Here is a 144,179-nt window from a genome sequence, read left to right as displayed (position 1 = left end):
CAGTAACATTCTATACATGACGTCAGAGCTCAGGGTCTACGCTTTACAGCTCTGATTGGGTTTTGACTGACAAGAAGTTGCCCCGATCCTTCCCGCTAATTGGGCAGCTTTTGTAAAAGACAAATGTTGTACGAGTGAGGGAAATACTGTAAATTAAGGGAACTCAATGTATTTTGAAAGATGAGAGGATTCTTTTATTATTGTTCACATTTTTTTTACCCTGTTTTCTCGGTATCCAATTGGTCGTAACAGTCTTGTCTCATCGCTGCAACTCCCACACGGACTTGGGAAAGGCGAAGGTTGAGAGCCGTGCATCCTCCGAAACACAACCCAACCAAGCCACACTGCTTCTTGACACAATGCCCACTTAACCCGGAAGCCAGATGCACCAAAGTATCAGAGGAAACACAGTACAACTGGCGACAATGTCAGCATGCACTGCACCCGGCCCGCCACAGGAGTCGCTAGTGCGCGATGGGACAAGGACATCCCTGCCGGCCAAACCCTCCCCTAACCTGGACGACGCTAGGCCAATTGTGCGCCGCCCCATGGGTCTCCCGGTTGCAGCCGGCTGCGACAGAGCCTGGACTCAAACCCAGAATCTCTAGTGGCACAGCTAGCGATGCAGTGCCTTAGACCACTGCACCATTCGGGAGGCCAGGGTGTCATTTTCAATGGTGACCTGAGACCACTAAGTAAAAGATTAAAAAATATAACAAAATACAATAACAAGTACACCACACCAAAACATCACCAACATCACAGCCATAATAAATAAGTGACTAAATAAGTCAAAAAAGAACTGCACACCTCGGTGAACTAATTTATCATCAGGGTTTTAAAATGCCGTAGTGATACCAGGGAATCCAAATTTAATGAATTTCGTAAGTGATTCCAAAAATGTGGAGTGTGAAAACGAAATGCAGATTTACCTAGTTCGGTGGAGATCCAAAGAATCTGAAGAGTTAACCAGCCCTAAGAAGGGGTTTGGTATCTCATTCTTTTATATGTTAGCAATGAAGTTAGGTCAATTAATAAAATGTATTTATAAAGCCCTTTTCACATCAGCAGATGTCACAAAGTGCTATACAGAAACCCAGCCTAAAACCCCAAACAGCAAGCAATGCAGATGTAGAAGCACGGTGGCTAGGAAAAACTCCATAGAAAGGCTGGAACCTAGGCTCTGAGCGGTGGCCAGTCCTCTTCTGGCTGTGCCAGGTGGAGATTATAACAGTACATGGCCGAGATGTTCAAACGTTCATAGATGACCAGCAGGGTCAAATAATAATAATCACAGTGGTTGCAGAGGGTGCAACAGGTCAGCACCTCAGGAGTAAATGTCAGTTGGCTTTTCATAGCCGATCATTCAGAGTTAGAGACAGCGGGTGCGGTAGAGAGAGAGAGTCAAAAACAGCAGGTCCGGGACCAGGTAGCACGTCCGGTGAACAGGTCAGGGTTCCATAGTCGCAGGCAGAACAGTCGAAACTGGAGCAGCAGCACAACCAGGTGGACTGGGGACAGCAAGGAGTCATCAGGCCAGGTAGTCCTGAGGAATGGTCCTAGGGCTCAGGTCCTTTGAGAGAGAGAGAGAGAGAGAATTAGAGGGAGCATACTTAAATTCACACAGGACACCGGATAAGACAGGAGAAAATACTCCAGATATAACAGACTGACCCTAGCCCCCCGACACATAAACTATTGTAGCATAAATACTGGAGGCTGAGACAGGAGGGTTCGTGTGACACTGTGGCCCCGTCCGGCGATACCCCCGAACAGGGCCAACCAGGCAGGATATAACCCCACCCAATTTTTTAAATAACAATAAAAAATTTACCTTTATTTAACCAGGTAGGCTAGTTGAGAACAAGTTCTCATTTGCAAATGCGACCTAGATAAAGCATAGCAATTCGACACATACAACAACACAGAGTTACACATGGAATAAATAAAACATACAGTCAATAATACAGTAGAACAGTGAGTGCAAATGAGGTAAGTTAAGGCAATAAATAGGCCATGGTGGCGAAGTAATTACAATATAGCAATTAAACACTGGAATGGTAGATGTGCAAAAGATGAATGTGCAAGTAGAGATACTGGGGTGCAAAGGAGCAAGATAAATAAATAAATACAGTATGGGGATGAGGTAGGTAGATAGATGGGCTGTTTACAGATGGGCTAGGTGCAGTGATCTGTGAGCTGCTCTGACAGCTGGTGCTTAAAGCTAGTGAGGGAGATATGAGTCTCCAACTTCAGAGATTTTTATAGTTCGTTCCAGTCATTGGCAGCAGAGAACTGGAAGGAAAGACGACCAAAGGAGGAATTGGCTTTGGAGGTGACCAGTGAGATATACCTGCTGGAGTGCGTGCTACGAGTGGGTGCTGCTATGGTGACCAGTGAGCTGAGATAAGGTGGGGCTTTACCTAGCAGAGACTTGTAGATAACCTGTAGCCGGTGGGTTTGGCGACGAGTATGAAGCGAGGGCCAACCAATGAGTGAGTACAGGTCGCAATGGTGGGTAGTGTATGGGGCTTTGGTGAGAAAACAGATGGCACTGTGATAGACTGCATCCAGTTTGTTGAGTAGAGTGTTGGAGGCTATTTTATAGATGACATCACCAAAGTCGAGGATCGGTAGGATGGTCAGTTTTACGAGGGTATGTTTGGCAGCATGAGTGAAGGAAGCTTTGTTGCGATATAGGAAGTCGTTTCTAGATTTCATTTTGGATTGGAGATGCTTAATGTGAGTCTGGAAGAAGAGTTTACAGTCTAACCAGACACCCAGGTATTTGCAGTTGTCCACGTATTCTAAGTCAGAGCCGTCCAGAGTAGTGATGCTGGACGAGTGAGCAGGTGCGGGCAGTGATCGATTGAATAGCATGCATTTAGTTTTACTTGCGTTTAAGAGCAGTTGGAGGCCACGGAAGGAGAGTTGTATGGCATTGAAGCTCGTCTGGAGGTTAGTTAAAACCTCTTACATCTAGATGTTCCGCTAGCGGAACGCCTCGCCAATATCCAATGATAGAGCGTGGCGCGAATTACAAACTCCTCAAAAATCCCAAAACTTCCATTTTTCAAACATATGACTATTTTACACCATTTTAAAGACAAGACCCTCCTTTATCTAACCACATTGTCCGATTTCAAAAATGATTTACAATGAAAGCAAAACATTAGATTATGTCAGGAGAGTACCCAGCCAGAAATAATCACACACCCATTTTTCAAGCTAGCATATAATGTCACAAAAACCAAAACCACAGCGAAATGCAGCACTAACCTTTGATGATCTTCATCAGATGACACTCCTAGGACATTATGTTATACAATACATGCATGTTTTGTTCAATCAAGTTCATATTTATATCAAAAACCAGCTTTTTACATTAGCATGTGACATTCAGAACTAGCATACCCACCGAAAACTTCCGGTGAATTTACTAAATTACTCACGATAAACGTTCACAAAAAACATAACAATTATTTTAAGAATTATAGATACAGAACTCCTTTATGCAATCGCGGTGTCCGATTTTAAAATAGCTTTTCGGTGAAAGCACATTTTGCAATATTCTGAGTAGATAGCCCGGCCATCATGGCTAGCTATTTTGACACCCACCAAGTTTGGCACTCACCAAACTCAGATTTACTATAAGAAAAATGAGATTACCTTTGCTGTTCTTCGTCAGAATGCACTCCCAGGACTTCTACTTCAACACCCAATGTTGTTTTGGTTCCAAATAATCCATAGTTATATCCAAATAGCTGCGTTCTGTTCTTGCGTTCAAGACACTATCCGAAGGGTGACGCGCCGGCGCATATCGTGACAAAAAATTTCAAAATATTCCATTACCGTACTGTAAGCATGTCAAACTCTGTTTAAAATCTATTTTTATGCGATTTTTCTCGTAAAATAGCGATAATATTCCGACCGGGAGACGTTGTATCCGTTCAAAGACTGAAAGAAGTAAAATGGAGTCGTCACATGCACGCGTGCACCTGTGTCATTGTTCTCAGATCGACCACTTTCCAAATCCCCTACTGTTTTTCGCCCAGGGACTGCAGAGTCATCATTCCCCGTTCTGGCGCCTTCTGAGAGCCTATGGGAGCCTTAGAAAATGTCACGTTACAGCAGAGATCCTGTATTTTCCATAAAGATAGAAGGCCAAGAAATGGTCAGAGAGGGCACTTCCTGTATGGAATCTTCTCAGGTTTTGGCCTGCCATATGAGTTCTGTTATACTCACAGACACCATTCAAACAGTTTTAGAAACTTTAGGGTGTTTTCTATCCAAATAAAATTATATGCATATTCTAGTTTCTGGGCAGGAGTAATAACCAGATTAAATCGGGTACGTTTTTCATCCGGCCGTGAAAATACTGCCCCCTATCCTAAACAGGTTAATACAGTGTCCAAAGAGGGGCCAGAAGTATACAGAATGGTGTCGTCTGCGTAGAGGTGGATCAGAGAATCACCAGCAGCAAGAGCAACATCATTAATGTATACAGAGAAGAGAGTCGGCCCGAGAATTGAGCCCTGTGGCACACCCATAGAGACTGCCAGAGGTCCGGACAACAGGCCCTCCGATTTGACACACTGAACTCTATCAGAGAAGTAGTTAGTAAAACAGGCGAGGCAATCATTTGAGAAACCAAGACTGTCGAGTCTGCCAATAAGAATGTGGTGATTGACAGAGTCGAAAGCCTTGGCCAGGTCGATGAATTACGGCTGCACAGTAATGTCTCTTATCGATGGCAGTTATGATGTCGTTTAGGACCTTGTGCGTGACTGAGGTGCACCCATGACCAGCTCTGAAACCAGATTGCATAGCGGAGAAGGTACGGTGGGATTCGAAATGGTCGGTAATCTGTTTGTTAACCTGGCTTTCGAAGACCTTACAAAGACAGGGTAGGATAGATATAGGTCTGTAGCAGTTTGGGTCTAGAGTCTAGAGTGTCACCCCCTTTGAAGATGGGGATGACCGTGGCAGCTTTCCAATCTTTGGGAATCTCAGACGATACGAAAGAGAGGTTGAACAGGCTAGTAATAGGGATTGCAACAATTTCGGCAGATAATTTTAGAAAGAGAGGGTCCAGATTGTCTAGCCCGGTTGATTTGTATGGGTCCAGATTTTGCAGCTCTTTCAGAACATCAGCTATCTGGATTTGGGTTTAGGAGAAATGGTGGGGATATTGGCGGGTTGCTGTGGAGGGTGCCGGGCAGTTGACCGGGGTAGGGGTAGCCAGGTGGAAAGCATGGCCAGCCATAGAGAAATGCTTATTGAAATTCTCAATTATAGAGAATTTATCGGTGGTAACAGTGTTTCCTATCCTCAGAGCAGTGGGCAGCTGGAAGGAGGTGCTCTTATTCACCATGGACTTTAGTGTCCCAGAACTTTTTTGAGTTAGTACTACATGATGCAAAGCCTTAGCTTTTCCAACTGCCTGTGTATATTTGTTCCTAACTTCCCTGAAAAGTTGCATATCACTTTGCAAAGCACAGCCCCTACACCACTAGAAGGATATATTCAACCACCAACTTACTACCCTGAGACAAGGCCAAGTATAGCCCATGAAGATCTCCCCCACGGCACAAACCCGAGGGGGGCGCCAAACCTGGACAGGAAGATCACACCAGTGACTCAACCCACTCAAGTGACGCACCCCTCCTAGGGACAGGATGGAAGAGCGCCAGTAAGCCAGTGACTCAGCCCCCATATTAGGGTTAGAGGCAGAGAATCCCGGTAAATTAGGTAAATTGGAAGCTAATGGCAGGGATGCAGGACTGTGTTCCAAACAAAACAACTACAAGCGTGCTTGCTCTAGTTTGTCAACGGCACAGCTAGGAGAGCTCAAAAAAGCACCTTATAGTTGAAGAGTCTTCTTTGAGTCATAAAAGTGCATTGAAATTACTTAGGAACTGTGCACACTGTGTCACTTGGAGTCACCAGTTTGACCTCTCACTCAAACCCTTGTGAATTTTTTGTCTTATGTTGCACCTACCCCAAATTGTCCAAGAATATTCTTATCATATTACTGAATGTATCCAGAGTATTTTCAGATTTCGTTATCGACAAATGCGGCGAAAAGTACAGTAAATGTAAAATGCACATAAAATCAGCAGTGTAATGTTTGGATTCAGTCTTGTGTCAGGTGAACTGTTGTGTCCTCAGCTTTAGTTTAATAATGTTTCCAGAATCTCCAAACGGTTCCCTTTTAATTGCTATCATGGTTATGCATACACTTTCATTTTTCTTCTATGTGAAACTTTTCAATTTAGCCCTATCCATATAGGCCAATTCCCACTAGTGTAAAGGGTTAACAGAATGTTTCCTGAAAGTTCAAACATGGTTACATTTAATTTAAAATTTGGTAATGTTCTAGGAACGTTCTCCAACTGGTTTGACATTAGGAATGTTCTCAAATAGTTCAGTGAATGTTAAGAAACAACATTCTTCTGTGGGAATTTCAGTACTTCAGCATAATGTTTCCTGCAGGTTTCCTCATGGTTCTATTTAAAGTCATGTTCTCAAATAGTTCTGAGAATGTTAAGAAAACTTTCCATGAAAACCACAAGAAAACTTTAGTTATGTTCAGATAATGTTCTAAGAATGTTATTTAAAAACATACATTCAGTTCTCAGCATCAACAAAACTCTATCTTGTTAATTGTGTTCAGGTGAGTTGGCCCCACCCACTAACAGATCTTAATGATTGCTTGTTTCCTTTGAAATCTGTTTGAATAGACTAAAATGAACAGATTTGTATGTGTAAAAATGCTAGCTCCATCCTTGTGGTGGGGTGGACTTATTCCATTGACAGAGAACGGAAGATTATAGTTCAAATCTCACTGATGCTGTGTCACAATAAAAAAAATTAAAAAAGTGTTTTCATGATTAATGTCTAAGGAAATGAAGTTCCATGTGTCCTATCTGTGCTTGCAGTTCATAAAAGTTAATAAGCTAGCAGTGTTACTAAAAGTAATATTGAAACATTCAGTGAAAGTTTTAAGGAAGTTATGCAAAAACCTCCAAATAACCTATAATTTCCGTTCTCAGAGCGTTAATAAAACCTCCCAGGAAAACGTTCAAGGAACCAGAGTAAAACATTCTCAGAACCGCCCTGTAACCTAAAAATAATATTCCCAGAAAAGTCAGGAACCCTATGGCTTTGTTCCCACAACCAATGTGAAACCAAAAACATATATGTTCCCACAACTTCCAAGGAACCAAATGTGCTAGCTGGGTACATCCAGCCAGGAAGCTGTCTCTTCAGGTTGGTCATATGTTGATACTGTTGGTTTAGTCAGTGCTTTGAATGAACACATTCAGGAGGTCTAGTTTTGTAGTCCTAAATGTTTACTGCTATACATTGGACCACCTTTCAATTAAGTCTTTGTCCATCCTCCCTCTCATATCTTATAGTCATGATATTCATAATTATAACATACTATGCCCTTTACAGGCCCCTATGGAACAGCATATATAATGGCAACATAATGACATGATTATGATTGTTCTGTTTTACCTTTTTACATAGGATTGAAATGTACTAGATGTCTACCGGTATGTGACTTAGCCTTGCATAGCAAACAGACACCCTGGCAAAAAATGCCATTCCAACATGAAAAAAAAACCAGATCATAATACACAGTCAAATTGCCCCTATTTCTCCTGAAATCACTTCCTTTTCATAGATTTATAAGATAAGAGCTGCGTTTTCCTTTGTGTTCTTCTGTCTGTATTCTAACTCTGTCTCTGTTCTGTGGTGAGGACACCTTGCTCCGGTAGGGAGGACATAAGAGGCCCCTGTGCTGCCGTTTCCATGGGGACCCAACAGCCACTCTACTCTTCAAAAGCGGTCGAGCAGAGCAGAGGTAGCGGGCCCTTTGTGTTGGAGAGGGAGAGAGCAGAACAACACTGGCCAGATGAAAGCACTGCCATCCTTAAACCCAATCATAATTTAGTCATCAGAACAGGAGGGTATAATCAAAATATAGGGGGGAGATGGATGGGAGAAACAGACAGAGAGAAAAGAGATATAGATAGATAGAGTGGAGTGGAGTGCGTGGGTCAAGAAACGAGAGAGGGAAAGAGTGCTGTTAGATGGAAAAATGAGGGGGATAAGGACAGAAATGGTCTTGTTCTTGATGTTGATACTCAACCTTATTTGCAATGTCAATCTTGTATCCAGGCAGCGCACTTAGATTGAAAGTTTTGTTGTGTCTTGCTGGATACAGACACTGTGGGAGGAAGATGACATATAATATGTATTATTGTATTACACAAATAAAATCATTATGTGACAAATTTGCATTTATACTTTACTTGGTGAATGAACAATATTTCCTTCAAGTCTCTGAAGGAAGCAACCAATACCATTCAAAGTTAGTAGTGTCTACAATTGTGTTCAATGCCATGATGTCCTTGAGGTTATCACATTATATACTGCTCTATTTATGTGTATATTATTTCAATATAATCCCATTTCAAAGGGTATTTATCCATTATAGTATTGAGCTATAAAACAGAACTACAAGTCCTTCTCTGCCTCCTCCTGCATCTCTCCCAAAAGCAGCTAGGCCTAATCCCTGACTGACATAATTGACTCTCCTCTCAGAACAAAAAAAAGAGAGCAGAGTTTGCTGGGAGAAATAGAATTGAGCAGGAATTCACATGCAGCTCTATGTAGGTCATGCACAATATGGCGTCTGCAAGTTTACACCTGGGGCTCATAGCACCATTATCCCACAACAATGCTTCAGAGAGGAACTTATTTGAGCCCATTAGCCCGGGCCAGTCCCCCTCATTAGAGAAGGCTTTTTAAATGAGCCTAGACAATAAGCACACAGAAAGGGTACAGTGGAGCGCTGAGGGACCGAGTGAGGGGAGGGGAGGTCGGAGGTTTAGCCAGAGAGCCCACGATAATTACTGTGTTTCTCTCTCTGGCCTGAAAGAGACTTGAATAATGTTTCTCTTTCTGTGAGGCAAGCACAATGGACGCTGGGTAGCTTCAAGGACCGTTAGCTCTGCCCTATTAGGAAAAAATATGCTCTGTTCTCTTTCCTCCACCCCTCCACTCAGATTCGTCATTAGAGAAATGTCTTTATGACCTCTGTAGGACTTTCAGTTTGAAATGTTCCCCCCGCTGCTGTCACCTGCCTTAGTCATTAGATTGGTATTATACTGGTCTTGAAGCAACTGTAGGTTAATTTGTGTGAATTAAAAAAATACAATAAATGGTCCAACAAAAAAAAGGAAAAAAAGGGGTGATTGAGACAGAGGGATACTGGATAAGGCAGTAACTGAAAGGTTTAGCAACTCACCAAAAGGTTGTCGATTATTATTACACACTTATGTTCTTTCGATTAATGTTGAGATTATAATAACACCAGCATTATCACCATTATTATAATAACACCATTATTATGTTAATATTACCATACTATTACATTATTACTTATACAATAATTCATTACTATGCATGATATTGAAGAATTTACAACTCTGTACAGTAATTCTTCTGACCTGATCTGGGGGAATGCATGGCAAACTTCTCTAGAATGCATGGCAAACTCACACAAGTTGTAAGACCATGCAATAACTCCCCCGGCAGAATTGAGACGGAACACTTAATGACGGAACTATCAGTTCCATCCGGTGAACGTTTTCGCTGACGGACCAGAAAATTACATATTTGTAAACAGATTCAGGTGAGTCACGACTTATATATTTGTGTTTTTTCTCGGAACCGTGCCTGTGGGTATTTAACTAGCTTTATGTTGTTTTTGAAATACAATATTAACAAATATTGATAAATATTTGCGCGTGTAGATGCTTTAACCCCTGCTATCAAAATGACATTGTTCAAGGATGGAGGCTAGCTAACGTTAGCTAGCTTGCTAAGTTAACGTTAGCTAGTTACAGTAGATGATGGACATTCACACCTGCTAGCTAGCTGAGTCGTTTATCTAGCTTGGTACCGTTAGGCAAGCTCTACAAGCTAGCTAATTATTGTTTAATGACGAATGTTGTACGTGGTCTAATATTCTGTGCTAGTTTGGGGCTAGCTAAATAGCTTGCTAACTAGTTATGTCAGTGAACCACTCAACCAGGATGCAGCTGGTCAGGATGTCTAACCTTGTGTAAAACGGTAATACTTGCGTTGATAACAACTAGTCGACTGAAGTTCTAAGAAAGACACCTGTCTTGACTGCGCTTTCCCCTTGTATTGATCAAGGAATTGCTAACTAAACTAGAGATACTTCCTCTGTTAGCTAGTTAACGTTACCACCATTTCAAATGAATATAGAAAATAAAGTGTATAGTCTATCTAGCTATAGACTATATGTTCATGCTTACAGACAGACACACTGATGCTAGCTACTGCCCTAAATCACATTTTATTGGTCACATACACATGGTTAGCAGATGTTATTGCGAGTGTAGCGAAATGCTTATGCTTGATACCCTAAGGGAGGATGCAATGCCTGCTGTGTGAGAGGGATATAAAAAGTCAGTGAGGAGGCACTGTGTGCTTCTGTGTCACACAGGGTGGTTTGCTGGGAAGGTGAGGACACAGTCGTGACTCAGCTGCTGGTTGCTGCTTGGGGTGCTGCTAGCCTCAGACAGTCATGCACTTAACCCATCATATGCAACCAAGCCTTGTTGAGTCAAGGTCACTCATGTCAAATGTCATGATTTGTGTTTTCCTTTTTACCGTTTGCTCTTGGGGATGGTTGAATATGTTTTCCTAGTGTTGGGCGTACTCTTTAGTGCAGGATGATTGTCTGGATGTTAGTTTGCTATGACCATACAGTACATAGCCATGATGACATAGTGTTTCATTAGATGCAGTGAGGTCATTGCTGAAGAGAGATTGATGAGTCCGATAGCTGCTGAAGCTGGAGTCACAACCTGCCCCAGCCTCTGGCCAGGGTTGTTGTCACGGAGACAACATTCCTAAGCACAGCCTCATCTGGCCTGCCTGCTCTCTGATCCATCCACCTCCCCACCATCACCCCCTTCCTCCACATCACCCTTTCTAAGTGAAGTACTGACTGTATGCCGTCCAGCGATTGGCTAATGGTGATGTAATGCCCTCTAAATAATTCATTACTGGAAGAAAGTGAAAGACCCTGAGCCGGGAGGGGCAAGGGAGGGAGGCAGGGAAAATCGATGGGCCTGTCAGTGAGAGAGAAAGAGAGAGGTAGCGATGGATGAGGAGTCAGAGGTTGCATCGGGGAGGAAGAGAAAAATAACAACAAACCCTGACAGTGAGAGGCTAAACTGGCTGGGCAGATGAAAGGGAACCCCGCTCCAACAAGGTTGGTCCATGCCTGAGGCACAGGTTGGCTGTGTGTTAGACTATTCCATTTACTCCCTCAAACTGGGATGATCCGAACAGTTGAGGGAGCGTCCGATGATGAGTCTGACTTTGAGGAGACGTCCATTTGAGACCCTTTTTAGGTGATGATTGAGGGTAGGTTCAGATTGATTGTAGGTAATTGATTTACAATGAGTTAAGATTGTTGGTAGTGAGTGTTTAACTATTTTTAGGCTATCTGTCAGGATAATGTGCATGTTCGATTAGAATGGGAAATGTGAAGCTTGCTAAGCCTCGTTCAGTGCTAAACCTAACTGATGTTGACCCTGTTCTGTGTTTCTTACTGTCCGATAATCAACCCTGACATGCTTCCTTTTTTTGTTCCCTTTTTTCCATGACACAGTGAATCTTCATATTGACCCCTTTTGTTGACATCATCACCCAATGTGGAGGAGGAGCATTCTTCTTTGTTACACACATCCATATGTGGATTCATGTGAAAGCTCTTCCTCTCTCTCTCACACACACACGGCACCACAGTTCTTCAAGTGTGTGTGTATTGGCCTGTGTAAGAAAAACAGTGCCACCCAAAACTGTGCCATGAGAATTTCTGGCAAAGGCCAGACCTACTCCTCTTACTGTGCCAATCACTAGCATTAACTCAATAGGATCATCCGCCTCTAGCTAGTTGATTAACAGAGCTGTGTTAAAGAGGGATTGTTGTCCTGGAAGGAGCTTCCTGCCCTTGAGGAACACCATCCGCTCAGACTGCCTCCCTCTGGGGCTCAGACGGCAGATGCTCCGGCTGCAAGTTCCAGAGCCACCCAGCCCCATAGAGGACCACCCAGCCCCATAGAGGACCACCCCACCCCATAGAGGACCATCCCGCCCCATAGAGGACCACCCCACCTTCCCTAACAGCCTCTAGGAGGGACCCACCCCGGGAGCACCATGGAAGGGCTGGAGGTGGAGGACATTAGTCCTGCCCTGGAGGCCACTGAGGACTTCCTACACTGCTTGGATGGGGGTGGAGGCCAAAGCCACTGCCAGGGTGGGGATGGGTTCCGGCAGCCCAGGCAACACCACCCCAAGCTGCAGGAGATGTCTGCAGCCCTGGGGAAGCTGAGCTCTAGCGGGGTGTGGGGCCTGCTGGCCAGGGAGCAGGGGACCGAGGTGTCCCCCCGTAACGTGGCCTGGGCTGACCAGCCCTCTGCCTTCAGCGTGCTGGCTCTGAGGCAGGGGAAAAGGAGTCGTGCTCGTTCCACCAATGACCTGGCTGCCCACACCAAGGACACCAACAACACCACGTCTAACTCCTCCAACACCGCCTTTAAGAAAGGCCACAACCGCTCACGTTCTGATGTCAACTACCGGCCGTCCTACACAGACAACGCTAATGGCCTGCCTGCTGTGGACAAGAACATGCTGAAGAACATTGCTCTCAATGACCAGAGAGAAGAAGGTAAGGCAGGAAGGAAGAGTATGTCCTTCTTTGGTTAGCTGATAAGGACGCACAGCTAATGTATTATTGGTTAATAATAGGGCTGTGACGGTAATTGAATAACCATGTGACGGTTATGGAGGAAGATAGTCATGAAAATAAAATAACCGTCAAAACCATTTAAAAATAGGCCTACATACATTTTTGAAAAACATTTTTAATAACTATATTTTCTTATAGATAAACTTGACCTATTAGCAGGATTATTTGCTAACAATTATAAGCAATTGTTTTGCTATCTAAGTCTGTCTATTAAACTGTCTACATCTCCTCTTTCCAACGGTCGTTTGATGCTCCAGCAGCTAAACCGCTAACGTTAGATGCGCGGGGGTGTAGAAGCGCTAGGCCTATAATACGCCAACACCCCCCCCCCTCCCCCCAACGGTGTACATTGCCCTGGCCAATTACCGCAACATCAAATCCCAAGACCTTCACAGCCCTAGTTGATACTCAAATCAATGCTAGTGTCTGAGCTTTAATTTTTGAAAAAAATTGCATAAATAGGCATATGCTATCATGACATGTACTTTTCCTTGTTGTGTCAGAGACTAGATTAAGGTTAGGACTAATTTCCACTTTTGTCTAAATGAAGATAATTTCTGCGTCCTAGAGAAAACAAATAGGCCTAGGCTATGACACAGCAGTACTGCATGCAGCAGCCAGTATTGTATTCTTCTGGAACACAGCCATGGCCACTCGGGATCAAATGTTATTTGTCATATGCTTCGTAAACAACAGGTGTAGACTAACAGTGAAATGCTTATTTACGGGTCCATTTCCAACAATGCAGAGTTAAAGATACATATAACAAAATAGAAAGTGATGAGGAATAAATGCACAGTGAATAACAAGTAAAATTAACATGGCTATATGTAGGGAGTAGAAAATAACATGGCTATATGTAGGGAGTAGAAAATAACATGGCTAAATACAGGGAGTAGAAAATAACATGGCTAAATACAGGGAGTAGAAAATAACATGGCTAAATACAGGGAGTAGAAAATAACATGGCTATATACAGGGAGTAGAAAATAACATGGCTAAATACAGGGAGTAGAAAATAACATGGCTAAATACAGGGAGTAGAACATAACATGGCTATATACAGGGAGTAGAACATAACATGACTATATACAGGGAGTAGAAAATAACATGGCTATATGTAGGGAGTAGAAAATAACATGACTATATACAGGGAGTAGAAAATAACATGGCTATATACAGGGAGTAGAAAATAACATGGCTATATACAGGGAGTAGAACATAACATGGCTATATACAGGGAGTAGAACATAACATGACTATATACAGGGAGTAGAAAATAACATGGCTATATGTAGGGAGTAGAAAATAACATGACTATATACAGGGAGTAGAAAATAACATGGCTATATACAGGGAGTAGAAAATAACATGGCTAAATACAGGGAGTAGAACATAACATGACTATATACAGGGAGTAGAAAATAACATGGCTATATACAGGGAGTAGAACATAACATGGCTATATACAGGGAGTAGAAAATAACATGGCTATATACAGGGAGTAGAAAATAACATGGCTATATACAGGGAGTAGAAAATAACATGGCTATATACAATCATTACTTTAAGACATGAAGGTCAGAACTTTCAAAGTTTCTTCAAGTGCAGTCGCAAAAACCATCAAGCGCTATGATGGAACTGGCTCCCATGAGGACCGCCACAGGAAAGGAAGACCCAGAGTTACCTCTGCTGCAGAGGATACGTTCATTAGAGTTACCAGCCTAAAAATTGCAGCCCAAATAAATACTTCAGAGTTCAAGTAACAGACACATCTCAACATCAACTGTTCAGAAGAGACTGTGTGAATCATGCTTTCGTGGTCAAATTACTGCAAATAAACCACTACTAAAGGACACCAATAAGAAGAGACTTGCTTGGGCCAAGAAACGAGCAATGGACATTAGACTGGTGGAAATCTGTCCTTTGGTCTGATGAGTCCAACCGCCGTGTCTTTGAGATGCAGAGTAGGTGAACAGACTAGGTGATCTCCGCATCTGTGGTTCCCACCGTGAAGCATGTAGGAGGTGTGATGGTGCTTTGCTGGTGACACGGTCTGTGATTTATTTAGAATTCAAGGCACACTTAACCAGCATGGCTACCACAGCATTCTGCAGCGATATGCCATCCCATCTGGTTTGGGCTTAGTGGGACTATCATTTCAATGACTATCATCATTTCAACAGGACAATGATCCAACACACCTCCAGGCTGTGTAAGGGCTATTTGACCAAGAAGGAGAGTGATGGAGTGTTGCATCAGATGACCTGGCCTCCACAATCACCTGACCTCAACCCAATTGAGATGGTTTGGGATGAGTTGGACCGCAGAGTGAAGGATAAGCAGCCAACAAGTGCTTAGCATATGTGGGAACTCCTTCAAGACTGTTAGAAAGCATTCTAGGTGAAGCTGGTTGACAGAATGGCAAGAGTGTGCAAAGCTGTCATCATGGCAAAGGGTGGCTACTTTGAAGAATCTCAAATATAAAATATTTTGATTTGTTTAACACTTTTGTTTACTACATGATTCCATATGTTATTTCATAGTTTTGATGTCTTCACTATTATTATACAATGTAGAAAATAGTAAAAAAAACAACCTGGAATGAGTAGGTGTGACCAAACATTTGACTGGTACTGTATAGGTAGGGGTAAAGTGACTAGGCAACAGGATAGATAATGTGGTGAATAATACGAACCTCCCCGATGCATGTTGTTTGGTCTGCTTGTTTGTATTTGTTTAGAGAGACCATAATATGTCATTCTGTCACCAAATGTACTCAAATGAGGAGAAAGAGAGAGGCCCAATTATCCCTCATATTAAAAGGGATTAGCATACGACTGAAAAGACATTAGTTGGCTCTAGGCAGGGAAGTCGGATGGATAGTTAGGCTTCACAACAGGATAGTAAAATCATGGGCTGCATTCAACAGCACTTAGCATCCGAACAGATACTGCAGTTTACGAGTCATTATAGTTTGCAATGCTTTTATGTAGGCCTAATTGTATTCTCACTTGTCCTGTACAACATATTTCCATGACATTTGATTGTGTGTACTGTGTAGGTAGGCCCCTAGGTGCACTTTTACCCCCTTTTCTCCCCAATTTCGTGGTATCCAATTATAGTCTTGTCCCATCGCTGCAACTCCCGTACGGACTCGGGAGAGGCGAAGGTCGAGAGCCGTGCATCCTCCGAAACACAACCCAGCCAAGCCGCACTGCTTCTTGACACAATGCCCGCTTAACCCAGTAGCCAACCGCACCAATGTGTCGGAGGAAACACTGTACACCTGGTGACATGTCAGCGTACATTACACCCGGCCTGCCACAGGAGTCGCTAGTACGCAATGGGACAAGAATATCCCTGCCGGCCTAACCCGGACGACGATGGGACAATTGTGCGCCGCCCCATGGGTCTCCCAGTCGCGGCTGGCTGTGACAGAGTCTGGACTCAAACCAGGATCTCTAGTGACACAGCTAGTGCTTTAGACCACTGCGCCACTCGAGAGGCCCAGGCTGTCTCTTAGAACAACCCTTAGCAGAACTGTTTAATTGATAAGAGAACCATGAAATCCCCACCATCTTGAATAATGTGAATAAAATGGGGATCGACTGCAGTTGTTGTCACATTAGATGCAACAGGGAAAGGAGGCTTTGGTGCCACTGGCATGCAAGAATGCTTCCTCCCTTTCCCACTGCCAGCGGTAAACGTTCCCTCATAAAGACCCCAGCCCACGTACTCCTGCAGAGTCCCTGTGGGGTGATATTTACTGATTTCCTCAGCAGCAACACTCACACACTAATGCTGATGGATCTGTTGATTTCAGCATGGCCAGGAGCTAGCCAGTGAGAGAGTGGGCTTCACAGCGACCTTCAGCTGTCAGTGTATAGTGCTGTAGGGATTTTACTTAATTTACCAATCTACTCGTTAAGGTTTTATATTGTTGTTTTAAGACAGACCAGACATGTATTTCTGGGATTTTAATGTATAGCCTAGCTTTATTAGCTGTTAATTGGTCTTTCAATTTGTTCACCTCATCTAATGAATCTCTCAGTTCTGTTGGCTTTTCATCAACACTGAAGAAAAAAAAATGTAAATGCAACGTGTCGGTCCCATGTTTCATGAGCTGAAATCAAAAAAAAAAACTGAAAATGTCCATATGCACAAAAAGATTATTTCTCTCAAATGTTGTGCACCAATTTGTTTACTTCTCTGTTAGTGAGCATTTTAACTTTGCAAAGATAATCCATCCACCTGACAGGTGTGGCATATCAAGAAGCTGATTAAACAGTATGATCATTACACAGATACACATTGTGCTGGGGAAAATAAAAGGCCACTCTAAAATGTGCAGTTTTGTCACACAACACAATGCTACAGATGCCTCAAGTTTTGAGGGAGAATGCAATTGGCATGCTGACTGCAGGAATGTCCACCAGAGCTGTTGCCAGAGAATGGAACATTAATTTCTCTACCATAAGCCGACTCCAACATCATTTTAGAGAATTTGTCAGTACGTCCAACTGGCCTCAACCGCAGACGGTCGTAACCAACTTCAGAGGGCAAATGCTCACCTTCGATAGCCACTGGCACCAGTGGAGGCTGGTGACTTGAAAGATTGAGGAGGATGGGAGACCCACGGTACAGGCACAAGACGCACAGAGACGTCAGTGTGTTTCAAAAATCATCAAAGTAATTATTTTAACCTAAAGCATTTAATATTGTACTATAAATGCCGTTATTATGGGGAATGGGAATGAGAGGGCTAATTAGTGTTGGGATGGGATCACAGCAGTGATTGAATGAGGGTATGAGGCAGGAGTTGAGGTGTTCAGAGGCTTGACTTCAGGGTTTGACTGGGAAGACACAATAACAAAACACACCACACAGTTAGACTAAAGAGTTAAGAATGAGTTAGTCCAAGCAAGGAGTAAAATCTATGTGTAATAATGCAATTATGTATGTGTGACTATATACAGTAATTAGAGAAAATTGATGGGGTACTCCCAGTGATGGGAGAGGAAACGTTCAATGTGCCAGTGGATGAGCGGGCACATGAGACGTGGCTTCAGTTCATGTCAGGACAGAGCTGACAATGGTTGTAGTGTGGAGTGGTCATCACCTCCTAATCAGGGAACAGGAGAGGACTTAGTTGGAAATACAAATAGCAGATACAGTTGAAATCAGAAGTTTACATACACCTTAGCCAAATACATTTAAAAACTCAGTTTTTCACAATTCCTGACATTTAATCGTAGTAAAAATTCCCTCTTGGGTCAGTTAGAATCACCACTTTATTTTAAGAATGTGAAATGTCAATAATAGTAGAGAGTGATTTATTTCCGCTTTTATTTCTTTCATCACATTCCCAGTGGGTCATAAGTTTACATACACTCAATTAGTATTTGGTAGCATTGCCTATAAATTGTTTAACTTGGGTCAAACGTTTCAGGTAGCCTTCCACAAGCTTCCCACAATAAGTTGGGTGAATTTTGGCCCATTCCCTTTGACACAGCTGGTGTAACTGAGTCAGGTTTGTAGGCCTCCTTGCTCGCACACGCTTTTTCAGTTCTGCCCACAAATTTTCTATAGGATTGAGGTCAGGGCTTTGTGATAGCCACTCCAATGCCTTGACTTTGTTGTCCTTAAGCCATTTTGCCACAACTTTGGAAATATGCTTGGGGTCATTGTTCATTTGGAAGACCCATTTGCGACCAAGCTTTAACTTCCTGACTGATGTCTTGAGATGTTACTTCAATATATCCACATCATTTTTCTTCCTCATGATGCCATCTATTTTGTGAAGTGCACCAGTCCCTCCTGCAGCAAAGTACCCCCACAACATGATGCTGCCACCCCCGTGCTTCACGGTGGGGATGGTGTTCTTTGGCTTGCAAGCATCCCCCTTTTTCCTCCAAACATAACAATGGTCATTATGGCCAAACAGTTCTATTTTTGTTTCATCAGACCAGAGGACATTTCTCCAAAAAGTACGATCTATGTCCCCATGTGCAGTTGCAAACCGTAGTCTGGCTTTTTTATGGTGGTTTTGGAGCAGTGGCTTCTTCCTTGCTGAGCGGCCTTTCAGGTTATGTCAACATAGGACTCGTTTTACTGTGGATATAGATACTTTTGTACCTGTTTCCTCCAGCATCTTCACAAGGTCCTTTGCTGTTGTTCTGGGATTGATTTGCACTTTTTGCATCAAAGTACGTTCATCTCTAGGAAACAATGCATCTCCTTCCTGAGCGGTATGGCGGCTGCGTGGTCCCATGGTGTTTATACTTGCGTACTATTGTTTGTACAGATGAACATGGTACCTTCAGGCGTTTGGAAATTGCTCCCAAGGATGAACCAGACTTGTGGAGGTCTACAATTTTTTTTTCTGAGGTCTTCGCTGATTTCTTTTGATTTTCCCATGATGTCAAAGAGGCACTGAGTTTAAAGGTAGGCCTTGAAATACATCCACAGGTACACCTCCAATTGACTCAAATTATGTCAATTAGCCTATCAGAAGCTTCGAAAGCCATGACATCATTTTCTGGAATTTTCCAATCTGTTTAAAGGCACAGTCAACTTAGTGTATGTAAACTTCTGAATTGTGATACAGTGAAATATTCTGTCTGCAAACAATTGTTGGAAAAAATGACTTGTGTCATGCACAAAGTAGATGTCCTAACCGACTTGCCAAAACTATAGTTTGTTAACAAGAAATTTGTGGAGTGGTTGAAAAACGAGTTTTAATGATTCCAACCTAAGTGTATGTAAACTTCTGACTTCAACTGTTCATTCCATTACAGCTGCACCATCATAGGTTTGAACAACAAGTTTCTCCATTAAGTTAAACACAGACTGCGCATCTCGCCCACTTGACACAAAGTTGCCCAAGAAACATTCCTGAATAAAGCCCTGGTCATCCACATAACTGACAACTGCAAGCAGACTGGTAGCACCATAGGTCCCAGAGTGGCGGGGCAATTTTTACCCCCTGGGGCCCAGAGTTTTTCCTTATCTGTTAACCTAACCAGGAAAGCTCGAGACCCTATAAGGTATGAAAGTGATTAATCAGTTCTAAAAATGTTGTAAGGGCTATGATGGGACCAGTTTGTCCTAATCAGGTCACATGTTTTTTTTTTTTTTACTTTAAAAACTCCTGGCCCCTGGGGGGTGAAAACCCTGTCCAACTGCAGCAACCTTATACTTGTTCATATGAATTATAGTTAGACTAGATTAGCAAACTCTACCCGGACACAGAGACAACAACTGATAGACAATAGCACTCACAGGGCTGAGCTTGCTTTATGAATGTTTGCATCATGCAGTTCTATGTAACTGTAGGCCTTGTAAAAAATTCACTCACATCTGTCATCACTATTATGTTGATTGATTCATTCCAGTTAACAATGGACAGCGCACGTCGGCTGTATGCAGCTGCTCTTATTAGTAGCCTACAGTTGATCAGACTGAAAAATGGTCTCGTTTTCAATCCATACAACATTTGTGTAATACGTTTTTGCTTGGGTCTGTCCGGATTGATTGTGTTGTCATATTTGCTAAATAAATACCGGAAGTAAGTGGAAAGCCTACTTGAGCGAGTGCGAAAAAATGCGCAGAGTCCACCTTTCTCTTTAATCTAACTTTTAATGGATGATGCGATGGAAGCTATCAAATCATTCTGAATTGATTTGACATCCTAGAAAAGACAGAACGTTCCATATGTTCAGCAAGTAAAGCATTGTAACGTGCAATTACCACTGCAAGCTCATTGTAGTTGCCCTTGTTAGCGGAACTTTCCCTCTCGTTGTGTAATTTTAAAAGCCAATTCTTGCATGCCCAAAAACGCAGTGCTGTTGATAAGCCGCTAGAGAACATCCCTGTTTCTTCTTAATTTATCGTTGTGTTGCGCAGTTTGAATACGCAGACCTTTGTCATTATCGATGCAGCTTTTCCCCAGAAGCTTGAATCTGATGTGCGCATTTATATGCACCTTGCTTTTGTTTTGCCGTTTAGCTGAACGATCAATGTTCTTCAGGTCTTTGCACCCCTCTTTCGCCCAAGGCTCAGACTTTCTAAAAAGCAGGCAAGGCCAGCAATGTCCATAGCAAAGACCCAAACGGCGTTCCATAGTTGGCGGCGAAAACGGCACACTGGAGCTGATAGATAGCTAGCTAGCTACGGCTTCTTGCTACTGAAGTTAGAACAATTTATTTCAATTTGCCTTGCTAACTGGACACAAAAATAAAGTTCTAAAATCAAGAAACTATTTATAATCTCACCCCCGTCTCCTGTAATTTGAAGAAACTAATTTGAATTGAATAATAACCAAAAAGTTCTCAACTATCACTTTTCAATCTATCCAATAATGTCACCAAGCTTCTCTTCATCTTCTTTGATGAGGTTTAACAGCGGTTGGCATCCACCAAGCTTCTCAATACATAGAACCCACCATAATGCTTTGCGGCACAAGCTCAATACAACACACTAGGTTCGTTCTCTGGTCCTAATCCTATGATTGGATGGACAACATGTCAGTTCATACTGCAAAAGTTTTAATTGGTTTGAGGTTGTCCTCCGGAGGTGGTCATAATTACCATGTATGTCTATGGAAGGGGGTGAGGCCTATGAGCCTCCTAGGTTTTGTATTGAAGTCAATGTACCCAGAGGAAGACAGAAGCTAGCTGTCCCCCGGCTACACCATGGTGCTACCCCAGAGAGTGCAGTTGAAGTTACTATAGACCATTAAAAAACTGTGTTTTAATCAATTATTTGGTGACATATATATTTTGTATAGTTGTATCTAAAAAGGAAAACTTTTTTAGTGTTTCACTATTTTTATTTTTATGAAATTTCACTGAGGAGGATGGTCCTCCCCTTCCTCCTCTGAGGAGCCTCCACAGACTGGCACGCTGGAGAAGTGTGCTCTTCATGGATGAATCCCGGGTTTCAACTGTACCGAGCAGATAGCTTCGTGTGGGCGAGCGGTTTGCTGATGTCAATGTTGTGAACAGAGTGCCTCATGGTGGCAGTGGGGTTATGGTATGGTCAAGCATAAGCTACGGACAATGGGAAAAAATTTGCATTTTATCAATGGCAATTTGAATGCTCAGAGATACCGTGACAAGATCCTGAGGCCCATTGTCGTGCCATTCATCCGCCACCATCACCTCATGTTTCAGCATGATAATGCACAGCCCCATGTTGCAAGGATCTGCACACAATTCCTGGAAGCTGAAAATGTCCCAGTTCTTCCATGGCCTGCATACTCACCAGACATGTCACCCATTGAGCATGTTTGGGATGCCCTGGGTTGACGTGTACAACAGCGTGTTCCAGTTCCTGACCATAACCAGCAACTTCGCACAGCCATTGAAGAGAAGTGGGACAACATTCCACAGGCCACAATCAACAGCCTGATCAACTCTATGTGAAGGAGATGTGTCGAGCTGCATGAGGTAAATGATGGTCACACCAGATACTGACTGGTTTGCTGATCCACACCACTACTTTTTTTTTAAGGTATCTGTGATGTGACCTACAGATGCATATCTGTATTCCCAGTCATGTTAAGTCCATAGATTAGGGACTACTGAATTCATTTCAATTGACTGATTTCCTTATATGAACTGTAACTCAGTAAAATCTTAGAAATGTATGCATGTTGCGTTTTATATTTTTGTTCGGTGTAACTAGGAACCAGCGAAATAAATGGAACACTAATAATATATATGTATCTCTATGTTTGGGATGTTTTCCTTACTGGAAAAAACATTATTCCTTTCTGTTCTCTTTGAGTCTGTCTGTCCTGGTTATGGTGTCCAGGATTCACCAGGGGGTCCATTGGTAAAACATCTCGTCTCTAAAGGCCAAAGTTATAAAATGGCACTTGTTCTGTTGTGATTGGCTGTCCTTGGTCTGTCTGGGTGTGGCAGTCAGTCATTACAGTAAGAGTGACTGCTCTAGCAATTCTGTCTGGACTTTGGCAGCCTAACCGGTACTCCCTATTCCTGGTACAACCCTCCCCCCAAATTACACCCTAGCCCATGTACAGTGTTTATTGTCACGTCCCCATGTAAGCCTTAAGGCAGCTGCTTTGGTGTGATTACAGCTCTGGATGGACTGATATCCTATTTCAGCGTTTTAGCTGCAGGACTGAGGCAAGCGTTAGCTACGTGTTGGCGGTTTTACAGAATGTCAGTTTTGATTTCAGGCTGTTGGGGCCCAAGGCTGCGTGGCGTAACGTTAGCTTGTTCATGTCTCACACCGTTACCGGAGCATGATGTCATGGCACGCAAGCGGTGGTGTAGTAATTGAACAGTGTGTGTGTGTGTGTGTGTCTCACCTCTTAATGTCTCACCTCTTAATTCTGCTCCACACTCTACAGAGCGTGGCGACTGTGGAGCGGAGGCTGAATCTCAATCAGGCTCCTGGCTGCATTTTACATATTTATTAGTCCCTAAAGAGTATTTTAGCATGCAAGTGCAAGACTCAAAGTGACATCTTGTCTGTCAGTGTTTTTGTGCAGTAAGATGGATGGGACACCCCACCACCACCTTCGTTTACCTCAGTAGTTAAGAAAGAAGGAAAGAAAGGGACCATTGCCCATTTGAACCACATTTAGCCTCGTTTCTAGAAGTATTTTCCCATCTTATTAGGCTAGCTGAGTTCATCTAGTGAATCTATTATACTATCACTAGGGGACAAGGCACAGCTAAACCACACAGTTTTGAGTTGAGTATAATATGAACTGATGGCTCAGACACCAACAATGAGTTCATAACAAGATGTCCTCTCCTCACCTGCCTCTGGGCCAGACCATTCACATCACGTTAATGTTAAGTCCCTGTGACGTTTCAGCAACGCTATCGCATCAGGTGGCACTAACGGCCATGCAGGGCCAGGCCCGGACAGCCAGTTCATTCCAGTATGTAGGGTTGTAGGGCCGTGTAGGGCTAGGATGCTGCTGGTTGACCAGGCCCAGCAAAGCAAAGCGCCGACTGCGACTCAACTAATTGAGTCATGTCCGTGCTCCTCGGCTCCTTTGTAGCGTGAAATGAACAGTGACCTACACCGCACCCACGTGCTCACATGAGCCTTTGAAGCCCAGGGGGACAGGCGAGCCCCCTAGCACCCCCAACCTTTGCCTGAGGGGCTCCCGAAGGCCAAAGCACAGCGGCCAACCGGCCCAGCCGTCTGGTCGTCTGTCCCGGGCTTCTGGCATCTGCTCTCTCCGTCTGACAAACGTAGACAAATTAGCCTACAGACCCACAGCCGCCTTTGGCCACCCTCGATTGACAGAGGAGAACAGTGAGTCGGTTGGGTCAGAGCCTATTGGGTTTTTAAAGGGGAGTGAAACAGCAGGTAGGCTACATAGCAGTATTGTACAAGATACATTGAACTGAACTCCAGTCATATTTTTTATTTTTTGGTCAGTTGATTATCAGTTATTTTCATTGATTGGTCAAGGATTACACCCACCTGTTAACCCTGGTATAACAACATTTCTGATAAGGATAAAAACAAGTATACGTCAAGGCTGCGACTTGTGCTCCAATGACAACTAGTGTATGCTGGAGCACTACAGATAAGGAAAGTGGCTCCTATATGTCTCACAGACATTTCTATTTACGTGCAATGCTATTTGGCTTCAGCAATGCTCCTGGGCCACTGGTAGGTGGAGACACGTCTGCCCTTCTATACTCTACGTGCAGCCACAGCACAAGTCAAAATCCACCATAACCACTGAACAGGAAGCTGAGAGATGAGATGCAAAAAGGAGGAATGGAAAGGAAAAGAGATAAAGAAAGGAGTGTGTAAAAGAAACGTGAGGAAGGGCAGAGAGAGGGTGTGCCCCAGATAAGTGAATTTCTCCTGGTTCTCTGTGTTTGCACAGCGTTCTGGGTAACAATGCTGTTTCTTCCTGCTGACCTCACAGGAAGCACTTTCAAAGCTAACCGTGCTAGTTGCTATCACAAACCAAAATATCATCGCTCACGTTCAGACCTGAACATCTGTGTTTGGCTCCGATAAATAACGTGTCAAAAGTGCTATCAGATTTGTGGCCCTCAAATGGTGAGAGTTGCATTGTAGCCTAATTCATTTTGTGAAAACGCTGGCTAAGCAAGCTGACCCAGAACAGGCTAGGCAGTTAGAAGTTTGCCCCTGCTCTTAGTAATGTGTCGCATTTGAGTTGTTTAATAAGTTGAGAATTCTAGGTTACGGTTTGAAGATGTGTCCTTAATGACGGGAGAATGAGTGTCCTACGCGGTATATTAGCCAAGAGCACACTGCTGAGTGCTGACTGTTGAATGGAGGCCAGTGTTATTGATCCAATGAGCAGATAATAAGATGAAATTGTTGCAGAGACATTCTGTGAGTGGTAATAGCATGTGTGGCTGGCAGCCTAGCACATTGGAAAGGCCTCCCCCCCACTCCGCCTCACCCATTTACAATCAGATAGTCGCTGTTCTTTTGTTTGCCCTCTGTATCTTTCTAAGGCAGTTAGCTTCTACCTTTAACCTCTTCCAGTATACAGTATACTGGTATACTATACTTTGTTCAATATAACAAGTAAGGCATAATAAATGTAGTTCTAGCCTATGTGTTTAGCAGTGGGGTAAAAATACTTTCAAGTACTACTTAAGTCGTTTTTTTGGCTATCTGTACTTTACTTTACAATTTATATTTTTGACAACTTTTACTTTACTTCAATACATTCTTAAAGAAAATAATGTACTTTTTAATCCATACATTTTTCCTTGATACCCAAAAGTAGTCGTTACATTTTGAATGCTTAGCAGGACAGGAAAAATGTAAAATGTACACACTTATCAAGAGAACATCCCTGGTCATCCGTACTGCCTCTGATCTGGCGGACTCACTATAAACACAAATTGTTAGTTTGTAAAGATGTCTAAGTTTTGAAGTGTGCCCCTGACTATCTGTAAAATGGTGCGGCCTGGTTTGCTTAATATAAGGAATTTGAAATGATTTATACTTTTACTTTTGATACTTAAGTATATTTAAAACCAAATACTTTTAGACTTTTACTCAAGTAGTATTTTACTGGGTGATTTTCACTTTTACTTTAGTCATTTTCTACTAAGGTATCTTTGCTTTTACTGAAGTATGACAATTGGGTACTTTTTCCACCACTGGTGTTTTGCTGTTTATCAAAGGGTTTTCTGCAGAGGATCCTGTTGCTGAATATATGTTGTGTTTGTTCCAGCCCATAAGGACAGCAGCAGCGGCAGTGTGGTGAAGCAGGGCTCCCTGGAGCATCGTGAGGGTCAAAAGGGTCGTTGGAGCATCTGCCACCTAGAGCTGACCCCCTGTGAGCTGCGTCTCTACAGCCTGGACAGTAGTGGTAACCGCCAGCTCTGCACCGCCTACTCCCTGTCCCACTGCCAGGGCGTTAGCCAGCCCCAGCCACCACAGGACGGACGAGTCCTCCAGGCCCTCTTCTTCAACAGGTAAAATAACGGTGCTCAACTCTTAGGAGACCTCTTGCCAGGTCTCCTTCCTAAAATCTTGTAACCTCAACGGAACTTCCTGGATAAATAAAGGTTAAATAAAATAAATCAAAGATTGTTGGAGTCATCAGTCAATCACATAAACATGAGTTGCAATTGAAGTTATTTATCTCATAACATGTTTTAATAGACCACTCACTGACATCTTCAACAGCTCCACCCGCCTGCAGTTACGTGCCGCCTGCCAGTGGGAGGCGCTAGACTGGAGGAGGCAGATCTGGGAGAGAGTATTGGCTGCCCGGCCCGCCCACAAACAGGCAGAGCCGCCTCCAGTCTTATCCCCATCGTCATCCATCTCCTCTGGAAGTCTCGACACCAGACCAGACCCCATTGGTCCTGCTGAGGCTGCCCTGACCCCTAATACCTCGCATCTCCCCCCAGCCCGGCCCACGGCCCTGCCCCTGTTCACCAAGCGCTGTGCTGATGTCCTCAAGGTGGGTCTGCTCCACCAGCAGACTGACCTCAACAACTGGAGGGCCTTCACCTTCGTGCTGAGTCGTTCCACGCTGCAGGCCTTCCCAACCGAAGGCCGGGGGCCCGTGTCCGAGCCTGTCCTCCGCTACCCGCTGGCCTCCTGCCTGGCCGTGCAGAGGGACGAGGTCGAGGGTGCCAGCGCCGCCCGTTTCCAGGCAGTCTTCCCCAGAGAGGTGCTCCGTCTGCGGGCTGAGTGCCAACTCAAGGCCCAGGATTGGGTGGAGGCCCTGCGGATGGCCGTGGCGGCCCAGAGGCCCCAGGGGGAGGAGGATCAGGGCACCAGCCAGGCCCAGCCAGGTGCAGTGTCGATGGGGACGGGGGTGCTGCTGAGGACCAAGCCCTCCAGGGAGAGGAGGCAGAGGGATGCCCAGAGGGCCAAGAGACAGTCAGTCACCACCAGCTTCCTCAGTATCCTCACCTGCCTGGCTGTGGAGAAGGGCCTGACCACCCAGAGCTTCAGGTGTGCAGGTAGAGACCTCCGCCTGTTACCACACAGACACACACACACAGTCAGTCTGAGCAAGGCACTTACCCCTAATTGCTCCAGGGTCGCCGTTGATAATGGCTGACCCTGGCCGTGACCCCACTCTCCCAGGGTCTCCCAGGGGGAGTTGGGAACGCTAAAAGCACATTTCCATAACAAAGGTTAAATAAAAAAAAATCAAATTCACACATGCATGTTAATACACATTTGCACACGTGTAAAATATAAACCCCCGGAAAAGTATTTTTTTACACAGACACTAAAGTGACACATTCTTCACTAAAGTTCCAAAAATATAATCTGTCACATCACTGGTTCATCTACATATCTCTACTCTTTATGGAAAGATTTTTTACAACATAATCCATCAAAACCGTGGCTTTATATTGACTCAAGGAGTAACCACTGTCATTACTCAAAAATCTATTGATATTACTACAGAAAGAGACAGCATACTTCAGTAGTGCTCTGCAAACACATACATTACACAATCTCAGTCTGCTAATGAGTGTGTTCAAAAGGTCTACTTGTCAACTGGATGCATACTTCCGTGAGGGTAGCTAGCTAATGACTGTCAGATGGTGCAATATAGGCCTTGTATCTCTCAATCCTATCTACAGTGCCTTCAGAAAGTATTCACGCCCTTTTACTTTTTCCAAATTGTGTTATATTAGTCTGAATTTAAAATTGATTAAATGGAGGTATTTAGTCACTGGCCTACACACAATACCCCTTAATGTCGAAGTGGAATTATGATTTTTCATTTTTTTGTGCAAATTATATTATAAAAAAAAAGGTGAAATGTCTTGAGTCCATAAGTATTCAACCCATTTGTTATGGCAAGCCTAAATATGTTCATGAGTAAAAATGTGCTTAATAATTTCCATGGACTCGCTCTGTGTGCAATAATGGCGTTTAACATAGTTTTTTAATGACTACCTCATCTCTGTACCCCACACATACAATCATCTATAAGGTCCCTCAGTCGAGCAGTGAATTTCAAACACATATTCAACCACAAAGACCAGGGAGGTTTTCCAATGCCTCGCAAAGAAGGGAATCTATTGGTAGATGAGTAAAAATAAAACCAGTTATTGAATATCCCTTTGAGCATGGTGAAGTTATTAATTACACTTTGGATGATGTATCAATACACCCAGTCACTGCCGCTTTCCCTCCAACAAAACAAACACAGACAGACAAACAGCATCCCTCCAATGGAACACTTGGTAGACCAACAGATTTTTTGGGGGTCTGTAATTTTATGAGTTCACCTCACCACAACCCAAATAAACACACCCCTATTTTGTTTCTCTTTATTTTTCACTGCACGACGACATGGCATTACCCAGAGTCCTGTGCGGTGGCGTTGCCTTTGTTGGCAAAGCAGCTTTGTTGTGGTTGGCTTCAAAAGGGCGGCTGGGAGACGGCTGGGGATCAAGGTGTCTGGGGCTCTCACCCACAGCCACCAGTCCTTTGAGCTTAGACCAGTCACCTGTTACACCACTGGGGGTCATAGACCCCCCTCCTCAAATAACCACCTTTCTCACACACACACACACACACACACACACACACACACACACACACACACACACACACACACACACACACACACACACACACACACACACACACACACACACTGGCTGGCTGGCTGACTGACTGTAGCAGTTTTTGTATTTACTAGGCTTATGACCTGACCTGTATGTTTGTTATAGAGAGGGAGCTACAGTTCATAATTCCCCTTAGAGATGTCTCCACCATTACATCTGTTTCGTTCTCTAAGCCTCAGTGGACCATAACTGATATCTCACTACCAGATAGCCCTCTCTTCTGTCTGACAGCTCAGTAAATGGAGCCATAGCGGCTCTGTGTTTGGTCTTTCTGGGTGTGAAATCTGTGCTCACTAAAAGGGGATGAATGAGGTGGTTTCCTCCTTCTCTTCTGTAACCAGCGCTCTATTAATGCATGCCGTCTGAAAGGGCCACTGAACAAGGGGAGCGGGCACCTGACGATAATTGGCCGGCATAAAGCAGAGGGAAAAAATCATTTTTTATAATCAAAGACAGGCGCCCGGGAGGCTGGGATGCTATCGTCAATGCGGAAGCTAATTGTTTGATACAGGGGCTCTTTTTGCTCGGGCTGCAGACCTGTTTGAATGAGACACAAGCAGAGAATAACAGCTGGATACAGCTTGTCCCATGCTCTGTTCACAAAACCCTTTAATTATGCGCTCTCTTTCTCTCCCTATTTCTCCTTTCTCTCTTTCTCGTTCATTCAGACTCACACAGTCTCTCATGCTGTCACTGTGTTCACTGAACTCTACTCTTTCTCTCTGGCTCATTCTCTCCCTCTGTCCCCCCTCTATCTCCCTCTCTCTCTCTCGTGCTCTCGCTCACTCTCTTTTTCCTCTCTCTATCTCTTCCCGCCCTCCCCAATCCCCTTGCCTGGCTCCTTGGTAGAGTGCCAGTTTCCTTTTGACTGCTTGTTCTTGTCAGTCACTTAGCTTTGGATGGAGAGTCAGGAGCCAGTCTGTTGTATTACAGTTTAATGGCTTTTCCCTAAACAAATATCCCTGGCCTCCATGGCTCTGTTAGGGGGATTAGGGGACGCGCGATGAGGAGGGGTGAGGACAACAGGCAAATAGAGGGAAAGTGAGAGAGTGGGAGAAAGAGAGGAGAGTGGGAGAGAGGGGAAGTTACCATTGTTGGGTCTGACAGAGACCACAATGGCCAGGGAGTGTAGGAGGGGGGCGTGGGTGTTCAGGGGTCCCCATTACTGTAGCTTTCGCCCCTCTGTCTATTTGGGGGCTGTGATTGAGCACCCTTTGCCTCTTCTGTCCCCCACCTCCCCACCGGCCGACACCCTCTGGCCCCAATTTGTTAGCCCCCATAAAGAATAGATGATGGATGGCGGATTGGCCCTGCCTCCTCCTGTGCCTGTGTGAGTGATTCTGGGGGGGGGGTTGAGGGAGCATATGCACCCTCTTTTCAACTGGGCTCTGGTGTCTACTAATTACCCATCAGACCTCAGCAACTTAATGGTCTAGGAATTTGTCGAGGCCAGAGCATAATAGGCCAAAAAAAATGCAACAAAACAACCAAAAACAATCCTTGAGTTGAATCTTCTTGCCTTTATTCCCCATGTCTTGCCCAGCTCTTCCATGTGCTAGCTAAATCATCAAATGTATTTATAAAGCCCATTTTACATCAGCAGATGTCACAAAGTGCTATACAGAAACCCAGCCTAAAACCCCAAACAGCAAGCAATGCAGATGTAGAAGCACGGTTGCTAGGAAAAACTCCCTAGAAAGGTAGGAACCGAGGAAGAAACCTAGAGAGGAGCCAGGCTCTGAGGGGTGGTCAGTCCTCTTCTGGCTGTGCTGGGTGGAGATTATAAGAGTACATGTCATTAAGGACAGATTGGGGAGGAGAATCTGACTCAAATCTCATGTGCTTTACCATTTCTTTCTCGGCTGTTCTTTTGACTGGAGAGTGAAGTCAAAATATCCTTGTAAGAACAGTGGCCTGTAATGAGGAGTTTTGGCATGGCGTCTCAAAGCTTCAGATGAAGGGTCTTAATTTGATCACCCGTTAATTATAATCCACACAATAATTTACATTTTCACATTATATTTTCCTGCTGTGAGAAAGGGCCAAATTAAGATCTTACATCTGTATTCACATCAACCAGAAACAAAATTCCTAAAACAATTCTGGGCCTGGCTGAACACACATTTATTTTTATCAGTTCTTGATGAATATTGAACTGTGACCTAAATGCATCTATAAGATTGTCACTGGTCAGATGAATACTACTATGTGAGTGCACTATATTCAGGGTTGGGTAGGTTATTTTTTAAATGTAATCTGTTACTAGTTACTTGTCTAAAATTGTAATTAGTAACGTAACTTTTAAATTACCCAAACTCAGTAACGTAATCTGATTACATACTTTTAGAAGACAAAAATGTATGTTACCAATTGAACGACATCTATTGCAGGATAAATCAATGTTAAAGTTTACATAGCTGGCAATACATGGATGTTAAATTTTACTTAATGGGTTGGTTATGTAGTCTTCTTCTAACCCATTGCTTTTTTAAAATTTTGTTGTCATGGAGGACTGATTGGGCTCATTGATTCGAGTTGAAAAATAAATGCTGCGCTCATGGAATGGCATGCTTTGAGCACTACTGAAAAGTGCTATTTACATGTGAAAAATGAATGCCATATGCTGCATTTTCTATTGACCTATTGTTGGTGACACTTTGATATCTTGATAATATGCAGCTGTTTAAAGGGCAAATCCACAGATGAAACAATAACAAAATGTGCCCCGTGCCTCTGTTTTGGTAAAGAAACTGAGGGATGGGACTGGAGAAATGTAATGACTCTCAGATTAATAGACAGTGCAATGGATGCAAGGACAGACCATCCTTGATAACATGGTTAAAACAATAATTTTGATATAAGGCTATACAGTGTTTGTTTACATCTACAATGTTTACAAACATTGGAGAAAAACAAGCTTATATTTTGGGTTCTGATGGTGTATGATAGTTGAACTAAGCTCATGAGGCATTTCTAAGTTATATTCTTCAACAATCAATGGATATATACAGTACCAGTCAAAAGTTTGGACACACCTACTCATTCCAGAGTTTTTCTTTATTTTTAATGTTTTCTATATTGTAGAATAATAGCGAAGACATCAAAACTATGAAATAACACATATGGAATCATGTAGTAACAGAAAAAAGTGTTAAACAATAAAATATATTATAATTCTTCAAAGTAGCCACCCTTTGCCTTGATGACAGCTTTGCACACTATTGGCATTCTCTCAACCAGCTTCATGAGGTAGTCACCTGGAATGCATTTCAATTAACAGATGTGCCTTGTTAATTTGTGGAATTTCTTTCCTTCTTAATGCATTTGAGCCAATCAGTTGTGTTGTGACAAGGTAGGGGTGGTATACAGAGGATAACCCTATTTGGTAAAAGACCAGGTCCATATTATGGCAAGAACAGCTCAAATAAGAAAAGAGAAATGACAGTCCATCATTACTTTGAGACATGAAGGTCAGTCAATCCTGGAAATTTCAAGAACTTTTAAAGTTTCTTCAAGTGCAGTCGCAAAAACCATCAAGCACTGTAACTGGCTCTCATGAGGACCACCACAGGAAAGGAAGACCCAGAATTACCTCTGCTGGAGAGGATAAGTTCATTAGAGTTACCAGCCTCAGAAATTGCAGCCCAAATAAATGCTTCACAGAGTTCAAGTAACAGACACATCTCAACATCAACTGTTCAGAGGAGACTGTGTGAATCAGGCCTTCCTTCGAATTGCTGCAAAGAAACCACTACTAAAGGACACCAATAATAAGAAGAGACTTGCTTGGGCCAAGAAACGAGCAATGGACATTAGACCTGTGGAAATTTGTCCTTTGGTCTGATGAATCCAAATTCGAGACTTTTGGTTCCAACCGCCATGTCTTTGTGAGAGAGCAGATGATCTCTGCATGTGTGGTTCCCACCATGAAGCATGGAGGAGGAGGTGTGATGGTGTGGGGGTACTTTGCTGTTGACACTCTCAGTGATTTATTTAGAATTCAAGGCTCACTTAACCAGCATGGCTACCACAGCATTCTGCAGCGATACGCCATCCCATCTGATTTGCGCTTAGAGGGACTATCATTTGTTTTTCAACAGGACAATAACCCAACAAACCTCCAGGCTGTGTAAGGGCTATTTGACCAAGAAGGAGAGTGATGGAGTGCTGCATCAAATGAAATGTATTTATATAGCCCTTCTTCATCAGCTGATATCTCAAAGTGCTGTACAGAAACCCAGCCTAAAACCCCAAACAGCAAGCAATGCAGGTGTAGAAGCACGGTGGCTAGGAAAAACTCACTAGAAAGGCCAAAACCTAGGAAGAAACCTAGAGAGGAACTAGGCTATGAGGGGTGGCCAGTCCTCTTCTGGCTGTGCCGGGTGGAGATTATAACAGCACATGGCCAAGATGTTCATAAATGACCAGCATGGTCAAATAATAATAATCATAGTAGTTGTCGAGGGTGCAACAAGTCAGTAACACAAGAGTAAGTGTCAGTTGGCTTTTTCATAGCCGATCTTTGAGAGTATCTCTACCGCTCCTGCTGTCTCTAGAGAGTTGAAAACAACAGGTCTGGGACAGGTAGCATGTCCGGTGAACAGGTCAGGGTTCCAGCAGGTCTGGGACAGTGAGTCTGGGACAGGTAGCACGTCCAGTGAACAGGTCAGGGTTCCATAGCTGCAGGCAGAACAGTTGGAACTGGAGCAGCAGCACGGCCAGGTGAACTGGGGACAGCAAGGAGTCATCAAGCCAGGTAGTCCTGAGGCATGGTCCTAGGGCTCAGGTCCTCCGAGAGAGAGAAAGAAAGAAAGAGAGAAAGAGAGAATTAGAGAGAGCATATTTAAATTCACACAGGACACCGGAAAAGACAAGAGAACTACCCCAGATGTGACAGACTGACCCTAGCCCCCCGACACATAAACTACTGCAGCATGAATACTGGAGGCTGAGACAGATGACCTGGCCACCACAATCACCCGACCTCAACCCAATTGAGATGGTTTGGGATGAGTTAGACCACAGAGTGAAGGGAAAGCAGCCAACAAGTGCTCAGCATATGTGGGAACTCATTCAAGACTGTTGGAAAAGCATTCCTTATGAAGCTGGTTGAGAGAATGCCAAGAGTGTGCAAAGCTGTCATCAAGGCAAAGTGTGGCTACTTTGAAGAATCTCAAATATACAATATATTTTGATTTGTTTAACACTTTTTTTGGTTACTATATGATTCCATATGTGTTATTTCATAGTTTTGATTTCTTCACTATTATTCTACAATGTCGGAAATAGTCAAAATAAAGAAAAACCCTTGAATGAGTAGGTGTGTCCAAACTTCTATAAGACACAAATAGCTAAATGAGAGAGCAGCTGTGGTGATTACCTCAAAGCGTTTATTCACCATTGGAAGACACGGGTGGGACTATAATAGCCTACAAAAGCCTATTCCTGCTTTTTTCCCGCAATCGATCAAGCACATTTGGTGTGTCATCATAGTGATCTCTGACTTGTGGTCAGACTCGCTCAGGTGGAACAAATTAAACTTGTGCCTTTTTTCAATGCTTATTTGAATGTCATTGGGAAAAGTAATTTTTTTCCGCAAACATCCTTTCTGAATTTAATTATCTAGTTTTTCAAAAGTATCTGTAATCTGATTAGAATATTTTTGCTGGTAGCGTAATGGATTACAGTTACCGTTTTTTTTTAATTTGTTACTCCCCAACCCTATCTATATTCTATATTATATCTATAAAATAACATTTTTGGTACAAGGCAGGTTTAAAGTATCTGTCCAGTGAACATCTCACTTTTAAGAGTTCATATTCTGTTAACTCATTCCCAAATAATGTTGTTGACTCGTCCTATACTCATATTTGTGACCATTTAAAAAAAATATTGCTATTTCCTCATAGACCTTGATGTCATCTCCCTGAGGAGGATGAGCTGGCCAATCAGCGGTCAACTTGCATGAACATCTTTAGTGACCGTTATACAGCCACACCATTCCAACACAGGAAAGATGATTTTTAACATAATTTATCATTTTCTTTTTAAGAAATACTATTTATAAAAATACTACTTTTTTAAGAAATAATATAACTACTATTTCATATTGTTAGTAATTATAGGTAATATTTCATAGATATCTGGAATCACTGGGCAGTTACTTTTGCTAACCAGTCATGCAGGTCAGGACCCTATCATGAAAAGCCAGTGACCTTCCACCTGCGTGTTGTCTTTGTCCTTTTGTTTCATAAGAATTGCGCCACATGCATATGCGGCAAGTGATTGTTCACATCAAACCCATAATGAAACAGCATTTAATGAGCAATATTTATTCAGCTAATTGCACATGGGGAAACACATGGTTGTTTTTTTGTTGCCGATGTTCGTTTGAAGCCTGATTTACCCCCCCCCCCTCCAACACCTTCTCTACCCTTCTATAAGGGGCTGAATGTACCCCCAGGTTCCTCTCAAAGTTTGCTTGACCCCGGTCTTTCAGCCTGTGTGGATTCACAGGGTCCTCAGAGGAGACGGCTTTGTAGGGACGAGGAAGAGAGGAGGACTGGAGTATCCAGAGGGACAACCAGGGAGAGCAGGTTGAGAAAAGAGAGATGCTTTGGGGTTGGGTGGGAATCTGTAGGTGGAAAGGGGTGTTAGGGGAAGAGGTGGGCGTTCACATCAAAAGATGGGCAGCGCATCCCCCACCCTTCCCATACACACAAGCACTCTCACTCTCTCTCACACATGATTTTCTCCCTCACACACAAGTGTTCGTCTGCCTGAATGAGACACATCAAAGCAGAGGCCTCTTGTCTTTGCTCCCTGTGCATGCACAGACACCACACACACACACACACACACACACACACACACACACACACACACACACACACACACACACACACACACACACTCACTGGTCAATGTCCCCTCAGTGGTGCGGTGGTGTAAAACGTCGGACAGTTGAAAGCGTGGCTGAGTAGGAGCCCCTCTCTGGGGACGACAGAGCAGAATGACCCTCTCTAGCTGTGGGACTGGGACCTGAGGGGCCACAGTTTCATCATAGCAGCAGGTAGACCTGGGGTGCCTCAGTATTACAACAGTGGATTTCTCTCAAGTTCCGTCTCCTCCCATCACCTCTCCTCCCCTCAATGTCAGCCATTTTGAGGCGACACTGGAGGTTTTGGGGAATCCCTACAGTGGCCTCTCAAGTGGGAGCTTGAGATGGTGGGTCCATGGTTTTATTCCTCTTCTTTCCCACACTGGTGGGCATAGACAATCCTAGAGGGCATGTTGTTCCCATGAGCACCACTGCTCTGTCCCTCTGCCCTCTGCACTCTACACTAGAAGGCTACTAGAATGTACCTAGCTGTGTTAGGGAGCTGTGGCTTTAGGGAAGACATAACCTTGAAGTAAGATCCCGTGTGGCTCAGTTGGTAGAGCATGGCCCTTGCAACACCAGGGTTGTTGGTTCGATTCCCATGGGGGACCGGTATGAAAAGTATTAATGTATGCACTCATTACTGTAAGTTGCTATGGATAAGAGCGTCTGCTATATGATTAAACTGTAAAAATGTAGATCAATATGCGTTTGTTTTTTGTGTGAGGGTTTTTCTTGTTGTTGTTTTTTTACTGACAGTGACAGCAGACCCAGAGGCCGTTCCAGCTGTGGTTTGCTAGTAGCCAGCTCCTTCCCAGCAGTTACACTGCGTTTGGTCGCTGGCACTGACCATCCTCTCCTCTCTGCTGGACATTGCCCATGGAGGCCCTAACATCCATCACACACTCACTAAAATAAGCCACATCATCCACATCATTAGTATAGGATCTGTATTGCCAAGGCACCATCCAACACAACAAGTTACCGTCCAGATTTAAACATGCTGGATCCTATTTCAGAGAATCTAACCTATACAGAAGCCAAGGTGTAGTTCTGGAAACAACAATGTTAGTGAATGCTATCAATAATTTCCGAGAACACTTGGAGGAACCCTTTTCAGAAAACCCCAATGGCTAAATCCAGCCCTAGTGAGTTGAGTTGATGGGCATCAGAGCAGCAGCAGGCTGGTTTGTTTTCTGGGGGAGTGGATTGGATGTGTGTATTTATGGAGCGGAGTGGTTAGTGTGGGTTTGTGCTGCGCTCCTACACTGATTACAGGGCAGCCCCGACACACGACACCCCGTCGCATGGTCTGTGGTACACGCCACACTGCAGCCTCCTGTGTGTGTGTGTGTGTGTGTGTGTGTGTGTGTGTGTGTGTGTGTGTGTGTGTGTGTGTGTCTGTGTGTGTGTGTGTGTGTGTGTGTGTGTGTGTGTGTGTGTGTAAGCTCAAGGATGGATGGTAAAGAGGGAACTAGAGTTGAGGGGGGAAGACACCAAATCTCTTTTTATAGCTTGGGGTCCCTGCCGCATAAACCTCAAGTTGACATTAGCTCCAGTGTGCCTGATTGGTGCGTGGCTAACTCCTTACCTCAGCCAGTGGCAGTGCAGCCCCTGTGTTTATGCCATATTGCCTTGGGTTTAGGAAGGCATAAGGAGGAGATGGGCTCTCTCTCCAAGAGAAACGGGCACACCACATCGGTCCCTGCTTAGTCATTTATCTGACTCATTGGGGCCTCTTACATTGCTTTGGGTTGTGTTCTCCAACGGCTTTCCCTCTGACTGAATCATAGTAGAAACTAATGGGCCTCAAAGTTTGTCCCCAGAGTGTGAGGTAATTAAGATTTGGGCTGGAGAGGCTATTGGGTTAATGTAGTGTTTGCGATCTGTGAGGTTTTTACATTGGTGTCCCTTATGTACACAGTGGTGAATGTTAAACCGATTACTCCCAAATTGATTTTACACCTGGACTAAAAAGCATGCTCATTGAAGAATCTCCATTACAAGTGCTCGGCCTAATGTCTGTCCAGAAAAGGGCTTGAGCCGCCGGCCCGATATGTTTTTATTTGAGACGCATTACCCTTTGGTTTCTCTCTGTAGTCATAGACTGGCTCTAGTGCTCTATCAGGTACTTCAACAACAACATCCCATAGAAAGCCTCCACAGATAAAGCAGATGAAATGCTTTTGAGACTTGTATTATGTTCATTCTAAGTCTCTCAGGTCCTGATCTGCTGCTCTGATAGCTGGCGTCGGTGTCCGGCTATGGAGAAGTGTTTTCCTCTCTGTCTTTTCCTCTTCTCTGTCTCTTTTCTTTCTTTCTCTCTATCCACATCTGATCTCTTGCCTCTGTGAAGTAAAGAGGAAGGCACCACGCTCCATCGAAAAAGAGCAAGAGCGTGCAAGTCTTTATCCATCTGAGGTCCTTCCCCCTCTCCCTCCATTGCCTTCTCCCGCTTCCCTTGTTCCTTTCTTCCTCCGTGGTGCTCCCGGCCCTACCAGATCATCCTGGGGATAAGGGATACCTGCCGTAGCCCCGTTCACCTGTCTAGGTATCGTCGACCGTGGCGAGGGACCCGAGTATTTGGGGGAATGCAGACAGGAGCAATAAGAGGGTTTTCAGAGGATAGCAACACTACTATTCAATATATCCGGCGCCGACAGAGATGGCCGCCTCGCTTCGCGTTCCTAGGAAACTATGCAGTATTTAGTTTTTTTACATGTTATTTCTTACATTGGTACCCCAGGTAATCTTAGGTTTTATTACATATAGTCAGGAGGAACTATTGGATATAAGAGCAATGTCAACTCACCAACATTACGACCAGGAATACGACTTTCCCAAAGCGGATCCTCTGTTTTGCTCACCACCCAGGACAATGGATCGGATCCCAGCCGGCGAACCAAAACAACGATGCCGTAAAAGGGGCAGACGAAGCGGTCTTCTGGTCAGGCTCCGGAGAAGGGCACATCGCGCACTGCTCCTGAGCATACTACTCGCCAATGTCCAGTCTCTTGACAACAAGGTAGATGAAATCCGAGCAAGGGTAGCATTCCAGAGAGACATAAGAGACTGTAACGTTCTTTGCTTCACGGAAACATGGCCCACTCGAGACATGCTATCGGAGTCGGTACAGCCACCTGGTTTCTTCACGCATCACGCCGACAGAAACAAGCATCTCTCTGGTAAGAAGAAGGGCGGGGGTGTATGCCTTATGATTAACGAGACATGGTGTGATCATAACAACATACAGGAACTCAAGTCCTTCTGTTCACCTGACTTAGAATTCCTCACAATCAAATGTCGACCGCATTATCTACCAAGAGAATTCTCTTCGATTATATCACAGCCGCGTATATTCCCCCCCAAGCAGACACATCGATGGCCCTGAACGAACTTCATTTGACTCTATGTAAAATGGAAACCACATATCCCGAGGCTGCATTCATAGTAGCTGGGGATTTTAACAAGGCTAATCTGAAAACAAGACTCCCTAAATTCTATCAGCATATCGATTGTGCAACCAGAGCTGGTAAAACCCTGGATCATTGTTATTCTAACTTCCGTGACGCATATAAGGCCCTCCCCCGCCCTCCTTTCGGAAAAGCTGACCACGACTCCATTTTGTTGCTTCCAGCATACAGACAGAAACTGAAACAGGAAGCTCCCGCGCTCAGGTCTGTTCAACGCTGGTCCGACCAATCTGATTCCATGCTTCAAGATTGCTTCGATCACGTGGACTGGGATATGTTCCGCATTGCGTCAAACAACAACATTGACGAATACGCTAATTCGGTGAGCGAGTTTATTAGCAAGTGCATCGGCGATGTCGTACCCACAGCAACTATTAAAACATTCCCAAACCAGAAACCGTGGATTGATGGCAGCATTCGCGTGAAACTGAAAGCACGAACCACTGCTTTTAATCAGGGCAAGGTGACCGAAAACATGACCGAATACAAACAGTGTAGCTATTCCCTCCGCAAGGCAATCAAACAAGCTAAGCATCAGTATAGAGACAAAGTAGAGTCGCAATTCAACGGCTCAGACACGAGAGGTATGTGGCAGGGTCTACAGTCAATCACGGATTACAAAAAGAAAACCAGACCCGTCGTGGACCAGGATGTCTTGCTCCCAGACAGACTAAACAACTTCTTTGTTCGCTTTGAGGACAATACAGTGCCACTGACAGGGCCCACTACCAAAACCTGCGTACTCTCCTTCACTGCAGCCGACGTGAGTAAAACATTTAAATGTGTTAACCCTCGCAAGGCTGCAGGCCCAGACGGCATCCCCAGCCGCGTCCTCAGAGCATGCGCAGACCAGCTGGCTGGTGTGTTTACAGACATATTCAATCAATCCTTATCCCAGTCTGCTGTTCCCACATGCTTCAAGAGGGCCATCATTGTTCCTGTTCCCAAGAAAGCTAAGGTAACTGAGCTAAATGACACCCACCCCGTTGCACTCACTTCCGTCATCATGAAGTGCTTTGAGAGACTAGTCATGGACCATATCACCTCCACCCTACCTGACACCCTAGACCCACTCCAAGGGTAGTAAGTTTTACTACCAGAGGGTAGTAAGTTTTAAGTTCCTCGGCGTACACATCACGGACAAACTGAATTGGTCCACCCACACAGACAGCGTGGTGAAGAAGGCGCAGCAGCGCCTCTTCAACCTCAGGAGGCTGAAGAAATTCGGCTTGTCACCAAAAGCACTTACAAACTTTTGCAGATGCACAATCAAGAGCATACTGTCGAGCTATATCACCGCCTGGTACGGCAACTGCTCCGCCCACAACCGTAAGGCTTTCCAGAGGGTAGTGAGGTCTGCACAACGCATCACCGGGGGCAAACTACCTGCCCTCCAGGACACCTACACCACCCGATGTCACAGGAAGGCCATAAAGATCATCAAGGACAACAACCACCCGAGCCACTGCCTGTTCACCCCGCTATCATCCAGAAGGCGAAGTCAGTACAGGTGCATCAAATCCGGGACCGAGAGACTGAAAAACAGCTTCCATCTCAAGGCCATCAGACTGTTAAACAGCCATCACTAACATTGAGTGACTGCTGCCAACATACTGACTCAACTCCAACCACTTTAATAATGTAAAAATGGATGTAAAAAATGTATCACTAGCCACTTTAAACAATGCCACTTCATATAATGTTTACATACCTTACATTACTCATCTCATATGTATATACTGTACTCTATACCATCTACTGCATCTTGCCATCTTGATGTAATACATGTATCACTAGCCACTTTAAACAATGCCACTTTTATATGTTTACATACCCTACATTACTCATCTCATATGTGTATATACTGTACTCGATACCATCTACTGTATCTTGCCTATGCCGTTCTGTACCATCACTCATTCATATATTTTTATGTACATATTCTTCATTCCTTTACACTTGTGTGTATAAGGTAATTGTTGTGAATTGTTAGGTTAGATTACTCGTTGGTTATTACTGCATTGTCGGAACTAGAAGCACAAGCATTTCACTACACTCACATTAACATCTGCTTACCATGTGTATGTGTGACAAATAAAATGTGATTTGATTTACTAAACAACCTCAATAGAAGCCTAGGATCTCTCTCTTTAGTGTTCATTAGGCAGTAGAGCATTGAAGTCCCTTCTTGTTGTGACTGCAGGTAGGAGTGGGGAAACCTATTGATCTCTGCCTCAGTCTCAACTGTGTTTGAGGGATTTACTGAACAGGTGATGTGGCTGCAGTTTAATGGTTCTCGTAGTTCTAGATGTTTGTTTGCTTGGTTGGACTTGGTTAGTGTGGCAATTAAGAGGTGCCATAAACTGCTACATATTAACACTGGGTTTAAGAGCCCAGACTGACTGGGTCTCTCCTCTAATCATTAGCTGTAGCAAATGGGATTTTCAATCTCCTGACAACAGCTTCTATCTGTGACCTGAATATAAGCTGTCTTTAGTGTCTTACCCAACAGGTCACTTCTAATAAATGAGGGACTTTATTGCTCAACTTTGAGCTCCAGATACAGAGAGCATTTTGTGCTTTAGTTCAGCTGTAGACACACACAGCAACACTCCCTCCCTCAAACACACACACACACACACACACACACACACACACACACACACACACACACTCCCTTATCCAGTATCTCCTCTCTATCTCTGTGCAGGGTGTCAGAAGCCAGTAGGGTTGTCGCGGGGCAAGGCCAAGGTGTGTTGCTACAGTGGCTGGTACTACTGCCAGAGCTGTCATCAAGACAACCTGTTCCTCATCCCTGCCCGCCTGCTGCACAACTGGGACACCAACAGACACAAGGTGAGAATCAATGGTGATAAATGCACACATTTCAGAAGTATGTCCAGCTTGTTGAGATACACTCTAAAATACACTTGGGAACGTTCCCTAGTTACACACATGCTTATCTTAAATTGGGTCGTCCCATTGACTTCGGTTTGGGTGCCACCATACAGTATAGAGAATGCTGCCAGGTTACATTTTCCCTCCAAACTACCCCATGTGGTCCCACAACTCAAACACACATACATACATACATACATACATACATACATACATACATACATACATACATACATACATACATACATACGCACACACATACATACATACGCACACACATACATACATACGCACACACATACATACATACATACATACGCACACACATACATACGCACACATACATACATACATACATACATACATACATACATACATACATACATACATACATACGCACACACACATATATACACACACACACACACACACACACACACACACACACACATACATACACATATGTATGAATGTATACACAGTCACAAACCCACATCCCTATGCGTTCTCCACCACTCAGCCCTCCCATCCCTCCCCTGTGTGTCCTGTCCTGTCCAGGTGTCCAAGCAGGCCAAGGAGTTCCTGGAGTTTGTGTATGAGGAACCCCTGCTGGACGTGCAGCAGCTGAACCCGTGTCTGTATGAACACTGTGAGGGCCTGGCTGCAGTACTGCGCCTGAGACAGCAGCTCCAGTCCCTTAGAGCATACCTGTTCAGCTGCCGCGCTGCTGTGGCCGAGGACCTCCGTAGAAGGTGAGAGGGGGGCAATTTCCGAACGGTAGTAGACCCAGTTCCTCCTCAGAGCATACCTATTCAGCTGCTGCCCTGCTATGGCCGAGGGGGGCTTTGAAGGCGAGGGGCATGGGGAGAGGGGAGGAGTTAAAGAATGATTAATCAAGGCCTTGATTGTTCATTTAGTCAGGTGTATGAGCACTGAACTGAAACTCCAAGACCATCTTTAGTGACTACAGATATAAAGAGTTGTGAATGGGCAAGATGTTGGGGGGCCAAGACAGTGAAGGGTGATGTGACGGAGTAGGAGAGAGAATAGTGTGTAATGAGACTGCAAGCATCAAAGTATGATTTCATAAAACACAGGAATATAGTGAAGAAGTTTGGAAGGGTAATTGTATGTCTGATGTCCATTGAAGACCCTTTGTTGACTTGATTCTTAGCCCATGTTGAGTATGACTGTCTGTAGACCTTAAGGCCCCTACATGCTCTCTCTGTATGATGGAAATGAGGGGATTGTGTTTATGTGAGGGGGTCCAGACTAAAAGGCCTGTCTCTGTGGTGATGGATGCTCACTGCCCTGGATGGGGTCACTCCCATGGACTACAGACACTCTTCGTACCCCCTCCCCACACTATGCTCTTGTACTCGCACTTTGTGAAGTACACTCAACACATCTCTAAAGAATTGGTTAGTAAGCTTCTCATTTTGTCCAGGTTAGTCACGTTGTTTTTAAAGACAGTCCTGGTCCATATACTTGTGTCTAAAACGTGTCCTTTATGTACTTTTGAGAGTCTGACTGGCAGGTTTATGTCCTCTGTTGGTGTAGACCGCAGACATCCCAGGTTCCCAGGTTCACCTGTCTTTTTGATGTCTGTCTCTCTGCTGTGCTGAGGTCTGTTTGAAGTAACCTACTGACAGAAACCAACAGAGAGGGTGGGGCTCTGAGACCCTCCTACTTCTCCACACCCACCCTGGGCCCACAGAGCTATCCCATCTGGCTGTCAGAAAGAGGGTGTAACTTCATCTAGCTGTGATGTTTACGGCAGTGGTGGCGACCCCGGAACGATGCTCGCTCACCGGGGCCCATGTTTACCGCTACACCATTAGCCCACAGCGGCTAATGCCCCACACTTCAAAACACTACAGGATTAATGAGGCCGGAGGCGCTAAAACCTTCCCCCGGCCATCCATCGGCCCTCCATAGGCCTACCATGGCCCTGGACAGGGCTAAAGGGCTAGGAAGCTCGGAGGAAGCCTGCCCTGTGTTTATACTCAACCTCTGGGAGAGGGGAGAGAGCTGTCACGGCCCACACTGCCTGCGCTGATCTAACGCACACCTCTGAACCCCACGGTACCCCACATACACAGAAACGCTGTAGACGCTCAGACACACAGAAACGCTGCACATGTGTGGATAGTCTGCACACATACATATGAACCCACAAGCATGCACCATACTGTTTACAGACATCGTTCATAGTTTACGCTAAGTGTACAATACTTTATCTCCTATTCACATACGCCGAAGTCAGAACCTCCATTAAACAGTGAACCTGTTGTAATCAATATATAATAGTTGTAGTCTTATAAAAAGGGAAAAAAGTATTTGATCCCCTGCTGATTTTGTACGTTTGCCCACTGACAAAGAAATGATCAGTCTATAATTTTCATGGTAGGTTTATTTGAACAGTGAGAGACCGAATAACAACAAAACATCCAGAAAAACGCATGTCAAAAATGTTATAAATTGATTTGCATTTTAATGAGGGAAATAAGTATTTGAGCCCCTCTCAATCAGAAAGATTTCTGGCTCCCAGGTGTCTTTTATACAGGTAACGAGCTGAGATTAGGAGCACACTCTTAAAGGGAGTGCTCCTAATTTCAGCTTGTTACCTGTATAAAAGACACCTGTCCACAGAAGCAATCAATCAATTAGATTCCAAACTCTCCACCATGGCCAAGACCAAAGAGCTCTCCAAGGATGTCAGGGACAAGATTGTAGACCTACACAAGGCTGGAATGGGCTACAAGACCATCGCCAAGCAGCTTGGTGAGAAGGTGACAACAGTCGGTGCGATTATTCGCAAATGGAAGAAACACAAAAGAACTGTCAATATCCCTCGGCCTGGGGCTCCATGCAAGATCTCACCTCGTGGAGTTGCAATGATCATGAGAACAGTGAGGAATCAGCCCAGAACTACATGGGAGGATCTTGTCAATGATCTCAAGGCAGCTGGGACCATAGTCACCAAGAAAACAATTGGTAACACACTACGCCGTGAAGGACTGAAATCCTGCAGCGCTCGCAAGGTCCCCCTGCTCAAGAAAGCACATATACATGCCCGTCTGAAGTTTTCCAATGAACATCTGAATGATTCAGAGGACAACTGGTGAAAGTGTTGTGGTCAGATGAGACCAAAATGGAGCTCTTTGGCATCAACTCAACTCGCCGTGTTTGGAGGAGGAGGAATGCTGCCTATGACCCCAAGAACACCATCCCCACCGTCAAACATGGAGGTGGAAACATTATGCTTTGGGGGTGTTTTTCTGCTAAGGGGACAGGACAACTTCACCGCATCAAAGGGACGATGGACGGGGCCATGTTCCGTCAAATCTTGGGTGGGAACCTCCTTCCCTCAGCCAGGGCATTGAAAATGGGTCGTGGATGGGTATTCCAGCATGACAAGGACCCAAAACACACGGCCAAGGCAACAAAGGAGTGGCTCAAGAAGAAGCACATTAAGGTCCTGGAGTGGCCTAGCCAGTCTCCAGACCTTAATCCCATAGAAAATCTGTGTAGGGAGCTGAAGGTTCGAGTTGCCAAACGTCAGCCTCGAAACCTTAATGACTTGGAGAAGATCTGCAAAGAGGATTGGGACAAAATCCCTCCTGAGATGTGTGCAAACCTGGTGGCCAACTACAAGAAACGTCTGACCTCTGTGATTGCCAACAAGGGTTTTGCCACCAAGTACTAAGTCATGTTTTGCAGAGGGGTCAAATACTTATTTCCCTCATTAAAATGCAAATCAATTTATAACATTTTTGACATGCGTTTTTCTGGATGTTTTGTTGTTATTCTGTCTCTCACTGTTCAAATAAACCTACCATTAAAATTATTGACTGATCATTTCTTTGTCAGTGGGCAAACGTACAAAATCAGCAGGGGATCAAATACTTTTTTCCCCTCACTGTATACATGTGATATGAGTAATGTAAGATATGTAAACATTATTAAAGTGGCATTATTTAAGGTGACATTGTTTAAAGTGACTAGTGATCCATTTATTAAAGTGGCCAGTGATTGGGTCTCAATGTAGGCAGCAGCCTCTCTGAGTTAGTGATTGCTGTATAGCAGTCTATGGCCTTGAGATAGAAGCTGTTTTTCAGTCTCTCGGTCCCAGCTTTGATTCACCTGTACTGACCTCGCCTTCTGGATGGTAGCGGTGTGAACAGGCAGTGGCTCGGGCAGTTGTTGTCCTTGATGATCTTTTTGGCCTTCCTGTGACATCGGGTGCTGTAGGTGTCATGGAGGGCAGGTAGTTTGTCCCCGGTGATGCGTAGTGCAGACCGCACCACCCTCTGGAGAGCCTTGCAGTTACCAGGCTGTGATACAGCCCGACAGGATGCTCTCGATTGTGCATCTGTAAAGGTTTGTCAGGGTTTTGGGTGACAAGCCAAATTTCTTCAGCCTCCTGAGGTTAAAGAGGTGCAGGTGGGCCTTCTTTACCACACTGTCTGTGTGGGTGGACCACACTCCGAGTGCCCTCACCTCCCTGTAGACTGTCTCGTCGTTGTTGGTATTCAAGCCCGCTACTGTTGTGTCATCTGCAAACTTGATGATTGAGTTGGAGGCGTGCATGGCCACGCAGTCGTGGGTGAACAGGGAGTTCAGGAGGGGGCTGAGCACGCACCCTTGTGGGGCCCCAGTGTTGAGGGTCAGCGAAGTGGAGATGTTGTTTCCTACCTTCACCACCTGGGGGCGGCCCGTCAAAGTTCAGGACCCAATTGCACAGGGCGGGGTGGAGACCCAGGGCCTCCAGCTTGATGATGAGCTTGGAAGGTACTATGGTGTTGAATGCTGAGCTGTAGTCAATGAACAGCATTCTTACATAGGTATTCCTTTTGTCCAGATTGTGCAGTGTGATGGCGATTGCATCGTCTGTGGACATGTTGGGGCGGTATGCAAACTGAAGTGGGTCTAGGGTGGTCGGTAAGGTGGAGGTGATATGATCCTTAACTAGCCTCTCAAAGCACTTCAGGATGACAGAAGTGAGTGCTACGGGGCGGTAGTCATTGAGTTCAGTTATCTTTGCCTTCTTGGGTACAGGAACAATGGTAGCCATCTTGAAGCATGTGGGGACAACAGACTGGGATTAGGGAGCGATTGAATATGTCCGTAAACACACCAGCCAGCTGGTCTGCGCATGCTCTGAGGTCGCGGCTAGGGATGCAATCTGGGCCAGCAGTTTGTCTGGAAGCATGACGTCGGTGTCTGTGACGTGGCTGGTTTTCTTTTTGTAGTCTGTGATTTCCTGTAGACCCTGCCATATACGTCTCGTGTCTGAGCCGTTGAATTGCGACTCCACCTTGTCCCTATACCGGCATTTCGATTGTTTGATTGCCTTGTGGAGGGAAACACTTGTTTATATTCATCCATATTCCCCGACCTCTTTCCATGGTTCAGTTTTGCGCGAATGCCGCTGTCCAACCACGGTTTCTGGTTAGGGTAGGTTTTAATAGTCACAGTGGGTACAACATCTCCAATGCACTTCTTTATAAACTCACTCACCGAGTCAGCGTATAGGTCGATGTTGTTCTCTGAGTCTGACCGGAACATATTCCAGTCCGCGTGATCAATACAATCTTGAAGCATGGCTTCCGATTGGTCAGACCAGCGTTGAATGGTTCTCATCACTGGTACATCCTGTTTGAGTTTCTGCCTATAAGACGGTAGGAGCAAGATGGTGTCGTGGTTGGATTTGCCGAAGGGAGGGCAGGGGAGGGCTTTGTATGCATCGCGGAAGTTAGAGTTGCAGTGGTCGAGTGTATTACTCCTGCGCGTAGTGCAATCAATATGCTGATAGATTTTAGGTAGCCTTCTCAAATTTGCTTTGTTAAAATCCCCAGCTACAATAAATGCAGTCTCAGGATATATGGTTTCCAGTTTACATAGAGTCCAGTGAAGTTCCTTGAGGGCCGTCTTGGTGTCTACTTGTGGGGGAATGTACACAGCTGTGACTATAACTGACGAGAATTCTCTTGGTAGGTAAAATGACCGGCATTTGATTGTAAGGAATTCTAGGTCGGGTGAGCAGAAGGACTTGAGTTCCTGTATGTTGTTATGATTACACCATGAGTGTAAACACCTCTCTGTTCCCAGAGAGGTGTTTATCTCTGTTGGCGCGATGCATGGAGAAGCCCGATTCCGACAACATATCCCGAGAGAGCCGTGTTTCCGAATGTTACAATCTCTGATGTCTCTTTGGAAGGCAACCCTTGTTCGAATTTCGTCTACCTTGTTGTCAAGAGACTGGACATTGGCGAGTAGAATACTCTGGAGCAGTGGGCGATGTGCACATCTACGGAGCCTGACCAGGAAGCCGCTCCGTCTGCCTCTTCTGCGGCACCGTTGTTTTGGGTCGGCTGGGATTAGATCCATTGTCCTGGGTGGTAGTCCGAACAGAGGATTCGCTTCGGGAATGTCGTATTCCTGGTCGTAATGTTGGTAAGTTGACGCCACACTGCAGCCTCCTGTGTGTGTGTGTGTGTGTGTGTGTGTGTGTGTGTGTGTGTGTGTGTGTGTGTGTGTGTGTGTGTGTGTGTGTGTGTGTGTGTGTGTGTGTGTGTGTGTGTGTGTGTGTGTGTGTGTGTGTGTGTGTGTGTGTGTGTGTGTGTGTGTGTGTGTGTGTGTGACAGACGTCATACAGTCCCGTCGAGGTGCTAAGTCACCACTGATAAGTGTCCTCCTAGCTGGCTCTGCTCTGTTTGCTAGCCAGGCCTGTATCTGGGGGTTACCACCACTGCAAACACTTGACCAACGAGAGGAAAGGAGAGAAGGAGAGTTACTGTCCAGCCCTTGTGGACAGGCAGGCAGGCCCCTGAGAAAATTTAACAGGGATTCACACGGCAGACTGGCTGGCTACTGGATGTCTCTATTGGAGGCTTAAACACTCAGGTTAGATATCACAGTTATGATGCCGATGTCTTTTTTTAAACCACTTTTTTCTGTCTCCAGTGATTTGTTGTTTTGGGAAGGAGTTTTCCGGGGGTATGTTCTTTACAACGTAGAACAAAAGTGAGTGAAGAGGAAGATCCATAGTGGGTTGTCATGTCATATGGCCAAAACACATTTTGCAGCAATCAGGGTGAGAGGCAGGTAGTCTCCCCTAAATATGTCTGTCAGTAGACATACACCCTATGCTCCTGCTTCCTTTAACATAACACTTATAATCCTCCAATTGAAGCTGGTGCTGTCCGTCTGCTCAACCCTGTACTGTAGCAGTTATATTAGTCAGTTATGGCATGGTCTGTACATTCCTTAGCTGTGTGTCTGGTATGTTTGCTCTATGTTGTTCTCTGGTTCCGTTCCATATGGTACCCTATTCTCTATGAAGTGCACTACTGTTGTCCAGGGCCCATAGGGCTCTGATCAAAAGTAATGCACTATGCAGGGAATAGGGTGACGTTTAGGACGAAGCCTCTGACTGCTGGCTTCACTCTCTCAGTAGGGGCTAGTCTCTCTGACAGTCCCCCCAACTCTCTGTCTATCTCTTACTGGCTAGAAAGCTCCACACACACCTCCCTGGCTATCGCTTAACTGTAAAGCTTCCCACAAACACATGAAAAGGGAATTCATCCTCAGCTAAACAAATAGCCCGCCCTCTGAGCCTGTGTGTGTGTGTGTCTCTGCATGCAAGCGTGCGCTCCTGCCCGCCTGTGTGTGTATCAGGTTAGTGCTGTAATGAAGCCTGTCTAATGAGGCCTGAGACTGATGTGTTAATGGGGCTTTGCTCTCTCTGACTGGACCTTTGCCATGCCTCCTCTTACAATGACCACATAAAGTCTGCCTGTCTGTGGGCATACACGCACACGCTCTGCCTCTATATCTGAGCAAACTCATACATCCTTGATCACACGGTCTCTGTCTCTCTCTCTCACTCTCTGTCTCTCTGTCTCTCTTTCTGTCTCTCTCTCTCTCTCTCTCTCTCTCTCTCTCTCTCTCTCTCTCTCTCTCTCTCTCTCTCTCTCTCTCTGTCAATTCAATTTGCTTTATTGGCATGACATAACAATGTACATATTGCCAAAGCTTATTTTGGATATTTACAATATGAAAAAAAAAATGAGAATCAAAATTGTCAACGGGACAACAGTAACAACTATAACCAAGGATCAAAATAACCATACAATGAACAATAAGCATACAGTAGAGTACATGTGCAGGTTGATTGGTCTGTCAGACACTGTCCCTCAACTTATGGCAGGCAGCAATGTAGTGCGCTGCCAACACACAGCTCTCTGCGTCCTCCCCCAACAGGATGGGTAGCCTACTCTCATCAGAGAGGTCTTTCAAACCTTTAATAAGGGTTTCAAATTTGGGGAAATGACACTCTCTAATTGTTCTATATTTTTCACATTTGGTCAGGAAATGCAGCTCCGTCTCAGTTTGTGCAGTGGTTGCACAGCCTTTCCTCTACAGGGAGCCAGGTTTTCTTCTCTCTCTCTCTCTCTCTCTCTCTCTCTCTCTCTCTCTCTCTCTCTCTCTCTCTCTCTCTCTCTCTCTTTCTCTTTATCTTTCTCTCTCTCTCTCTCTGTGTGTAGAATACTGATGTACACACACATTCCACGTAATTTATATAGATATTACAACCCTCTTCAGATAAAGGCATGCCATAAAACCTGCATAGAGCTGTGTATGTGTGCGCCTCTCTCCACTCTCAGGAGTCACATTAGAGTTGTGTGTGTCTCCCTTCACACTGTTACTAGTGCAGAGAGTGAGTGCACCCAAATTGTCCATGTGATCCCATATCTCCCCCTCTCCATCTTCCACTCTCTCTCTCTCTCTCTCTCTCTCTCTCTCTCTCTCTCTCTGTGTCACTTTGTGGATCCTCGAGCTGTAATGTGAGCTTGTGTGTGTGAATTAGTGTGTGTGTATGTTTGTCTGTGTGTGTATGTATGCTAACGTTTGTGTGTATGTAGTTCAGGCAGATGAGCGTAGAGTGGGCTGTAATAGCGAGACAGGCAGGATGAAGAGAGCATTGAGGGTACCCCGCTTCACCCCATAATAAAGGCAGAGGGATTTTAAACACCTATACCCCAGCCTCTACTGCCACCCCAACCCAGCTCCCACTTTATTGAATTGACCCCCATTTTCAGGGCAATTTCGCCACTCGTTGCCACAGTTACACAGGCCCGGTCATGGCGTGTGTGTGAGAGACGTGACTCATGGTGTGCATTCTATTATCGTCCTAAATGAATCTCAACATGAAAGCAGAATCTCCTTCCTGTCATGCATGATACTGTCATGTTGATGTATGGATACACTTTAATGTTTAATATGCTGTATGTAATACTGTAATTACAAATAATAATAATAATAATTTCACCTTTATTTAACCAGGTAGGCCAGTTGAGAACAAGTTCTCATTTACAACTACGACCTGGCCAAGATAAAGCAAAGCAGTGTGAAAAAACAACAGAGTTACACATGGGATAAACAAATGTACAGTCAATAACACAATAGAAGAATATGTATACAGTGTGTGCAAATGAAGTAAGGAGGTAAGGCAATAAATAGGCCAATAGTGGCGAAGTAATTACAATTTAGCAATTTACACTGGAGTGATATATGTGCAGATGAGGATGTGCAAGTAGAAATACCGGTGTGCAAAAGAGCAGAAAAACAAATATGGGGATGAGGTAGGTAGTTGGTTAAATGGGCTATTTACAGATGGGCTGTGTACAGCTGCAGCGATCGGTAAGCTGCTCTGACAGCTGACGCTTAAAGTTAGTGAGGGAGATAAGAGTCTCCAACTTCAGTGATTTATGCAATTCGTTCCAGTCATTGGCAGCAGAGAACTGGAAGGAAAGGCGGCCAAAGGAGGTGTTGGCTTTGGGGGTGACCAGTGAAATATACCTGTTGGAGCACGTGCTGCGGGGTGGGTGTTGCTATGGTGACCAGTGAGCTGAGATAAGGCGGAGCTTTACCTAGCAAAGACTTATAGATGACCTGGAGCCAGTGGGTTTGGCGACGAATATGTAGCGAGGACCAGCCAACGAGAGCATACAGGTCGCAGTGGTGGGTAGTATATGGGGCTTTGGTGACAAAACGGATGGCACTGTGATAGACTGCATCCAATTTGCTGAGTAGAGTGTTGGAGGCTATTTTGTAAATGACATCGCCGAAGTCAAGGATCGGTAGGATAGTCAGTTTTACGAGGTAATGTTTGGCAGCATGAGTGAAGGATGCTTTGTTGCGAAATAGGAAGCCGATTCTAGATTTCACTTTGGATTGGAGATGCTTAATGTGAGTCTGGAAGGAGAGTTTACAGTCTAACCAGACCTAGGTATTTGTAGTTGTCCACATATTCTAAGTCAGAACCGTCCAGAGTAGTGATGCTGGGCGGGCGGGCAGGTGTGGGCAGCGATCAGTTGAAGAGCATGCATTTAGTTTTACTAGCATTTAAGAGCAGTTGGAGGCTACGGAAGGAGAGTTGTATGGCATTGAAGCTCGTTTGGAGGTTTGTTAACACAGTGTCCAAAGAAGGGCCAGATGTATACAGAATGGTGTCATCTGCATAGAGGTGGATCAAAGAATCACCCGCAGCAAGAGAGACATTATTGATATATACAGAGAAAAGAGTCGGCCCGAGAATTGAACCCTGTCGCATCCCCATAGAGACTGCCAGAGGTCCGGACAACAGGCCCTCCGATTTGACACACTGAACTCTATCTGAGAAGTAGTTAGTGAACCATGCGAGGCAGTCATTAGAGAAACCAAGGCAATCGAGTCCGCCGATAAGAATACGGTGATTGACAGAGTCGAAAGCCTTGGCCAGGTCAATGAAGATGGCTGCACAGTACTATCTTTTATCGATGACGGTTATGATATCGTTTAGGACCTTTTAATGTATGATATACCATTAAACGGTGTTATACATTTACATATGTGTACTTTGAAGTTACCGGTCAGTTTAGTTCAACCGTGAGAGACAAAATTACGAAATAAAACATGAAAATATATGCACACTGCTGTAAAGTGTCTGTCAAATGGTATGTATTATTATGTATTATGAATGGATATAAGTCATGGTTCTAAGAAAATATTCCAATAATTGAATACATATGGTAAAGAAGTCAATCTTACTCGACCAAAACAATGGAAATGCATGGGGGAAAGATCTGTGCGGGGAAAGATCCCAAATATCCTCATTGCCCCCCAGAAAAATTACCCTACATTTAGGCTATTATTTCTATGTGTATTTCACACTATGTTGAGGTAAAAATCTGAGTATAACGCTTGTATGGATGTTAACCCGACACATGTTCATATCACCTTAACCAATCAACTGCATTACAGTTCAAAATGTCTTTAACTACCACCACCAATTTCTGTATCCTAGCTATGCTACCAGCTTATACGAACGGGAGTCAGCATTTAGCCGTCACTTTTTCTAAACCTTAAAAAGGACAATTTCTAAATGTTGTGCAGCGAAAACAGCGAAATAGATGCACATTGGACTTTAGTAACCACATTGTGGGCCTGTTGCTTATACCAATCATTACGAATTTGACTAATATCTACTTTGTTAGATCAGATTTGTTAAATGTGCACCAATCCAACGTTCTCCTTCTATTCCCCAGTCTGCCTTCCATTGACCTCTTTACTGCATCTATGCATTGACGTAATGCTCTCTCTCTCCCCATAGGATCTTCCCCAGAGAATACCTACTGCAACACATCCACCTGTACTCACTGGCTGACCTGCAGCAGGTAAGACACATGCTGCTTTTAGGCCATGTCTACACTTGATAGTTCATGCAGCTTTTGTATTCTGATCATGGAGTTCTGATCATGGAATTACGAACATGTCATGCTTCTACACTAGGGATCATCAACTAGATTTTTTTCTTGAGGGGATGGTCGGTGAGCCGGAATATAATTACAAATCATGTGTAGACTGCAAATTGACTGCAAGAAGCACAAACGGATATAATATTTGACTAAAACATAAACCTTGCTTATATTTGTTTTACGATCACGTGTCTCTCTATTATGTGTGGGAATACTTGGGAACAGAATTCCAAAATTAAAATCACTTGGAGCTGATTTCCTGGTGTTTTTACAGTATTTCATGTTTTTTTTCTTACATTTTCTTAAACTTTGGGAGCCAAATAAAACCACCCGTGGGACAAATTCGACACGAGGGCCACCAGTAGGGGAACTCTGGTCTACACCTACATTTTAAATGTGTCTACCGTGTCCACATTGTGTCCGGATTCCCTTTTTCCACACTATATTCAAATGCCTGTATGCATTCTGAAAATGGTAGAAAAGCCTAAATCTGATAACACAACACAAATTCGACCAAATTAGCATAATAAAACAATTCCATGAATTATCATAGTGAATTATTGTAAAATTTGTTTGTGTCAATTAATCCCGATTTGACACGAAAAAAAAAATGTCATTCAAAATGTCAATCATTAAGCTAGAGATATCATTTTTTTTGCATTGGATGCGTCTATATGTTTTTCCATGTAGGGAATCTGTTATTGAGTGCGTTTGTATGGGCTGATGGCAGTTTCTTTCATCAAATAATGTTCTCATATTTTTTTTTGTTATGCTTCAAGGGGTCTTAAAATTCTAAATCAAATAGCAAAATTATCCTTGGTATGACCTTCTTAAAACAATTCCATATACACTATATATACAAAAGTATGTGGACACCCCTTCAAATGTGTGGATTTGGCTATTTCAGCCTCACCCGTTGCTGACATATATAAAACCGAGCACACCTCCATGCAATCTCCATAGACAAACATTGGCAGTAAAATCACCTTATTGAAGAGCTCAGTGACTTTCAACGTGGCACCATCATAGGATGTCACCTTTCCAACAAGTCAGTTCATAACATTTCTACCCTGCTAGAGCTGCCCCGGTCAACTGTAAGTGCTGTTATTGTGAAGTGGAAACGTCTAGGAGCAACAACGGCTCAGCCACGAAGTGGTAAGCCACACAAGCTCACAGAAAGGGACCCCCGAGTGCTGTAGCACGTAAAAATCATCTGTCAGCACAAGAACTGTTCGTCGGGAGCTTCATGAAATGGTTTTCCATGGCTGAGCATCCTCACATAAGCCTAAAATCACCATGCGCAATGCCAAGTGTCGGCTGGAGTGGTGTAAATCTCGCCACCATTGGACTCTGGAGCAGTGGAAACGCGTTCTCTGGAGAGATCAATCACGCTTCACCATCTGGCAGTCCGATGGACGAATCTGGGTTTGGCGGATACCAGGAGAACGCTCCCTGCCCCAATGCATAGTGCCAACTGTAAAGTTAGGTGGAGGAGGAATAATGGTCTGGGGCTGTTTTTCATGGTTCAGGCTAGACCCCTTAGTTCCAGTGGAGGGAAATCTTAACGCTACAGCATAAAATGACATTCTAGACAATTCTGTGCTTCCAACTTTGTGGCAACAGTTTGGGCATGACAATGTCCCCGTGCATAAAGCGAGGTCCATACCGAAATGGTTTGTCGAGATCGGTATGTGGAATTTAAAAAATATATTTGTCTAAATATTTTTGATTTTTTTGTACTTTTTAACTCTTTTTCGCCCCAATTTTGTGATATCCAATTGGTAGTTACGGTCTTGTCCCATCACTGCAACTCCAAAACACGACCCTGCCAAGCCGTTCTGATTCTTGACACACTGCTCGCTTAACCCGGAAGCCAGCCGCATCAATGTGTCGGAGGAAACACCGTACAACTGGCAACCGAAGTCAGCATGCATGCGCCGGCCCGCCACAAGGAGTCGCTAGAGCGCGGTGTGGAAGAACTTGACTGGACTGCACAGAGCCCTGACCTCAACCCCATCAAACATCTTTGGAATGAATTGGAAGCCAGGCCTAGTCGCCCAACATTAGTGCCCAACCTCACTAATGCTGTTGTGGCTGAATGGAATCAAGTCCCCGCAGCAATGTTCCAACATCTAGTGAAAAGCCTTCCCAGTGGAGTAGAGGCTGTAGCAGCAAAGGGGGACCAACTCCATATTATTGCCCATGATTTTGGAATGAGCTGTTCGACGAGCAGGTGTCCACATACTTTTTGGTCATGTAGTGGGGTACCGCTCACTCCCTCTCTCTGACCCCCCCCCCCCTCTTAACAACCCAGGGAGAGTCCACAGCCCTCTACTCCCCCTTCCCTGCTCCCTCCATGTCCCCCTCTCCCCCTGGCCCATTCACTAATTACACACATTCAGAATCAACAGGCAGGAAAACAAGAGTGTGACAGTCCACCATTCTTCCCTTCATCCCCTGCCCTGACACTGTCTCTCTCTTCCCCCTCTTTTGCTATCTTTCTATCTCCTTTCTCCTCCGCTTTACCCCCTCTATCGCTCTGTAGTTCTATCCCCTGTCACTCCTTCTCTCTCTATCCCTCTCTCCCTCTGTCTCTCTTTCTCTCTCTGGGTGTCTGCGTGTGTCACGGGCACATTCTCCAGTGGACTGCACACAACACTCAGCCAGGTTATGATGCCCATGTCAAACAAACTCTAATAGATGGCTTAAAGATTACCTCAAGTTTAGGACACCGCAACATGCTACTACAGACATGCTGCTACAGGCAACTTACTCAGGGCTTGACAACTGCTTTAAAAGTTGCAAACAGTTCAACAATTCAGTGATAAGCAATGATAGATCGATGGACGGCTGCATTTGTTTTCCCCATAATTGATAAACTATATTAGAACCTATTTGCCAAGTACAATTTTCCCCATATATATTTTTCTCTCTCTCTCTCTCTCTCTCGCTCTCGCTCTCGCTCTCGCTCTCGCTCTCGCTCTCTCTCTCTCTTTCTCACACACACTCACAGCTTCTTAATTGGCTTTCCATATTAACGAGCTGTTTCTTTTATTTCTCCTGAATAATCAGAGCTCCTTCATCAAGCCTGGCTTTTATTGTTGCCCAGCGAGATCAATGAAGACTGAACCGTCTCTCCCTGGCTAGTTATAGACTAGACACAGTTCTTCATAGAAAACAGCAGTGCACTTGGCTCTTTGCTATTGAACTCCCAACAAACGCGTCCTATTTGGAGCAGCCTCCGTCTTTAAACCATCAGACTGTTGGCCATATTTGTTTGCCCAGGGCCTGCCCAGAGGCTGGACTTGTTTGGCTACTGGCCCTTTTGTTGCTTCATTGAAACGTTTTTTTTGCTTTTCCAGTTGTAAAGTAGTGGGATGGGGAGATAGGCTTGTTGTGGATGACTGAGGAGTACCATATAGATGCTAATTGTATTGTGTGTCGTGTACCAGGGCAGCGGTCCTAGTCCTGCCAACGACTTACAAACAACTGGAGGGGACAAAGGGGCATTGAGCAGCCCCGGTCCGGATTGCACAGTGGCCATGGTGACACGCACATACGTGCAATAGGGCAGATTCCCACACTGACACCCTGGCATACAACTTACGCACACCACAGGCTATCTAGTAGCCACCCTGACGTAGACACAAGCACTTCCTAGTTGAGCCCAGATACAGGCATAGACACAGGCCTTAGGCATGTATGCCCTTACACTGGCACGCTCATTGGAATAGGGGCAGGTTGGTCATCTTGAGAGCTGTTGGGTAAATGGTAATTATGCAGCTTTTTCTGAACTGTAAGATATTGATTTTAAACTCAAAAGTTGCACATATTTCTGCATTTTAAAATAAAAAAAAGCTCAAACACCGCCGCCTCTCAGTCCCACACGCATACAAAGACATTCTCTCTATCTCTCACTCGCTCTCGTCCATAATCACACTCCCCACTACACGTCTTACACACACACACACACACACACACACACACTGGGGCTGGTAGTAATCCTGTTTGGTGAGAGGGGTGTTATCCAAACAGAGCTCACCCTGTCTTTATGTGTGTAATCCGGGTGGCTTTCTGAGCGTCACTAATGGAGGCCCAGCCTTCATCAGGGGAACACTAGAGAGGGATAACGTAGCGGGTGTTAAACAGAGGTTTTAGGGGATTAAGCCGTTTGGACCACAATGCCCCCACACGGGACAGGGCCAGAGGGGTGTGACTTTATGAGGGGTGGGGGGTGAGGAGGATTTGATTGAGGGGTGTTGGTGGAAGAAGGGGGGGGGTGCTGGGACTGGTGTTCCAGAAACATTCACAATGATACTGCAGCGAAGGAAGGCAGCTGCAGGCAGGACAAACGAATGGTAGCCCCTCTCTTCCCCGCTCTGTCTGCACCCCTCCCTCAGACCAGCTGTAGGTGGGGTTTCACTTCTCTGAGGAGAATGTATCCACCTGGTTGGCAAAGAAAGGGAAACCTGGGGCTACTGCCATTTTCTGCTTTTTTCCCCCTAAAGCATCTCCCATTCACACCTCTCCTGCCCTTTCTCTCCCTTCAATTCCAACTCTCTCTACCGCTCTCACTTCCTCGCTCTCTCCCTCTGCAACTTTTCCCTTCTCTCTGTCCCTTTCCCTCCTCTCTCCCTCCCTCTGTTTCCCTTAATCTCCCTCTCTCCTTGTCTGCTGAGCATCAGTCCCAGTCAGAACCCAGTGTGGTGTGTTGCCAGTCGTTTCATTTTTTTTACATTTACATTTTAGTCATTTAGCAGACGCTCTTATCCAGAGCGACTTACAGTAGTGAATGCATACATTTCAATTCATTTCATACATTTTTTTTTTCTCGTTTCATTCTGCTAAGCTAAATTATGGAGTATCTTAATTACCCCTGGTGTCAGCATTGATCAGGGGTGGCATATATCATCTGGGCTGGGCTTGGCTAGGGGATGGGGAACACTGGCTGGCTGGCTGGCAGGCTGCTCTGCCTGACTGGCTGTCTGGATTGCTGGCTGACTCACAGACTGGCTGCTCTGCCTGACTGCTCCACACTACACACAGCCTTTGATTGCTGGGCTACAGCCTGACTCATGTCACCATGCTAGACAGCATTATTCACAGTGTTGTAGCTCTCCCAGACTGGGGTTGCCACAGCCTCCAGGCTGGAGGGATGGAAAGATGGAGGGATGGTGTGTTTTCAGCCACTGCTTGAGGAGTTAGAAGGGCTGTTCCTGGTTGTCGCCCATTCTCTCGGTAGTTAGTCATGAGCTGTTGTAGACCAGTTAGTATTACATTATGTAATCTCTCATTCTCTGTCCAAACCATACAGACATAACCTCCCCCTCCCCTACAGAGCACCTTTTCAGTTCTCCATCTCCATTGTGTGTACGTATGCATGTGCGTGCGTGTGTAGGAGTGGGGGTCGGGGTGGTCTCCTCTCCTTTCTTCGTTCTCCTTTCTCCTTCAGCCCCCCTCCCCATCCTCCTTCTTCAGCCTCTCCTTCCCTCTGTCCCCCTCTCCCTCTCTCTCGTCTTTTCTCCTTCTCTTCTCTCCTCCAGGCTGAAGAATGCCTGGCAGGCCTTAATTGGTGCAGCCCCAGCGCTGCCAGGTGTAGCCACTTGTCTCTGCCCCCTCAGCCTCCCTCAGTGTTCTCTGGAGGTCCACTCAGGCCCGTTCCCTTCCCCAGCCCCATTCAACAGAGCCACAATGCTCTCTACCAGGCCCTCACCAATCAAAGGCCCTGCCGGTTTTAACTACTCGCCCACCGGCATTCACATATCATTTTTTGCTAAAACGGCCCCCAAAAAAAGGAATTCCCCCCCGCCCCCCAGGCCTCTCCAGCCAGCCTTTCTCCCAGGGCCTTCATTAGTTTTGATGTAAATTCCCGATGTGAATTCCTGACGTGAACTCTTGTCCATCTCCTCTATGCTCTGCGCTGCAGTGGCTCCCAATGGGACCTGTATTAAAAGTGTTTATCCTCCCAGGGAATATTCTGCTGTCTTCTTCACTCTGTATAGTAGAATATATTACAGCAGTACATTCTTATAGATGGGAAATAGAATGGTTGAATTAGAATGAAAATGTTGAATTTCAATTCTATCGTGTAGAATGAGGAAGAGAATTTTGGAAAGTACATTTTATTTCACTTCATCCATTATTCCCCTTTTTCCTTCTCTCTCTCTCTTGTCTATCTCCATCTCCCTCCTTCCCTACCTCTCTCTCTCTCTCTCTTGTCTATCTCCATCTCCCTCCTTCCCTACCTCTCTCTCTCTCTCTCTCTCTTGTCTATCTCCATCTCCCTCCTTCCCTACCTCTCTCTCTCTCTCTCTTGTCTATCTCCATCTCCCTCCTTCCCTACCTCTCTCTCTCTCTCTCTTGTCTATCTCCATCTCCCTCCTTCCCTAACTCTCTCTCTCTCTTGTCTATCTCCATCTCCCTCCTTCCCTAACTCTCTCTCTCTCTTGTCTATCTCCATCTCCCTCCTTCCCTACCTCTCTCTCTCTCTCTCTCTCTTGTCTATCTCCATCTCCCTCCTTCCCTACCTCTCTCTCTCTCTCTCTCGTCTATCTCCATCTCCCTCCTTCCCTACCTCTCTCTCTCTCTCTCTCTTGTCTATCTCCATCTCCCTCCTTCCCTAACTCTCTCTCTCTCTCTCTTGTCTATCTCCATCTCCCTCCTTCCCTAACTCTCTCTCTCTCTTGTCTATCTCCATCTCCCTCCTTCCCTAACTCTCTCTCTCTCTCTCTCTTGTCTATCTCCATCTCCCTCCTTCCCTACCTCTCTCTCGCTCTCTCTCTCTTGTCTATCTCCATCTCCCTCCTTCCCCACCTCTCTCTCTCTCTCTTGTCTATCTCCATCTCCCTCCTTCCCTACCTCTCTCTCTCGTCTCTCTCTCTCTCTCTGTCTATCTCCATCTCCCTCCTTCCCTACCTCTCTCTCTTGTCTATCTCCATCTCCCTCCTTCCCTAACTCTCTCTCTCTTGTCTATCTCCATCTCCCTCCTTCCCTACCTCTCTCTCTCTCTCTCTCTCTGTCTATCTCCTCCTTATCCTCCACTCCTCTCCTCTTCTTTCCTCCCTCCCCATCTCCCTCCCTCCTTCCCTACCTCTCTCTCTCTCTCTCTTGTCTATCTCCATCTCCCTCCTTCCCTACCTCTCTCTCTCCTCTCTCTCTCTCTCTTTTATCTCCATCTCCCCCTTCCCTACCTCTCTCTCTCTCTCTCTTGTCTATCTCCATCTCCCTCCTTCCCTAACCTCTCTCTCTCTCCTCTCTCTCTCTTGTCTATCTCCATCTCCCTCCTTCCCTCCTCTCTCTCGCTCTTGTCTATCTCCCTCCTCCTCTCCTCCTCTCCCCCTCTCTCCCTCCTTTCCTCCCTACCTCTCTCTCTCTCTCTCTCTCTCTTCTACTCTCCATCTCCATCTCCCTCTCCCTAACTCTCTCTCTCTCTCTCTTGTCTATCTCCATCTCCCTCCTTCCCTAACTCTCTCTCTCTCTTGTCTATCTCCATCTCCCTCCTTCCCTAACTCTCTCTCTCTCTCTCTTGTCTATCTCCATCTCCCTCCTTCCCCACCTCTCTCTCTCTCTCTTGTCTATCTCCATCTCCCTCCTTCCCTACCTCTCTCTCGCTCTCTCTCTCTTGTCTATCTCCATCTCCCTCCTTCCCCACCTCTCTCTCCTCTCTTTCTATCTCCACCCCCCTATCTCCATCTCTCCTCCCTCCCTACCTCTCTCTCTGTCTATCTCCATCTCCCTCCTTCCCTAACTCTCTCTCTCTTGTCTATCTCCCTCTCCCTCCTTCCCTACCTCTCTCTCTCTCTCTCTCTCTCTTGTCTATCTCCATCTCCCTCCTTCCCTACCTCTCTCTCGCTCTCTCTCTCTTGTCTATCTCCATCTCCCTCCTTCCCCACCTCTCTCTCTCTCTCTTGTCTATCTCCATCTCCCTCCTTCCCTACCTCTCTCTCTTGTCTATCTCCATCCTCCATCTCCTCTCCTCTCAACTCTCTCTCCTTGTCTATCTCCTCCATCTCCCTCCTTCCTACCTCTCTCTCTCTCTCTCTCTCTCTTCTATCCCATCTCCCTCCTCCTTCCTCTACCTCTCTCTCTCGCTCTCTCTCTCTTGTCTATCTCCATCTCCCTCCTTCCCCACCTCTCTCTCTCTCTCTTGTCTATCTCCATCTCCCTCCTTCCCTACCTCTCTCTCTTGTCTATCTCCATCTCCCTCCTTCCCTAACTCTCTCTCTCTTGTCTATCTCCATCTCCCTCCTTCCCTACCTCTCTCTCTCTCTCTCTTGTCTATCTCCATCTCCCTCCTTCCCTACCTCTCTCTCTCTCTCTCTCTTGTCTATCTCCATCTCCCTCCTTCCCTACCTCTCTCTCTCTCTCTCTCTCGTCTATCTCCATCTCCCTCCTTCCCTACCTCTCTCTCTCTCTTGTCTATCTCCATCTCCCTCCTTCCCTACCTCTCTCTCTCTCTCTCTCTTGTCTATCTCCATCTCCCTCCTTCCCTACCTCTCTCTCTCTCTCTCTCTCTCTCTTGTCTATCTCCATCTCCCTCCTTCCCTACCTCTCTCTCTCTACAGGTGATTGATGGGAAGCTGGCCCCCTTTCTCTCCAAGGTGATTAAGTTTGCCAGTTCCCACGTCTTCAGCTGCAGCCAGTGCAGAGAGAAGGGCTTCATCTGTGAGATGTGTCAGAACGGACAGGTCATCTACCCCTTTCAGGAGAGCACCACTAAGAGGTGAGGCCCCTTCATGCACAGATATAGGATCAGCTCAATACTTCAACAATCTTAACCGTATTAACTATTCAGGGTAACAGAGAAAACGGATGTTAGATCAGCGACTTGCATGATGGCATCCTGGAAGAATGAATGGAGTAAAGAGGAGTGTGTCTCTGTCTCGTGTTAATGACACGCTGGCAGGGACACGGGTGACAGGGAGAACATGGCGTCCTGCTGGAGAGGAACAGTTAATCCCCCTAGTGCCTTGCTCCGTCCCTGTTTCTGTCCTTGTCTCCCTCTGCCTGAGCCTTATGACATGCCACTGAAATGGAATGGCCCTCTCTCACCTCAGGGGGGTTTTATGTCACTCTGGAGAGAACAAGACAGGAAGGGGGAGAAGAGGAGAAAAGAAGGTCCTCTCTTTTACAGGAGAGGATGGTGGAGATGAGAGGACACAGAAGAGGACAGAGGAGAGATCGCCAGACGTGGCTGTGCTGCTCTAGGCCAGAAGCCAGAGAGCGAGACAGGCAGATAAAACATTCATTAATGTCTAGTCTGTCCACACACTCTTAAATTATTGATCTCTGCTGCCTCAGCTCAGCTCACACATCTCTCTTCTGGGTTAACGGAGAGCCTCTGAAGGCAGGGCCGGGAGAAGCAGAGGTGTGTGTGCGCGTGTGCGTGTGTGTGTTACGATCTTTTCTGAAGTGAATATATGACATATATTCATCTGTGCTCAACTAGCTTTAAAGGTATCAACTCCCCACATAAACATTATGCTGTTTCTTCATCTTACAGAAGATGCTGTAGACTAGAGCTAATGATTTAATTGCAGTGCTCGGTACACACACACACCCTTCACTATCAGGCTGGATGGCACACCTCAACTGTTGACCAGGGTTTATTACCCTTGGCAAGGAAGTGTCACGTTAACTGATAGTGATAGTACACCAGTTATACTGTAGTAAGAGTAACAGCTTAGTCCCTGGGCCAGACTTTGACCCCCGAGAGCAGGACCTGCTCCTTTCCTGGTCTGGTTGCATCAGCTTTACCACCTCATCCATGACGTAGCCTGGGACACTCAGTTAGTTAGCCATATAGACACTGTTAATCATCAATCGGTGAAGAATTGGATTCTTTGGGACTGGTGCCCCATTTTGATTCGAGTGTCTATGAATATGTTGTATCGGATGCATTCCATAATCATTTTTGAAATATGTTCTACATTGTTTATTCCAATTTATGGTCTTTTTTTTTTTTTACTTTCTAAATGTCACAACAAATGTATTTATTTTCAGGCAAAGTAAATGCTTTCACCATTCTATGTTCCAGAAGTTTTAAGGTGAACTGTCTAGCCTAGTTAAGTGGATACAAGGTTTCTCTCATCTTATCTTCTATACATATGCTCAGCAGATCGCTAGATACTGCCACCTGTGTATAATGCTGTCCTGTCCTATAGATACCTGGGAGGGTGGCAACATGATCAAGCTTCCAGACGGGGCTGGACAGGGCTGGGTGAAACTAATGTTTATCCAGTCTTTTACTACAGTGATGTGTTTATCTGGAAATGTACATTTCCAGCTCATACATTTCCGACATCAGTGACCAACCTACAAGCTGAAACTAATATGCTTTTTCCCACCCTTCAGATTTGTGTTGTATTGATGTTTGTAACTCTGTGCTTGGTCTGTATGTGTCCAGATGTGATGGTTGTGGAGCGGTGTTCCATACAGAGTGTCATCAGAAGGCCCAGCCGTGTCCACGCTGCGTACACAGAGAGCTCCACCATAAGAGAGCCTCGTCTTTCTGGAGCCCTGACGACGATACACCAGGCTGCTTCACACTGCCTTACCAGTACACCTGATCACACACACACACACACACACACACACACACACACACACACACACACACACACACACACACACCCCAACACCTGGAGATACACACAAACACACACACAAACCCCAACACCTGGAGATACACACAGACACAGATTGAAACAGCGGTGCCACTCCACAGAGCTACTCTCACCAAAGTCAATGGAAGCATGTGTGTTTGTGTGTGTGAGCCGGCCACGATACACAGTGAGAGTGTTGATGACTAAGAAAGGGTTATGCTCTCTCACACACACCTACTTTGTGAGCTAAGCTGACGTCACTCTCACCTGGGAGAGATGGATCCCAACGCAACACCCACTGGAGAGGAACTGCTCTGCCTCTTAGCCTCTCTGCTATGTGCTATCTTCACAGTGCTGCACACCCACCCACACAGATACACACACACACACACACACACACACACACACACACACACACACACACACAAACACATATACTCACGCACACACACACACCCACACAAACACAGATATACACACACACACACAAGCACAGATACACACACACACACACACACACACACACACACAAACACATATACTCACACACACACACACCCACACAAACACAGATATATACACACACACACACACACACACACACACACACACACAAACACATATACTCACACACACACACACACACCCACACACACAAACACAGATACACACACACACACACACACCCACCCACACAGATACACACACACACACACACACACACACACACACAAACACATATACTCACACACACACACACACACACCCACACAAACACAGATATACACACACACACACACACACACAAGCACAGATACACATAAACACACACACAAACACAGACACCACAAATAATGGGAGAGGGACTATGCTGACTCAACAGCAGTGATGCATCCTCTTGACTTTCTGGACACAGTCGCGCACACACACACACACACACACACACACACACACACACACACACACACACACACACACACACACACCACCTGAAGGTGTTACGAGGTGACCTGTCCACATAGACATACACACACCAGGTGACCAAACAGCTGGTGTGATGTCACTATAGCCTATATCTATAGCCTATATCTGGACTCTGTTGGTGTGATGTCACCATAGCCTATATCTATAGCCTATATCTGGACTCTGTTGGTGTGATGTCACTATAGCCTATATCTATAGCCTATATCTGGACTCTGTTGGTGTGATGTCACTATAGCCTATATCTATAGCCTATATCTGGACTCTGTTGGTGTGATGTCACTATAGCCTATATCTATAGCCTATATCTGGACTCTGTTGGTGTGATGACACTATAGCCTATATCTATAGCCTATAACTGGACTCAGTTGGTGTGATGTCACTATAGCCTATATCTATAGCCTATATCTGGACTCTGTTGGTGTGATGTCACCATAGCCTATATCTATAGCCTATATCTGGACTCTGTTGGTGTGATGTCACTATAGCCTATATCTATAGCCTATATCTGGACTCTGTTGGTGTGATGTCACTATAGCCTATATCTATAGCCTATATCTGGACTCTGTTGGTGTGATGACACTATAGCCTATATCTATAGCCTATATCTGGACTCTGTTGGTGTGATGTCACTATAGCCTATATCTATAGCCTATATCTGGACTCTGTTGGTGTGATGACACTATAGCCTATATCTATAGCCTATATCTGGACTCTGTTGGTGTGATGTCACTATAGCCTATATCTATAGCCTATATCTGGACTCTGTTGGTGTGATGTCGCAACTCGCTATATATTTGGATTATATATCCGAACTCTACATGTCCCTCTGCCCTTCACTCTCTCTTTATCCTTCCCTTCACATGTTTTTGCACTATTTATGCATGTTCATTAGGATGTCAAGCCACAGACTGGGCTAGTAGCCACTGTATTTAAGGATGAGTTTGCTTATTTAACTCACCTATTAGCCCTTAGAGCCCCTCTAACCAACCAACCTTTATCCAGACATATTCAATAGGAGGGTCCAAGTGGGGAACACTTATTATGATCAAGCCACACTTGAAACTAGAATGAGATTGAGTCATAGTTATTTTCAAATCACATATCATCTTATCATGTATACTTTTTCCTTGAGAGGGATAGGGGCAGCTACTCCCTACTGCTGTCCTATGGGGCTAGAGGCTGGTGGATCTATTGACTGTCTCCATTATACTCAGTAGGAAAGGTCAGCCCTACAGGCCTCAGCCACAGAGGGCACAAATTACAGTCCATGGAAAAGACCATGCAGGGCTTAGTTATGTTACGCAAGCCATCTCAAACCCACAGGAGCTGGGACTCATTCTACTGCTATGACTCAGTGCTCTCACTCTAGAGAGAGAGAGAGAGAGAGAGAGAGAGAGTGTGTGTGTGTGTGTGTGTGTGTGTGTGTGTGTGTGTGTGTGTGTGTGTGTGTGTGTGTGTGTGTGTGTGTGTGTGTGTGCGTGTGTGTGTGAGAAAGGTGGTTGTTTGGGGAGGGGGGTCTATGACTCCCAGTAGTGTGACTGGTCTGAGCTCAAAGGACTGGTGGTGGAGGATGAGAGCCCCAGTGTGTGTACTGTATGTGTGCTTTTGGATCCCCTTTTTCCATTACTTGAACTCTACTTGGGCAATAATATGTTTTCTCTGCATTGTTGCCTTTTCCTCTCCTCTCCTTCTTCTCCTACTTTCTGAGGTACTGTGCTTTAATCGTACAAAACTTTTCAAGACAGAATCTTTAGCTTGAGTCGTGTCTTCCTTATGCAGCTAGGCCTTTATATTCAGATTCTGCTTTCCCTAGAATGTCTGTTTATCACTTTCCACTTTTCTTCCCATTTTGTCCCATCTCTCCTGAAAGGGCCTTAGTACCCCTTAAGCTGCTCATCCAAGTTTTGGTTTGTTTATTTATTCACGTATTTGTATGTAAGTGTGTATGGTTTACATTTGAAGTTACAAGTCATATCACCTTCTGGAAAAAGGCTTGATTGAAAGCTGGATAACAGCTAACTCTGGTTCAGGCTGTTTGTGTGGCCTGCTAACACTGAGCCAGTGTTACCAAGCAGCACTAATGCCCTGGACAAGAGCAAGATAACAGCTAGCTAAGTGGCTGTGCTTGTTTAAATGCAGCTACATTATCATTTGGTTTTCAGTGTTTTTACATTTTGCACTATCAATTATTTTTGCTGTTATAATGTTTGGGGTTGTATGCTATTATGTCCAGTAAATCAATCGCTTGTTTTTTGTGTGAATTATAATGACCTGTTCTGACCATTTCATTCATGTTATTTATTGAGTGTCTTTTCGCCTGCCTTAAAATGAAAGCCAATCCTGTTACAGCGATAATGTAGTTTGCGTGAGACTGACTTGTGGGCTTCCATCTTTAATCATCAAAATGCCTCAGATGCCCATGTAGTATTAAGCCATGTTTCTGTTTTTCATTGTATAGAAGAGGTCCAAAACCGATGGTCACTGTTGCTTGAATAAAGGTGTCTACTCCAATCTGGAAAGCAAAGGAGATAATATCTTAAATATGATATGTTCTTTTAATTGGCTTCTGGCAAAGCTCAATGTACTAAGAGCAGAAAGGGAAGGCTTATAAACCGTTTGTTCTTTGAAGTAAAACTCTGTGCATACTTGCAGTAAAATGTACATAACTAAAGTCTATCGGAGTGCAGGCTCTCATAGACTGTCTTACAAAGCTTATATGACTAGTAGTGTTACTGCTTCTCTTAATGTATGTTGAGCTTAAACATCAGGAATTCACTGCAATGGAAATGGTGGACGATACAGTCACTACTGAGGGACTGATGAGGGCATTGAACCTAAGGGAAGTATTCTCCTGGACATGTTTTCCCTGTTCAGATGGACCACCAAATAGGGATTTCTTTCTTTCCACATACTTTCTCCAACCTTCACACCATGAGCACTTGGTTTCTGGATTAATGAATACACCCTGCTTTTCAATACTGGGTTTTTATTGTGGATTTTACTCTGCCTTTGTCACATTTTGTTATTTTGTATTACTTATTTATTTTATTTATGTTGTGCACCAACCAGCACTTTGGACTTCAGCACTGTTTCAGGTTTACCTACTGTTCTATCTTTCTGTTTCGATATGTATCACAGCCAACAGCCAACCTCTTACAGAGACTTGTGTTTCAGTACCTGATCCCTCCTTCCTCCTGCTTTTCTTTCTCTTTTTTCTTCTTTTTTACCACTGATGCCAATAAAACAAACAACTTAATACAGGCTGGTGTGGACAGTGATTTTCTGATCTAGAGTGAATACAGGTGTATGATGACACTATAGGGACAGGAGTTTCTCCATAACAGGTAAAAAGCCAGTCCCTAGAGATTTACCTTCTCTGGTCACATGGTCTGGAAAAACTGGTCCTAGTTAGATAATACATTTGTGAAGTACATAAATCCCTGCTTGTGAGTCAGAACCAACCTAAGAATGGTAACAGTGGAACAAATTATTCAGTCCTGTCTATTTCTGTTCGTAGTCCTGTTGATCGCCCTGAATGACGTTTCATATTGGGCTTGGTTAGGCTTGGTTTGGTTTAGGGCCAGAGCAGGTCCAAACACTGACTCTCTGACTCTCACTAATCCCAAATGACAAACCTGACTGAATGGATCGGGTTCCTTTCCTCATGGAGGAGAACCAAGACCCAGCCAGCCTGAGGACCTGTCACAAACCACACTTTACTAGCAGCCTTGTAATCATCAAGGATCTGACTGAGTTCTACCACTCGCTTTGTGTCTTTTTTTTAATACTGAATTGCCTTATATTGTTTATGCTGGCACAGGCTGGTACATTACCTCGTTCTGTCCTTATTCAAAGGTTAAGATCTGAAAGAATCCTTGAAAGAATGGATTATTCCAATTGCATGCCCTCATGGGTGAGGCAGGGTCCACCTGGCATCACCCAGCCACACCTCTCCAGCCTGGCATAGGATTAGGGAGGAGTTGCCCCTAACCACTGATACAGGGTCAGATATTATTTCATCTAACCCAATGGTTAACAGTAGGACTGGATGCAGGGTAGTCTCATCCTAGATATGTGGTTAGGGACAACTTCTACCTCGAGCCCTGGCATACAGCAGCCAATGGGATCCCTGCTCCATCTGTCAGAGCAAACCACTGAGTCCACACAAAGCCTGAGAAACCCACTCTCCCACCATCACCCCCACGCCCCCCTTTCCTCCCTGCCTTTTTGGCAGCAGCCATTCCTCCAGGTCTTGTCCAGGAGAGAGCACTAAAGCTTTCCACCTGACAGACAGTAATCCACCGGGATCTGAGGCCTGCCGATGGGCCGGAACATGCCCGCCCACCGTGTGTGTGTGTGTGTGTGTGTGCTCACCACTTTTTTTTTTTGTTCTCTGAAGTGGCAGAGAGGTTTGGGTGGTTTTTAGAGGGGCCTTGAGCCTCGCCGCTCTGTTGATTCCAAACTCCATTAAGTTCTTAATGTTGGACAGGCCAGAGTTGATCTCTCTCTCTCTCGCTCTCTCTCTCTCTCTCTCTTCCACCCCTCTTCCTAAATGGAGCCCTCACACATTTCTTTCCCTAGGGGACACGGGGGTTACAGGCGTTGTAACCCTTTAAGATTTTAAACAGATTTTCACTGAGAGGTATTAACGACACCAAGTGTTTGTACTTGTATGCAATGAGTGAGTGTCGGGGTTGACGCATTCCTTCCCTTCTATTGGAAATATATCTACTGTAGTTACCAGAGGAATGAAAGCCCTGTAAAATGTCATTGGACTTTGAAACAATAACTCTGTATTTAAATTCTGTATGTAGTTTGCCGACATGACAAAAGATATGTGTCCAAACATGGTTGGGAAAGAATGTTGCTCAGCCTTTATAGTTCCTATCCTTATTCTCCGCCCGAATCGCTCAGCAGGCTTCCCAACCAGTCCCAAACAAGACGAGTAAAAGTGTAACAAAACTGTGTGTGTGTGGATGTAAGTAAGTGTGTGTGTGTGTGTGTGTGGGGTGGGTGGGGGGGCACGTGCGTGTGTGTGTGTGTGCAGACTGTGTGTTGCCTGACTCATTTGCCTGTGATTTGTATTGAGGAGAGGGCAAATTGAACCTGAGTGTCGACCGCGCTTAATTGTCATCGCCAATTAGTGCATTGTCAGCGGCCACAATGGCTCAACTGTACCGAGTGGAACACGGTCCTTTGTGCTTCTCCAGTGGCCCAGGGGCCAGTCAAGACTCATTTAGGGCCTTGACAACAAGAGAGGAGAAATGCAATAAAAAAAAAGAAAGAAAACAAAAGGCGGTTTAAGGAGAAAAAGACGATTGGAGAGAGGAGGGGTGGAGAGAGGAGGGGTGGAGAGAGGAGGGGTGGAGAGAGGGTGGAGAGAGGGAGGAGGGGTGGAGAGAGGGGTGGAGAGAGGAGGGGTGGAGAGAGGGTGGAGAGAGGGAGGAGGGGTGGAGAGAGGAGGGGTGGAGAGAGGAGGGGTGGAGAGAGGGTGGAGAGAGGAGGGGTGGAGAGAGGGTAGAGAGAGGGAGGAGGGGTGGAGAGAGGGAGGAGGGTGGAGAGAGGAGGGGTGGAGAGAGGGAGGAGGGGTGGAGGAGAGGGAGGAGGGGTGGAGAGAGGGAGGAGGGGTGGAGAGAGGAGGGGTGGAGAGAGGGTGGAGAGAGGGAGAGGGGTGGAGAGAGGGAAGAGGATGGGGTGGAGAGAGGCGGGTGGAGGGTGGATGAGAGAGAGAGGAGGGGTGGAAGATAGGAGGTAGGGGAGAGGGGAGGGGACTGAGAGGTGGATGAGAGGGAGGAGGGTTGGATGGAGGGAGAGGGTGGTAGAGAGGGAGACGAGAGTGGGTGGAGAGAGGGTGGAGAGAGGGAGGAGGGGGTGGAGAGAGGGAGGAGGGGTGGAGAGAGGGTGGAGAGAGGGAGGAGAGGTGACCGAGAGGGAGGAGGGGGTGGAGAGAGGAGGGTGTGGAAGAGAGGGAGGAGGGGTGAGAGGAGGGTTTAGAGGAGGAGGGGTGGAGAGAGGGTAGAGAGAGGAGGTGGTGGAGGAGAGGGAGGAGGGGTGGAGAGAGGGAGGAGGGGTGGAGGAGGGGTGGAGAGAGGGTAGAGGAGGAGGGGGTGGAGAGAGGGTAGAGAGAGGGAGGGGTGGAGTAGAGGGAGGAGGGGTGGAGAGAGGGTAGAGGGAGGAGGGGTTAGAGGGAGGAGGGGTTAGAGGGAGGAGGGGTGGAGAGAGGGTAGAGGAGGAGGGGTGGAGAGAGGGAGAGAGGAGGAGGGGTGGAGAGAGGAGGGTGGAGAGAGGAGGGGTGGAGAGAGGAGGGGCAGAGAGGGTAGAGGGAGGAGGGGTGGAGAGAGGGTAGAGAGAGGAGGGGTGGAGAGAGGGAGGAGGGGTGGAGAGAGGGTGGAGAGAGGGAGGAGGGGTGGGAGAGAGGGAGGAGGGGTGGAGAGAGGGTGGAGAGAGGGAGGAGGGGTGGAGAGAGGGTGGAGAGAGGGAGGAGGGGTGGAGAGAGGGTAGAGGGAGGAGGGGTGGAGAGAGGGTAGAGGGAGGAGGGGTGGAGAGAGGGTAGAGAAAGGAGGGGTGGAGAGAGGGAGGAGGGGTGGGGAGAGGAGGGTTTAGAGGGAGGGAGGGGTGGAGAGAGGGTAGAGGGAGGAGGGGTGGAGAGAGGGTAGAGAGAGGAGGGGTGGAGAGAGGGTAGAGAGAGGAGGGGTGGAGAGAGGGTAGAGAGAGGAGGGGTGGAGAGAGGGTAGAGGGAGGAGGGGTGGAGAGAGGGAGGAGGGGTGGAGCGAGGGTAGAGGGAGGAGGGGTGGAGAGAGGGTAGAGGGAGGAGGGGTGGAGAGAGGGTAGAGAGAAGAGGGGTGGAGAGAGGGTAGAGGGAGGAGGGGTGGAGAGAGGGTAGAGAGAGGAGGGGTGGAGAGAGGGTAGAGAGAGGAGGGGTGGAGAGAGGGTAGAGAGAGGAGGGGTGGAGAGAGGGTAGAGAGAGGAGGGGGTGGAGAGAGGGTAGAGGGAGGAGGGGTGGAGAGAGGGAGGAGGGGTGGAGAGAGGGTAGAGGGAGGAGGGTGGAGAGAGGGTAGAGGGAGGAGGGGTGGAGAGAGGGTAGAGAGAAGAGGGGTGGAGAGAGGGTAGAGGGAGGAGGGGTGGAGAGAGGGTAGAGAGAGGAGGGGTGGAGAGAGGGTAGAGGGAGGAGGGGTGGAGAGAGGGTAGAGGGAGGAGGGGTGGAGAGAGGGTAGAGGGAGGAGGGGTGGAGAGAGGGAGGAGGGGTGGAGAGAGGGAGGAGGGGTGGAGAGAGGAGGGGTGGAGAGAGGGTGGAGAGAGGGAGGAGGGGTGGAGAGAGGGAGGAGGGTTGGAGAGAGAGGGTGGAGAGGGGAGGAGGGGTGGAGAGAGGGTAGAGGGAGGAGGGGTGGAGAGAGGGTAGAGAGAGGAGGGGTGGAGAGAGGGAGGAGGGGTGGAGAGAGGGGAGGAGGGGTGGAGAGAGAGGGTGGAGAGAGGGAGGAGGGGTGGAGAGAGGGTAGAGGGAGGAGGGGTGGAGAGAGGGTAGAGAGAGGAGGGGTGGAGAGAGGGAGGAGGGGTGGAGAGAGGGTAGAGGGAGGAGGGGTGGAGAGAGGGTAGAGGGAGGAGGGGTGGAGAGGAGGGTAGAGGGAGGAGGGGTGGAGAGAGGGTTAGAGGGAGGAGGGGGGGACGAGGGTTAGGGTAGAGGGAGGAGGGGTGGAGAGAGGGTAGAGGGAGGAGGGGTGGAGAGAGGGTAGAGGAGGAGGGGTGGAGAGAGGGTAGAGGGAGGAGGGGTGGAGAGGGTAGAGGGAGGAGGGGTGGAGAGAGGGTAGAGGGAGGAGGGGTGGAGAGAGGGTAGAAGGAGGAGGGGTGGAGAGAGGGTAGAGGGAGGAGGGGTGGAGAGAGGGTAGAGGGAGGAGGGGTGGAGAGAGGGTAGAGGGAGGAGGGGTGGAGAGAGGGTAGAGGGAGGAGCGGTGGAGAGAGGGTAGAGGGAGGAGGGTGGAGAGAGGGAGGAGGGGTGGAGAGAGGGTAGAGGGAGGAGGGGTGGAGAGAGGGAGGAGGGGTGGAGAGAGGGTAGAGGGAGGAGGGGTGGAGAGAGGGTAGAGGGAGCAGGGTGGAGAGAGGGTAGAGGGAGGAGGGAGGAGGGGTGGAGAGAGGGAGGAGGGGTGGAGAGAGGGTAGAGAGGGGAGGGTGGAGAGAGGGAGGAGGGGTGGAGAGAGGGTAGAGGGAGGAGGTGGAGAGAGGGTGGAGAGAGGGTAGAGAGAGGAGGGGTGGGAGAAAGGGTAGAGGGAGGAGGGGTGGAGAGAGGGTAGAGGAGGAGGGTGGAGAGAGGGTAGAGGGAGGAGGGGTGGAGAGAGGGTAGAGGGAGGAGGGGTGGAGAGAGGGTAGAGGGAGGAGGGGTGGAGAGAGGAAGGAGGGGTGGAGAGAGGGTAGAGGGAGGAGGGCGGTGGACACCGGTAACATGGGATGGAACGCAAGGCTGAGGGTCCTTTTGAAAGGGGGAAGAGAGTAGTGCTACGACCCCCCCTTACTAACCCTCCCCTTCTCTGACACACACATACACACACATATACACAAACTGGCCCTCTGACATGGGGCAGCCACACAAAGGCACACAGGACCCTGCTGTTCTGGGTGACCTGGATCAGAGGAGAAAGAGTAGCTAGTACGTCTGCTCTGTACAATTACAACTGTTGCCTTATGGTGCATTCTGACTGGGGCCTCTAGCATAGACCTATGTCCATGTGTAAAAGCCTATGAATCTAAACTAGGTCATTGCTCTGCTCAGTCCACATTATCAAAAACATTGTGCTTTACTCAAGTGAGTAGCTACACTATTTTGATTAGTTGGGGTCAGTTCCATTTTATTTCAATTAAGGAGATACAGTACAATGAAATTCCAATTCAATCATTTAAAAGAGGCCATTTATTTTCAATGAGGATTTCTCCATTGCTGAAGTGGAATTCCAATCCACTTCCTGTAGTTTACTGAATAGAGATGGAGTTGACCCTAGCTCTGGTTGCTAATGGCTACTGATGCCTCCGCTGATTAATGTTGCTTTCTGTTGGACAGACAGTGATGGACTTCTACGAACACACAGCAGTTTAGCCGTCTCTGACAGGCAGATTCAGTGACTTCCCCAGGTAGACGCTAAATTCCCACAGCAGCACCCTAACCAACACCAACCCAACGGCCTCTACAACATGTCACACCACTCTCAGTCTAGCGATGCTCTCTTTGCCCTCTGACTAAAGGTTTGAACTGGTTATTAAGTCATGTGCAGAGCCCAGGCTCATGGATAGAGTCACACAGCAGGATACACTCCTGGCCCCAGGTATGTGTTATAAATAGGGCCAGGGTTGTTTTCCTAACCATGTTAACTGACCAGGAAAAACTCTGGTCCCTAGCTGAGGCTCCTCACTGTATGACAACACTGAACAACACTGAAAATATTGCTGTTATACAAACCACTCAAACTATTATAGAAGTGGGGATTGGAGTTACTTACTCTTATCACACAAAAAGTGGGATTTACACATGATTGTAGGTCCCTAAATGCGGGATTATGGTTGTTTTGAGTAATTATGTCCGGTATTGTGTAACCCTGACCTCATGTCTATGTATATAAAGGTTAAATCAGAGAGTGGGAGGGGGAGTGGAAACAGGAAAATGAGAATGCATTTACAAATGTAACATTGTGTGATTAGCCTTTTGTGTGTGTGTTTGTGTGTGTATCTATGGAGAAGGCTGAATGAGGAGCAGGATAAAGGCTTTTGTGTAGACACCTGTACGGGCACGCAGGCTCATCCCTGGCCCTGGAAAGAGGAAGGGAGGTAGTGAAAGAGAGAGGGGAGGGGGACGGAAGAGCCAGCGTGGGGAACATTGTGCCACAGATTTAGCCACAACACTCAGTTACTCACATACCCAAGCTAACTGATATGGAGCCCACAATCTTTACTGTGTGTGTTTTCTAGGTGAGCTCAGGTCATTATTTTGATTCCAAAGAAATCAGAAGACCTAAATAAACTGACCTGTGATTAGATGTTATGTCCAATCTCCTCGCAGCTCCGCCTGTGTGGTCAATTGTTGATTAGGTTTGCCTAGCTGTCAGATTTGTTGATATGCTGTGCTCTGTAACCCGTGGTTACCAGACTGGTCAATGATGCAGGTCAGGGTTTGTTTGAATGTGTCAAGTCTTAGTCAAACATCTCAGGTACCAGAGAAATTTACCAAGAGTGACCCAGCGTGTGTGTGTGTTTTTGTGTGTGTGAGTTTTAGTGTATGTCACAGTTTTTTAACGTTTTTTTTTTACATGTAACCTTTATTTAACTGTCAGTTAAGTCAGTTAAGAACAAATTCTTATTTACAATGACAGCCTGTCCCGGTCAAACCCTAACCTGGACGAGACTGGGCCAATTGTGCGCTGCCCTATGGGACTCCCAGTCACGGCCGGATGTGATACAGCTTGGATTCAAACTAGGGACTGTAGTGACGCCTCTAGCACTGAGATGCAGATCCTTAGACCGCTGCGCCACTCGGGAGCAGTCTTTTGATTGATTCCACAGAGTCTTTCAGGAATGTGGACCTTTCTATTGACTAATTTATCTTGGTAACATGCCGTTTATCCAATGGAATCTGGGTGTTAACAGGCAATAGAAACGCTTGACTTGGCAGTTAAGAAAGACACTGTCAGACAGACGCATTTGCGCACATACACACACACACACACACACACACACACACACACACACACCCTGCAAGACCTTTGGACTTCAGAAAGCCTCAACACCTCTGTGTCACCTGGGCAGGAAATGTGTGTGTGTGTGTATCAACCCTATCCTGTATGAATGTTCCCTGACCTTAAAGAGACAGGTCAAAAGAAAACAAGCTGAGTGAAACCATGGGCTACCTCCCAAATGGCACCTTATTTCCTATATGGTGCACAACTTTTTTCTCTAGTGCCCAAAAGTAGTGCACTATATAGGGAATAGGGTGCCATTTGGGACACAGGCCTGCTTTGTGGAGGGGCCTTCCATGTGATCACAGTGTATGTCTTGCGTGTTGGTCCCATTGTCATGAATGTTTAGACTCACTCCTGCTAGGTCAACACACTCACAAAGCATGCCTACTTATTTACCTTACCTATATGCCTACTTATTTACCTTACCTATATGCCTACCCTCCCTCCCTACCACAGGAGGCTGCTGAGGGGAGGACGGCTAATAATAATGGCCGGAACGGAGCTGATGGAACGGCATTAAACATGTGTTTGATGTATTTGATACCATTCCATTGATTCTGCTCCAGCCGGTGGATGACCCCGTCTTCCGCAATTAAGGTGCCACCAACCTCCTGTGCTACCTACCTGCCTCTCTACCCAGCCTGGTCTCATAGACTAGACATAACATAGTAAACAGAAATCTGGGACTCTCAAATTATTAAGATATGTTACATTTGGTATGGTTACATAAGACAGAAGGTTACTTAAGGCAAAAACGAAAGGAGGGTGGTTGGGTGGACACATATAACGTGAACGTCTAGCAACCCAAAGGTTGCGTGTTCGAATCTCATCATGAACAACTTTAGCATTTTAGCTAAGCAACTTTGCAACTAGTTATTACTTTTTAGCTACTTTGCAACTACTAAACCTTCCCCTAACCTTAGCCATTTAACCTAACTCCTAACCCTAACCTTAACCCTAACCTGAATCCAACTCCTAACCCTAACCCTAACCTTAACCCCTAACCCAGGTACTCCCGTTGGGGGTACGCCAAATAAAAATGTGATTCACATTAAAAAAATGTATAATAAAAAATCTTCACATTTTCAAATAGTACATTTATATTTTCCAACTGGGCTATACATTTGGGTGAGTTTTTTTTCTCGCCTGAGTAGCCTCGTTTCACTGCCAAGAATAACATTAAACCATCTAGTGTTCAGCAAAATAACAACAAAATGTCAAATACAGGTAGCCTAGTCAAATAATTTTCATCCAATCACATTAACCATTACTCTCTTGCGGGAAACATTTAGAAACGAAACATGACAATTTGAAAAATAAGCAACTGTAGTTTTTGGAGCGAGAATCAAGACGACTTTTGAGTAGTAAGACATGTATAAAAGCAAAAGATACCATTAATAAGAAGGGGCTAGAATAGTCTTATATGGTGAGCTACTGAGTGGCTAGGACAGGCAAGCCCCACAGTATTGTGGAGGACTTAATTATTCCTGCTACCGCAGATATGGCTGGGACAATGCTGGGGGAAAAGACCAAAAACTATACAGACAATGTCTTCATCAAACAACACTGTTTCACAACGTATCAGTGACATGGCAGAAGATGATTTGAAACAATTTCTGCTTTGCATACAAGCCAGTGAATTCTATGAGTTACAGCTGATGAGTCAACAGACGTTGCGGGCCTGGCACAGCTCCTAGTATATGTCCGTTACATTTATGGGGGGTCAATTAAGAAAGACATCCTCTTCTGCAAACCACTGGAAACCAGGACAACATGAGAGGATATTTTTTAAGTACTGGACAGCTTCGTGACATCAAATGGACTTTGATGGTCAAGATGTGTTGGTATGTGTACTGATGGTGCAAAATACATGACAGGGAGACAGTGGAGTGGTAACGCCCGTGCAAGCAGTTTCTCCCGGCGCCACTTGGGTACACTGCAGCATCCACCGAGAGGCTCTTGCTGCCAAGGGAATGACTGACAGCTTGAAAGACATTTTGGACACAGTGAAAATTGTTAACTTTGTTAAAGCAAGGCCCCTGAACTCTAGTGTATTTTCTGCATTATGCAATGATATGGGCAGCGACCATGTAACGCTTTTACAACATACAGAAGTGCGCTGGTTATCAAGGGGCAAAGTATTGACACATTTTTTTAATTGAGAGATGAGCTTAAAGTTTTCTTTGCTGACCATAATGTTCACTTGTCTGACCGCTTGCATGATGACGAGTTTCTCACACGACTGGCCTATCTGGGTGATGTTTTTTCTCACCTGAATGATCTGAATAAATTAAGAGCAAAATTATTGATTATTATTGATTATTATTTGTGCCCTGGTCCTATAAGAGATCTTTGTCACTTCCCACGTGCCGGGTTGTGACAAAAACTCACATTAATTCTTATGTTTAATAAATGTATCGTATTGTGTGTGTGGCAGGCTTACAATGATGGCAAAAAACAACTATTTGAGAGTGAACTGACCCTGGTGCTAGAGGGGGTACGCAGCTGGAGGTTGAATGTTTGAAGGGGTATGGGACATTAAAAAGTTTTGGAACCACTGCCCAAAACCACAAAAAATTGCAATTTGTAACATATCACAAGAATTGTAATTTGTAACATATCATACGAAATGGATTATGGACATCCACAAATTAATACATACCATGTCATACTAAATTGAGTTTCCTGGATTTACATACAGAATAGTAGGGAATTCTCTGAGACCAGGTTGCCCTTTTATTTAACTGCGCAAGTCAGTTAAGAACAAATTCTTATTTACAATGATGGACTACCCCGGATGACGCTGGGCCAATCACGGCCAGTTGTGATACAGCCTGGAATCGAACCAGGGTCTGTAGTGATGCCTCTAGCACTGAGATGTAGTGCCTAAGTCTGCTGCGCCACTCAGGAGCCTAGCTGATATGGCCTAAGTTGACTATTTGCCATGATGCTTGATTAGACTACTTGCTTGAATACTGACAAATTTCCCAATAACACCATGTATTCTTGTAGGCTTACTATATTAGCAGAGTTTACATTAGGTTTGCTATGTATTGCTAATTGTTGTTGTGGTAGTGTTATACATCCATCCTGTTGGTTTCAGATGTCTAAAAGAAGGGCACTGTGTGCTAGCTTAGCCAGCTAGTCCTAAGGAGGACTCCGGTCCACTGCAGGCGGGAGGTGGGGCGACACCGTGTGCTTTTGTACTTTTTGTTCATCTAGAAAACATACTGTATTACTAGAAATAGCTGTCATTAAATATAGGCCTTTACTACTAATGAACAGCAACTTTATTATAATATTTGGCCATCAAATTGTCGTTGCATATTGTAACAAAGAGTATACACAGTGTCAAAGACCCAAGCTGTGATCTTGTCAACCAATCACAACAGATTAACAAAAGTTCCAGAGAGAGGTAGAGTTCATCACCCCTTGACTCAAGGTTTTGGGTGTGGGGGATGGGTAGTAGGGTGAGCTGCTTGAGAGTGCTGGGAGATGGTGAAGTCACCAGCAGCGGACTTCATAACAGGCTTCCTTATGTATTGTTACAGATAGAGAATTGTCCAATGCAGGTCCATGGACAACTCTGCTCGGGGGGCTTCAGAGATGTGTCTGTGGATTTCACCCCCAGGAGGTCAAATGAATAAAGCTTACAGGCTAAACGAACATGCATTCTCTTTTCTGATTTACTGAAATGAGATACCGTACTCTAGTGTTGTCTCTGTATTTGAAGCAGGTCTCTACCTACAGCTTCACCAGTGCCTGCGTCTGTGTCTGCTGTTCAGACTCTTCCATTGAGGACTGCATTGAACTTGTTGTCAATGGTAAATGTTACATTTCTTTTTTTTACTAGTACGTTTTTCTCTCTCTTTTGCAGTTCAATAAGCAACGTTTTTGGGGGCTCTCGTGTCTGCGGTAAGACCAAACCTTAACTTGGCAAGGAAGCCTTTTAAAAAAAATGTATTTAACCTTTATTTAACTAGGCAAGTCAGTTAAGAAAGCCTGCTCAGGTAAATCAAATACAGACTAACCTGTCAAAAGCTTGGCTTGTATTGATCTGTTTTTATAACAGTATAACCTTAAATAATCTTAATGGAACTACATAGACGTCCATAGCCCGGCCAAGTTGTCTACAGCCTCTCTGAGTGCCCCCACATGGGCTATGGCCTCTGTAAGTGCTCCCACCACTACTCAGCGTCTGAGTACCCCAATCCCTGCACCTCTGTCTGTGAGTGGAATTGTACCTACTACATCATACACTGTTGTCATTTTAGAACTAATACCTAGAACTTACATCAATCAAACATGATGGAGAAAAACTATTGTGTGTCATGTTTGAAATATCACATGACCGTATTGTCGGTATTCATACACATCTTTCCCTAGGAAGTCTGTTTGGGAAAATATTATACAGCTTAACCTGTCAAGAGCTTGTTTGATTAATACTGTTTACCCTCAAATCATTTTCATATTAGGTTATATAATAATCTTCTACCATTACCCCTTCGTCCCGGCCCTTCTCCAGCCCTGCTACAGCCTCTGTGAAGACCACCACTCTGCTGTTTGTAATGGGCACCGCCAGCTCTCCTCTGATATAGCCTCTGTGAAGACCACCACTCTGCTGTTTGTAATGGGCACCGCCAGCTCTCCTCTGATGTAGCCTCTGTGAAGACCACCACTCTGCTGTTTGTAATGGGCACCGCCAGCTCTCCTCTGATGTAGCCTCTGTGAAGACCACCACTCTGCTGTTTGTAATGGGCACCGCCAGCTCTCCTCTGATGTAGCCTCTGTGAAGATCACCACTCTGCTGTTTGTAATGGGCACCGCCAGCTCTCCTCTGATATAGCCTCTGTGAAGAACACCACTCTGCTGTTTGTAATGGGCACCGCCAGCTCTCCTCTGATATAGCCTCTGTGAAGACCACCACTCTGCTGTTTGTAATGGGCACCGCCAGCTCTCCTCTGATATAGCCACTGTGAAGACCACCACTCTGCTGTTTGTAATGGGCACCGCCAGCTCTCCTCTGATATAGCCTCTGTGAAGACCACCACTCTGCTGTTTGTAATGGGCACCGCCAGCTCTCCTCTGATGTAGCCACTGTGAAGACCACCACTCTGCTGTTTGTAATGGGCACCGCCAGCTCTCCTCTGATGTAGCCTCTGTGAAGACCACCACTCTGCTGTTTGTAATGGGCACCGCCAGCTCTCCTCTGATATAGCCTCTAAGAGGAACATCAGTACATAACACGCTGTCATTTCTTAACTAATATTGTTATTAAAACTATGTGTCAGTGTTTTGGTTTTATTAAGATATTGTGAGTAATCATGCTAATGTATTTTTGGCTTGTTTTGCATTCAGTTGTCTTTGTCATTCTCAGGAGAGCTGATTGGTGTGTGGACAACCTGCTCAGGCAGACTGGGAAGGCCATACAGGACATGGACCTGACTCAGAGGAGACTGATATTCAGGACTATTCAATGGACCCCACAGTTGCTAGTCTTGTGGATGGCTTCAGTAACACCACTACTGCTGACTTCTCTGCAGCCAGGCCCACCCAAACTGCTCCTACTACAGTCCAACCTGCTTCCTCCAGTGTCAAGTCTGGTGCCACCAATACCTGGCCTGCTTCACCCACAGCCCAGTCTGCTGCCAGCCATACCTGGCCTGCTTCACCCACAGCCCAGTCTGCTGCCACCAATCCCTGGCCTGCTTCACCCACAGCCCAGTCTGCTGCCACCAATCCCTGGCCTGCTTCACCCACAGCCCAGTCTGCTGCCACCAATACCTGGCCTGCTTCACCCACAGCCCAGTCTGCTGCCAGCCATACCTGGCCTGCTTCACCCACAGCCCAGTCTGCTGCCACCAACCCCTGGCCTGCTTCACCCACAGCCCAGTCTGCTGCCACCAATACCTGGCCTGCTTCACCCACAGCCCAGTCTGCTGCCACCAATACCTGGCCTGCTTCACCCACAGCCCAGTCTGATGCCACCAATACCTGGCCTGCTTCACCCACAGCCCAGTCTGCTGCCACCAATACCTGGCCTGCTTCACCCACATCCCAGTCTGCTGCCACCAATACCTGGCCTGCTTCACCCACAGCCCAGTCTGCTGCCACCAATACCTGGCCTGCTTCACCCACAGCCCAGTCTGCTGCCACCAATACCTGGCCTGCTTCACCCACAGCCCAGTCTGCTGCCAGCCATACCTGGCCTTCTTCACCCACAGCCCAGTCTGCTGCCAGCCATACCTGGCCTGCTTCACCCACAGCCCAGTCTGCTGCCAGCCATACCTGGCCTGCTTCACCCACAGCCCAGTCTGCTGCCAGCCAACTCACCCATGCAAAAAAACTTGAGTGGCAACGCGTCACTAGTTTCCAAATAGACCCTGCTGGAAGTTTCCATGTAGACCCTGCTGGAAGTTTCCATGTAGACCCTGCTATACTCCAGCCCTTTTTATCTTCTTTCTAAAATTAGGGTCATCGAGTAAATCAGATTGAGCGTTAGCCCACGGTTGTTCTTGTGTGTCACAAACCACTACCTTCCTTCCCACTGGGCACACCTGGCTAAAATCAATTTTGTCCCCACGTCATTTCAATGAAACTACGTTGAACCAACGTGGAATAGACATTGAATTGATATCTGTGCCCAGTGGAATGTGATGTATTTATACATACTTATTTCCCTAATTAAAATGCAAATCATTTTATAATATTTTTTACATGCATTTTTCAGTTTTTTTTAAATGTTATTCTGTCTCCCACTGTTCAAATAAACCTACCATGAAAATTATAGACTGAACATTTCTTTGTCAGTGGGCAAACGTACAAAATCAGCAGGGGATCAAATACTTTTTTCCCTCACTGTATATCAGGTAATATGCAGTCCACAAGAAACTGCAACAGATATTTAAGATACTAATTGCAAGATGCTAATTGTATAGTACAGTAATAAATCAACCTCATTAGAACAACACTTCTACATGTTATGATTATGCTACCATAATTGTTTTATTAACTTAGGTGATCTTAAATTCACCAATGTGAAAAATAACACTTTTGGAGACTATAGTGGTTGTTTAGAAATGTTATTTCTGCCCGAGGCGGGATCGATCTGGGGACCTTAGGGTCCACTCTTCCCCTCCCCTCCCCTTAACTTGTCATTGTTCCCCAGCTTTTGCGCTTGCAACACCAGGATAGTGGGTTTGATTCCCGGGACCCCCCGTATGTTAGAATGTACGCATGCATGACTGTAAGTCGTTTTGGATAAAAGCGTCTGCTAAATGGCATATATTATATTATTATTATATGAATGAGTCTTTCCTGACCATGTGTAAAGCTGAGACTGAACCTAGGGACCTATAGGAAGTGATGTCAAGGGGATGTAGTTCCTTTTTCTGCAGGTGTGTGTTGATCATTCAGGCTGCATTTTAATAGCTAAGCAGACGAGTTTCATGCCACTTCATTCCTTTGCTGGAATAGGCCCTTAGGGTAAACACATACACTATACAGGGACCCATGAATACACACACACACACCCTCTCCAAGACAATCCCCACCCTTCATTTGTCCCTACATTGACTCTTTAGCTATTTGTTTGACCCACGGTGCATATACATATACAACCTGCTGGCTGCATCCATGTATTATGTGAAATCCTGTATTAGGAGTACACTACAGTAGGGTCTTGCTGCCATCATCTGGGTCACATTTCCCCACATACTACTCAAAAGGTTGTATTCATCCCACAGTATACATCTAGAGTATGGCATATTTGGTGTGTGTTATCATACTTGATTTTTTTCACCGTCATACTTTTCCTTGAAGTGCAGGTGCGTTATGTCTCCAAATGCCACCTGTCCCTCAACATCTGGTGGGCTACATCTTGGTCCATAAATTAACTGATTTGGTCAATATTGCCGCCCACAACTCAGGTCCTGATTGGCACAAAAGGTATAAGGGGCGAGGCGTTGAAGTGCGAGTAGGCGTGGTAAAACTATCCAAACAGTCCTGGGCAATGAAACCGAGTGCTGGAGGACTGGCGCTCTGGATGAGGTGGGCGTTCTGTGCGTTCTGTAGCGGGACGTGGTCTCCTGAGTTATTTCGGCTCGAGCGCAGTGAGATGTGTAGCGCAACACAGTGATACCTGCTAATATCATTGGATACAAATTTGGAAAACAAGTGCTTTAGTTTGGAATAAAACGTCTTTGTGGTTATCCAAGTGATCGGACAAAGGAAAGCGTAACGAGTTTCCCAAACTTTGGATAGAGAGCAGTGTAAACCTGTTTTCTACCTCTACATTAGGACCCCGAGAACGGCTGCATAAAGAGTGGATTCTGTTTTTATTGGATTTTAATCAGGACTTCAGATTAAACACATTATTTTACTAACATTTCTTCAAACATTTTTGCTTCCAACTGTTTTTATTGAATAGAGAGCCGATGTGACCGAAGCACGGGTGACTTCACCTGTCATGCGGAATACAAACTGTAGGAATAGGAAATCGTTTCCGGATTAAGCCTGCGGTTACAGTTGTTACATTTATTGGCGCGTGACCTAACTGCAAGTAAAGGGGAAATTCATTTTCAACTCATGTAATTGTAAAGCGTGGTGAATGATTTACAATTCGACCCCCTTAGACCCTCGACTTGGTGCTTTAGTCCATCTTTCGAAATCCTCACACGTTTAATTGATTCGTTGGATAAAACAACAGTGAACGTTTATTTAGATTTTTTCCCGGACCTTTACTGCATTTCTAAAATCACCATGGTTCATTCGAAAGGTGCTCATGCTGTTGGAACAGAAACTTGTGGTCTGGAATGAAACTTGTCGGTGATTTATAGAACAGAGGACTCTGGGCATGCTGCTGGAGCAATTACTCTCTCCTGGGATTTCATATTTCCGAGATGCAGTCATAAATTAAAGGAAGGACTGAGCTGAGAAAATACTCTAGTCCACAGCACACAGTGCAATTTTTCTACCTATATTTCTTTCTGGAAATATCCCACTTTCCAATGGCGACCACAGTAAAACCCCCGCTATGCGGTGTCGTCAGTTGGCTGCTCGCGCTGCTCCTCTCCCAGCTGCCCCGGCTCGCGCAAACTGCCTCCAAGGATATAGTGTGTGAGCCCATCACGGTGCCAATGTGTAAGGGCATCGGATACAACCTCACCTACATGCCCAACCAGTTCAACCACGACACCCAGGAGGAGGTGGGCTTGGAGGTCCATCAATTCTGGCCTTTGGTCCGCATCCACTGCTCCCCAGACCTGCTCTTCTTCCTGTGTTCCATGTACACCCCTATCTGTCTGCAGGACTACAAGAAGCCCCTGCCTCCCTGCCGCTCAGTGTGTGAGCGGGCCAAGCGAGGCTGCTCACCCCTCATGATCCAGTATGGTTTTGAGTGGCCAGAGAGGATGAGCTGTGAGCAGCTGCCTCAGCTGGGAGACGAGACTCTGTGCATGGACCAGAACAGTAGCGAGACCACCACCCTTTCCCCTCCCTTGCCCAAACCCACCCCCAAAGGCACCCGCCGCAGGCAGCCCGCCCCCAAGCCCCCTGTCCCCCAGGAGTGTGACCGGGACTGCCGCTGTCGGGACCCTCTGGTGCCCATCAAGAAAGACGCCCACCCCTTATACAACCGGGTCCACACTGGCCCTGTGGATAACTGTGCCCAGCCCTGCCACCACCCTTACTTCTCCCAGGACGAACGCACCTTCACCACCTTCTGGATCGGCCTGTGGTCCGTCCTCTGCTTTGTCTCCACCCTGACCACCGTTGCCACCTTCCTCATCGACATGGAGCGCTTCCAGTACCCTGAGAGACCCATCATCTTCTTGGCTGCCTGCTACCTTTTTGTCTCCTTGGGCTATATTATAAGACTAGTGGCGGGTCACGAGAGGGTGGCGTGCGCTGGGAGTGGAGACCAGCAGCACATCCTGTATGACACCACTGGCCCACCCCTGTGTACCCTGGTCTTCCTGCTCATCTACTTCTTCAGCATGGCCAGCTCCATCTGGTGGGTGGTGCTCTCCCTCACCTGGTTCCTGGCCGCGGGCATGAAGTGGGGCAACGAGGCGATCGCTGGTTACTCCCAGTACTTTCACCTGGCTGCCTGGCTGATCCCCAGCGTCAAGTCCATCGTGGTCCTCGCTCTGAGCTCTGTGGACGGAGACCCAGTGGCGGGGATCTGCTACGTGGGGAACCAGAGTCTGGAGAGCCTGTGGGGATTTGTGTTAGCTCCCCTGGTGGTCTACCTCTTCACCGGCTCCCTGTTCCTCCTAGCGGGCTTTGTGTCTCTGTTCCGCATCCGCAGCATCATCAAACAGGGAGGGACCAAGACAGACAAACTGGAGAAGCTGATGATCAGGATTGGATTGTTCACGGTGCTTTACACAGTTCCTGCTACTATAGTAGTAGCCTGCCTGGTGTACGAGCAGCACTACAGGCCTGGTTGGGACCAGGCTCTATCCTGCTCCTGTCAGGCTGAGAGACAGAGGCTGGGCCTGGGGCCCGACTACGCCGTCTTCATGTTGAAATACTTCATGTGTCTGGTGGTGGGGATTACGTCTGGCGTGTGGATCTGGTCCGGAAAGACCCTGGAGTCGTGGAGGAGATTCACCGCTCGCTGCTGCCTCTGCTGGGCCTCCAAGCCCACCACACCCCCCTCCATGTACAGAGAGGCCAGTACGGCCCTCACTGGACACCCCAGTGCGGCCCTGCAACCAGGGTCCTACCACAAACCTGCCCTGCCCTCACACGTGTGAACGGGACCCTAGAGGGTAGAGGAGCCACGAATGCACGTGTCCAGTGATAGCCCCCCTGTCCTATGTGTGACTGTGAACGTGCCTCACCTGGACATTGGACAAGATGGTGACTGTGATAAAACACCATACAGCTCTCTGGAAGGAAAAGGGACAGAGGAAAAGGAGATAACCAAGTAATTCCACAGGTTCTGAATACAACATTTATCGACCAACCAGCCTCACTAGCTCTTCTTCTTGGAACATGAAGAACAGACACAAATGTGTTTTAACAGGAAAGAAATGGGACGTTTGTATCAAATGAACTCTGTGGTACTTCTGATGCGCCTTGCTGCTTTGGTAAAGTACCACTACTTCAAAAGAGCCACTAGAACATTCTCTGAGAGGGGGAAAATGGAGATGTGTTTTATGTGTGTTTTTATGTGTATAAACCAGTACTCCTGTCGATCTATCTGGACCATTAGAGATGACTCACTATTTATTCCTGTATACAGTACCAGTCAACAGTTTGGACACCTACTCATTCAAGGGTTTTTCTTTGTTTTTACTATTTTCTACATTGTAGAATAATAGTGATGACATCAAAACTATGAAATAACACATATGGAATCATGTAGTAACCAAAAAAGTGTTAAACAACTCAAAATAGATTTTAGATTTTAGATTCTTCAACCACCCTTTGCCTTAATGACAGCTTTGCACACTCTTGGCATTCTCTCAATCAGCTTCACCTGGAATGCTTTTCCAACAGTCTTGAAGGAGTTCCCACATATGCTGAGCTCTTGTTGGCTGCTTTTTCTTCACTCTGCAGTCCAACTCATCCCAAACCATCTCAATTGGGTTGAGGTCGGGTGATTGTGGAGGCCAGGTCATCTGATGCAACACTCCATCACTCTCCTTCTTGGTAAAATAGCCCTTACACAGCCTGGAGGTGTGTTGGGTCATTGTCCTGTTGAAAAACAAATGATAGTCCCACTAAGTGCAAACCAGATGGGATGGTGTATCGCTGCAGAATGCTGTGGTAGAAATGCTGGTTAAGTGTGCCTTGAATTCGAAATAAATCACAGACAGTGTCACCAGCAAAGCACTCCCATCCCATCACACCTCCTCCGCCATGTTTCACGGTGGGAACCACACATGTGGAGATCATCCGTTCACCTACTCTGTGTCTCACAAAGACACGGTGGTTGGAACCAAATATCTCAAATTTGGACTCATCAGACCAAAGGACAGATTTCAACCGGTCTAATGTCCATTGCTCGTGTTTCTTGGCCCAAGCAAGTCTGTTCTTGTTGGTGTCCTTTAGTAGTGGTTTATTTGCACCAATTCGACCATGACGGCTTGATTCACGCAGTCTATTCTGAACAGTTGATGTTGAGATGTGTCTGTTACTTGAACTCTGTGAAGCATTTATTTGGGCTGCAATTTCTGAGGCTGGTAACTCTAATGAACTCATCCTCTGAGATAGAGGTAACTCTGGGTCTTCCTTTCCTGTGGCGGTCCTCATGAGAGCCAGTTTCATCATAGTGCTTGATGGTTTTTGCGACTGCACTTGAAGAAACTTTAAAAGTTCTTGAAATTTCCCGGATTGACTGACCTTCATTTCTTAAAGTAATGATGGACTGTCATTTCTCTTTTCTTATTTTAGCTGTTCTTGCCATAATATGGACTTGGTCTTTTACCAAATAGGGCTATCCTCTGTATACCACCCCTACCTTGTCACAACACAACTGATTGGCTCAAATGCATTAAGAAGGAAATACATTTTACAAATTAACTTTTCACAAGGCACACCTGTTAATTGAAGTGCATTCCAGGTGACTACCTCATGAAGCTAGTTGAGAGAATGCCAAGAGTGTGCAAAGCTGTCATCAAGGCAATGGGTGGGTACTTTGAAGAATCTCAAATATATTTTGCTTTGTTTAACACTTTTTTGGTTACTACATGATTCCATATGTGTTATTACATAGTTTTGATGTCTCCACTTTTAATTTCCAATGTATAAAATAGTAAAAACAAAGAAAAACCCTTGAATGAGTAGGTGTCCAAACTTTTGACTGGTAATGTATATGATGCTCTATAAAATATTATGGATTGAGCTGGCCCAGAATGCCCCCATTATTCAGGGTATTATGCATTGTGGACACTAAGTTCATACTGGGTGAAAACAAAACAACTCGAGGAACACTGATAAAATATCTATTTTTTATTTTCAGCATAATCCCCAGTGATTTAAATCACAATATTCTGTATGAATCAAGTACATATGTGGTATGGATGTGTTTGTATGCTGCTCGAGTTGAATCAATCAGTATGTACCAATGCACAAAATCTTTGCCATATTCTGCCTGGTAAATCCAGCTTGGTTGACTGGCCGGTCTGTGAACAACCTAGCCGGCCAGTACAATAGTAGGATGAGGACCTCTAGCCCAACTGTTGACCAGTTGCTGGACTGGAGTTATGGTAAAACAGCCTCCCAAGAGGTAATCAGAGTATGGATGTGGAGCAATGTACCAGTAAACAACAGTTACGAAGGCTATACTTTTCTCAAACAGTGTATTATTTTATTTTAGAAATCAATGTCAAAGGTAGCCTCTAAAAACCACAAGCCCCATAATAGCCATTGCAGTAAATGTAGTGCTTTGGAATAACCTTGATACGGAACATGTTGTAAAGTGGTTTGGAGAGACTGTCTGTCAGATCAGTCTCCCAGGCCAGAAGAGAGTCGTCTCAAAGTGCACCTGGCTTTTGCTCAGTGAGTCCTTTGCCATTGTGTTACTACCCCTAGTGGTACACACAGGAACTGTTCACACCAACCCAATGGTGAACTTATGTATCTCGTAGGGCTCTGTATACATTTTCAATGACCGTGTCAGTACTTATCTTGTGAGTTTTACAAGTCAGAGGTTTACAAAAAAGGGCAAAACATTTGTTCAATGGTATCCTGCAGACATCAAAAACTGTCTTCTCACAGTTGATATACTATCATCTATAGGAACTGTGGTGGAGAGCCAGAGTATGGTTGAACCAACTCTGGGTGAACCAAAACCTTGTCAAGTTGCCGTTTTCTGCCGTTCTACTCTGCTGTGCTTGTCCAAGTTGTCGTGTGCCTCATTGTTTTTCTAACCAGACTAATGTGTAAATGGTCCAGTGTCTGTCTGTTTAATTTATTAGCCTGTTTCCTCTGTGTGTGTTCTACCCCATCATTTGTAAATCCGCTTTGGCATCCTTCCATAGATGAGTCTGGACTGCATCATTGTGTGTACTTAATTCTTCAAGACTGAAATGTCAGATTTTTTTATAGATATTTATGAAAATGCATTCTTTCACTCGTTTCTTTTGTCTCTGACTGATAGAGAATTAAACTGTGGACCAATCTGTTTCTGAGTACGTGTCATTTGATGTGTAAAGTAAAATGTACATTTTTACAATGCGCTGTGCCACTCTTGCATAGTCTCACCTCCACTCCAATGAAAGCCACACGGATGTTTCATGATTAGTGTTTATTTAAAATACTCCATCTGCAAATTATTTTTCCATTTAAAAACAGAAAAATGTCACAGCTAGCAGCCTACATAGTAAGCAATTTTTTTTTTTTTTTTTAATAAACAGGAAAATAATATTTTCTCTCTGTAGTGAATAAGTTATTTTGCACAGGGTCTGGGACCGGCCAGTCAGGGGAGTGGGCATGAGGGGCTGCCAACGACAAATCCCTGAGAGGGGTTGGTATGGGGTTTGTGGCGAGTCATGGTCAGGTATCCTGGAGTGTTTGTTGGTTAGGCTGTAGAGGTCAGATATTGGTGTCGCTGTCCAGTGAGCACAACATTGGAGTATGGCTGTCCAATAAGAGAACAGCATTCGAGTGACATTTGTCCAATGAGAGAACAGCGCTGTAGTATGGCTGGCCTATGAGAGTACAGCATTGGAGCAGCGGATGCCCACCAGGTTGTCAGCGCTAAAGGACCTCCTCATGGCTGCTCGGCTCCGGTCCTTATACTTGTCCTCACACAGTCTGGAGATGGCCTGAACACACACAGGGATGAGTGACTAGTCACTGTGGCTTCAAACCTAATGGACTGGTTAAATTCCCTTTCTACAATTCTTATGTCTCCCTCTCTGCTACCATCTGTTCTGTGACGCATTCTCAAACCTCTACTGATACCTGTAAGCTCCATCATAGCCCTCTCCCACCCACCACCCCGCATTGCCGTACCTCCAGTTTCTGTGCCCTCTCGTTGCCGAGTGTCTCCATGGGGAAGCGGAGGTTGTTGTCGTCAGCCAGAGAGCGCAGGTCGAAGTAGTACTTGGCATAAACACTAGCCGGGACGTTGATGTTGAACTGCAGCAGCTCCAGGAATTGGCGTTCCATCTCGTTCCTGAAAGGGGAGAGAGCGAGGGAAACATGGTTAATATACACATTCCTATTAAAAGTTGCTCTTAGGCACAGCTATAGGATCAACCTCCCCAAATGAAATCCTAACCCTGACAATCAGTGGGGGAGAAATGCCAAATGGACTTTAGATCAGTGATAGGGGTAGCTTCATCCACAGGCAAGCCCTCAGGGCATCAATCTAACCAATAGCAAACTCCACTTGTCTTTCCCTGGAGCAGCAAGGAGAACGGTACATGAGGGCTATTCATTCTAACTGTCCTGCAGTGAAGACCATACTGGCTTTCTGACAGAGCGGCTTGCTTCAGGTATATCATGTCTCTCCCTGTACGGATACCCCTCATCATCCTCATCTTCACGACAATGAATAAGAGCAGCAAGCCGGTCACCATGGAGACAGCATCCAGGATTTGTGGGAAAGGAGACATGAGAGGGCAAGGGTGGTTGAAGGTTGGTGTGTGTGTGTGTGTGTCTGTGTGTATATTTTGGAAGGCTGGTCTCCCAGGGAAACTAATGGAGCAGGCGAGGGCTGGGGCCATTATGTAGTAGTGGTGAGAGCCACTCCAGACCCTCCCTCCCCTTTCCTACCCCCGCCAGTCCTCGGCCCAGCTCACAAAGAGCACTTCAATGGAGATGAAACTAGACCGCGAGAAGAGAGCACACACAGAAAAACATGTACACACGTGTACTCTTAAACAAATGAGACATACACTTTAAAACCTACTAGAATGATGAACAGTAGTGTAGTGAGGAGCAGCCTACTGATTGCTTTGAGATTGCCTTCTGTACACAACCTCACTCAGCCTCCGTGCCTCTCTCCCTCTGTAGTCTCCTCTCAGTTTGATCCTAACACAGGGGCCCACATCACACAGCCCTGATCAGAGCTAGAGACAAGACAACTATACCAGTCTACAGACCACTGCCAAATGACTGATCATCAGACCAGGAAGGCGGTCTACGTCTGTCCTCCACCTGGACATGACTCAAAAGAATGACTGCCAATGAGCCTCCTCCTTCAATGTGAAAAGATGATATCAGAACCAGCACAGCACGGTTCAGGTTGGCACAATAGTGAAAAAAGGCTATATTGTGTGTAATGACTCTATATAAGTGACAACTGTGGCAGACGTACATGTCCTCCACGGTGATGTCTTTGAGGATCTGGCAGTAGTCTACGTTCCAGACGGCCTGGTCATCCCACACCTTGGAGGCCAGCAGGATGGCTCCCAGTACGATACGCTTCCAGTTACACGGACAGATGTCCATCTCAGCGTAAGTCAGCAGACGCTCCAGATACACCTGGTGAGGTAGATAAACCTGTGCTGATAAACCTGCGGTGGCTATTTCACTTCAGAAATGGGATTGTCACAACAAAGAAAATCCGTCAGCGCAATCAGTGGGTAATAGCATGTTATTGATGATTTATTAGAACCAATCACACTGTAATAATCAAATGCAGGTCTACTCTGCTCATTGAGATGAGGCTCTGTTCACTTGACTTGCTGTGCTTTATCAATGTTTAATACTTTGCCGCCCTCTGGTGGTACATTAGTGCAGATGCAGTTAATACAAAATCAAATCAAACTTTGTCACATGCACCGAATACAACAAGTGTAGACCTTACCATGAAATGCTTACAAGTCCTTAACCAACAGTGCAGTTCAAGAGTTAATAAAATATTTTAAAAAATTTCAGTAAAAAATAATAAAAAGTAACAATAACAAGTCAGAGTGCGGGGGTACAGGTTAGAGGTCATTTGTACATGCAGGTAGGGGTGAAGTGACTATGCATAGATAATAAACAGCGAGTAGCAGCAGTGTAAAAACAGATGGGGGGAGGGGGGGGGGACAATGTAATAGTCCGGTGGCCACTTGATTAGTTGGTCAGCAGTCTTATGGCTTGGGGGTAGAAGCTGTTGAGGAGCCTTTTGGTCCTAGACTTGGCGCTCCGGTACCGCTTGCTGTGCGGTAGCAGAGGAAACATTCTATGACTTGGGTGACCAGTCTGACAATTTTATGGGCTTTCCTCTGACACCGCCTATTATATTAGGTCCTGATGGCAGGAAGCTTGGCCACATTGATGTACTGCGCCGTACGCACTACCCTCTAGCGTCTTATGGTCAGATGCTGAGCAATTGCCATACCAGGCGGTGATGCAACCGGTCAGGATGCTATCGATGGTGCAGCTGTAGAACCTTTGGAGGATCTGGGGACCCATGCCAAATCTTTTCAGTCTCCTGAGAGGGAAAAGGTGTTGTCGTGCCCTCTTCACGACTGTCTTGGTGTGTTTGGACCACGATAGTCTGTTGGTGATGTTGACACCAAGGAACTTGAAACTCTCGACCCGCTCCACTACAGCCCCGTCGATGTTAATGTGGGCCTGTTCGGGCCGCCTTTTCCTGTATTCCACGATCAGCTCCTTTGTCTTGCTCACATTGAGGGAGAGGTTGTTGTCCTGGCACCACACTGCCAGTTCTCTGACCTCCTCCCAATAGGCTGTCTCATCGTTGTCAATGATCAGACCTACCACTGTTGTGTCGTCAGCAAAGTTAATAACGATGTTGGAGTCGTGTTTGGCCATGCAGTCGTGGGTGAACAGGGAGTACAGGAGTGGACTAAGTACACACCCCTGAGGGGCCCCAGTGTTGAAGATCAGAGTGGCAGACGTGTTGTTGCCTACCCTTACTACCTGGGGGCAACCCATCAGAAAGTCCAGGATCCAGTTGCAGAGGGAGGTGTTCAGTCCCAGGGTCCTGAGCTTAGTGATGAGCTTAGAGGGCACTATGGTGTTGAACGCTGAGCTGTAGTCAACAAACAGCATTCTCACATAGGTGTTCCTTTTGTCCAGGTGGGAAAGGGCAGTGTGGAGTGCGACTGAGATGGCGTCATCTGTGGATCTGTTGGGGCGGTATGCGAATTGGAGTGGGTCTAGGGTGTCCGGGAGGATGCTGTTGATGTGAGCCATGACCAGCCTTTCAAAGCACTTCATGAGTACCGACGTGAGTGCTACGGAGTGGTAATCATTTAGGAAGGTTACCTTCGCTTTCTTGGACAACAATACCTAGCGGACCATATCTACAGCACAGGAGATTGGTGGAACCTTATTCGGGGAAGGCCTTGTGTTAATGGCTGGAGCGGAATGGTATCAAATACATCAAACACACGCGCCGTTCCAGCCACTATTATGAGCCCTCCTCCCCTCAGCAGACTTCACTGATCTATTGTATCCTTTCATATACGTGTTGATTAATCATGTATACGAGCTGATACGTGGGTGTATAATGGGTTTTGATTGTGTTGCTGCTGACTGGACTCACCAAGGTGACGATGGCACACTCTGCAGTGAGCTGTGCAGCGCTGAACAGAGTTCTGACAAAGCGGTAGATGAGTTTGTGTTCGGGGTCCGTACGAGAGTAGTCACCAGGAACCTGCTCTCTCTTCAGGGAGAAGACCGTGTTAGACACAGATACAATATACACCAGTGGGGGCTGCTGAGGGGAGGACGGCTCATAATAATGGCTAGAAAAGGAGCGAATGGAATGGCATTAAACCATGTGTTTAATGCATTTGATACCATTCCACTCATTACCACGAGATCGTCCTCCCCAAATAAGGTGCCACCAACCTCACATGATACATCAGCCCAGATTCAACACATTCAGTCTTATGTGGCGTGTAGACTACTCTCAACAAAACACAGCTGAAGTCGGAAGTTTACATACACCTTAGCCAAATACATTTAAACTCAGTATTTCACAATTCCTGACATTTAATCCTAGTAAAAATTCCCTGTCTTAGGTCAGTTAGGACCTAATGTGAAATGTCAGAATAATAGTAGAGAATGATTTCAGCTTTATTTCTTTCATCACATTCCCAGTGGGTCAGAAATGTACATACACTCAATGAATATTTGGTAGCATTGCCTATAAATTGTTAAACTTGGGTCAAACGTTTCAGGTAGCCTTCCACAAGCTTCCCACAATAAGTTGGGGGAATTTTGGCCCATTCCTTCTGACAGAGCTGGTCAGGTTTGAGGCCTCCTTGCTTGCTTACACACACACACACACACACACACACACACACACACACACACACACACACACACACACACACACACACACACACACACTCTTTTTCAGTTCTGCCCACAAATTTTCTATAGGTTTGAGGTCAGGGCTTTGTGATGGCCACTCCAATACCTTGACTTTGTTGTCCTTAAGCCATTTTGCCACAACTTGGGAAGTATGCTTGGGGTCATTGTCCATTTGGAAGATCCATTTGCGACCAAGCTTTAACTTCCTGACTGATGTCTTGAGATTTTCTTCAATATATCCACATCATTTTCCTCCCTCATGATGCCATCTATTTTGTGAAGTGCACCAGTCCCTCCTGCAGCAAAGCACCTCCACAACATGATGCTGCCACCCCCATGCTTCACAGTTGGGATGGTGTTCTTCGGCTTGCAAGCCTCCCCCTTTCTCCTCCAAACTTAATGATGGTCATTATGGCCAAACAGTTCTATTTTTGTTTCATCAGACCAAAGGACATTTCTCCAAAAAGTACGATATTTTTCCCCATGTGCAGTTGCAAACCGTAGTCTGGCTTTTTTATGGCGGTTTTGGAGCGGTGGCTTCTTCCTTGTAGAGTGGCCTTTCAGGTTATGTCGATATTGGATTCGTTTTACTCTGGATATAAATACTTTTGTAACCGTTTCCTCCAGCATCTTTACAAGGTCCTTTGCTGTTGTTCTGGGATTGATTTGTACTTTTCGCACCAAAGTACATTCATCTCTAGGAGACAGAATGTGTCTCCTTCCTGAGCGGTATGACGGCTGCATGGTCCCATGGTGTTTATACTTGTGTACTACTGTTTGTACATTTTGTAAAAAAAAAATAATATTCTGAGGTCTTGGCTGACATCTTTTGATTTTCCCATGATGTCAAGCAAAGAGGCACTGAGTTTGAAGGTAGGCCTTGAAATACATCCACAGGTACACCTCCAATTGACTCAAATGATGTAAATTAGCCTATCAGAAGCTTCTAAAGCCATGACATCATTTTCTGGAATTTTCCAAGCTGTTTAAAGGCACAGTCAATTTAGTGCATGTAAACTTCTGACCCACTGGAATTGTGATACAGTGAATTATAAGTGAAATAATCTGACTGTAAACAATTGTTAGAAAAATTACTTGTGTCATGCACAAAGTAGATGTCCTAATCGACTTGCCAAAACTATCGTTTGTTAACAAGAAATTTGTGGAGTGGTTGAAAAAAAAGTTAATGACTCCAAGCTAAGTGTATGTAAACTTCCGACATCAACTGTAAATAAAATATTTAAGTAATTTCTAATTTTAGGTGAACTAACATCAAACCTAATGGGTTTATGTTGAGTTTCCTACTAGCTAAACTAAATCTTATTCAATCCTCCTGCAGTGGTGTGTTTTATGCTGAAATTGGAGCTAGAGGTGCACTGGGCTGGGCTATGGCATAAAGTTACAGTGTAAGGTCTAGAAGGGAGTGGGGAGACTGACTGATGCCAGATATTGATGTAGACAATGGCAGACACACCAGTACAGCCAACAGTAGATCCACTGCAGATCTCTGTTTGGATGTAAACCTATATTAGAAGCTATTCTTTGGAATACATAAGATTCTGCAAACCCAAAGTGGATTATGGCAAAACTGGAATAGCCCACTCACCGATAAGGGGTGCATCTTCTCATCGAAGATGTCCAGTGACCTGTCAGAGTCCCTGAGACAGAGAGGAAGAGAGAGATATCACCACTCTGAACCACACTGTCCCAAACCCCAATACACAGACATTTTGCCAGGCCCAGAGACAGCCTACAGATCTATAATACCTACTACCTATGTATACTCAAAATGAACAGGTCAAAACACTGCCACTCACCTGTTTTTAATGTGGTAGTATATCGCTAGTGTAACACTGGAAGAGGAGAAAGATAATTCATTAGGACCTGTGTTCAACTAGAAAAGGTACATGTCTTGTATGTGCATATGAAGGTAGCAGGTACCCACCATTTTATTGTGCTTTTCAAGTTGGGCTGGCTGACCGTGCTGTCATCTATAAAGATGGTGGAACAGGAACTGTACTTCTTCGAGAGAGGAGAGGTCTGCAAAAGGAAATGTGTGACATTCAGTGGAAGTTGTCTTGGAAGTCAAACAATGCTACATTGAATCCCTTTGAGGTAATTGATGCTAACGCTAGTCTGTGGTGGCTATAGCCAAATAATGACATCACCAATAGCTTGCAGTCACTCCTGACAAAATACTTCCAAGGTAAAAGGTTAGGTTTGAAATGTGGGTGAACTAGGCCATGCAATCTTGGGTCAGGACAGTCACTATAATACAGAAATGTAGTTGAGGCAGGACAGTGGACACACTCAAAACATTCATACCAGGTCTCCTGTTTAATTGTGTTTGTCTTCTAGCTGACCGGACACCCCAGCCACAGTATATTCTGTTCACCACAATAATAAGGCTACATGAACACACAAACAGTAGGGTATTTGACCAGGTCAAAAAGTCTTGGCAATTAGTTATTTTCCACAGTGGGGATATTAAATAGAGGTCAGAGTAAACAAAGATTAAAGAGGGCAGCCATAACGTCAGCCATCCCTCTGCTCAGATCCTATAAAAGCTGACCAATCAGGTATGATGTCAGAGTTACATTTGCATATGTATTAGTTTGGTGTTGTCCTCCAGAGTAGGGACACAATGTTTTGGTGTCTCATCTGCCAGAGCCACAGTGCATCCGATAACCCCAGGTGACAATGACATCATACAGCTAACTCTGGAGCATGTGATGAATACACACAGTAGTCCCCCGCACACACACACACACACACACACACACACACACACACACACACACACACACAAAACCTTAATTATTGTTGGTTGACAAAAAAATCTACCTAACCATTAAATACTTACATGACTAACATGGTTTATGTGATTGCTTTTCCTCTTGTCTTGCACTGGAAGGAAAAAGAAAATAGGCCATGTCAGACTCAGACAAAACAGTCACATTGAAAGGGAAAGGATGAGGAACAGTCACATTGAAATGGAAAGGATGAGGAACAGTCACATTGAAAGGGAAAGGATGAGGAACAGTCACATTGTGCTTATGAGAGAGCATAGATGAGTCACTTACAGTAGCCTAAGTACCATCTCTTTACATAGCGTGCTAGAGCAGAGACATTGTTGGTGGAGAGGGTGAGTTACCACCGTACCAAGTAGCTAAAGTGCATAAGACAAGAGTTTGAGACGTGTGCCGTTCGGACTCTCACGGCATCATGATCATGTCTCGTGTGATGATGTGATGCGAGCAGAGTAGATTACTTACACTCACAGTCTGTCTGGGACTTGCTGAGGAAGATGGTGCTGACTCGGGCATGGTTCGATGGGTGGGACTCCTGGGCCACTTCTGGAACACACAAAGTCACCATGGAGCAATAGAAAACAGTAGATAAAAGGGGGATAATGATAGAGACAGTGTTACTGAAGAGACTGACTTGTTCCATGGTTAGTGATACAGAGAACAGCCTGTGTAAACTCTTAGTTCACCCGAGGCCAGCGTGTTGACCCGAGGCCAGCGTGTTGACCCCGAGGCCAGCGTGTTGACCCCGAGGCCAGCGTGTTGACCCGAGGCCAGTGAGAAGAAAATTAGACCTGATGCTCCATAAAGACAGTGCAGTGACCTGAATGCATACCATTACCCAATTAGATGAATGCATGAATGAATACATAAATTAAAACAAAAATAAATGTGTATAGGACAGCCAGGCTATGTAACCAAACACTCTTGGACAGCAGCAGCATCGCATACTAAACGATGCAGATCGATTTGATGACCTCATTTGAAACCTCACCACATAATGGGTCCATTACACACAGGTTCAATGGTTAGACTGAGCAATTACACAACCTGAACCAACCGTAATGTATAAACAGCTGCCTCTCTGTCTGGGATTGTGAGCCCCTGGTGTGGAACGTGGCAGGCAGGGCCAGGGGGATATCAGGTCAGGCGGGTTGGCTTGGCAGAGCCAGCATACCCCCCGTCCACTCAGGCTGTGGCAGGGGGATGGTGGTATGGGACTGGCAGGGAGGGGGCAACAATGAGGCCTTTGTCTGGGGTCTCTGTGGAGAACACTGGGTCCTCTCTCCTTAAGCTCCACCCATACTGGCCAGCATGCTGAGAAACAGAAGGTGGAGCAGAGAGGAGGGGTGCCTGTGCCAGTCATGCCTGCCCATCTGCAGACATGCTACCGAACAGCGTGTGTGCTTGCAGAGCATAGAGAAGTGTCATGGACAACTTGGACCAACAGGTAAAACCAGTGGAGCTGTGATCCAACCGTTGTCGATCCGTGAGGTACTGGTGGTCATTTTTTGGTAATAAGCAATTTGATATTACAACAGGTCTTTAAATCTGTTACAGTCACTGATCAAATTGACTCTTAATTTGACCACTAAAATATTTGTGATTTGGTGGTCCCCGGAACAGAAAAGGTTGAGAACTGCCGAGGTAGACTTGGTTGCAACACGGTGCGACATACACACTTCTGCCACTACCGATCAGATAAATGGCATGCTTTCTGGGATTGTGAGCCCCTGGGCTCCCGAGTGGCGCAGCGGTCTAAGGGACTGCATCTCAGTGCTAGAGGCATCACTACAGACCGTGGTTCGATTCCAGGCTGTATCACAACCAGCAGTGATCAGGAATCCCATTGTGCGCCGCCCTATTGGCCCAGCGTCATCCGGGTTAGGGTTTGGCCGGGGTAGGCCGTCATTGTGAATAAGAATTTGTTCTTACCTGACTTACCTAGTTAAAAGGTTAAATAAAATACAACTCAGATTAGAGTAGGTCAGACACCATCATGTGATTACTGCATCCTAGATAAGATGGAGCCTCAGCTCCCATACCCAGCCACACAGCTCCTCCCTCCACCAGCATCTACCATTCACGCCCTGACCTCTACATGGACTGGAGTCTTCCTGCCGGGGTATCCCATGCCCGCTGAGCACTGTCTGTGCCCGTTATGGTATTTCTGTCCCGGGCTCCACTGCTCCAGTTTAAGAGGTATGCCACTGCCGTGTGATGCCAGGAATGGGATGTGGAGTGAAGTTGGAGCCAGGCAGGCATACAGTATCTCTCAACAGTAAGGAGGGCAAGCCATGGTTAGCATGTTACCCACTAGCCTATACATACCCACTACTGCAGTAGTAGGCCTATATAAGAATCTGCCATGCCCCTGGACCTACTACTCAGCTGCAGTCATAGGTCTTCTGGGTCATAACCAGTGGTCATACAAACTGGATACAGAGATTACTTCATTCAGCCCCCTTCACTCGTATTAGTCCCATTTTGCCATGGCTCATACTGTGTCCTTATGCTATCCGAGTGACTTCAAATCAATGGGGTCCCCATGCCATGTTTGAATTTTAGTGTTGTGATTCAGTGATGTAAATGCGAAAGCACGACCGTCACTCACTGCTCCGTTTTTCCTCTATGTCACTGGCACTCAGAGGCTGCGTGACAGCGAAGCCTAGTCTGCCTGGCCTGTTTGTTCTTACATGCTACATACATATATATCTAGTATCCACTTTGCTCGCGCTGCGAGCCGCTCCAATAATTACAACAAATGTAAAAGAAACCACATCAAATGTTATTTTGCCGTGATGGAGATGCGCAGAACAACGGACAGAAACATCTACACGATTCAGGTGGATGACGTGTTTTGAGTTAAAATGTTGCATGTACAGCCAACTAGCGCAAAAATAATATTGCGATATGCAACAATCGATTTTTTTCCGCCATTACTGGTAATCATCCAAATATGATTAACTTAAGTGATCGAGTAAGAACGATAATAGCCTTCTTTATTGTCTGCTTGTGCAGAAATGTGCTTTGAGCCCTAGGCTCTAGGCTGAAGGGACAGCAGTAGTAGGCAGGCAGGCAGAGCAGACAGCACTGATAACCGCTCTATTGATTAGAGGAAAGTCCTTGCTGTGAGATCAATGGCCTACTGGCCTTCACAGTTCGGACAGCAGGATGTGTGGGCTGCCCGAACCAGGGTGAGCAGGCTGTGATGGTGATGTAGTCTATTGTGCTAAAATGTGTCACTGGCGCTAGGCCGAATAGTGGCTGTCTGAAGTCTCTGCACATGGTGATTACTCTCTAAAACTTCTCATTTCCTGGCTCTCACAAGACAACACTTTGGCATGAGTGGCCCTTATCAGGTGGTCTACCCTCAGTTCAGTCTACTACTCTTTATCATCCACCTACAGCTGGTCCTAGACCTGTGATAAAGCTGGAGGACTGTCTTCATAATAGTGCTGAGCAATTAGTGCTTTAGAGGTCGGTTCGGTTATTAAAAAAAATAAAGATTTTCGGTTTGGATAATTGTTTTTAAACATGAAATGCATTATGTGGGTTGAATGCTGTAAAAACACAATAAAACAATGAATATAAGTCCCATGGCGGTAGTGACTGCCATACCCATGACACTTATTAACAATCAGTTATTCACAGTATTCAATAAAATATATTTCAGGTTGTGTATTTAACATGTTTTATTTGATGACTTGTATTTCATTCCAAATCATCTCTATAGAGCTGTTTCCTATGCTGTCTAACAAAACCACTATTTTAGTAGTTCAAAGTAAATAAAGAATACTTTTGTAACTGTTGAATACCAATTACTAATCACTTAGATAATGTATTTTCAGGTAAAGATGCCTCATGAAAAAAACTGCTCTCTTGATGGTGGATTCTTCTGTCTCCTATGTAGCAGGTGTAACAGAAACAGACTGGACAAGTTTAGCAGTCAATGGACTACGGTCATTGTAGTTAATTATCAAGTTGTCTGCGGTAAACTATGTAGAAACTACAACTCCCTTCTACATCACACCATTTGAGCTTGATCTGATTTATCTCTAGAGAAACTGCAGCACACATTGAGCTCACCCAACAACAACAGAAAACAACATGGAATTCAAATAATTTAACCAAAGTCAGTCAATTTGTTGTTTAAAAATGAAAAATAACCAACATTTCGGTAAACAAAATAAAAAAAAATCTCCGCATTACTACATAAGGACACAAAGGGAAGGACCATCTAACCCTGACCCTGGGTCAGCCTTACAACAGCTGGGTCCAACACACTAGGCTTAGTGCTAGTAGACAGGCAGACCCTCCCTCTCTCTCTCTCTCTCTCGCTGAAGTCAAAAATAAACCTGGGGGCTGGGGAAAGTGCTCTCTCAAGGGAATGCCTCTGTCTGTTACAGTAGGGTGGGTAAGGCGTTGCAGAGATTAGTGGCTATATCAAGGATTCAATCATCCGTTTATGGCAAGGACTGCTAAAACAAAACATCCTTGTAACATTGCTGCAATTCTTTCATGAGGAGGATATCCCAAGCTGGAAGGAATGCAATGAAATCACATGGGTGTCATCCATAGACAAGGGGTCTTATCCTCACTGAGGATTAAAATAGTTATACTGTAGCTACGTAACACTGCTTATCAGAGCATAGTGTACATAGTATTGGTTTAAAACAGCTTTTCCCCTTGTATATGATGTGTGTGTGTGACTGAGTGAGGCAGCTGTCCTGTGGTATAACGTCATCAGGATGCCTGGGATATCTGGCAGATTTGGGGAATAGATTCTTGGGGGTCTGTGCCATATTACACCAACCAGCCAGCCTCACCACGCAAATGGCACCCTATGCCATAGTGCAGTACTTTTGACAAGGGCCCATAGGGCTCTGGTAGTACACTAAATATGGTCCTTTGTAGTGCAGTTGGTAGAGCATAGCGCTTGTAACGCCAGGGTAGTGGGTTTGATTCCCGGGACCAACCATATGTAAAATGTATAAATGCATGACTAAGTCACTTTGGATAAAAGCATCTGGTAAATGGCATACACTCACTAGCGTTTTAGGTACACCCATTTAGTACCGGGTTAGACTTTGCCTCCAGAACAGCCTGAATTCTTTGGGGCATGGACATGTTGCTCAATTGGTATCAAGGGACCTAATGTGTGCCAGGAAAACATTCCCCACACAATTACATCAACAGCCTATACTGTTGAGACATTTTTACATTTACATTTTAGTCATTTAGCAGACGCTCTTATCCAGAGCGACTTACAGTAGTGAATGCATACATTTCATACTTTTTTTTTCTTCCCGTACTGGTCCCCCGTGGGAATCGAACCCACAACCCTGGCGTTGCAAACACCATGCTCTACCAACTGAGCCACACGGGACCGAGACCAGGCAGGATAGGGCCATGTTGCAGCAGATGACAACACCGGGTTCCACTCCTATAATGCTGCTTACGCCAAATCCTGACTGCCATCGGCATAATGCAACAAGAACTGGGATTCGTAAGACCAGGGAATGTTTTTCCACTCTTCAATTGTCCAGTTTTGGTGAGCATGTGCCCACTGGAACCACTTCTTGTTTTTCCTCTGACAGAAGTGAAACCCGGTGTGGTCGTCTGCTGCAATAGCCCATCCGTGCTGTTATTTGCCTGGCTCAAACACTCCTCCTTCCCAGGCAGCCTCATCACAGCCAACTTTATGTGCATGTAATTCAACTGGCTACAGACCTGAGGGAGGTGTATGAGAACTGGTGTGCTCACAAGACTAAATGGGTGTAAAACTAATCAGAATATTGTACCTTTAGTATATCTACTGCAGCAACTACAGCAGCTAATCCCAACTGTGCGAGCGTGACACCTACCATCAGGCTCCTCTCTGTCGCTAATGTGCTGCAGGTACGGGCCGGTGTTCTCTCTCACGTTCGTGCTTATTTGGTAGTCTTCCTGGCGGTCCGCCAGTTGCCTTGGTAACGCTGGGCTTCTCTCCGGGGACACGCAGCATGCTATCTTATTCCCCATTCCACACGAGGAATAACTTCAATACTATTTTAGAATCAAGAGTAGTGCAAAATTCCTTCAAATCAAGTATGCCAGCTAGCTAGTTTCAGCTATCAACAAATACATACGCTTATCATACAGCTACAAAAAAAACATTAAAAACAGAGAAAATATTAAATTATAAACAAAATTGCTGACAAGAAATCAATAAATTGCACTTCTGTCCATGAGGGTGTGCTTGCTTGCCTGTTCTCCTTCCGCACCATGCATTAATCAAGATTGCTGGCTGTGCAATAAAAATAAAAATCGATGTTTCTTCGTGTATACTATATTAGTTACATTGAGCAAAAACAAGGTTGCTCGCTACTTAACGACATAAATCATTTGTAACACCGAGGTCATCAAGAAGCTGTTTAAACCCGAGCAATACAAGTGGGTGCCCATTCATCCATTGGGCATTCCTTTACAAGCACAGTCCGCTAGCCAGCAAGCTAGCTGTAGCAGCAACGGAACACTGTCTGTATGAGCGATTAAGTCCCTTTAAAACAATATAACTATGTTATGCATATGCAACTAGTTTCCAACCGTCGATTCCCAATTGTCCGAAGTAAATTAGATCTCTCACGCCAGTCCCTTATTTGATTCCCAATCCCAGGATCAGACTCCAACTCTATCCCGAGGCTTGGTGTTCACGTAGCTGCCGTCTTGATAAAGAAATCAAAGCCGGAGCGGTTTAAATCATTTATTGAAGTCAATCTGGTCAAGTCTTCTCGAAGTTCATCTTCGACCCCACCCCCCTAACTTTCGGACTCAGGATCCTCCGTTATCCCCTCCGCCCCACTGGCCAGTTCTACGTACCGCTCGCTGCCACTACCGCCATCTGTTCTGAACACCGCAACATGGCATTGCACAGTTGACCCACCCACTTACTGAATTCCTTAAATTACTATTGGGCGTGTAATCAAAACGAGGGGAATTGCTCAATGGCCATTGGTTCAAAAACGTGTAAATTGAAATTAATTCTGACAAATAAATACATTCAGAGCATACGTCTTCATCCAAAATATGAATAATTAAGAATGACCGTCTCCCATCGTTCAGTGGGCGGATTCGATCATTCTGAGCCGCGGGACACCGGCCCATGGCCCGTGACGTGACCGGGCAATGGCGGTGAGGCATGAACGGCGTAATCTACGTCTCGTGGTCATGTCGTCAACAAGGCAGCATGGTGCATCGTCCAGAAACATACATCTATTTTCCATAAAACATACACTCACCGAACAGTTTATTACTAAAACGAATGCAATCAACTTTCACCCTGTGGAAAATACGCCAACCCGACCGCCCGATTAATCGAATCCCCTCATTGCACGTGTCCAATTTTTATTTTGATGTAACCTTTATTTAACTAGGCATGTCAGTTAAGAACTAATTCTTATTTTACAATGACGGCCTACCCCGTTCAAACCCTTGGCTGGGAAAATTGTGCACCGCCCTACAAAACAATAACGAGGCTATATATACAGGGTTGGAAACCGGTACCGAGTCAATGTGCGCGGGTACAGGTTAGTCAAGGTAATTTGTAAAGTGACTATGCATCAATAATAAACAGCAAGTAGCAGCAGTGTAAAAACAAAGTGGGAGGGGGGGTGACTACGACTTGGGTGGTAATTTTTTTAGGCCTTCTTCTGACACCACCTATATACAGTTGATGTCGGAAGTTTACATACACTTAGGTTGGAGTCATTAAAACTCGTTTTTCAACCACTCCACAAATTTCTTGTTTACAAACTAGAGTTTTGGCAAGTCGGTTAGGACATCTACTTTGTGCATGACACAAGTCATTTTCCAACAATTGTTTACAGACAGATTACTTCACTTATAATTCACTGTATCACAATTCCAGTGGGTCAGAAGTTTACATGCACTAAATTGACTGTGCCTTTAAACAGCTTGAAAAATTCCAGAAAATGATGTCATGGCTTTAGAAGCTTCTGATAGGCTAATTTACATCATTTGAGTCAATTGGAGGTGTACCTGTGGATGTATTTCAAGGCCTACCTTCAAACTCAGTGCCTCTTTGCTTGACATCATGGGAAAATCAAAAGAAGTCAGCCAAGACCTAAGAAAAAAATTGTGGACCTCCACAAGTCTGGTTCATCCTTGGGAGCAATTTCCAAACGCCTGAAGGTACCACGTTCATCTGTACAAATAATAGTACGCAAGTATAAACACCATGGGACCACGCAGCCGTCATACCGCTCAGGAAGGAGAGGTGTTCTGTCTCCTAGAGATGAACGTACTTTGGTGCGAAAAGTGCAAATCAATCCCAGAACAACAGCAAAGGACCTTGTGAAGATGCTGGAGGAAACAGGTACAAAAGTATCTATATCCACAGTAAAACGAGTCCTATATCGACATAACCTGAAAGGCCACTCAGCAAGGAAGAAGCCACTGCTCCAAAACCGCCATTAAAAAAGCCAGAAACAAAAATAGAACTGTTTGGTCATAATGACCATCGTTATGTTTGGAGGAAAAAGGGGGATGCTTGCAAGCTGAAGAACACCATCCCAACCGTGAAGCACGGGGGTGGCAACATCATGTTGTGGGGGTGCTTTGCTGCAGGAGGGCCTGGTGCACTTCACAAAATAGATGGCATCATGAGGTAGGAAAATGATGTCGATATATTGAAACAACATCTCAAGACATCAGTCAGGAAGTTCAAGCTTGGTTGCAAATGGGTCTTCCAAATGGACAACGACCCCAAGCAAACTCCCAAAGTTGTAGCAAAATGGCTTAAGGACAACAAAGTCAAGGTATTGGAGTGGCCATCACAAAGCCCTGACCTCAATCCCATAGAGAATTTGTGGGCAGAACTGAAAAAGTGTGTGCGAGCAAGGAGGCCTACAAACCTGACTCAGTTACATCAGCTCTGTCAGGAGGAATGGGCCAAAATGAATCAAACTTGTTGTGGGAAGCTTGTGGAAGGCTACCCGAAACGTTTTACCCAAGTTTATAAATTTAAAGGCAATGCTACCAAATACTAATTGAGTGAGTGTATGTAAACTTCTGACCCACCGGGAATGTGATGAAAGAAATAAAGCTGATATAAAACATTCTCTATACTATTATTCTGACATTTCACATTCTTAAAATAAAGTGGTGATCCTAACTGACCTAAAACAGGGAATTTATTCCAGGATTAAATGTCAGGAATTGTGAAAAACTGAGTTTCAATGTATTTGGCTAAGGTGTATGTAAACTTCCGACTTCAACTGTAGGTCCTGGATGGCAGGAAGCTTGGCCCAAGTGATGTACTGGGCTGTACGCGCTACCCTCTGCAGCGCCTTACAGTCAGATGCCCAGCAGTTGGCATACCAGGCGGTGATGCAACCGGTCAGGATGCTCTCGAAGGTGCAGCTGTAGAACTTTTTGAGGATCTGGGGACCCATGCCAATTTTTTTCAGTCTCCTGAGGGGGAAAAGGTGTTGTCATGCCGTCTTCACAACTGTCTTGGTGTGTTTGGACCATGATAGTTCATTGGTGATGTGGGCACCAATTTGAAACTCTCAACCCGCTCCACTTCAGCCACATCGATGTTAATGGGGGCCTGTTCGGCCCTCCTTTTCCTATAGTCCACAATCAGCTCCTTTGTTTTGCTCACAATGAGGGAGAAGCTGTTGTCCTGGCAACACACTGCCAGGTCTCTGACCTTCTACCTATAGGCTGTCTCATCGTTGTCGGTGATCAGGCCTACCACCTTCGTGTCGTCAGCAAACTTAATGATGGTGTTGGAGTCGTGCTTGGCAATTTTTTGAGGGACAGGTAGCCATTGGAGGTCAGCAAGGATGGGGTGATATTGGCAGACTTTTTTGTGTCAGAATCCTTGCAGTACTGTTGGAGGAAGTTGTTCTGCATTCAAGACTTAATCTCTTCCATTTAACTGGACCAGGTTGACAGAGAAAATGTACACCTGTTTGTTGTCTGCATAGCAGTGGAATTGGACACTGTGCTATCTGAAGATCTGGCCAAATGGGAGGATGTACAGCAGGAAGAGAATGGGTCCTAGCATTGACCCTTGTGGTACACCGCAGGTTATGGTGGAATCATCTGTTATGGTTATGGTAGACTCTTCTGATCTTGCCTCGCCGAAGGTGACTTTACTTGTTTTTTGTTTTTTTATTGAACCTTTATTTAACTAGGCAAGTCAGATAAGAACAAATTCTTATTTACACATACTGCTTTCAGTTAGAGAGGTAGGAGGTGAACCAGTTTAGGGCAGTCCCACAGATGGCAGTGTGCTCTCTGAGGTGCTGCTGTGTTCTACTGTGTCAAAAGCAACACTGAGGTCCAGAAGAATCAAGATGGTGGGGGATCCTGTATCTGCAGCCATGAGCAGGCCATTAACAGCCGCCTTCACCAGGGCTGTCTCAGTATGGTCTGAAGCCAGACTGGGGAGCTTCATACAGCTGGTTAGCGCTGAGGTGTGAGTGAATTGGAGTTGCCACCATCTTCTCCAGGACTTTAGATATAACTGGGAGGTTGGAAATAGGTCTGTAGTTTGAGAGGAGGTCTGGGTCAAGGGATGTTTTTTTGAGCATAGCGGTGATGGCAGAAATTTTGAATAGTGACGGCACCTGCCCGCTGTGGAGGGACTTGTTGAACAGATTTGTTAAAAAACTGGATGAGAGCAGCTGAGCATGTTTTGAACAGTGATGTTGGAATAGGGTCGAGAGTGCCACTGGTAGTTTTCATTTTTTATATTAGTTTATATTAGCAAAGTCACTTAGAGGATGAGCAGATATGGGTGGTGGTGTAGGAGCCAGAGTGGGGTTAGATTTGGAGAATAGTATGTTCTCTCGGATGGTGTTGATTTAAGCCTTGAAGAACTCAGCAAATATATTGCATTGTTCAGTAGTTGCTGTGGGAGGGCCAGAGTCTGTAGGGTGGAGGAGGTAACTGATGGTAGAAAACAAGGTCCTAGGATTTCCTCGGTTGTTGTCTATTATGGCAGAGTAGAAGGTGGAGCGGGATGCTTTAATGCTTTGAAATAGCAAGCCTGGTGGTCTTTATAGGCCAGTAGGTGGACAGTTAGGCCAGTACTTCTCCACAGATGCTCTAGCTTGCGGCCATGGGTATTCATCAATGATGTACTGTATATAAACCCTGGATTGCTGATTCTATGTATTGGCCATTGAGAGGATTTGAAGCCACCGGTCGGCCATATTGGCACTCCCCAGTAGCAGCAGTCCTCCATAGGAATGAATGGAATTCTACAGTATTTCAGTTAAATGTTTCAAGGACAAAATTAAATGTATGGAAGTAGTTTTGTTGTTGTAGTGGGAACAGTAACATTTGTACTTTACAATTATTTTTTTTAAGGAAAATGTTTTATTTTTATGTTTATTTATATAATATAATTATGTATGCATTAAGGTGTCTAATAGAATAAACGTGTCAAAAACAAATGTAGACATTAATAAATGCATTTCTATAGCTTCCAAAATCTTTTTTACAATGGTAGAGGAGTAACAAGATTGCTGTGCGGTGGCTTCAATACAGCACCCCCTGTCAGTCATCCAGGGTTTATACACATCATTGGTCTTCATGCAACTCAGTTCCTCTGTGAACTCATGGAAACAATGGAACAGACTCAAATGTGGTTTCCGAGAGGACGAACCAGCACAGGTGTAACCATACTGACTAACGAGGTGACACCAATTGGTGCGCCCCACGTGCTAACATCCAACCTCGAAATATAAAAACTAAATCCAATTTCTTTGAAAAGTACCCCACAGGGTGCTTAACATTGTTATCGTCTTTCTGTAGGAGCAGAGCCCCTGCTCCTACGTCGTTGGAATCGCTGTACAAAGCAAATGGACAACGGAAACCCAGAGCAGCTAGCACCGAAAAGGTCTTTGTCTTCTCAAAAGCCTCCAGACAGTCAGGGCTCCACCAGAAAACGACTTTCGCACTGATCAAATCTGTAGGTGGCGCAACAATCTCAGCAAAGTTCTTGCAAAAAGTCCAGTAGTAGCCAGCCATTCCCAAGAATCAGCGCAGTTCCTGTTGAGAAGCTGGCACTGGAAGGTTATTGATGGCCACCACTTTTGCCAGGACCGGTTGGACTTTTCCTTGCCCCACCACCTTCCCGAGATATTTCACTGTTGTTCTGGCAATTTCGGTCTTTGACAGGTTAACTCTCAGGTTGTGAGCTGCGAAACGCCCGAACAGACTCCTAATATCCTGAAGGTGTTGGGGTCTGGTGATGCTAAATAAGACCACATCGCCGAAATATGCCTCCACATTTTCCAGGTCACGTAGCAAGATGTGCATGAGCCTTTAAAACTTGGCTCCAGCATTTCATAACCCGAACAGGAGACGAAGGTAGGAAAACAAGCCATCAGGAGTGACAAAAGCAGACAACTCTTTGGCACACCCAGAGAGACCTACCAATATCCCTTCAGCAGATCAAACTTGCTAACATACAGTACTGTTCTACATTGTAGAATAATAGTGAAGACATCAAAACTATGAAATAACACATATGGAATCATATAGTAACCAAAAAAACAAGTTAAACCAATCAACATATATTTTATATTTGAGATTATTCAAAGTAGCCACCCTTTGCCTTGATGACAGCACATCTGAGAATAAACCCTGATATTCTAAAGCATTTCAACAATGTTGCCTTTTTCCTCCGGAGACAAGTAAGACATCAAAGTCTTCTAGAATCTCTGAGTTACTCAACTGCCCAACAGGCTTGCTTCCTTGTGCTCTCGAGGAAGACTAAAGGCAGAATATCACTACCGGTTTCCACTGACTTCTCCGCCTGATCATAGCGGATGAAGTATGATTTCAAAATGTTGACATGACACAGCCAGGTTTTTTTTCCTGCACTCTGGTGTGGCGATGATGTAATCTAGATTACCAATTTTTTTCACTATAGGGTAAGGGTCTGAAAAGCGAGTTTGCAACAGTGACCCCAGAATGGGCAACAAAACCAGGACTTGGTCACCCACATCAAGAGTGCGGCTTCGGGCCTTCGATCGTACCAAACTTCTATTTTCATTTGTGCCTTCTCCAGATTCTCACTGGCAAACTCACACGTGCGGTGCAATCTGTATTGAAAAGCGCAAACGTGCTCCAACAGATTTGTTTCTGTGTTTAAGGTGTTGCCCTGCAACAACCTCTCTCTCAGCAAGCTCAAAGGATTTCTGACATGATGTCCAAACACAAGCTCATTCAGACTATAACCAAGACATTCCTGAACAACCTCCTGCGCTGAAAACAGCACAAGAGGGATCCATTCATCCCAGTCTTTCTCAAACTCACAGCAGTAAGCTCTTAACATCGACTTCAAAGTCTGATAAAATCTCTCAAGAGCACCTTGAGACTCTGGGTGGTAGGCACTAGAGGGGCAATGGGTAACACCCAATTGCTGTAGCAGTGGCGGGAAGACATTTGACATGAAATTCGAACCTTTGTTCGACTGCACTACCTGCGGAAGCTCAAACGCTGAAAATAATTTCATTTCACCAGGGCCTTAACAACACAGGGAGCTGTGATTTTTCTCAGTGGAATGGCCTCAGGGAAATGAGTTGCAGCGCACATGATGGTCAAGATAAAGTGGTTACCACTCTTTGCTTTGGGCAAAGGTCCAACACAATCCACCAGAACCCTGCTGAAAGGTTTGTCCAAAGCAGGAATAGGCAGCAAAGGTGCAACCAGTTCAACTTGGTTCAGTTTACCCGTCCGCTAGCAAGAACAACAGGATGTATAGTAAGTAAGTTCCTCTACTCTGGGTTCCTTACAAACGACAGGATTTGGCACGACCTTCCCTCCAGCCAAATTGTTTCCCAAAATGAATGAGACCCCTGTCACTGGTAGGCTAGGCCTCACTCCAACAATCAGACTCAATTTCCACATTATACAAAAGAACTTCCATGCAACCCATCTCCACGTCTTGCACTAGCACAAGTGTCAGACAAAGGCAATACACCCTTCAAATGAATGACTGGGCTGCCCAGTATCTCAGAGTATCTTCACCGGCTACTTAACAGCATTGCCACTCTGCAGAGACACGAACCCGTCTGAAACAAAGGGTTCATGCACATCTGATCCAAAATCTTGTTTAGGAGATACACCAGTCACAACCAGAGACTTAATGGGCTGGAGTGCTCCCACAAGAACAAACTGCTTTTTCTCTCTCTCATTTTTATGTTTCAACTTAGGACACAGAGACAATGTATCCTTTCCCACGGTAGTAATGACAAACTGGCAAATACAAAAAACAACTGGTTGGCACCAATCCTTATCTTTGGGCACTATAGAAAAGGACTGAAACCTCGCAGTAGGAGGTGACTTCTCTGGATTGCTTTTTGTGTAGGGATAACTACTGGGTGCTTTGTTCATCTACAAGAACTGCAGCTTTCTCAGGAGTGAGATCCTTGTGCTCACAACCCTTTTCGTGAAGGCAATTTTTGAACTGCTTGAGAAGTACGAGTGTCTTTAAATCCTCAAAGTCCAGAAAGACAGGCTTGTTTCCTTCCGAACTTAACATGGCTTTGTGATTCCGTCTTTTGTAATTTACGGAAGTGTTGTCTGTTGGTCTTGAGAGATGTGGAGGGTTAACACCTTTAGTTGGCTCTCCCTATTTGATTTCTAGACAAACAATCCTTTATCTGATCTTCCCTGTATTTGTTTTGTCCACTTTTTGGTTTGCTTCCTGTTTTTAAGTTTGGTGTGGGTTTTAATTTTGTTTGCCTGTTCTTAGGCTAATTTAGTGGGCGCTCATGGTGGGTGTGTTTTAGGTTCCAGTTGTTGTTTCTAGTCAACTTTCAGTGGACACCCCTGTTGTCACGCTGTATAATAATAGGAGACAGGCGCAGGAATACGTAATAGGGTTTTTTATTTCGCCACCCAAAATAAAGAACAATGGGGATGAAGCCCAAAAACAAACACATATATATATATATATATATATATATATATATATATATATATATATAACACAGGGATGTAACACAAACAATAGAGCGAAGTGTAAACCTCTAAATAATACACGGGACGAGACCCGTAAAAACACGTAGCACGAAAGCCGATACAACAGAGTACAAGACCAACGGACATGGGACAATGATCAACAAGGACAATGGGGAACAGAGGGCACATATATATACATATTAATCAGGGGGAATGGGAACCAGGTGTGCGTAATGAGACAAGACAGTCCGCGGTTGGTGGTAATGGATTCAGTTCAGTGACGCCTAGACGGCCGGTGACGTAGACCTGCAGAGCTGGTGAACGGAATGAGCAGCAGTACCGGGGGAAGAGTGTCTTTCAGGACCCCTCTTAGCTTGACCTGCTAAAATCAACTATGTTAGCTACATAGCTAGTAGCTAGCTAATGAACAGATTTCCAGTCCCAAAGACAGAACTATGAAAATACAAAAACACAACTGCAACAAAAATATCAAATGTTATATCACTTGAGAATAATGAAGCAAGTCCAGGTCTAATTTCTATGTTTCCTAACCTCAGATACAGAGACCTGTGAAAGCTGTTAATCCCTGTCTGTGGATGACTGTCCCAAAGAAAGTCCCAAGTCCTGGAGAGACTGAAGGGTATATCGCCAATGGGTTATATATGCTATTGGTTTACTGTTACAATTGGTTGGAGGACTACCAAAATACTGTTAAAAGTAACAATGCATAGACCTAGAACATGCATGGACAACCTTGCTCTTAGAGGTCTAGCTACTGGGTGTGCAGGTTTCTGTTCCAGCTCTGACATTCTGGCTATTATTTGTATTAGACACTATTCATCTAACTATCATCTCTTGTTTTGGAGTAAGATGAATGTTTAAACCCACTAACCATTTACATATGTGTTCTTTGTATGATATGAAATAAAGTGTTGATTCTTTGATTTAAGTATAGTGTATTTTTTGGTCATTTAACATTCCTTGTTTGTCTGGTTGTCTGATTATATTGCACAGATTTGCAGCTGATGTCCTTGATCATTGCTATAGGTGTAACAATCCCTGTATGGCTGACCTAGGATGCAACCCCTGTCCACATCAGCACTTCATACCCACAAAGCAGCGTCCATTATCCTACAAAAACCAACATCTTGGTCGGGCTAGGATAACAGTACTTTAGTTCTCAGGGCAGGTGACATCACCACACGAAGGCTACTAGGGCTTTGTCTTTCCTTGATTACTCACATCCTACCTCCTCAACTGTATTGTCTTGCAACTGTATTGGAGGAGAAGGTGCAAGGTCCCTCCCCTCAGACCTATCCATGCTCTACCCTTTTGGTTACAGTGGATGTGAGATTATTTATGGCATGCATGCCAAATGCAGACATACGATGAGATTAATATTGACCTCGTGGGCATGTTTAATGCACTTGAACATTTGGCTTGTCATTTCTATACTGAAACCGGATTAGCAAATAAGAATGTTTACATTTTGTGGAGATGTTTTCTCCATTTCAAATTATACTATTAGAAATAGGAAACGCAATCACATATCAGAGATAATTTATGTGTGTCACAGATGGCCTGAGGCACCTTTATTGGGGAGAATGGGCTCATAGTAATGGCTGGAACGGAAAAAATGGAACGTTATCGAACACGTCAAACACATTGTTTCAGTGTGTTTGATACCATTACATTCACTCCATTCCATCCATTATTATGAACCATTCTCCCCTCTACAACCTTTTGTGGTGTGTGGGAAAAATTTGCTAATAACTTGAAAGAATAGAAAAGGCTGATACTGGCAAGATCAGTGTGTGGGTTTTTCTTTTTCATGAGACAATTAATGAGGCTAACCATGTTGAAGGCTACTAGATTTGACTTCTACAGCTACTGTATGTGCCGTCATGAAATGGATTAGTGCGAGCCCTATCCTTGTAATGAAGGTAGGTAGGCCTTAAAGATGACATGCACAGGAGAGAGATATTACTAGCACATATCACTATGCGTGTGTGCAGAAAGGAATTATTTAAGGTTATTTGATTTAATTTCAAAATACATGTTGCTTGAAGTAAAGTTGCAATTTGTTTGCTTCATGTATCATCCTGGTGTAATTAATATGCAGTTCTACATTATCACCGCAAGTTGCCTTCCGAGTGGCGCAGCGGTCTAAGGCACTGCATCGATCCTGGGCTGTGTCGCAGCCGGCTTCGACCGGGAGACCCATGAGGCGGCGCACAATTGGCCCAGTGTCGTCCGGTTTAGGGGGGGGGGGGGTTTGGCAAGGCAGGGATGTTCTTTGCCATCACGCCTGTGGCGGGTCGGGCGCATGCACGTCGCCAGTTTGACGGTGTTTCCTCTGAAACATTGGTGCGGCTGGCTTCTGGTTTAAACGGGCAGTGTGTCAAGAAGCAGTGTGGCTTGGCAGGGTTGTGTTTCGGAGGACGCATGGCTCTTGACCTTTGCAGCGATGGGACAAGACTGTAATTACGAATTGGATATCATGAAACTGGGGAGAAAAAGGAGGTACAAAATAAACATGATCAGCGTTAGCATTTGTACAATAGTCTCCTATAGCTTTACAATGTAAACAAACCGCTAGCTGGGTCTAGTAACGTGAGGTCAATAATACATGCCTAGGACAAGCTATTGGGTCATTTAAACTACAGTATATTTCATAATTGAAACTAAGTGAGCTATACACCTGGGTAAAATATATTTGCGTTTTGGAGGAAGTAGAAGAAGAGCTAGGAGAGACAGATTGGTGAGGGAGAGAGAGATGTTGATAGTGAGATAATTACTGCTGCTAGCTAACTTTTGATGTAAACAATGTGGCCGTCAAACATTGGACTCCTATGCTAGCTACATTTAGTTAAGTTATATTGTTGGTTGTCTTGAGAGAAATGATCTGGCTAACAAGGTAAGCTGATCTTTACCTTGACATCACGCTAGCTCTGTGGTTATTTGCTGTGCTCGCCTATCGAACATGTTATCGTTCTGACAGTTGAAATGGTGTATAAAATGATGACAAATAAGGCACTTTGAATGCAATTTATTGTGGCATAAATGTTTACAAAAGAGTGGTACAATGTTGTTACATAGCGCTTTCAAAATGTCTAACTGTCCATGACCGTGGGAAGATGTTTCAGGGTGGGGGCGCTGACATTTTTTGTAGATTTTTTGTCTGCTGACAAGTACTTTGCTTCTCTCCACTTGTACAGGAGTAATAAAGGCCTAGTGCACTAATTTGATTAAATGTTTATTTCTTTATTGATCAGAGGACAGCACCCCTACTCCCCGCGGCTTTGTATCTGTCTGAAGTGTGGATCGTTTAGCGCTGTTCACAGACAGTATATACAATGAACAGATACACAACTGGAACACAATAAAACCTCCCTTAACAGGATTACATTATGTACAATAAATGGTATTTAAAGATTACATTTTGTAAAATTGGCAATATTCAAACAGGGCACAAAAGTTTAGAAAAAGGTTATTATTCAAAGTTCCACTATGACAGGCTGTTCATGCAAGAAGTAAAGCTAGGTTAAGTACCTCAAAATGGTACAGAAACCAAACCACTGTAGGCTATTGATATTTTTTTTACTCATTCAGCTACTTAAATTGAATTAAATGCTAAATAAAAAAGCCTATAGGCAAGTTTACCTCTTGGTATCATCACTGGTATTTTGTCAAGATGAATTCTTCTTCTGTTCAAGAACCTCACCTACTGTTTTGTAAGCACCATTGACCTGCTCTGCTCAGTTCTGCTCTTCTGTCATAAAATAATTTGTTTTACAGAGCCAGCAAAGCTGAAGCTCAAGGTGTGCTGTGTCAAATTGCATCCCTTCAGCATGAATCCATAATCTACCCTGAAAAAGCTCTGCTGAGAGATTACCTCTGCAATTTGTCATGCTTGGATTCAGCCGCACAAATGACTTGTCAAAGCGTCTAAAAACTGAAAGAGTAGGGCCAGGACAAGGTAATGATCCATACGACTCAATAGATGGCTTTGCCGTTTGCAAGCAACAGAAGAACAAAATTACAGTGCTACCCTTGCACAATGATAATCAGAAACATTACTTTCTGTGACCATTTCACACGAACCCGACCCACTTTTCTTTTTACAATACCATTCACATAATATGATGAATGCTGTACATTATAAACAGTCCTTTAATGTAGAAAAATAAAGCAAGCAGAGTGATACTGGATTGACTGAATCTCAACATACAAACACAGTAAAAATGATAACCTTTAACAAACTACCCACATCCTAACAGAAAACAGAAAACTCAAGAAGCTATGCTTTGTTATATGTTTGATGTGCATGAGATGATTCTGGGTATTCACATTGAAGATACATTCCAATTCCAATGTGTTGATTTGTTTTTCATGGTTCACCCAGGATCAATATATTTAGATTCCTGATGCGTACTCCTGAATACAAAAAGACTAACAAACTAGGATTTTGGTACTGATTATTTCCACAAATAATGTTTTTTCTTAAGATATTACAGGTTTGGAGTTGGCTGAACCATGTATTTATTTCACATTCAATTCAGGAATATTCTAGTGTCTAAAATGAATTCTTATTTATAAAGTACAAACCAAGACAAAAAATGTAGGAAGAAATGCATTTACTGTACCGTGACATTACATATGACATAATATCTAACAAAAAGAAAAAATGCTTTCGTTGCATGATGGTGTTGCTTCCCCCTAGGGGGGGTGGGGTGTGCTCTGTGATGAAATGCATTTATAGTAAGCATGTTACAACATTCGCAAGAGGCTTTTACAACCACTTAGGGCTCTCAGTCCTCTGTACAGATGAGTGGTGTAGCCGGCAGCATCACATTTATTTCTTAGCCGTTTACAGCTTAATGAAACCCAGAGGAATAATTGAACTAATATGTCTTGTGAGTCGTAATAGCTTCCAACAGGCTGTTCACTCGCCTGTCTCAAAAGAAGATGAGCAGAGCACCGCAAAGCATGATGAGTTTAAAAAAGGCCTTTTTCTTAAATAGCTGCCGACATTGTAATAGGCCTGGTAAGCTAAAGGAATATACATGTATATATTTTTATATTTTTTTATGTGCTGCAGTATATGATACAAATACGTTAATCTATATTGGTTTCATATTATGCATAACAATTTTCTTATCAAATCAATAGAAATATCATAGTAAAATCTACACATGCTGTAGGCTCCATGTACAGTTATTATATCAAAAGAAAGATAATCAATATGTAATACAACATGGTACTACTTTATCCTATCATAAACAGAATATAAAGTATCTCTGTCTGTGATGTTGGAAGATTGATCCCAAGTCCTACATAAACCTACTTAACGAATTCTTAATGTAACCATATACACTACCGTTCAAAAGTTTGTGGTCACTTAGAAATGTCCTTGTTTTTGAAAGAAAAGCAAATGTTTTGCCCATTAAAATAACATCAAATTGATCAGAAATACAGTGTGGACATTAATGTTGTAAATGACTATTGTAGCTGGAAACGGCTGATTTTTTAATGGAATATCTACATAGGTGTACAGAGGCCCATTATCAGCAACCATCACTCCTGTGTTCCAATGGAACATTGTGTTAGCTAATCCAAGTTTATCATTCTAAAAGGCTAATTGATCATTAGAAAACCCTTTTGCAATTATGTTAGCACAGCTGAAAACTGGTGTCTTGAATAAAGAATCAATAAAACTGGCCTTTAGACTACTCGAGTATCTGGAGCATCAGCAATTGTGGGTTCCATTACAGGCTCAAAATGGCCAGAATCAAATAACTTTCTTCTGAAACTCGTCAGTCTATTCTTGTTCAGAGAAATTAAGGCTATTCCATGCGAGAAATTGCCAAGAAACTGAAGATCTCGTACAACGCTGTGTACTACTCTCTTCACAGAACAGCGTTTGAGAAACAGACGCCTCACAAGTCCTCAACTGGCAGCTTCATTAAATAGTACCCGCAAAACACCAGTCTCAATGTCAACAGTGAAGAGGCGACTCCGGGATGCTGGCCTTCTAGGCAGAGTTGCAAAGAAAACGCCATATCTCAGATTGGCCAATAAAAAGAAAAGATGGGCAAAAGAACAGACACTGGACAGAGGAACTCTTGCCTAGAATGATCAATTAGCCTTTTAAATGATAAACTTGGATTAGCTAACAGAACGTGACATTGCTGATAACGGGCCTCTATACGCCTATGTAGATAATTCATAAAAAATCAGCTGTTTCCAGCTACAATAGTCATTTATAACATTAACAATGTCTACACTGTATTTTTGATCAATGTAATGTTCTTTTAATGGCCCCAAAAAATGTGCTTTTATTTTAAAACAAGGACATTTCTCAGTGACCCCAAACTTTTGAACGGTAGTGTATGCCAATTTGTAAGTCGCTCTGGATAAGAGCGTCTGCTAAATGACTTAAATGTAAATGTTAAATGTATGTACTGAATGTATGTACAGTAGTACACTCACCATAAATATGTGGATGCCGGAGATTACAAATGTATCTATTCCAACAAGATTTACTTGGGTGAATTTAATCTCAGATAATTGCCATTAACCCATAGAGGGCTATGTGGTGTGTACTGACAACTTTTTCCTGTATTCAGACATGAATGTGTTTTCTTCAGTAGTTATATGGGATCCATATTCCACCACCACATAGCAACAGCCCAAATCTTTAGAGCGTAACAAAAGTAGCTCAAATCTCAGATATCAAAATGTAACGAAATAAAGAAAATACCCAAGACACTTGAAATGGAAGATGAATCCGAGTTGATGGGTTATACTGATTATGGAGGTTTAACCTAAGCACTGAGATCTAGAAAATAACAATCTGATCTCATATGATCTACTGAGCAGGGCCCGGTTTCCTGATAGCAACGGAATTTAGGCGTTTTAACAATGTATCTTTCCCGAAGATGTAACATGCGTTTCCCAAAACACCACACAGAGAGAACGCTCGCTAAGAGCGTCGTTTGATCATGTGTCGATACTGATAGGTTTGAAAGAAGGGGAACTTTCCTCAACATTATAATTATTTCACAATACTGATGACAGATCAACTCCTAGAGTGATATTACCATGGCTGCAGGAAGTTGTTTTGGAGTGGGGGTGCTGAAATGTTTTGTCAACGGGGGAGTTGGGGGCCCCCGCTCTGCTGATGAGTATTATTCTCCTCTCATACAGGGGTAATAAAGGCCTAGTGCACCAATTTGGTTTATTCAAAGGCCTAGTGCACTAATTTGGTTTATTGTGATTTATCAGGGGTGATGCAGCACCCTTACTTCCTGCGGCTATGGATATTACCACCTACGGATGCAAATATTGAGGCGCCTTAGTCTAATGCTTACCCACTAAATCAAAGATTTGGCACATCACTGAGCACGTTAGGCTACACATCATGAAATATATTGAGACAAATTACAAACAGTAGCCTACAAGTAGCAAAATAGAACTCGATTGAACATGGTATGTATTTCAATAGGACTGAAATAGGCCTATATCCTACTGTTTATATTTTAATGCAGTCATCTCGGTTTTCATTTGAAGCATATTTTTATACGTTGCTTGTTTGTGTCAATTACAAAGACATTGTCAACTTTGCATTTGTAGTCAACATTGTTCTGAAGTTATCAGCAGTCACAGAGAGACGGATAAACCATGTGATGTTTAGCGGAGATCTTCTGTATATAAAGGAGGGCAGAAAAGCCTCTAAGGACGCACTGCTGTTCTACGAGTGGTCTGAAGCATGCGTTAGATTACGAGCGCTTTCAAGTGCAATGTTAATAACGAGGCTCCTACGAAGGTTCTAACGATGAACTTAGCCTTAAGATGCTTTTGGGAAACCGGGCCCAGGGAATTCTACAATGTCTTAACTGACTCCAATGCCAGGGTTCTGGAGGCTACCTTGACTTCCTTGTCTTGACTTCCTCTTGAGCTGATTGGACATTCAGACGCTAACCCTCTTGTTTGATTGGCTAACCATTGTTAGTGAAGACTTAAGAGGCTTTGGGTTAATAAAAAATGACTATGTCAGAAGTCTGTGACTTCTCTTCCCAGTAATCAAACCCCAAACAAGAAGCTTGAATAGTGTAAAAGAGTTAGTGTTATGTTTCACCACGTTATCCCTGGAACCACAACTGATGAATGGATCCTCATCCTTTCAGTTCCGTGGTGGGATAATATTGAGAGAAGTTGGGAGAGGCAAAGAAAGATGAAAAGGTGGATAACAAGTGAGCGGGAGAAGAAGGAGTGGAAGCAAGAGGATGTGAGAGAGAAGACAGGGTGAAAATGGATTGGTGGATGGGAGATTGGGGGACGTATGGGCCAGAGTGGTCGTGTTTACTACAAAACTACAACTCCCACAAAGCACTGTCCATCACTGATCTCCAGTCCATCAATCCATTTTCATTCTGTCTTCTCTCTCACATCCTCTTGCTTCAGATGTCATGGGTCATGCCCGTAGGCCAATGCTTGGCAGAGTCTCTGTACAGGTCAGTGGGCAGTCTGATGCCCGCTGAATAGGGAGTGACAGTTGGGCTAGGATGGGTTATTTTGAAGCTACTCAGATTTATGGCAGTACAGGTCTTTAAGTGCTTTCAGTTCCTCTATGAGGGTTTTGTTCTGGTTCTCCAGCACGGCCACGCGGTTCTCAAGACACTTGACATACTCCTTCTTCTTCCTGCGACACTCGCGGGCCGCCTCTCTGTGACACAACAAGGACCAAGACACAGTTAGGGAAACCTCTGGCTATTGGCTCAGCTGCATGGGATGGTACACATCATCTTTTCTAGAGCAGCTTCTAGTTTTGTGCCAACATCTATCAAAACTCTTGAAGTTTTTCTTCATTTGTAAATATGTGTATACAGTGGGGCAAAAAAGTATTTAGTCAGCCACCAATTGTGCAAGTTCTTCCACTTAAAAAGATGAGAGAGGCCTGTAATTTTCATCATCATCATCATCACTTCAACTATGACAGACAAAATTAGAAAATAAATTCCAGAAAATCACATTGTAGGATTTTTTACGAATTTATTTGCAAATTATGGTGGAAAATAAGTATTTAGTCAATAACAAAAGTTTCTCAATACTTTGTTATATACCCTTTGTTGGCAATGACACAGGTCAAACGTTTTCTGTAAGTCTTCACAAGGTTTTCACACACTGTTGCTGGTATTTTGGCCCATTCCTCCATGCAGATCTCCTCTAGAGCAGTGATGTTTTGGGGCTGTCGCTGGGCAACACGGACTTTCAACTCCCTCCAAAGATTTTCTATGGGGTTGAGATCTGGAGACTGGCTAGGCCACTCCAGGACCTTGAAATGCTTCTTACGAAGCCACTCCTTCGTTGCCCGGGCGGTGTGTTTGGGATCATTGTCATGCTGAAAGACCCAGCCACGTTTCATCTTCAATGCCCTTGCTGATGGAAGGAGGGTTTCACTCAAAATCTCACGATACATGGCCCCATTCATTCTTTCCTTTACACGGATCAGTCGTCCTGGTCCTTTTGCAGAAAAACAGACCCAAAGCATGATGTTTCCACCCCCATGCTTCACAGTAGGTATGGTGTTCTTTGGATGCAACTCAGCATTCTTTGTCCTCCAAACACGACGAGTTGAGTTTTTACCAAAAAGTTATATTTTGGTTTCATCTGACCATATGGCATTCTCCCAATCCTCTTCTGGATAATCCAAATGCTCTCTAGCAAACTTCAGACGGGCCTGGACATGTACTGGCTTAAGCAGGGGGACACGTCTGGCACTGCAGGATTTGAGTCCCTGGCGGCGTAGTGTGTTACTGATGGTAGGCTTTGTTACTTTGGTCCCAGCTCTCTGCAGGTCATTCACTAGGTCCCCCGTGTGCTTCTGGGATTTTTGCTCACCGTTCTTGTGATCATTTTGACCCCACGGGGTGAGATCTTGTGTGGCGCCCCAGATCGAGGGATATTATCAGTGGTCTTGTATGTCTTTCATTTCCTAATAATTGCTCCCACAGTTGATTTCTTCAAACCAAGCTGCTTACCTATTGCAGATTCAGTCTTCCCAGCCTGGTGCAGGTCTACAAATTTGTTTTTAGGATAAAGTAATCCTTCTACCCCCCCCCCCTTAAAAGATTTAGATGCACTATTGTAAAGTGGTTGTTCCACTGGATATCATAAGGTGAATGCACCAATTTGTAAGTCGCTCTGGATAAGAGCGTCTGCTAAATGACTTAAATGTAAATGTAAAATGTTTCTGGTGTCCTTTGACAGCTCTTTGGTCTTGGCCATAGTGGAGTTTGGAGTGTGACTGTTTGAGGTTGTGGACAGGTGTCTTTTATACTGATAACAAGTTCAAACAGGTGCCATTAATACAGGTAACGAGTGGAGGACAGAGGAGCCTCTTAAAGAAGAAGTTACAGGTCTGTGAGAGACAGAAATCTTGCTTGTTTGTAGGTGACCAAATACTTATTTTCCACCATAATTTGCAAATAAATTCATAAAAAATCCTACAATGTGATTTTCCAGATTTTTTCTCTCTCATTTTGTCTGTCATAGTTGACGTGTACCTATGATGAAAATTACAGGCCTCTCTCATCTTTTTAAGTGGGAGAACTTTCACAATTGGTGGCTGACTAAATACTTTTCCCCCCCACTGTATATAGCCTGTGACTGCATAGAATGCTTCCAATCCTTTATGCTGTACATGTTTTGTGTTGTATGTTATGTGTCTTGTATTTAGCAATCCGTCACCACACATGAAGTTATTGGAATTGAATGAATTGATGGTCTTGGTTACACTTTACTTAATGCAAGCAGGTATAATGCTTTATTACTTGTAGCATGTATAAGCCCTAAAATGGCTTATTATTAGGTTTACAGGTCTTGGCTAAATGGAGTTCACAGTAGACCATAACCAAAGGGAACCTCACTCTGTCCTTACCTGTTCTTCATGAGTCTGACCTCTCTCTTGCGGGTAACTTCTACCTCTGGGCCCCCTTGGCCAGACAGGGCAGGGGAGGAGGCCATGACCACCCCAGGGGCGATGGTGCTAGTGGGGGCCGTGCGGATCTGGTAGGCCTGCACATCTCCTGACGCAGCTGGGGAACAATGGAAACGATCCAAACGATCTCAAACACTCCGATTGACTGTGCGTTTTTATCCATATCAAGAGGTAAGGCACTACCACTCACCTTGCACTACCACCTGGTTGCTGGGCACCAGGATCTGCTGGCCGTCCGAGGTCTGAGCGTACTGCAGGATGGTGGTGCCCTGCTGGGCGGCCGCAGCGTTGGTCATAGTCAGGGTCTGCAGTCCCTGGATCCCGTCTGTTCCGTTATTGGCCAGCTGGATTGCACCGCCCTGGGTGATGGCGACTGGGAGAGGAGAGGGAAGGGGAGGGAAGGAGAGAGAGAGAGAGAGACAAAGAGAAAACAAAGAGAGACAAAGAGACAGAGAATGAGGGCAGACAAAGAGAGAACGAGAGAAGGAAAATAATAAGGTTGTAACATTAGCAACTAAACATCTTGCTTAAAATACCCTCTTAAATTACCTCTGTCAGTGACTGAAAAAATAACTTTTGCTGCTCCGATGACACTGACATTGTTGAGTAAAAGAACAAAGGGTCAAACGTGACGTACTGTACTGGCCACTGCTGGTCTGGTAGATGGGGCATGATGTGGGCATGGTAACCGTGGTGATGGCGGGCGCTGTGTCCTCCTCCGACTTCTCTTCCTCGATCCTGGGAACCCCTGGGGTGTCACCTGATGACAGGTCATTCAGGATCTTCCTGTTAGGGTTAGAGGTCAGGATGTCAGATAAACACCAAGAAACACCTACAGTAATCACAGTACTGGATTATCACACACACACACCAAAGTGTACCTATATGAGGGGCGTCGTGAGAGGATCTCTCTGCGTTTCTGAGAGTCAGTCACACTGTCCACTGACTCCTGAGAGTCTTCACTCTCTGCTAGGGTGGAGATCTGGAAAAGTCCAATCAGGTGTGTTAGTGCTGGGCAGGAACAAATACTTACATACACTGTATTTCTTCAACACCAGGGTCGGTGATCATAATTGGTTTATTATGACCAGGTCTGGTTGGGGTCACAGTGAATTCTTCTAGTGCTAAGTTGTTGCATCTAAGCTAAGGTTTTGGCTAAAGTTTTTATCTTAACGACAAAGCTCTACAAATAAAGGTTAGATGAAAAGGTCTACTCACCTGAACAGTCTGGACCTGTGGTGACTGTATGACCGAGGGCTGAGCGGCCTGGATGACCCCGTGAACCTGGACCGTCTGACCGTTGGGCAGCTGCACCAGGGTGACCGTAGGACCGCTGGATGTGGCGTGACCTGCTGCCATGGAAACCTGCAAAGCATAAACATAATCCTGCTGTCCAGGGGACACACACCTATAACTAGAACCCCCGAGTTCTCCTGGTCTGGAAAAACTTGGGGTTTTCTGGGCCCTACTACTTATGTTTATAAAACACCTGTTTGCTACATTCTTTTGTCTCTGTATGTATACATATTTACTGCATTGGTGTGCATATGAGAATGAAGCGGTAGCGTGAATGATGTCAGTATGTACAGTATATTCTGTGACATCCTACTGTCTCCTGCTTGCATCTTGCATCAGCCTGTTCTGCTGTAACTGAACTTGTGTGGGGGGGACTATTTCCATGTCTTCCTATTTCTAGTACAACAGGGTTATGCTGACTACCGTCTCTCAGTGAGTCATACTGTATACATCTGCTGGGTGTGTGAAGTGGCAGACCATTCCCCATCAGTCAGTGAGTATGCACAACCCTGTGAGGGACTGGGTCCAGTCATAGATGAGTCAGTGGGTTAGTGAGTGGTAGATGTAATGTGCGAGTGTGTGGTAGGGAGGCAGAGTAGGCTTACCTGTGAGTGGTAGTAGTAATGTTATACTGTACTAGTGTGTGGTAGGTAGATGGGCAGGCTACTTACCTGTGCCAGGGTGGCTATCTGTGCCTGGGAGATCTGTTGGCTGTCTGTCTCTGACACTGCCGTGTCTCCTCCCTGATGAACCTCTGCTCCCGACTCCATGGTCATCGACTTAGCTGTAGGGGAAAAGGGAGAGAAGGACATTAGAGTTAGAGAGGGCTTAGTTTGGACTTTCTGATTCATTTTAAGGATGTCTTGTTATGATCATTAAGGAGAAAATCTCAGTAATGCTGATGATTATTTCAGCTGGTTTGACCTGGTTTTTGTTGAGAAATATGGTAGTATTGTGCTTAGTAGTATTTTCTACTTGTACTTATTTTGAAGGATTCAACACAACAGATAGTTAGTTACCTGGCACCAACTGGTATTTGGGGCGGCAGGTAGCCTACTGGTTAGAGCGTTAGGCCAGTAACCGAAAGGTTGCTAGATCGAATCCCCGAGCTGACAAGGTAAAAATCTGTTGTTCTGGCCCTGAACAAGGCAGTTAACCCACCGTTCCTAAGCCGTCATTGTAAATAAGACTTTGTTCTTAACTGACTTGCCTAGTTAAATAAAGGTAAAAATGTGCTATTATCATGCTAATTACTGTGTAATAGCAGATTGTGAGCAATGCATTGAATTAATCTACCTTCACAGCTCATTGAAAGGAAATCAGTGTCTGTCTCTAGAATCAACCCACTCCGTGTCTGTTAGACAAGTGTTTATTTCTGCAAACTGACCACAGCCATCCTTCCAGCTCTTATGAACTGAGTATTTAACAACGGAAACAAATGTGGATTATGTGACTGTTTGTAACTGACCCAGTTTTATATGTCACTTAAAAGTGACTGGCAACATGATAGCTTGTACCTTCTCAGAAGTCAAGCGGGGCGAAGCCGCTTCTCACGGATGTAACTGGTCCAATGTAAGTTGATAAGTTCTCAGGGCTATTCCTAAGCTTTAAAGGCTCTAAAGGTACATAAGAGAGTTGGGGCAATGTGATGTCATTTTTGGTCTGGAAATCTTTTTGGTCTGGAAATCTTTTAGGAATGTCCTAAGACAACCTTGGAAAACAGATGGCATTACTATAAAGAACAAATGATTCCGTTCTGGCTGAGGAATACCTTGGAGACTGGCGTAGAGGAGTAAGGAAGTGACCCATTCCTAGGTTATAAACACACACACACACACATTTACAAGCATTTCCCTACACCTGCAATAACATCTGCTAAATATGTGTTTGCGACCAATAAAATGTGATTTGACACAAACACACACCCTTATTCCCTGGAGAGGTCATTCATCTCATTGTCTAGGAATGCGTCACTTTCCTCCTTGCAGGTAGAGGGCCTAGCAGCTAGCGTGTGTTTGGTTTGGGCAGCTGACATTTCCCTCTGGTCCTCTGGGACACCTTGTTCAGCAGAAGGCCTGTACATCCACCTAATGGCTGCCAAACATAGCATGGCTGCACCTGAAATGGCATCCTATACCCTATATCAGGAGTTCCCAATAACATTCAGCCGTGGGCTGATTTTTCCTTGAGCGGATGGTCGGAGGGCCGGAACATAGTTAGAAATAATTTGTACAGTGCAAACAGACCGCAAGAATGCCAAACAGTATTTGACAAAAACAGAATCATTTTAAACCTTAATTACAGTGGAATACAATCACATATGCCTCTCTATTTATGCGTGGGAATACTTGGGAACAGATTTACTCAATTAAAATAATTTTGAGCTAATTCCCTGGTGATTTTTCAGTCTTTTATGTCCAACAAAAAAATCTTTAAAAATGATGAATTTTTTCTCAGAAAACTTGGGGGGCCAAATAAAATAATTTGGCCCGTGAGTCACCTTTTGACCAGAGGCCCATAGAGCGCTGGCCAAAAGTAGTGCACTATTTACGGGATAGTGTGCTGGCCTCTGGTCAAAAGTAATGCACTATAAAGGGGAAAGGGTACCATTTTGGACTCATGCCATTTTCTTCCTTCTCTAGACCTTTAAGCTTGAATATTCTCCGATAGCTGTTGCTAAACTCCACAGAGTCCGACCGACTCAGACTTGGCAAACATGCACTGCCAGAAACCCATTACCAACATGTCATGCATTGGCTTTATCTGCTAGAGGCCTTTCCCAGATTCCCAAAACACTTCCTACTCCTCTGTCTTGTCAATATGCCATGTCTCTAGACTAGCCCGAGAAATGTTTCCCCTAACAGGGATAGCTAGGACAGAGCACACACACGGGACAGGGCTCTCAGGCAGTCTGTGGCCATAGGCACATATGTGTTATGGCCTGGCCTGGCCTGTCTGGTCTGCCAGCGCCACCCCAACGGCGCTAGCTCTGTCTGTCAGAGAATACAATGTTGGAAATCCCCCTACTACCAGTGACCATTGGCTGGCTGCTAAACATGGTAGTCTGGTTGTGATGGGGAGGAAGGGCCAGCAGCCACAAGCCCTCCCTCAGTGGAAAAGCAGGGTCATGAAAGAGGTGCCTGTTGCAGACAAAGGGAGAGAAAAAGCTTCATTCTCCCTTGCTAGTCAACTCTTTTTTTCTTGACCTTTTTATTTTATTTTACCTTTTCAGAACCATAGAGAAAGAGCACGGCAGAAGAACATTTGTGGAATAAAGCTATCAACCATGAGTGTAGCCTGTAGATTTTGACAATGTAATAAAATAATATAAAATGTGTTTACTAAATAGCAATGCAACAAGCAGTAATAGTGTGTAGAATGATCAATCATTATTAAAGTCCCATTCAAAAGAAGGCAGAAATGAAAGCATCGTGAGCTCACACACTGCATCACAGTCGGTCACAGTGCATAACATCTCTGTGAAATCTTACAGAGTTCACCCTCTTCAAAAGTCATTGGGTGTGTTTGAGCGGTAAGGCTTAAGTAACCGACTGTAGACAAAAGTCGAGGAGTGAGGTTGGAGGAGACAGCTGAAAGTCGGACACTAATGTGGTTTTCAACAGCAAGGCGCAGTGCAACATGGCAGTATAAAAAAAGATTTCTCTAACCACCATATTACACATTTTCAAACTGTAAATATACGTGTTTACATTCAATTGTACATGTCGACTTAATATCTGCTCAGTGACAAGACAGAGAGCCACATGGAGAGTAGCGACGCCCCCTTTGTGTCATACCATTCATAAATACTTTACCATTGGTTTTACATTTAGTTCACGACTATTTTTGTGAACTTTTGAGAACGATATATAAAATGATATCATGCTGTATAATAAGTGAATATCCAAAATAGGCTTACCAAAAACTCATAGTGGCCTTATGCGTTTGAGAATGTTTTGACTAGACTACACTTACATAACTTTGTTTAGGCAAAACAACGACTAGAAGCAAATAGACTAGCATTACGTGATGGGTCATATTATTGTAGCGACCCAGGTATATGGATACATAATCCAAATTAGGGCACGTGTCTAAACTGTCGATTCTTATTATAGACTAGCACAGCAAAGCAACAACCCTTCTCCCAAAGAGTTGGTTTGACAAGTGGACTAGGCCTACCCCTATAAATAAAATCGAAATTTCTCATAATTTCTTATTCTGGTTTATGAAAGCCAATACATCATTTTGCACTTTAAGAATTTAAGTTCAATAATACCCAACACATTTTTCGTACGAACAATTATTTAGCTGTTGAGTTTGGCTTATAAAACCACTACATTTTTTTAGGCTACATAAAATCTAAGAGAGCTACCTTTGCATTTCTACTCTACAGGCGATGGCTAGGCTGCTGCGCAAGAAGACCCACAGCGCGCAAGTAGCCTTCAATAGGCACAGAAAGCAGAAAGTCTAATATTTGATCACAGTGCGCATTTGCTTGTAATGTCGCATCACAGACTATGCTGTCCAAACAAGCAATGTTCTCGATCCTGACTGGCGAGCTAGCATACTCCTCATTCCCTGCCTTTCTACTAGCCGCAGCAGCCTCCCCTCCCTCCATGCCTGCATGACTGCCTGAAACAAGCCCGCCGCCATGATCTCTTTGTTCATCCGATATGAACCGGACCAGAATACAGTTTATGTGGGACGCGCCTTGTCTCTCTTCCCCTGGACACTAGTCCTCTCTTACCGAAACAGACTCCCTCGGTCACTCCCGGGCCCTCGGAGCTCCACTTTTATTCAGGCCGACACGTAAGAGACCGCGTCAGGCTACACCTCCGTCGCGTCACCGAGAACAACAACACCGAGAACGAGAGGGACGAAAATCAAATCGTCAGCGGCACCATCGAGAACGACCGAATGATGGGCGGAACAAGCCGAACAACTGACGGAGTAGACCGAAGTCATCTCGAAAATGGGCGGAAAGGAACGAACGTTTAGGCGAGACATAAATGGTCATAATTCTGTTACAAAGTAGCAGGGTATTTTTATACATTTAGCAAGGTTACTTTGTTTTATTTATTTATTTATTTTATTTAACCTTTATTTAACCAGGTAGGCAAGTTGAGAACAAGTTCTCATTTACAATTGCGACCTGGCCAAGATAAAGCAAAGCAGTTCGACAACATACAAAAACAAAGAGTTACACATGGAGTAAAACAACATACAATCAATGATACAGTAGAAAAAAAAAATAAGACTATATACAATGTGAGCAAATGATGTGAGATAAGGGAGGTAAAGGCAAAAAAGACAATTTTTGTAGCGACTAGTTGGTACGTGCCAACCAAGTGAAGAGCAATGTTACAATGTGGCAACCTGTGCTGTGTGTGTCCCAAGGTAATTATAGTAAATTAAAACTAATTTAAAACATTTTAAAACAGAAATATCACATTTACATAAGTATTCAGACCCTTTAGTACTTTGTTGAAGCATCTTTGCCAGCAATTAGAGCATTGAGTCTTCTTGTGTATTAAGCTACAAGGTTGGCACACCTGTATTTGGGGAGTTTCTCCAATTCTTCTATGCAGATCCTCTCAAGCACTGTCAGGCTGGATGGGGAGGGTTTCTGCATAGCTATTTTCAGGTCTCTCCAGAGATGTTAGATCGGGTTCATGTCCAGGTTCTGGCTGGGCCACTCAAGGACATTGCGTTGTCTTGGCTGTGTGCTTAGGGTTGTTGTTCTGTTGGAAGGTGAACATTCACCCCAGTCTGAGGTCCTGAGTGCTCTGGAGCAGGTTTTCATCAAGGATCTCTCTATCCTTGGCTCTGTTCATCTTTCCCTCGATCCTGACTAGTCTCCCAGTCCCTGCTGCTGAAAAACATTTTTATTTTATTTATTTCACCTTTATTTAACCAGGTAGGCAAGTTGAGAACAAGTTCTCATTTACAACTGCGACCTGGCCAAGATAAAGCAAAGCAGTTCGACAACATACAACAACACAGAGTTACACATGGAGTAAACAACATACAGTCAATAATACAGTAGAAAAAAAAATAAGACTATATACAATGTGAGCAAATGATGTGAGATAAGGGAGGTAAAGGCAAAAAAATGCCATGGTGGCAAAGTAAATAAAGTATAGCAAGAAAAACACTGGAATGGTAGATTTGTAGTTTGAAGAAAGTTCAAAGTTCAAATATAAATAATATGGTGCAAAGGAGCAAAATAAATAAAATAAATAAATACAGTAGGGGAAGGGGTAGTAGTTTGGGCTAAATTATAGATGGGCTATGTACAGGTGCAGTGATCTGTGAGCTGCTCTGACAGCTGGTGCTTAAAGCTAGTGAGGGAGATAAGTGTTTCCAGTTTCAGAGATTTTTGTAGTTCGTTCCAGTCGTTGGCAGCAGAGAACTGGAAGGAGAGACGACCAAAGGAGGAGTTGGCTTTAGGGGTGACCAGAGAGATATACCTGCTGGAGCGCGTGCTACAGGTGGGTGCTGCTATGGTGACCAGTGAGCGGAGATAAGGGGGGACTTTACCTAGCAGGGTCTTGTAGATGACCTGGAGCCAATGTGTTTGGCGACGATTATGAAGTGAAGGCCAGCCAACGAGAGCATACAGGTCGCAGTGGTGGGTTGTATATGGGGCTTTGGTGACAAAATGGATGGCACTGTGATAAACTGCATCCAGCTTGTTGAGTAGGGTATTGGAGGCTATTTTGTAAATGACATCGCCGAAGTCGAGGATTGGTAGGATGGTCAGTTTTACGAGGGTATGTTTGGCAGCATGAGTGAAGGATGCTTTGTTGCGAAATAGGAAGCCAATTCTAGATTTCACTTTGGATTGGAGATGATTGATGTGAGTCTGGAAGGAGAGTTTACAGTCTAACCAGACACCTAGGTATTTGTAGTTGTCCACAAATTCTAAGTTAGAACCGTCCAGAGAAGTTATGCTGGATGGGCGGGCAGGTGCAGGCAGCGATCTGTTGAAGAGCATGCATTTAGTTTTACTTGTGTTTAGGAGCAGTTGGAGACCACGGAAGGAGAGTTGAATGGCATTGAAGCTCGTCTGGAGGGTTGTTAACACAGTGTCCAAAGAAGGACCAGAAGTATACAGAATGGTGTCGTCTGCGTAGAGGTGGATCAGAGATTCACCAGCAGCAAGAGCGACATCATTTATGTATACAGAGAAAAGAGTTGGCCCAAGAATTGAACCCTGTGGTACCCCCATAGAGACTGCCAGAGGTCCAGACAGTAGGCCCTCCGATTTGACACACTGAACTCTGTCAGAGAAGTAGTTGGTGAACCAGGCGACGCAATCGTTTGAGAAACCAAGGCTACTAAGTCTGCCGATGAGGATGTGGTGATTAACAGAGTCAAAAGCTTTGGCCAGGTCAATGAATACGGCAGCACAGTATTGTTTCTTATCGATGGCGGTTACGATGTCGTTTTGGACCTTGAGCGTGGCTGAGGTGCACCCATGACCAGCTCTGAAACCAGATTGCATAGCGGAGAGGGTGCGGTGGGATTCGAAATAGTCGGTAATCTGTTTGTTGACTTGGCTTTCGAAGACCTTAGAAAGGCAGGGTAGGATGGATATAGGTCTGTAGCAATTTGGGTCAAGAGTGTCACCTCCTTTGAAGAGGGGGATGACAGCAGCTCCTTTCCAATCTATGGGAATCTCAGACGACACGAAAGAGAGGTTGAACAGGCTAGTAATAGGGGTTGCAATAATTTCAGCAGATAATTTTAGAAAGAAAGGGTCCAGATTGTCAAGCCCAGCTGATTTGTAGGGGTCCAGATTTTGCAGCTCTTTCAGAACATCAGCTGAATGGATTTGGGAGAAGGAGAAATGGGGGAGGCTTGGGCGAGTAGCTGTGGGGGGTGCAGTGCTGTTGAATGCAGTAGGGGTAGTTAGGTGGAAAGCATGGCCAGCCGTAGAAAAATGCTTATTGAAATTCTCAATTATAGTGGGCTTATCGGTGGTGACAGAGTTTCCTATCCTCAGTGCAGTGGGCAGTTGGGAGGAGGTGTTCTTATTCTCCATGGACTTTACAATGTCCCAGAACTTTTTAGAGTTGGAGTTGCACGAAGCAAATTTTTGTTTGAAAAAGCTAGCCTTGGCGTTTCTAACTGCCTGTGTGTATTGGTTTCTAACTTCCCTAAAAAGTTGCATATCGCGGGGGCAGTTCGATGCTAATGCAGAACGCCACAGGATATTTTTGTGTTGGTTAAGGGCAGTCAGGTCTGGGGAGAACCAAGGGCTATATCTGTTCCTGGTTCTAAATTTCTTGAAAGGGGCATGCTTATTTAAGATGGAGAGGAAGGCATTTAAAAAAAATAACCAGGCATCCTCGACTGACGGGATGAGGTCAATATCCTTCCAGGATACCAGGGCCAGGTCGATTAGAAAGGCTTGCTCGTTGAAATGTTTCAGGGAGCGCTTGACAGTGATGAGTGGAGGTCGTTTGACCGCTGACCCATTACGGGTGCAGGCAATGAGGCAGTGATCGCTGAGATCTTGGTTGAAAACAGCAGAGGTGTAATTAGAGGGCACATTGGTTAGGATGATATCTATGAGGGTGCCAGTGTTTGCGGCTTTGGGGTTGTACCTGGTGGGTTCATTAATAATTTGTGTGAGATTGAGGGCATCAAGCTTGGATTGTAGAATGGCTGGGGTGTTAAGCATGTCCCAGTTTAGGTCGCCTAGTAGCACGAGCTCTGAAGATAGATGGGGGGCAATCAGTTCACATATGGTGTCCAGAGCACAGCTAGGGGCCGAGGGGGGTCTATAGCAGGCGGCAACGGTGAGAGACTTGTTTTTGGAGAGGTGGATTTTTAAAAGTAGAAGTTCAAATTGTTTGGGTACAGACCTGGATAGCAGGACAGAACTCTGCAGGCTATCTCTGCAGTAGATTGCAACACCGCCCCCTTTGGTCGTTCTATCTTGTCTGAAAACGTTGTAGTTAGGGATGAAGATTTCACAGTTTTTGGTGGACTTCCTAAGCCAAGATTCAGACACAGCTAGGACATCCGGGTTGGCAGAGTGTGCTAAAGCAGTGAATAAAACAAACTTAGGGAGGAGGCTTCTAATGTTAACATGCATGAAACCAAGGCTATTACGGTTACAGAAGTCATCAAAAGAGAGCGCCTGGGGAGTAGGAGTGGAGCCAGGCACTGCAGGGCCTGGATTCACCTCTACATCCCCAGAGGAGCAGAGAAGAATAAGTATGAGGGTACGGCTAAAAGCTATAAGAATTGGTCGTCTGTGACGTCCAGAATAGAGAGAAAAAGGAGCAGGTTTCTGGGGGCGATAAAATAGCTTCAAGGTATAATGTGCAGACAAAGGTATGGTGGGATGTGAGTACAGAGGAGGTAAACCTAGGCATTTAGTGATTATGAGAGAGATATTGTCTCTAGAAACATCATTGAAACCAGAAGATGTCATAGCATGTGTGGGTGGAGGAACTGAGAGGTTGGATAAGGTATAATGAGCAGGGCTAGAGGCTCTACAGTGAAATAAGCCAATAAACACTAACCAGAACAGCAATGGACAAGGCATATTGACATTAAGGAGAGGCATGCTTAGCCGAGTGATCAGAGGGTCCAGTGAGATTCAGACAGCTAGCCGGGCCATAGGTAGCAAGCTGGTGGAAGATGGGAGGGAGGTCTGTTTTTAGCCACCTCGTGCGTTTCCGTCTGTGGGTTAGTGGGGTTCCGTGTGGAAGGGGGGACCTGTCCAAGTTGGCAAAATAGTTAGTTATAGTGGCCCAAGAAAAGTGTCCGATAGACCTATTCAGATCGCAGCCGAAAAGACAGCTAATGATTAGCCGGCCGCAGATGGGCGATCAGGTTACGTCGCGACGGAGGGGCCAGTTGGATAACTCCCTCGGGCAGATAACGTCGGTGGTCCAGTCGTGAAGACCCGATGGGGCTCCGCATCGGCAGTAAAACGGGTCAGGATAGGTGAGTTGTAGCCCAGGAGACACTTCAGCTGGCTAGCTCAGGAACAGCCCACAAGTGGCTGACGGAACTCCGCAGCTGGCTAGCTGGCCAGCTCCGCAATAATGTGTGTTAATTCCGTGACCGACGTTGCCAATAGTCACTCAGGTAGCAGCTAGTTAGCTGCAAGATCCAGGTGTAAATGTCCAGAGCCTGCGGTAGAAATCGGGGAAAGGAGAGAGAATAGGTCCCACAACATGATGCTGCCACCACCAAGCTTCACCGTAGGGATGGTGCCAGGTTTCCTCCAGACATGACACTTGGCATTTAGGCTGAAGAGTTCAATCTTGTTTTCATCAGACCAGAGAATCTTGTTTCTCATGGTCTGAGAGTCCTTTAGGTGCCTTTTGGCAAACTCCAAGCAGGCTGTCATGTGTCTTTTACTGAGAAGTGGCTTCCGTCTGGCCACTCTATCATAAAGGTCTGATTGGTGGAATGCTGCAGAGATGGTTGTCCTTCTGGAAGGTTCTCCCATTTCCACAGAAGAACTCTGGAGTGCTGTCAGAGTGACCATCGGGTTCTTGGTCACCTCCCTGACCAAGGCCCTTCCCCCCCAATTGCTCAGTTTGGCCAGGCGGCCAGCTCTAGGAAGAGCCTTGGTGGTTCCAAACCTCTTCCATTTAAGAATGATGGAGGTCACTGTGTTCTTGGGGACCTTCAATACTGCAGAAATGTTTTGGTACCCTTCCCCAGATCTGTGCCTCGACAAAATCCTGTTTTGCTAAAATATACTTAAGTATCAAAAGTAAAAGCAAAAATTATTTAAAATTCCTTATATTAAGCAAACCAGACAGCACGGTTTTCTTGTTTTTAAAATGTACGGATAGCCAGGGGCACGCTCCAACACTCAGACATCATTTACAAACAAAGCATTTGTGTTTAGTGAGTCCGCCAGGTCAGAGGCAGTAGGCATGACCAGGGATTTTCTCTTTAAATGCGTGAATTAGACCATTTTCCTGTCCTGCTAAGCATTCAAAATGTAACAAGTACTTTTGGGTGTGAGGGAAAATGTATGGAGTAAAAACAACATTATTTTCTTCAGGAATGTAGTGAAGTACAAGGAAAAGTCATCAAAAATATGAATAGTAAAGTAAAGTACAGATACCCTAAAAAACGACTTAAGTATTACATGAAAGTATTTTTACTTAAGTACTTTACACTACTGGCCAATACGCCCAGTCACTACAAAGATACAGGCGTCCTTCCTAACTCAGTTTCCGGAGACAAAGGTAACCACTCAGTAATTTCACCATGAGGCCAGTGGTAACTTTAAAACAGTTATAGGAGAAAACCGAGGATGGATCAACAACATTGTAGTTACTCCACAATACTAACCTAATTGGCAGAGTGAAAAGAAGGAAGTGTGTACAGAATAAAAATATTCCAAAACATGCATCGTGCTTGCTACAAGGCATTAAAGTAATACTGCAAGAAATGTGGCAAAGGCAATTAACTTGTTGTCCTGAATACAAAGTGTTGTGTTTGGGGCAAAACCAATACAACACATTACTGAGTACCACTCTTTATATTTTCAAGCATAGTGGTGGCTGCATCACGTTATGGGTATGCTTGTAATCGTTCAGAAATGGAATGGAGCTAAGCACAGGAAAAATCCTAGAGGAAAACCTGTTTCATTCTGCTTTCTACCATACACTGGGAGATGAATTCACCTTTCAGCAGGACAATAACCTAAAAGGCAGAATCTACACTGGAGTTGTTTACCAAAAAGACAGTGAATTTTCTTGAGTGGCCGAGTTACAGTTTTTACTTAAATCTACTAGGAAATCTATGGCCAGACCTGAAAATGGGTGTCTAGCAATGATCGACAACCAATATGACAAAGCTTGAAGAATTTTTCAAAGAATAATGGTCAAATGTTGCACAATCCAGGTGTGGAAAGCTCTTAGAGCAGCGTTTTCCAAACTCGGTCCTGGGGCCCTGAAGGGGTGCATGTTTTGTTTTTTGCCCTAGCAATACACAGATGATTCAAATAATGTACTCATCATCAATCTTTGATTATTTGAATCAGCTGTGTAGTGCACAGTAGGTTCGTAGCACCTTAACTGGGGAGAACGGGCTTGTGGTAATGACTGGAGAGGAATACGTGAAATGGTATCAAATTCATCAAACATGGTTTCTAGGTGTTTGATGTCATTCCATTTGCTCCGTTCCTACCGTTATTATGAGCCGTTCTCCCTACAGCAGCCTCCTGTGGTGTAGTGCTAGGGCAAAAACCAAAACGTGCACCCTCGGGGTCCTCAGGACCGAGTTTGGGAAACGCTGTGTTAGAAACTTACCCAGAAAGACTCACAGCTGTAATCACAGCCAAAGGTGCTACTACAAAGTATTGACCCAGGGGTGTGAATACTATGTAAGTTAGATATTTCTGTATTTCATTTTCAATGAATTTGCAAAAATGTCAAAAACATGTTTTCACTTTGTCATTATGGGGTATTGTGTGTAGATGAGTGATAAAAACATCTATGTAATCAATTTTGAATTCAGGTTGTAACACAACAAAATGTGTAATAAGTCAATGTAAGCATGAAGACTTTCTGAAGGCACTGTGTATGGACTTAGTCTAAAGTCTGTGAAAGCACAGTAGAACTTGGTGACAGTTCTATACAGTGGAGGCTAGCTCTATGAAGCCTTTTGTGTAATCGTGTTGTTGTGTATTGTTAACCTGTTAAAGACAAGCAAACCGGAACCTGAATTATTTAATAAACTTTGCTTGTTTTTTTTTTATACCTTCCGCCAACTGTTCCCTGTCCCCTAGAACCTGTGTTTTAAGTGGATAAAGAATACACGTCCAAAATTGGAGGAAATAAAGAGACAAATTAAAGATAAGAATCAGACCTTTTTTTCTATTGCTCCTTGAATGAAACCTGCAGTTGACATTAGCCCACTGGAATGTATAAATGTAGAAAGCCTTTTGAAAAGTGTAGGCCTGGGCAGGCCTATTGAAAAGGGTAGGACTAGGCCTATTGAAAAGGGTAGGTCTACGCCTATTGAAAAGGGTAGGACTAGGCCTATTGAAAAGGGTAGGACTAGGCCTATTGAAAAGGGTAGGACTAGGCCTATTGAAAAGGGTAGGACTAGGCCTATTGAAAAGGGTAGGACTAGGCCTATTGAAAAGGGTAGGTCTACGCCTATTGAAAAGGGTAGGACTAGGCCTATTGAAAAGGGTAGGACTAGGCCTATTGAAAAGGGTAGGACTAGGCCTATTGAAAAGGGTAGGTCTACGCCTATTGAAAAGGGTAGGACTAGGCCTATTGAAAAGGGTAGGACTAGGCCTATTGAAAAGGGTAGGACTAGGCCTATTGAAAAGGGTAGGTCTACGCCTATTGAAAAGGGTAGGACTAGGCCTATTGAAAAGGGTAGGACTAGGCCTATTGAAAAGGGTAGGACTAGGCCTATTGAAAAGGGTAGGACTAGGCCTATTGAAAAGGGTAGGACTAGGCCTATTGAAAAGGGTAGGACTAGGCCTATTGAAAAGGGTAGGACTAGGCCTATTGAAAGAAAAGCAGTTGACACATCTGAACCTATTTAATTTATCAGAAGAGCACGAATCGCTTGATGTTTCTCTATTCTCTACATCACATATCAATCAATATATTTAGGTTAGAAACTGATACACTGCATTTTGTCAACCCCACTCTATTTCCAACATGTAGCCTGTTCAAATGCTTACCACTGTTAACTTCCGTTGACAAAACAGTTGATCAATGCACCGATGAGATAACGACCGTTATTATTTTAGAGTACTGTACAAAGCCTGGGTACATAGATGATGATTGGTTGGTGTTAGTTTTTTGTTATTGTTATGTAAAACTTGTGCTATAACCCAGAAGACAGCAAGAGGGCGGTCTTACCACTTTGTAATGGGTTGTCCTTTCACCGACAGTACCTCTTCTGTCCAGATGAGGGCACCCTACAACAGTGTACTGGAAGAGGACCAATGGTTTCCAGTCTCAACCTACTGCCTGTTTAAGAGGGGGTTGTAGCTGCTGCGGTGAATATGTGAGTTTATCAAGGCAATTCTTTTTATAATCCTCCAGATACTCGCTTGTACATGTTTTATCTGTTTAATAGTGCTTTATGGCTACAAGCCATAAAAAACAGCTTTTTATTGTGACATGAAACACATTGTTTGGGGAATTGACCCTGCCTCGTTAATGAACAACAGTGAATTTGCGGCTGCTGGCTAAAACCTCAAAGGAGAAAAAAATAACATTTTGACCAAGCAGTGTAACGATCTTTTTCAAAGAGGAATAAACATCACAGTCACACTAACACAGAGCTGTCCGTGCTCACATATGCATAAACAGACACAGAATAATCAATAGAAGCATTTGGTCTATTATCATAAATACGCTGTGCATCTGTGTTCGAATAATCAGCTTTTTATCACCAGATGGTTGGCTTTGACTTGGCTAATAAACACTATAGTTTGTTCAATATATAGATATGTCACATAGAAAGAGATGCAGGGAGCTGCTTCTCTTTTTATTCTCTACATTGAGTGAATGTATGTCTAGTGCGCAGGCACTGCGTACCTGTCTATGTTTCTGTGTGTGTGACTGTGTGTTTTCCTGGCTCTGTGAGTGTGTGTGCTCACTGTGTGCTCACTGTGCGTGTGTGCGCGTGTGTGTGTGTGTGTGTGTGTGTGTGTGTGTGTGTGTGTGTGTGTGTGTGTGTGTGTGTGTGTGTGTGTGTACCTGGCTCTGTGTGTGTACCCGGCTCTGTGATTGACCTTGAGAAAGCAGGCACAGTTGGAGCAGAGTGGGCCGTGGAGGCTCTTTTTCTTTCTCGCTGAGCCCCGCTGTGTGTCTTCTCCTGGGTTAGTGCACGCTTTGTCTTTGGCTCCCCGCCTCACGCTCATCGCGACCGTATCCCTGGGCCAGCATGTAGCCAACCTGACGGGCTAGCTGAATTACTCTGCACTCCTTTAGGACACCCTTTCATTCTGCCAAGGTGCTCCACCAAAAATGCATCAAAGGCCTAACCATGCCTCAAGCTTTAAAAATGCATAACCAAATGGTAATTCAAAAGAAAGAAACAGGTGTCTTAGTGTATGATGCAGTTCATGAGGCATTTCTTTATGTCTGATGCATGTATTTACCCTGGTTACTAAAAGAGCTTGGTGTGTTGTTATCTAGTATTTGGTAGTATTTGTTCCTCACAGCCTGCACTGCCTCTCACACTTTCTTTGTTGTTTCCTCTCTAAAGCTTTGCTCAAAATGCTCATGAAAGAAATATCAGAACAGTTTGATTTCGTATAGAAAAAAAACATACAGGCTTTATTTGTGGATGTTCTCTCGTATTGTGTTGCCCCTTGATAGTTTGTTTTCTGAAGCAAACGACAACAAAATATCAGCTATATTTTCTACATGGTTATTTTTCTAATCATTGGGGACGGGGAGGTTTTGAGTAGAACTGTAACGGTTATTGGTCTATGTTATAATTTATGTTCGCATAGGGCCTTATGCAACATTCAACAGCATCTATTTATATTCTATCCCCAGTTAATAGGAACTGATGAATTGCTCTGTGTTGAGGTGCTAGTGAGCCTTGTTGTCACCTTTACTTCCTCTGCAGGGAGAAGCTTTCAATGTGCATCAGGCAGATAGGTCTGAAACAGTAGGGGACTATTGTCTTCATTCAGTATAGTGGAAGTGAATGAGTTCTCTACTCAGTTCTGAAAAACTGTGTCCGTGTCTGTCTCAAGGGCGGGGGTGTGTGTCTCTTTGTTAACAACAGCTAGTGCGCAATCTTTAATATTAAGGAAGTCTCAAGGTTCTGCTCGCCTGAGTTAGAATACCTCATGATAAGTTCTAGACCATACTATTTACCAAAATAGTTTTCATCTGTATTTTACGTAGATGTCTATTTACCACCACAAACTGATGCTGGCTCTAGGATCGCACACAATGAGCTTTATAGGGCCAGAAGCCAACAAGAAAATGCTCATCCAGAGGCAGGGCTCCTAGTGACCGGTGATTTTAATGCAGGAAAACTGAAATACGTTTTACATCATTTCTACCAGCATGTCACCGGTGCAACTAGAGGGAGAAAACTCTAGATTACCGTTACTCCACACACAGAGACACATAGAAGGCTCTCCCTCTCCTTCCATTTGGCAAATTTGACCATAACTCTATCCTCCTGATCAACCTGGTCTCAGAGCATTTCGTAATATTCTGTACGTAAATCCATTTAGTATGATATATTCTGTTTCGTATGGTATGGGTTAATTTGTGGATATCCATCACCCATTTCGTATCATATGTTACGAATTACAATTCGTATAATATGTGACGAATTTGCAAGATATAAAATATGTTACAAATTTGCAAAACGTATAATATGTGACAAATGTTCAAAACATATGCTGTGGTACGAATTTGTAAGACGTATGATATGTTACGAATTCTAGTTAGGTGGCTCACGTTATCCAGCTGGCTAATGTTAGCTAGGCTAGGAGTTAGAGTTAGGGTTAAGGTTAGGGTTAAGTTTAGGAGTTAGGTTAAGGTTAGGGGTAGGGTTAGGGGAAGGGTTAGCTAAAATGGTTAAGGTTAGGGTTTGGTGAAGGGTTAGCTAAATGGGTTAAGGTTAGGGGAAAGTTTAGCTAATGTGCTAAGTAGTTGGAAAGTAGCTAAAAAGTAGTAAGTAGTTTAAAAGTTGCTAATTACCTGAAATGCTTAAGTTGTCCTAGATGAGATTCGAACTAGTAACCTTTTGGATTGCTAGGCGTTCACGTTATATGACTACCAATCCACTCCGATCAACCACCCTACTCTGTTTTTTGCACCAAATAACCATCTTTCTTATTTAACCATATCAAACGTAACATATCGTACTAAATGGAGTATCTCGGATTTACATACAGAATAATACAAAATGCTCTGAGACCAGGCTGTCCTGATTTCTGGTTACAAGCCAGAACTCAAACAGGAAGTACCAGCGACATGCTCAATTCGGAAGTGGTCTGATGAAGCGGATGCTAACCTTAAGGACTGTTTTGCTAGCACATGTTCCGGGATTCATCTGATGACATTGTGGAGTTTACCACATCAGTCACCGGCTTCATTAATAAGGGTATCGGCGACATCATCCCCACCATGACCGTACATACATATCCCAACCAGAAGCCATGGATTACAGGCAACATCCGTTTTGAACTAAAGGCTAGTGCTGCCGCCTTCAAGGAGCGGGACACTAACCCAGACACTTAAAAGAAATCCCGCTTCTCCCTCTGTCGAACCATCAAACAGCAAAGCGTCAATACAGGACTAAGATTGAATTGTACTACACCAGCTCTGATGCTCGTCACATGTGGCAGGGCTTGCAAACTATCACAGATTACAAAGAGAAACCCAGCCACAAGTTGCCCAGTGACACGAGCATACCAGACGAGCTAAATGCCTTCTATGCTCGCTTCGAGGCAAGCAACACTGAGCCATGCGTGAGAGCACCAGCTGTTCCGGACAACTGTGTGATCACGCTCTCTGTAGCCAACATAAGACCTTTAAACAGGCTAACATTCACAAGGCCGCAGGGCCAGACGGATTACCATAATGACCCGTACTCGGAGCATGCGCTTACCAGTTGGCAAGTGTCTTCACTGACATTTTCAACCTACCTACATCTTTCAAGCAGACCAGCATAGTTCCTGTGCCCAAGAATGCCAAGGAAACCTGTCTAAATGACTATCGCACTGTACCACTCACATCTGTAGCCATGAAATTCTTTGAAAGGCTGGTCCTTGCTCACATCAACACCATCATTCCAGACACCCTGGACCCACTCAATTTTGCATACCGCCTCAACAGATCCACAGATGACACATTCTCTATTGCACTCCACACTGCCCTTTCCGACCTGGACAAAAAGAACACCTATGTGAGAATGCTGTTCATTGACTTTAGCTCAGCATACAACACCATAGTGCCCTCAAAGCTCATCACTAAGCTAAGGTCCCTGGGACAAAACACCTCCCTCTGCAACTGGATCCTGGACTCCAGGATCCAGTTGCCGCCCCCCAGGTGGTGAAGTAGTCAACAACACATCCGCCACACTGACTCTCAACATGGGGGGCCCCTCGGGTGAGTGCTTAGACCCCTCCTGTACTACCTGTTCACCCACGACTGCGTGGCTGCACATGACTCCAACACCATCATTAAGTTTGCCAAGGATACAACTGTGGTAGGCCTGATCACCAACAACGATGAGACTTGGCAGTGTGGTGCCAGGACAACAACCTCTCCCTCAATGTCAGTAAGACAAAGGAGCTGATTGTGGACTACAGGAAATAGAGGGCCAAACATGCCCCCATTCACATTGTAATGGCTGTAATGGAGCGGGTCGAGAGCTTCAAGTTCCACTAAGGATCTATCATGGTCCAGACACACCAACACAGTCATGGAGAGGGCACAACAACACCTTTTCCCTCTCAGAAGGCTGAAAAGATTTGGCATGGGTCCCCCAGATCTTCAAAAGGTTCAACAGCTGCACCA

At 44.9% G+C, this 144,179-nt stretch overlaps 4 protein-coding genes across 7 annotated transcripts; 2 read left to right on the top strand and 2 right to left on the bottom strand.

The window, feature by feature from the left end:
* The first annotated feature begins 9,642 nt into the window (after nt 1-9,642).
* On the top strand, nt 9,643-64,608 carry plekhm3 (pleckstrin homology domain containing, family M, member 3). Of its 2 annotated transcripts, XM_029711398.1 has the most exons (10): nt 9,672-9,709; nt 10,848-11,323; nt 11,726-12,784; nt 26,091-26,334; nt 26,549-27,336; nt 42,032-42,177; nt 42,778-42,971; nt 53,879-53,942; nt 62,588-62,745; nt 64,429-64,608. In XM_029711398.1, the coding sequence occupies exons 3-10, from the start codon at nt 12,274-12,276 to the stop codon at nt 64,589-64,591; spliced, it is 2,268 nt and encodes a 755-aa protein (XP_029567258.1). In that variant the 5' UTR covers nt 9,672-9,709; nt 10,848-11,323; nt 11,726-12,273; the 3' UTR covers nt 64,592-64,608. The 2 variants fall into 2 exon arrangements, with proteins under 2 accessions (XP_029567257.1, XP_029567258.1); XM_029711397.1 differs by lacking the exon at nt 10,848-11,323 and having other exon boundaries at nt 9,643-9,709.
* Nucleotides 64,609-84,373: 19,765 nt separating this feature from the next.
* LOC115160889 (frizzled-5-like) lies at nt 84,374-87,444 on the top strand. The gene has a single exon (XM_029711393.1). It carries the CDS (start codon nt 85,335-85,337, stop codon nt 87,084-87,086), a length of 1,752 nt encoding a protein of 583 aa, XP_029567253.1. The 5' UTR covers nt 84,374-85,334; the 3' UTR covers nt 87,087-87,444.
* Nucleotides 87,445-90,567: 3,123 nt separating this feature from the next.
* LOC115160890 (cyclin-Y-like protein 1) lies at nt 90,568-105,238 on the bottom strand. Of its 2 annotated transcripts, none has more exons than XM_029711395.1 (10): nt 104,240-105,238; nt 98,841-98,921; nt 98,429-98,472; nt 97,511-97,605; nt 97,383-97,418; nt 97,172-97,223; nt 94,790-94,909; nt 92,606-92,772; nt 91,297-91,459; nt 90,568-91,106 (listed from the first exon to the last, which is right to left on the bottom strand). In XM_029711395.1, exons 1-10 carry the CDS (start codon nt 104,394-104,396, stop codon nt 90,990-90,992), a joined length of 1,032 nt encoding a protein of 343 aa, XP_029567255.1. In that variant the 5' UTR covers nt 104,397-105,238; the 3' UTR covers nt 90,568-90,989. The 2 variants fall into 2 exon arrangements, with proteins under 2 accessions (XP_029567255.1, XP_029567256.1); XM_029711396.1 differs by having other exon boundaries at nt 98,847-98,921.
* A 14,416-nt stretch (nt 105,239-119,654) lies between these two features.
* On the bottom strand, nt 119,655-130,550 carry creb1b (cAMP responsive element binding protein 1b). Of its 2 annotated transcripts, none has more exons than XM_029711391.1 (8): nt 130,409-130,550; nt 126,333-126,445; nt 125,584-125,754; nt 125,247-125,347; nt 125,003-125,151; nt 124,556-124,738; nt 124,306-124,462; nt 119,655-122,091 (listed from the first exon to the last, which is right to left on the bottom strand). In XM_029711391.1, exons 2-8 carry the CDS (start codon nt 126,435-126,437, stop codon nt 121,947-121,949), a joined length of 1,011 nt encoding a protein of 336 aa, XP_029567251.1. In that variant the 5' UTR covers nt 126,438-126,445; nt 130,409-130,550; the 3' UTR covers nt 119,655-121,946. The 2 variants fall into 2 exon arrangements, with proteins under 2 accessions (XP_029567251.1, XP_029567252.1); XM_029711392.1 differs by having other exon boundaries at nt 125,584-125,730.
* Nucleotides 130,551-144,179: the final 13,629 nt, after the last annotated feature.

The sequence above is a fragment of the Salmo trutta genome, chromosome 24 (genome assembly GCF_901001165.1).
Source record: "Salmo trutta chromosome 24, fSalTru1.1, whole genome shotgun sequence".
Classification (NCBI taxonomy): domain Eukaryota; kingdom Metazoa; phylum Chordata; class Actinopteri; order Salmoniformes; family Salmonidae; genus Salmo; species Salmo trutta.
The sequence above is the reverse complement of the archived record's forward strand: the minus strand, read 5'-3'. Positions and strand labels throughout refer to the sequence as shown.

What these genes read in the sequence shown, in the direction of transcription:
- LOC115160889 (XM_029711393.1), top strand. Translation starts at nt 85,335, where the DNA reads ATGGCGACCACAGTAAAACCCCCGCTATGCGGTGTCGTCAGTTGGCTG.
- LOC115160890 (XM_029711395.1), bottom strand. Translation starts at nt 104,396, where the DNA reads ATGGGGAATAAGATAGCATGCTGCGTGTCCCCGGAGAGAAGCCCAGCG. An exon ending in GTCCCAGACAGACTGTGAGT is followed by an intron (nt 98,473 to 98,840) that starts GTAAGTAATCTA and finishes TTTTCCTTCCAG; the next exon opens with TGCAAGACAAGAGGAAAAGC. An exon ending in TTGAAAAGCACAATAAAATG is followed by an intron (nt 97,419 to 97,510) that starts GTGGGTACCTGC and finishes CTCCTCTTCCAG; the next exon opens with TGTTACACTAGCGATATACT.
- plekhm3 (XM_029711397.1), top strand. Translation starts at nt 12,274, where the DNA reads ATGGAAGGGCTGGAGGTGGAGGACATTAGTCCTGCCCTGGAGGCCACT. An exon ending in CAATGACCAGAGAGAAGAAG is followed by an intron (nt 12,785 to 26,090) that starts GTAAGGCAGGAA and finishes TGTTTGTTCCAG; the next exon opens with CCCATAAGGACAGCAGCAGC. An exon ending in CACTGGCTGACCTGCAGCAG is followed by an intron (nt 53,943 to 62,587) that starts GTAAGACACATG and finishes CTCTCTCTACAG; the next exon opens with GTGATTGATGGGAAGCTGGC.
- creb1b (XM_029711391.1), bottom strand. Translation starts at nt 126,437, where the DNA reads ATGACCATGGAGTCGGGAGCAGAGGTTCATCAGGGAGGAGACACGGCA. An exon ending in AGATAGCCACCCTGGCACAG is followed by an intron (nt 125,755 to 126,332) that starts GTAAGTAGCCTG and finishes TCCCCTGGACAG; the next exon opens with CAGGATTATGTTTATGCTTT. An exon ending in TCACGACGCCCCTCATATAG is followed by an intron (nt 125,152 to 125,246) that starts GTACACTTTGGT and finishes TAACCCTAACAG; the next exon opens with GAAGATCCTGAATGACCTGT.